General features: G+C 42.9%; 1 protein-coding gene across 1 annotated transcript; it reads right to left on the bottom strand.

Annotated features, from left to right (window-relative positions):
* Positions 1–28,572: 28,572 nt before the first annotated feature.
* LOC144761726 (cystatin-like) lies at positions 28,573–139,499 on the bottom strand. Its single transcript, XM_078646980.1, has 3 exons — positions 139,206–139,499; positions 34,259–34,372; positions 28,573–28,874 (listed from the first exon to the last, which is right to left on the bottom strand). The coding sequence occupies exons 1-3, from the start codon at positions 139,482–139,484 to the stop codon at positions 28,749–28,751; spliced, it is 519 nt and encodes a 172-aa protein (XP_078503106.1). The 5' UTR covers positions 139,485–139,499; the 3' UTR covers positions 28,573–28,748.
* Between the last annotated feature and the right edge of the window lie 4,680 nt (positions 139,500–144,179).

Raw genomic sequence — 144,179 nt, 5'->3', positions numbered from 1 at the left:
CGGGGAATTATTTATTATGGGTAGCTGATTTACAGCGCCAAACAAAATACGTGAAAAAGGTGCTATATTAAAATTAGGTAATTATTGATTGGACAAGTTTTTTTTTATTGGGTTCCCTCAATATTCCTAATATTAAAACGTGAAAAAACAAGCAGATTTAACATAATATCTGCCAGTCAGTAGGGTCAACATGTTTCAGCAATTGTGACTCTAAATATGTCACTGCTTTCATCAGGACCTAGGTGTTAATGGCTACTGTATGAGAAAAGGAAAAATATCACCTGAATATTTTTCTCAAAACTGTTCAATCTTCTCCCCTGTGGTAAGTGAAACAGAAAATAAACACACACAAATATAAATGAGAACACAGTAGGATCGTAATGCCTTCTTACGATCCTACTGTGTTCTCAGGTGATATTTTTCCTTTTCTCATACAGTAGCCATTAGTCACATTTAATTGTTCATTTGGTAGCACTCCAAATGATGTTTTCACAGTAGGTTCGTAGTTTCCCTTTGACCCCCAGATACTTTTCTTGTTTGTATAAATAAATCAAAAGAGAACATTATTTTATGAGTGTGAAACAGCTGAGAGAATTTTTACCCAAAAGACTCAAAAGAGCTCAAAAGGCTCCTTTAGGGCCTCATTAAAATGTGGGTGGGACCGACACTGACTGGCTGTCGGTGGTGGTCCCATCGACAGACAGCCCTTTGGTCCAACTGCCGCGTTATGATGCAGGCGGTTGAACTAAAACCATCGGGGGGAAACCACCGCCTCGGGGCGTCTGTCGGAATCGTATCCCTTGAATGGTGGAGGTGCCAAGGTAGGCAGCGCTGTAGAGATTACTTTCTGAGATCCTTTTCATGGTTGCATGGTTGCATGGGGACATCTACGCAATGCATTGGAATGCCTTCCCAGGGCAGAGTAACACAAGGCAGAGATTTGCACTGTGCTGCATTGCGTTACTCCAGATTTATGAAGCCACTAAGGGACACGCATGGTGGCCTTGCGTAGCTTCATAAATTGCATTTTGGGCTTGTGTCGTGCCTGCACCACATTGAGTGGAGCAAGAGAAATGCGACTCCCCTCATAAATATGCCCCCTTTATGTCAGATGGCGGGATAGTTGTTACCAAGCCTTACTGCAATGCACTATATAGTTACACACTGTGGCCTTGGTTTGTTGTGCTGTTTTGCTTCTTTTGGAAATTCCTAAACCAATAAGAAGATATATTTTTTAAAACATTGGCACTACAGGCTGCAGTGGTAGTCCTGAGACATGTTTTAAAAGCCTACTGCAGTGGGTGACACAAGGAGTGCTAAAGGGCCACTAGTAGCATTTAATTTACAACCCATGTGTCCATGTAGTATCATTTAATAGGGACTTACAAATAAATGAAACGTGCCAATTAGGAATCAGCAAGTTTTACCATGTTTTAGAGAGCGAGCAGAAGCATTTTACCACTGGTTAGCAGTGGTAAAGTGTTATTAAGAACGAGTCTCCCGGCAACCTCTCTCTTTCCTCGATAAATCATCATTCTCTAATTTATTCAATATATATGCAGCTTATGAAACAAGGATTACGTATTTTTTTTATTTACAAAATATGTGAAATTCATCTAGTATTTTTTTCAATATAAACTTTCCTTTAAACACTGTACATATAACTCATGCCACTCACTTTTCCATTTTTTGGAAGGTAAAACTACAACTGATTTGATGCTTTGACTTGATCCAATAGCCACAGATTTGATTGGGAGTAAAAGGCAAATATTTGATGTAAAACTACAACTGATTTGATGATTTAATGCAGGAGCCATGTATTAAATTGGTGTAAACAGAGAAGAAACCTATATATGGAAAATATTGAATTTGATATGAATATTGAAAACTTGCATTGCAATTTCCTATTTATTAATGTGTTTTTATAAGTTTGGATTTGAGATATGAGTGTGAATGCTTGGATTGAATGATGAAAAAGGGGCAGATAAATGAATTTGGTATGAGGTGTTTTTAAGTAGAAAAAGGAGATGCAAGTCTTGTATTTCTGACCTTTATTCAGCATTTAAAAATGGAAGGATGATTATTATAAGTTATATGTACAGTGTTTAAAGGACAGTTTATATTGAAAAAACACTACATTAATTTCAAATATGTTTTACAGAAGGACATAGCATTATAAAAAAATATATACAAATAAAAAAGTAAACATTGTTACATGGGCCGCATATATATTGGATAAATGAGTGAATGATGTTTTATTGAGGAAAGAAAAAGGGACTCATAACTTTGAATAGTTTTTGCCCTACCCTAGGAACCATAATTGTAAAGCAGGGGGTCCCGTTTCTATTCCATATAGTAGTGGCAAAGTGCCCAGAGTCCTAGCACCAGCAAAAATGAATTCCACAAACAGAAGGAGTGAAAGCAAAAGGTTTGGAGGAATACCACACCAAGGGTGTCAGATTTAACCCTCTAGATTTAGTGATGCAGTGCTCACAGCCATAATAGTACTTAAGTTACTCTACTTAAAAAAGAAGTATTAATGATGCTGACCAGGTGGTGACAATAGACTAGGAGAACTTTGACCTTAGTAAAGGGCACAACTTAGTGGTCAAAGGGAAAGCCTGACCCAGCAGTCGGGCTGGTTGGGATGCTTCGAAGCCAGAGAGAATCCCCAGTCCTAGATAGGATGAGTATGATACACTTGTCAGATACCCTGTGCTCACCCTTGTGTAGCTAAGCACAGAGCAGTCAGCCTCATCCTCAAAATCAAAGTGTACAGTGTTGTCACGGGGCGTGGCCAACTGCCAAGAATGGAAGACGTGAGCTGAGAGCGCTCCGTTCCAAACCCCGACACTAAGCAAATAATCCTGGCATTAACTGGCCATCCTGACCTCAGAAGCGGAGATCTCACGAGCAGAACACTTCCACTTGCGGTCCACACATGGAAAGCAAGAAGATGGTGGGAGGAGCCACTAGCTAACACTGAGGGAGCTGATCGGCCCTAGTGTTGAAGGAGAGAGCGCTACACCCCCCTGCCTTTTTCTGGACACTGGGAACCGGTTGAAGCCCCAAGTCTGTGTATGGGATGAGAACCTTTGAAAGGCGGTGGCTGCTAACCGGCTGAACATGGAGTGAATGAGACCATCGGAGACGTGACAAGATGGAGGAGGGCAGTGATTATCAGGAGCGGCAGGATGCCAGATAATGGGAGGCCGACGAGTCGCCGGTGAGTGCTCCTGTCCCTTCAAGATACAGACCCCGCTGAAAGGCAGAAGAGGCTGGCCTAGAGTGGGGAAGCTGAGTGTTATCTGCCCAGGAGGACACCTGACGGAGCACTGATTGTGCAAACTGCATCACGGCGTTGAGGACCATACGCGGTACGGGTAGCCTGCGAGGAAAGACCAAAGCATTATGGAACTGCTTGCTGAGGGTTTCCAGGCAGCTGACAATTGCTGTGATTTTGAGGAGGCCCTGTGGATGTCCTGGAAGGGCTGAGACCACAGACAGCACATGATATAGGGGCTGTGGTGTCTGCTGAGGGCAGGATTGGTGACTCTGACAACCCTGCTGAGGTGCAGGAGTTGGGGAGACTCCATGCTGCGGTTCCGCTGTGCCATGAGACACAAATTGGCTTCCCTGCTCATGGAAGTGAGAGACCAGCATCTGGTGAGTACCCGACTACAAGCCACTGGGCAGTGGAGGTGACGGACACAGTTCTAAAACATAAGAGGCCACAGGTCCTGCCGGGTATTGAGTGGTGCACAACTGTGATCCCAAAACAGTATATGTACTGCGACCAGCCGCAATTGAAGTACACCCCGTGAGTGGGCTGCTGGAGCCTTACTGGGGTTTGAGGCTGGTGGGCGCTGGAAGTGAAACATTCGCCACCAGCACTGGGGACTGACTCGTTGACACAGAATCCAACCCGTACCCAGAGGGGGCTCACCCACTGAGCATACTGGAGAAGAAAGGTTGCGTGGCCGCTGATGCGCTATGGATCACCCTAAAAACAAGCAGCCTGATCCAGCAACCAACAAAGAAACGCACTCCCAATCAGGCGGTGAATTCTTGAATAGCCTTGATGCTGATGTGGTGCAGCCCACGGGGACTGATCCACATGCAGCCAAGCTGGATTTAATCTTAAAAGAAATCAGGGACTCACGTGTGGCAATTGAAGCACAGATGGGAACGTTATCCACTAATCTCAACGTCCTGCAAGCGGACCATAAAAAACTAGCAGATAGAGTGAAATCAAATAAACTGGCATTAGATGATCTGATACCACAATAAACTAGGCAAACCTCTCAACTAGACCAATTCCAATGACAATTAAAAGGATTACAGGACAGAGTTGATGACGCAGAAGGGAGATCCCACTGCAACAATGTTCGAAGTCTTGGAATCCCGGAGCGCATCGAAGGGTCTAGCCCTACCCAGTTTGTGGAAAAATGGCTGCGGGATCATGTGGTGAGAGAGGGTTTGACAGATCTCTACAGTGTGGAAAGGCCGCCTAGACCGCCCCGCCCTGGGGCGTCGCTCAGGCCCCTGATAGCACGCATTCTGAACTATAAAGACTGCAATACGAATCTGAGGGCCGCAAGAGAAAACGCCCCTATTCGCTTTGAGAACAAAACTATCTCCCTGTATCCAGACTTCACACTGGTGGTGCAGAAGGCAAGGGCTACTTTTCATGAGGTTAAACGGGAACCTGAGAGCACGTAATTTGACATATGTCTTGCTTTTTCAAGCCCGACTGAAAGTTATTTTCGGACAAAAATCCATGTTTTTTGATAACTCTGAAGAGGTAGCAGACTGGTTGGAGATCACATTCACGCCATTGGCCTCCCAGAGCTCGCTCCCGCCAGGTCAGCTGCAGCAGCCTCCTATGCAATAGGATGTCACGGACAGTATGGAAGAGACCAGGCAAAATGTGGGAACCAACAATGCGAGCCCATCCCTGGAGCAGATCACGAACAGTCAAAGGGACGCTCCTATGACGGAGGCAGCACTGGCTGCCCGTGATGCCAAGAACGCAGTAGTGTCTGCACACACCTCGGATGCAGCTAAAGTCCGTTCTGAGTCTGAAACTAGTATGACATTGTTCCCATCGGTCACTGCACAGACTGCAAACAAATATTAAAATTGTAACACAGGGCCTTCCGGGACTGGTAACGTATATGGTGCTGTACAATATGCTCTGAGCTACTTGAAATATCTAGATGTTCTAGTTGGTAATATATGTAAAGGGGGACTGTATTGGAATAGTGTGTTCATTCTTATTGTGTACAGGGTAATGCCTGTCTAGAGCGTGGGCAGTTGAAGCCCCCCACCCTTGGCGACTGCACTATGGTACTTATTGGTTAAAGTTGCAGTTGAACTTGGTTTCAGGTTTGGTCCTCTGATGTTGTCGGGGGGAACCTAGTATTGAGGAGTTTTGTTAGTTTTGCATGCTCGGCTTTCACTTATGCAACTCCAGATAGGCGTAGTAGTTCATATCCTCGAGAGCAACAGTTCTGCCCGACCTCGGATGGCGTCACTTAATAGATATATATGCAGCGCCTGGAATGTATGGGGAATGGGGTCTGTCCACAAGAGGCACCGATTACTAGTGCAATTGAACAGAAGAAAAATTAACATAGCCTTACTACAGGAAACTCATCTGAATCATGATGAAGCGATAAGCTGCAGCAGAAGTGGAGAGAGCAATTGTTTTTCACATCTTATTTGGCATTTGCACGGGGGCAGCGATATGGCTTAGAAGTAATACCCCCTTGAAGTTGTTGGTAGACCTGAATGGTAGATATGTCCTGATCCATGGTTTATTAGATGGGACACACATAGTATTGGAGAGTGTATACGCCCCAAACACTGACCAAGATAAATATCTAGAAATCCTTAGTGTAGCCCTTGCAGACTGGAATGGATATCCTTGGGTGCTGGGTTGCGATTTCAACGCGGTGTTAGATACAGATCTGGACAGGTCGGATCCTCCCCTGCATGCCACTGAATGTAAAAAACAAGCAGAAGCGCTAAGGGGATGGGCGGAGGAGTGGGAACTGGGAGACGTATGGTGTGTGATGAATCCAAGCCACAAAGAATATTCCTTCTATTCACCACCGCATAGGTTACATACCCGTATTGACAGAATTTTTTACTCCGGGACCCTACTTGGTTTTATAAGCAACACACTGCACTTGGGTAAGACACTGTCGGATCATAACCCCATCGAGTTAACACTCCAATGGGGCAAAATTCCTACCCCAATACCAACCTGGAAACTGCAGCCCCTATTAATGAAAGACCAGGTCTTCCGTAGCACACTCTCCACAGCTATTACTAATTACTTCTCCGAAAATAAAGGGACTGCTAGCACACGTCAGCTGGAATGGGACGCTTTTAAAACGGTCATAAGAGGAGTAGCGATTAGCACGAAAGTGGGAGCGCGAATCGTCCTTATTGAACAGATCAAGGAGGTTGAAGATAGACTGAGTACATTAGAGAGGGAAGCTGCGCAGACAGACGCACAACAGACACAATTGCAAGAAGCCAATATATGCTATGCGGAGTTTCTAGAGGATCTGCGCATAGTAGACTATCGACTTTACATGCAGAAACAACACACCCAGGGGATAGAGCAGGCCCCCTTCTAGCAAAAGTTATTAAAAATGCACCCCGTGTCCCCTATTTTGGAAATCCGGAATATGGAAGGTAATACAGTTAATACTCAAATAGAAATAAACCTTGCATTTAAAAGCTATTATGAACATCTATATGGAAAGCCAGCAGATCATAAAGATACAGACTATGAGCCCTTCTTTGATGGTTTGCAGCTCCCACAACTAATGCTACAACACAGAGAGGAACTGGGGCAGCCGGTGACCAGTATAGAAATCAGAAAGGCGATTAAAGATCTGCCGCACAATAAAACCCCAGGGAATGATGAACTACCTATTGAATTTTACGCAACATGCGCTGATCTGCTGATACCTCATTTACAGTGCCTCTACCAGGCGTCGCTGGAATTTGGTGCGCTTCCCTGTACTACGTTGCAAGCGACCATGGTCTCTCTCCTGAAGCCAGGACGTGACGGTTCCGACAGGTCGGGATATAGGCCTTTATCACTCCTAAATTTGGACTATAAAATATTGAGTAAACTATTAACTAACAGACTTTGTCAGTTTTTCCCGCAGCTGATATATACCAATCAATGTGGATTTGTACTGGGTAGAAGTAAAGCGATTAACATTAGAAGATTGCACCAAATTATTACAAGTACACCTAATACAGAAAAGGGTTGCATTTCGCTTGACCTACGGCTGGCCCCTGACTCGTTCCACTGGCATTACGTGTTCTACGCCCTCTGGAGGTTTGGTATACCAACAGAATATGTTAACTAGATACGACTGCTGTACATGAACCCCACAGCACGAGCACTACGGGCGACATTTTTCACAGCAGTACAGTGTTGCCAGAGGTACACGACAGGGCGGCCCATTATCACTGTTATTGTTCATGCTGGCGCTAGAGCCCCTGTTGTATAGACTCCGGACCCTAGTGGGACACAAGGGAATAGTGAGGGTACCCACAACACACATTGTCTCTGCATATGCTGATGACCTCATCCTATACATTTACAATATGTATGCGGACTTTGAGCCTCTGCCCTCCATCTTTGTTATCTTCCAGGAAATAACAGGCTTCTCGATTAATGTCAATAAATCGTATGCCTATTTTTTTGCTGACCGTACACGTACTGGACAGTTCTGCTTTGGGCCATGGAAATTTCACATAGCACCTAATACCTTTTGATATCTGGGAATCCAGATATACCAGGACACCACAGGCTTATTGGATGGCAACCTAACCTGTGCGATAACTGCCCTCAAGACCCAAATGACATTTTCGACCTCTCTGCCCATATCGGTGGCGGGAATGGTGGTCATAATTGTACCGGTAGGGGTTTTTAAATTGTTGAATTCCTTAGTAAGTGAGTTGATCTGGGGAGCGGGACGCAGATGTATTGGACTCTGCAATTGAGTTCCAAAAAAGGGGATGGGGGTACCGGACCTGAAGGCGTACTGTTATGCAAGCCAGCTACAATGGCTAGCGTATTGGGTGGCAGGTCACAACCTACAAGAACTAGATATGACAAGTCAGACATGGGAACGTGGAGACATACATAAGCTCTTACTGCACAAGGATCCCAACGTAGGCACCCCATTTGTTGTGAATAGCGCTAATATATTGGAGAAGCGCATTGAGGTACACGAAATAGATGTCTCCATATGCTCCCACCATTCCACTGCTGGGTATCTCCACCCGCTCGGTGTAGTTACTAGTCGACGACTGTTGGTGTGGGCAGTCATGGGGATTACTACAATTGGGACTTTTTTTCAGATGGCACCCTAATGCCACATGATGCCTTTGCACGAGAACATGAAGTACTGAACAGACTGCTTCTCTTACACGCTAGTATCACTAGATTTATTCACAGCACCTGGACTCCAGGGGGTCGCAAACCAGACACACACGCATTACTCACTATGCAATACCTGTTGGAGAACGGAGCACCCCTGACAAGGTGGTTATATCAGGGTATGCGTACAGTAGCAGCGGTATCATTGCAGCCACTCCGTGATAAGTGGGATAGGGATGTGGGACGCATAATTACATATAAGGAATGGGACATCATCCTGGGGCATCCAAAGAAAGTATCTCATAATCCCAAATTTAAATTCATCCAGTTTATGCTAGTACACAGGGCTTATTTGACCCCACGTAGATTGAGCACCATGTTCCTGGGCACCGGAGATACATGCCTGCGTTGTCATTCCCCTGACGCAGGACTAATACACATGCTATGGGATTGCCCAAGATTAGGACACTACTGGCGGAATAGTGACTCAGTGGAATACTGCTTACTGGGATTGGGGCCACGAGGGTAGAAGGGAAACCCACTTCATCAGTTTGCACATCTTGCCCTTTTACTAGTCAAACGGAACATTACAACATGATGGAAAGCTACTAGAGCGCCATCTTTGCAGGAATGGCATATGGAAATGATTAGGTGGGGTAGGGGGGAAGGCGCTGAATTACAAAGAGAAGAAACAGGGGATTGCGCAAAACACCGATCTCTATGGGATGGAATGCATTAATGGAAGAATTTGCTGCGATTGACATACAATTGTACTAAGGGAATATAATTGTGTCTACTCTAGCCCCTGGTTAAGATTTTTTCATAATTAAGTGCGATGTCAACTGTATCCAGTACAGTACATGATGGACTATTGATAGGTCTGAATATAGGAAGCCCATGATCATGAGTTAATGATAGGAGCATGCGAGCATGTGGACAATGGGATGCGATTGCCGAGCATGCGGGGAGGAGGAGAGGGGAGGATTTACTTTTAGTAAGTTAGATGTAAAACAAAGTACGTACTTATCCAAATTTGTTTGATTTTGCATTGACATATATTGGTTGAGTTACAAAGGTCGAGAATGGATAATCATAACAATACAGACCAATAGAACTGAACATTACTTATTGTGAATACGAGACTGCACACTGTTACACAAGGTATGTGTAAAGGAACCAAAGACCCTACAAGGACTTCATTTTAAAATACTGGATCTGTATATGATGAGTTGCATGATTACAATGTGACAATGTAAGACCTTTCTGCTTATGCTAATGTTATATAAAATCCATAAAATATGTTTTTAAAAAAAAGTGTTGTCACAACATCACCAATGCAACAAACTGCATACGCTACAAAAAGGGACCCCACACTGTATGTATAAAACACTGGTCTTTGTATTACACACACATTGAAATCAACACAACATACACATTGGATATATACTTTATAGTTACATGAAATTCTAGAACTCTCCCATTAGCAGCAGAAGGGCATCAACATATATACACTATTCAGAGGTATACATAAAACCTAATTTTCACAATATTGCATACCCCATACAGTTGCAATGGTCAAATCATCACAGGTTTCAACTACGCCTCATGACTCAGCCCCTCAGTCATTAATATGGCTCCAGCCAAAAATACACGTTTCCCCTGCTGGCAACACTTTGATTACATTATCGAGACCACCTAAAGTGGAAGGAAACAGTTACTGATTTGCTTTCCTTCAGATTAGGCCTTCAAACACCCAGCAGCATTTTCACGAGTGCGGAATCACTATCCCCCGATCGGATAAAGAATGTGACATCGGAAGCTGGCACTCTTCCTTCCCACTTGGAGAAATGTTTCCCCTCCGGCGGAGCTGCAAGCTGCTGTTGCGCCAGACAGTCACGAGTACCCACAAGGCGCAATGAGACCCCTCGGGTCCAGGCACAATATTCTCCACAACAGAGTACCTGGTGGCGTGGATCTGGGGAGATGGAGCAAGCGAATTTGGACTGAGGCCACAATGTCAGAAACTGTTGTGCTCTTCACCTGGAAGACAGGGACGGTCTGGGCTGCCTGCTCGGGTCCTGCAGACTCGGCCAACTTCCCCCAACACCCCTCGGACACCACACGCTACAAGTGCAAGCTAGCACAGGTTTCTGGGAGCAAGCACAGGTCCCTTGAACTCGGCCAACCTCCCCGGAATGCACAGATGTAGCTGTCCCCCAGCACCCAGATGAGGTTTGGAGACAGGTTGACAGGCACACAGAGCCACAAACGCAAACATGCCCACTTTCTCAAAGGGGTATTTCACGTTAGTAATGTTTAATCTAATAGCACCACCAGAGAGGATTTGCCATTGCTAATCCATTGACATCATAGACTATACTGCCACTCTTCTGCAAGTAGGAAATACAGCTGAATAGCCCTTCCACAAACGCCTCATGTAAATCCAATGCGAGAAGCAGGCTCTAATGTGGCTACCAAAATTACCATCACATCTCATAATGTGTGTAAGATGGCCGTAGGGAAGGAGCTGCAGGACTGAGCTCCAGGTGTCGGGATCACTAGCTGTGTAAATCCCGACCAAAACAAGCTCCTCCTGCCCCCCTGAAGTAAGTAAGGTGCGACTGATCTGCTCACTGGGCCAACTTCCAACGAGGGAGCGCGGGTCCGCAATGCTGCTACAGAGGCGAGAGGGATCCACGCCTCGAATTTCCAACCTCAGAGCACCTCCGCTAGCTGCCTGACTGAGCAATGGCCACCAGTCACAGACACAACAGGGAAACCAGCCAGTAACAAGGCCATACGAGGACCCCTGGGAGACTAGACCCTCCGGACCTCTGCAAGACGAGTCATTTCGACCCCCGACAACAACCAGGACGTCCCGAGGTGGGAGCGGAGCCTCGGGGCACAACATTATAAGAGTTCTCGCTGCCTGACCCTGCAGTGGCGCGCCATAACTCGATAATGGCCGCCAGTCATAGAGAAAGCAGGGAAACCAGACAGCAATAAGGCACCTTGGAAGCCTAGATCCTCCGGACTTCAGTAAGACGGGTCATTTTCGACCCCCGACAACAACCAGGACATCCCGAGGCGGGAGTGGAGCCTCGGGTACAACTCAATAAGAGTTCTCGCTGCCTGACCCTGCAATGGCCGCCATAGCTGGGTAATGGCTGCCAGTCATAGAGAAAGCAGAGAAACCAGCCAGCAATAAGGCCATACAAGGACCCCAGGAAGCCTAGTTCGTCCTGATCGCAGCTAGGTGGAGCATTTTCGACCTTCGACGAGAACCAGGGTGTCCCGAGGCGGGAGCGGAGCCTCGGGACTCAACAAATGAAGAGTTCTCCTTGCCTGACCCTGTAATGGCCACCATGATTGGGTAATGGCTGCCAGTCACAGAGACACCAATGAAAACAGCCAGCAATAAGACCATGCGAGGCCCCCAGGAAGCCTAGATCCTCCTGACCACAGCAAGGCTGCTCATTTTTGACCCTTTACAATAAACAGGAGGCCCGAGGCGGGAGCAGAGCCTCAAGACTCTACACATTAAGCACTCTCGATGCCTGACCCTGTAATGCCCGCCATGAAAGTTCATCATTAAGGTCTCACGAAGACCCCACGAGGCCTAGATCCACCCTATTACAGTAAGGCCGGACCTGCTTGACCCCCAACAATTAACAGACCATCCCAAGACAGGAGATGAGCCCCAAGACGCAACATAGCACAACTCACCATGCCTGACCCCGTAATGGTCGCCACTCTCCCTAACATTCAAAATAAACTAAAATAAAGAAAGAAATAAACAAAGCCCCCACCAGCAAAGACAGCCTCCAGGCCCCGCAAGTCGACTGCTCCCGATCCCCAGCGCACAAGAGTACAGGCCGCCCTATGTTGAAGGCACTGAGCTTTCCTGATTACCCATGGGGAGCCATGAAGACCTCGCCTAAACTAAACTAAGACTGGCCGCAAGATGGTCCCAATCCAATGCCCCTTCAATGCTCCGGACTTTGCAACAAAGACTCTCAGGTCAGTGTAGGCAGCTTCTAGGTGTCTGTCCCCAAAACGGCTAGTAAGGACTAAACAAGGATCGACCACAAGAGGGTCTCGACCCATTGCCCATCTAACATTCCCAGGGTCTCACATGACGGTGTAGGCAGCCTCTAGATGCCCGTCCACCAAATGCCCACCCGGGCCCCAATCTCAGATCCACCGTCGCATCTCTGCAGAGGCATCCCTTCAACCATAGAGAATACCCTTAACGATTCAGGACCACTTCCTAGATCCCAGCCTAGCACAGACTCTCAAACCTGGTCCTAAAGAAGCCCTACTCCGCCCGCACGCCCCTAAAGGAACCCGCCTTCCTCATAACCCAGACAAAATACCTCCGGCCACACCTATGGTTGCCGCCCTTCGACCACCAAGTTACCTAAAACCCCATGGGCCGAACTCTTTCGCGATTACTTTCCCACCCAACCCCTCAAGGAAAGAAAAAGAGACTCTTCTAACATAGACTGATCAGACAGCACCCCGAAACAATATTCTTAGATACCTTCCACTGCTCCTCCAAAGGGCAGTTAATAATGGATCTCATCTTCCATACTCAAAGACCTGACAATTGGATCACCATCCTCAATACACATCTTCACATCTCCAAAACTACCATCACATCCCATAGCAGCAAACTGACAACCTCGCTCCAGAATCACCAGACGCTGAGCGGGAACATCTCCATAACCATCTACTCGAATGGTACTGTCCTGATACAGGCTAATAATGATAACCTCTGGGTCTTCGTCCCCCTCTTCCTCTCGCTAAAAAAGGCACCATTGCCCACTATTCGACCCGGCCAGACTCCTCACTGCCCCCAGTGAGCCTTCCCCATCTGGAGAGGCGCGAGACCCTTCTCGCATCCTCTTCGAGAACCCCCTCCCATCCCCACGAGTCACCTACCGCAACTCTGCACCTCTGAATAATGATCCCACCCCCACAGCGGTCGACCCTCCCACCCCTGCCACCTCTCTCAACCCAAACCGTCATCCCGGAACAAGCATTACCCCCAAGCTCAGTCTCCCCCCAGCCCTTCCCAGCCTTCAGGCCACACGAGGCCTAATCCACGTTATGAGCCAATACTCCTTCGGCCTGGGCTCCCGCCCAGTGACAAACCAGGCAGCCCCTCCCCCAACAGTCACCATGACTGGGACCCACCCCCTCCCCCTCAGGCAATGCTGCCCCAGACACACTCTCTCCCACCTTGGATATCATGACCCATCGCCTCAATCTCCTGGTAACTCAGCTGGAAATCTTGATCCAAGGCCTGAACTAAACTTTATCCATCCTGGTTACGACTAAAAAGCCCACCCAGCCCCCTACCGCACCGCCTAATACCACCCAACCCTGGCATGCCAAGGTACCACCAACCAGCGAGCCCCCGGCCCCTACAAGGTCCCAGCCATCGACCAACAGAAGGGGGACGGAGAATCACTTTGAAAGACCCAGAAGATCAAAAGCCTCCCTTTCCGCTCTGGAAGCGACATACCTAGCCTCAATGTACAACACTCCCTCCAATCCCTCCCCCAAATCTAAGATCCAAGTAATTACGGGAGTCGGAAGAGAACTCTTTCCACCGAGAGTCCCTAGACCCCCAGCTCATCTAACTTCTCTACCTAGGGAACCAACTACTAAGACTGAGCAATGAAGGATCCCCCATTAACTGCTTGCTCCTAATCTGCAGATCAGCCTCTAAACATGCAACCAAACTAGCAGAAGCCATTCTCTCCCATGATATAGACATACCATTCATCACGGAGACCTGGCTCAATAATCTCTCTTATTCCATCATGGACATGCTGGTACCTCTTGGATTCACATTGATAAACAAAGACACGATAGCTCAAAGAGGAGGGGGCCTAGCAATCATCCACAAGAATAGCATCTCTATCACGGAAACTACCTCCTGCCTTTATAACTCCTTTGATTGTCTCTCTGTCAACATCAAGACAAGCGAGAACACGCCATCTCTATGTCACCTCCTGTACCACCCCCAGGCAACTCCTCCGAATTCGGAGAACACCTTTCTGACTTGATTGCCCACTGCTCTCTTGGAAACTCAAATAATATTATTCTTTGCAACCTTAATCTAAGATGGAATGAACCAAAAAAAAAAACACTTATTCAAACCCTAAACAACCTCCTACTAGAAAACAACCTGACCCAACGCTGTTCAGAAGAAACACACCACAGAGGAGCAACCCACGACGCTATTATTGCCGAAAACAATGCAATCACCATCAACCACATCCTTCTCGTAGACTGGTCTGATCACCACATCATCCTTTTTCACATCAACCAAGCGGTCCGAACTCAACTTCCCTTGCAGGCCCCCCCAAATGGATTAGGAACTCAGCTCTGATCTAGAAGAAAGAATAAGGTTGCTTCTCCCCATCACCACTGATCACTCCCAACTAGCGAACTCACCTCTCTCTATACAACTCTAATATGACGCGCACCCTGGACCAACTTGCCCCTTTAAAACTAAAAAACCCAGAAGCATTCTATCCAGATCATGGTTCACCACTGACATCAATGAAGAAAGAAGACATCTAAGAGCCTCAGAAAGATTTTGGAGGAACAATCCCACCGCCCTACATTGCGAGCAACTCCAAACAGCCTGCAGGAATTACAAAAAACACATTAAGAACAAAAAGACTTCTTTCTTCTGCTCTGCGCTGGACAACGCTAAAAACAGACCCAAATAGCTCTTCAATATCATCAGGAAACAAACCTCTAAACCAGTGGCCTCCGCAACTCAGGCATCCAAAGAACGATGTGACAACTTCGCCACATTTTTCAACGACAAAATCGCCAAGATTGATCTCTTACTTGACTCTAATCTCACCCCCTCCACCGAGATCCAGGCGGCCGAACCCATCGATAGCGCTTCCTTGAACCCCCTAAACACTGGTCTTCCTTCACTCCTATTCAGGAGAATGTCTGAAAAAATATCGAAACACAAAATATCGAGATACAAAAATATCGGCGCAATAATATCGATGTGAACAATATCGACATCCTATGTACAACAAGGTAAGTACAAAAATATTGATAAAAAAATATCGACGTCAAAAACATTGTTTTAAAAAAAATATCATTTTTTTAAATTAAAAAAATATGTAAAATTAATTTTAAAATACTTTAAAATATAATAAACATAGTAAAAAAAGATGCTATATTATTTAAAATTAATAAGTATTAAACATAATTTAATAAAAAAATAATTAAACATATTACATATAATATAATATATTGATTGATTGATAGCTTTATTCGATATGCATATATCATAAAAGCATTTCACAGAAATATATAAAACAACACATCAGAATATCGTAGACTGTACATGATAACATCAAAATGGTAAAAACAGAATAAATAAATTATTTATAAAAAGAGCATTAAATCGATAAAGACAGTCTTTTAAGACGTATCAACCAGGCCCATTTTAAAAATTTAGACACAGCACAAACAATAGGGGGGGCAGTATTAGTCAGTAAAATGCGTAGAGCCACAGAATGCTGGCGGATACCCATCTCGTTACAAAGCGGTTTAAGCCAAAAAGATCTTGGGCGCGCATAGTCTGGACAGTCAAGGAGAAAATGCGCCACTGTTTCGCAACAGTCAGAACAAAGGGCACAGAAGCGTGATACCTGCTTATTCGAATTCCATCTGGAAAGGAGGTCGGCTAGGGGTAAGGTTCCTAATCTGAACTTGATGTACAGGGCCCGGTCCATTGGAATGGTGATAATATCCAAAAAGGGTTCAAGGGCAGTAACATCTTTAATCCTCAAATATGCTGCGGTGGAATTGCAGTGGTGTTGATTGCTCATACGTTTTGAGGACACCCAACCCCAGTATATTTTTTTCAGGGCCTCCTTTGGGGGAGCTGAATGAGTAAGCCAGCAGGAACCCAGACCTAGTTCCCCGAGCAGGTGTTTGATGTCCCTGAGCCACTTAATCTTTTGCCAGCCGACCGAATGCATTACCTCTGCCAGCCCGTCTGCATAGGATTTTAGTTCCGGGACCCTCCACAGTCGGGCCCACAATAGGAGAGGCCGGAGGCGGGCCAGGTCTTTAATTGGTTTACAGCCCGCATCCATAAGCATCGGGACAGTCGGGGTGCTCATCGGGACTGCCATTAGATCTTTGATGAATTTGTTCTCCGCTTTAGACAGAGACTCCATGCTGCCCAGACCCCATAACTCTGCTCCGTAGAGCGATGCCGGTACCGCTCTAGCCTTGTATATATCAATGATTGGTGATACACAATGTTTCGATGATGTGTTGTACTCCTTTAGCAAGGCTCCCCCCACCCTTTTGTGAACCAGTGTCATTTTAGTAGTATGGGGTACCCAACTCATACTGTCGCTCAACCGAATTCCCAAGTAGTCGAATTCTGCAACTTTTTCAAGGGGGATAGAATTCAGAATGGGGGGGTAACCCAGTTTTCTAGGGGGATGCATGACTAAATATTTAGTTTTTTGTACATTTATGACGAGACCTCTCATTACACGAAAATCCTGAAACCGGTTCAGGAGTTTTTGAAGGCCCTGGGGAGTTTTCGAGATGAGAAGGGTGTCGTCAGCAAACAACAACGTTGGGATCTTAACATTACAGAGTGTAGGGGCGTCAGCTGGTTCTTCGAGCAAATAGTCTACCACCCCATTCACGTAAAGCGAGAAGAGGGTGGGTGCTAGGACGCAGCCCTGCCGTACACCCCTCTCTACCTGGATCTTGTCAGTCTTCTCCCCATTCAAGCCCCATCTGACCTGGGCATAATTAGCTTTATGCAATTTCATTAGGAGGTCCACGATGTATGGGGGCATCCCAAGGCCGTACAGCACCCTCCAAAGTTCCTCCCTGGGAACAAGGTCAAAGGCAGTCTTCAGGTCTATAAAGGCCAAATAAAGACTGCCCTTGCCCAGCACCACCACCTTCCAATACAGAAACAGGAGTCTAAAGACTTGTTCGATTGTTCCTGTGCCTGTGCGGAACCCGGCCTGCATCTCGGATAATATATTGTTTTGATCTACCCAAGAGAGGATCCTACCCAAAATTGCTTTACCCGCCACCTTCTGGGTCGAGTCAATCAGGCTTATAGGCCTATAATTTCCCGGTAGATCGCGATTTCCCTTTTTGAATATTGGGACTACCTCAGCCCCTTTCCAGGACTCTGGGACAGACCCTCCCTCCATGATAGCATTTAGGAGAGCAGAGATCAACACCCCCCAGTCACCAGGATATGTACGGAGGAGATCCCCTGGTAACCCATCCGGACCTGCTGCTTTTAGTGGAGTAAGGGTTTTAATTAAGTTCGTAACTTCTTGGGCGGAAAAAAAAACCATATCTCTGTCCAAGGAATATGAAGGAAGAGTAAATTGGTCGTTGAGTGGGCCTTCAATAGCACAGTAGAGACCCAAAAAGTGATCAAACCATGCCTTGGCTGTGATAGTACACGTCCTCAGGGTGTCATCAGGACGGTTCCTACTGCCCACCAAGTCCCAAAACCTTCTGGCATCTCTCCCTCGACTGGCCGTCAGGAGTTCCTGCCAGAAGTTGTCTTCCCACTCCTCCTTAGCGACTCTTTGGCAGAATGAATATGACCTTCTGGCCTCCCTAATCCTTATTTGGGATTTAGATTTAACTGCGTCCACTAGCAGAGTCTTCGCCTCTCTGCACGTACGGTTAAACCAGCCTTGTCTAGCCCGAGAACCTGGTCTCTTCCCGTTAGTACTACCTGGGACAATAAAAAGATCACTAAGAGCCAGGGTTGATTTACAAAATCTTGCAGATACATCCCCCACCCCACTCCCCAAAGGGTCAAGGTTACCTACAGCTGCCGCTAGGATCTGCGATATGGAAAGTAGTTTCTCTGTTGAGAGTGACAGCTTGGCCCATTTTAGCCGTCGACCGCAATTCGAGACTACTGACATATCCGGGACTGAGGAGCACATATTTTTGCTGCCTGAATCATCTAAACACCTATTGGACATGGTGAGTGAAAGAAGATTGTGGTCACTTTCTACCGTGGGTATAATGACCATATCCTTAACCATACTCCATAAATGGATATCAAGAAGAAGATAATCTATTCTGGAGGAATGCGCGGGCCTGTTGTAGGTATGGGCTCCCTTTTTATCAGAATTAGTCCTACCATTGAGTGCCCTCAGGTCAAACTCAGATGTAATAGAGTTGACCTGGAGCACCACTTCCGACCATTTCTTGATTGGACTAAGCTCTAGAGCCGGTATACCCCACCTGTTGTCGACAAACTCTTGGTCCTCTAAGACTTCTAGTCCAAGGGGCTCAAAAGTGCAATTAAGGTCACCTCCCACCAGGGTGCAATGCTTGTGTGGCGAGGATCGAAGCAAAGCTTCCAAACGTGCTATAATGGGGGATTCTCTGCCTCCCTTTACACCTCGGGCATAGATGTTAAAAATATTTAGGATAACCTGGCCCATAGGGTTTTCCAGTGTGATGTTAAGAAGGTCAGGACATTGGGTATCATGCTCGTCCACCCTGCAATTGAGTGCGGTAGCTACCCATACAAGGAGGCCTCCCGAAGGACGGCCTCGACCACACTCAGTTTGTACTGCTGGTATATGGTGAGACGAATATCCCGCCTTATGAGAAGGCTCCCTGCACCAGGTTTCCTGGAACAGACATATGGAGTGTTCCTCCACCAGGGTGTTCCAATCAGGCAGAGACAATTTCCTATCCAGACCGGCCACGTTCCAACTGAGAACCCTGATAAGTGGGTCCGTCACAGTCGGGATGCTACCGGCCTCAATGGTATTCACCAGGTCTATAACTCCCACCAAAGGACAGGCGTTCGTAGGCTCAGTTAGAATCGGCACTACCCCTGGTTCCCTTGTGCCACCTGAAACCATATGCTCCCTTGAGGCGAGCAGTGGGTTGAGTTCTACAGAAAAATTTAAATTTCCGCAGTTAGGGATACCAGCCACTCTATTGGCTATTGAGCTCCTGTTATTTTCCTGGCAATCAAGGGATTGTCACCGTCCCCTCCCTAAATCATTCCACCCGCCCAAAACAGAAGTGAACGGGGTGGTAGTATGAATAAGGTTCTGTGAGGATGGAGCTACTATCCCTGGCCACGGGGAATTTCCGGGGCCAATGACCTCATTGATCAAGGAGGTTAAAGCACTAGAGGTGAGTGGGTAGAAAAATGTAAGGTCAACAATGCTAATACCTCCCTTGCCCGTGCACCAACCCTGTCTCGTTAGCCATCCCACCACCCTTGGATCTTGAAAATTAACCACAATACAGTCCCCCCCCAGGTTTTTAGTGGTGGAACCTATCCAGTCTATTCGCCTCACTCCCAGTATGAGTCCATCAACTTCCCCAGGTAGAGGCCGATTCACCCTTAACCAGTGCATAGCTTTGTTTTTAAGCATCTGGAAAGTTTCTCTCTGTCCCGGTGGAAGTGGTGGAATATTTATCAGGACTGCTACATAGGGGAAGGAATCAGGGGTTAGGTTCATGGAGGGTTTCTTGAAGGGTGGCTTTTTCAAGGGTGGTAAGGACGATCTGGGAACAGAAGGGGCAGGGCGGGGTAACGATTTGTTCGTTGTTGGCTGGTTTCCGATGAGAGGGGCAGGTGATGTGGCAGTACCCTTTTTGGTGCCCTCCACTCCTCCTCCCACTGCAATAACCATAGGATTTGTGATAGGCATCGGCTGTTGCACGACAGACTGGCCAGGTACTGCAGTAAAGGGGGCATTTGCAACAATCCCTGATGGTGCCGAGTTGAGCGACTTCGAGGGTCTCTTTACCACTCCACTGTTGGTTTTTACAGACAGAGGAGAGTTGGGATGTTCCCTTTGTCCCTTAGCATGTAATGGAACTTGGGCAGTAATCTGGCAATTGCTATTGCCATCCTGCCTTGACTGAGTTTTTATTAGTGCCTTGGTCGAAAAGAAATTGTCTAGTGTAGCCTGCTCGAAGTGGTCTAGGCGGTCGGTGAGCTTGGTAATGCGTTCCTCTAATGGAAGCAATAAATTAGAGGAACGCATTACCAAGCTCACCGACCGCCTAGTATATATATATATACTTAATAATCAGTTTTCATATTTATTGTAATAACTTATAATTAACTATATTATAAATTACAAATTCATCTATACACATAAAATAATAACAAATACAAATTTAATAATTATGCAAAACAAATTAAAACATTTATATTTTTTTAATTAATTATATACTACATTAACTAAAACAATACAAAAAATATTAAGTAACAGAGGGAATAAAATACTATTCCAAATCCCCCAAAAAAAAAAAAACACAGCAAGGAAAATGTTGGATAGCGTAGGGGTAAAAATTACTATTCCCACTCCAGAGAGTGCAACAGTAAGGAAAGTATTGGATAGCGTAGGGGTAAAAATTACTATTCCCACTCCAGAGAGTGCAACAGTAGGGAAAGTGTGGGATAGCGTAGGGGTAAAAATGACTAATCCAACTCCAGAGAGTGCAACAGTAGGGAAAGTGTTGGATAGCGTAGAAGTTAAAAATAACATACTTATAAATACATTAGTATTTTAAAATATTAAAAAAATTATTTATTAAATTAATCTAAACTATTTACAAATACCAATAAATAATTATTAAAAAAATAATTACCAATTAATAATTAATATCCCAAAAATTAATTATCAATACCCAACTATAATTGTAGTAACTACTTAATTACATATCAATTAATTTACACACTATTCCCCTATTAACACACAACAAACGCCAATAATAAAATAATACACTTAAAATAATTATCAATTAATCAATTAATTACAATTAATTAACAATTAATACAAATGAATTACCAATTAATAATTAATTAACAAGAATATAATTAGCAAAAACAATTAATGAAAATAAATTATTACTTAATTGCATTTAAATTACTTCCCACCCTATACCCCTATAAACCCATAAGCCGCTACAGAACATAATTATCAATTAATCAATTAATTAAAATAAATTACCAATTAATGCAAATTAATTACCACTTAATTAAAATTAATTCATAATTCCTAAAAAATTAATAATTAATTTAGTATGATTAAATTACTTCCCACTCTATTCCCCTATAAACCCACAACCCGCTACAGAACATAATTATCAATTAATCAATTAATCAAAATAAATTACCAATTAATAAAAATTAGTTGACAATTAATTAAGATACATTTATAATTCCTAAAAAATAATAATTAATTTAGTATAATTAAATTACTTCCCACCCTATTCCCTTATAAACCCACAACCCTCTACAGAACATAATTATCAATTAATCAAAATAAATGACCAATTAATAAAAATTAATTAACAATTAATTAAAGTTAATTTATAATTCCTAAATTATTAATAAATAATTTAGAATAAATAAATTACTTCCGACCATATTTTCCTATAAACCCACAACCCGCTATGGTACTAGGAATACAAAATGTACTTGAATTACATTTAAAAAAAAATAATACATAATAATATACATAAATGAAATGAAATGAAATGAAATGAGTCTTATAATGCGCTACTAAGCCTGGAGGCATCAAGGCGCCTAAAAAAGTAAATCAAAAAGCCAAATAACCAGCACTACGGGTACGCCTTTGAAAATACCCACGTTTTTAGAGCTTTCCGAAAGTTCTGAACCGACGGTTGGGATTTGATTTCAAGGGGAAGGCTGTTCCACAACTTGGGGGCTACTGTTGAAAACGCCTGCCCACCCCATTTAGTTCTATGCTATCATATAAAAATCGATATTAGTAACATCGATATTACTAACATCGATATTAGTAACATCGATATTACTTACATCGATAGTAACATAATCTATATTACTTACCTCCGAAATTATGTCCCTTCGATATTAAAGAAATCAATATTACTTACCTTCTATATTTTGTCCCTTTGATATTAAAACATCGATACTATGGTAGGTCGATATTTAAAAATCGATATTTTGTCTGCCTATCTATTCAAGAAGCAGAGATAGTTAAACTAATCTCCAACGCAAAACCTTCATCCCACGCCCTTTAGCAGCTACCCCCTCAACTGACCAAGGACTTGAAGCTCGTCCTAGCCCCAGTATGATGCAAGATCACTAACAGCTCACTGAGATCAGGAGTCGTCCCAGATTGCCTCAAAATCGGTTAAGTCACACCTCTGCTGAAAAAGCCAGGACTAGATACTGAGGATTTGAATAACTTCAGACCCGTCTCAAACTTACCTCTTCTGTCCAAAATCATGGAAAGATGTGTACTTCCTCAACTGACCCAACACTTGGATAATATCAACCTTCTAGATCCCCATCAATCGGGTTTCAGAAAAGGCTGCAGCAACGAAACCACAATCCTCAATGTCATAGATGATCTACACAAGTCACTTGACTCAGACCAATGATGCCTGTTCATCCTCTTGGACCTATCGGCTGCATTCGATACAGTCAACCACAAGCTTCTAATCAAGGTTCTACAAGAAAGGGCTGGTCTTGAAGAGCTGGTCCTCCTCTGGTTCTCCTCCTTTCTCCACCACCGCTCACAAAGAATAAAAATAAAAAATTTCAAATCCGACCTCCACCCCGTTACTAGGGGCGTTCCACAAAGGTCAATGCTCTCCCGTTAGTTTTTCAAAATATACATCAAACTACTCACCTCTCTACTCAGGAAATCCAACATCCCCTTCATCCTTTATGCTTACGACACGCATTTATATCTAGAAACCTCCTCCATTGAAGACCTCCAGAGACTCAACACCACGCGCAGAGAGGTGCAACATTGGCTCTCAAGTAACCACCTGAAACTCAATCAAGAGAAAACGGAAATACTCCTCATCTCCAACAAAGACGAAAACCCCCAAATTGCAGAATGGCTCAAAGCTATCGACGCCCTCAATGGCAACATCACACTGGCGGATTCAGTAAAATCTCTAGGTATCACCCTAGACCCAAAACTGGACATGGAAAAACACATTATAAGATACGCTAAAAGTGCCTTTCTCAACTTGAAACTACTGTACAAAATAAATCGCTTCCTCCTGCCCAAGGACCTTCAACAAGCCACCCAAGAACTGGTGCTCTACAGAATCGACTACGGAATTGCAGCCCTGGCACTGCAAAATCCCACCTCGCCCCCCTGAAAATAACCTTCAATGCAGCAGCCAGAATGGTCACCGGAACTAAGAAATTCGAACACATCTCCCCTGCACTCAGAGAACTTAATTGGCTCCCAATTGAGTTACGAGCTAGCTTCAGAACTGCCTGCCTCACGCACAAAGCCCTCCACACAGGCAAACCGGAATACCTAGCCACCAAACTCAAAAGGGCCGGCCAGTCCAGGAACCTCAGGATTTCCAACACTCTACTACTCATCCTGCTGAAAACTCGCAAACAAAAAACGGCGACCAGATCATTTGCTGGAAACGCTCCCAAAGTCTGGAACTCCATCCCCACACACATCAGAACGATCCCCTCGTTTCCAAAATTCAAAAACCTGCTAAAGTCCTCTTCCTGGATCGCTCTCAAGCGAAGAGATAGGAGCTAAGGAAGTACTTTAACCGGCACTCCTTCCAACTTTAACTAGGTGACCAATGTCACTGATTCGGATCTAGAAAACGTTTTAGAGACTAGTATTGTTTGAACAAGAAAACTCTTTGGATACTCGACCCAAGGATTGTGGATTACCATGGTACATAACTAAGTCACCTCCGATGACACTCTGCATTTATCCTCCTGTGTAATATGACAGAACTATAACATTCTCAGTCATTTTTGGGAGGTTTTTTGGGGGGGTTTTTGGGATACGGTGACAATTGTTCTATGTCTGTAAAGGAACATATATTATATTTGTTGTTTGCATGTTCTGGTAACATTTACTACTTATAAGTCTGATTCGCTATGTTCCTCTAAATTCTCTGTACTGCCCATTTGCACATAAGTTACTTGCAGTGAAGCGCTCTGATACACTCGGGTCCAGTCAGCGCTCCTAAAAAAATAAATCTAATGAACCGAACACACAATCCGGTGCCATTCACTACTAGGGCATGTAGCGCATTCACGCTCATGCCCTACCTCTTCCTGACACTGCACCCTGTCCCCTGGGAGTACTCTAATAGCAAGAGCTGTGCAAAACATTGGCAAGCAGCTTTTTAAATTCCAAGCCGAGTAACAGTAACTTGTGCATGCAGGCCCCTTTATGGCAAACCTGTGGCACGTTTGAAGATCTACCTCCGTGGGTGCCACAACCAGTGCTGCAGGCCCACGGAAGAGCATTTGAGTTACATGCCCTAGGTATATGTCTTACCCTTAGCCAAGAGGCTTACAGTTACCTCAAAATAGTGAATCATGTATACACGTATCACCAGTATGTATATAGCAAGTGCAGCTCTTTGACATTGAATGGCAGTGTCCAAGGCACTCAAAGTCCTACGCCAACAAAACAACGTCCAAACAGGTCAGAAGCCAAAAAGGTCAGGGAAGACCACGCCAAAAGATGTCAGGTCCAACACGGAGTATTTCAGTATTATTTTAAAAAAACGTCCATCTCCTGAACATATCTTGCTGTCTCCCTCTTCAGAATAGGGAACAGGGGCTGGTACTCTGCAAATTGAGTTAAGATTTTTCATGACTATGGATATAAAGAGATCCTTTCATGCAATGTAGTCATCCTTGTCTTGAAGAAAGCTGCCAACTCATTCTCCATCTCCATGGAATGTGGTATAAACAGTTTTACCTTAAATAGTTTCAAGATAACATTAGCATTGTGAATTATCACGATGGTACGTCATTCTGTTTTTACAACTGAACACAACATAGTGGTAATGAAAAACTCTGCATTGAACTTAAAAACTGCATAATTAAACCTAGCAAAAATATTTATTATAATAATTTATCAGCATGACACTACTCAATATAATTTATATATGAAGGTAAAATCTAAAAAAAAACATGTTATGCACAAATGAATTCAATTAAGTTTGTAGTATTCTTTTGTTGCTTGGATGATTTTTTTTTACAATTCCCTCTGCAACTTTCTGCAAGTAGGATTGCCATCTGTTATCTGATGTTCTTCACGTTCTCCAGTTTGGTTTCACTCTCTTCTGCTTATTGTAATGTCTAGCTAGCATCAATTGTCACCCTTGTTAGTTTTCAACCATACATGTTATATAGTTTTTTTTCAATGCTTTTATTGGCATAATCATGTTGAGGGCATTTCAATATATATATTGAAACATTTGGACAGTAATTTTGCATTTCTAGTCTCTTATGGGAGGGTCATCCGACCATAAGCAATCATTTTGCCTCTGCCTACAGCATATATCACATAACATTCTTAAAGCATACCTTCTTGTCAACATAGCCACTTAACTCTCCTAAATGCTCCCCTCCCACCCTCCCTCCTCCGTGTCTGAATGTCTACTTATAATCTATGGTTGATTCCTGCTTACGGCTCCACCTATGTCCTACTCATGGCTCATGAGGCTGTGTTAATCACTACTCTATCCTATATGGGTTGTTCCCAGTAATGGAATTCGAGGGCAAGGAGCTCCAGGTAGTTGCGTTTCCCTTAGGTCTTTGATCATTGCCTCCCAGGCCCGTATATCATCCTCAATTTCTCATTGTGTCGTATTTGTTTCAATCGAACTGCCTCTGCTGTTGCCCGTTCATAAACGTCCTTCACCCACATTGCTACTCCATGATATGGCTAGACTGCGCTTTGCAAGTACCAGCCCTAACATCACGAATTTCCTACTCAGTTTTTAGTGTTTAGGAGTAGGGAGCAATCCTAACAGGACCGTACGGACCTCCTTAGGTATCACTCATCCTGTGGCTTCTTTTAGTTTGGCTAAGACTTCTGTCTAGTAGGGGTCCAACGTTAAGCAAGCCCAGGTCATATGTATAAAATCTGCGTCCCTTTAACCACAGCGGGGACATTACCCTGACTTATCTGGGTACATTTTATTAAACGTTTTGGGGTGTAAGGTAGGTTTGATGCACAAAATAGTATCGTATTAGTTTAAACAGTTTATTCGAGCTCACTCGTTTAACCCCCTCATGTATTTTAATTCAAACTTTTTCTTTTAAGGGAGCTTCCACTACTGTTGCCCATTTTGGCGGAACAAGGAGTACGCGGACCATTTTATCCTCCCGGATTGCCGGGTACAGGTGCGAAATCAGACGACATCACTGGGCAATACATAACATTACTTGTAATACATTTGTAACAGGGGGTGTTTCCGGGAATGAAGGCCATACTTCCGGGGTTACTTGGGATATCTTCTTATAATGCAATAACTCTCTCCTCCCAAAGTTAAAAGCAGTCTCTGTGCTTTCCCGTGTGATGATTTGTTTATTTTCAAATAAACCCCCATTGTTAGGCATCCCCCCTCCTTCCATCTACGGACGGACATAGGCTCTGCAATTTTAGAGAAGGGCTGAAACACCCAAAGCGACATCTTTGGGGCATATGGTGCATGACCCAGGACCCTCCTAACTGTATGATCCCATGCCGCTGCAACATACCGCATTATGTAGGGGCAGGCGGGTGGTACCCCCTTCCCCAACACCAAGAGCTCAAGAAGCGAGCCTCCTGGGAAGGTACCTGCTAACAGTCTCTTCTCCCAGTTGTCTGCGTCATCCAACCAATGTCCCGCATGCTGCAGCTGAGAGGCTAAATAACAGAATTCGAAACACGGTACATCCAATCCCCCAGTTTGTCATGTTCTCTGTAGAGTGGTCAGGCTCACCCTTTTACGTTTGATACCCATTAGCAGGTCTATTAACAGGTTATCCAATATTTTCAAAAAGTGCTGCAGGATTTTTTAAAGAGAGTGCTGCATCGCATATAAGTATCGGGGTAGAATGATCATTTTTGTAATAGCAATTCTTCCCATAAGGGACAGAGGCAGCTCCCACCAGAAACGCACCGAGCCTCTTATTCCTTCCATTACCTTCCCTATGTTAAGGTTCAGGTACCTCTCCTACGTAGCTGCTAATCTGATTCCCAAATATCCGTCCAATCAGGAGTAGTTTCGATTTGCCCGGATTTACTTTTAATCCGGATATATCACCAAATCCTTGCAGTGTATCTAGAAGTATAGGAATCGTTTAAGCAGGCTGTCGGGTGTTCACCAGCGTTTTAAACCATACATGTAAAGTAATAGGTGGAGACTAAAGGCTGCAAACAGCAATTGGCATTCCCATAAAGGTTTTTAATTTCACATATAGTTTCTGGAGCCGCAGAACGGTTCCGGTCTCCTCCAGTACACCATCAAAGGCTTACACTGAGATATTCCCCTAATTTGACAAAGGTTTTGTTTCGCTCTTTTTGAGGCCAGGATGATTCTGACAGCTCAATGATCAGAAAAGGATAGAAGGTACAATGAAGAACTAAGACAATTAAACCCACGTGTTATATTCCGAACAAGGAGTAGGTAGATGTCCCTTAATACAAGGTATCTCCTTTATCCATTGGGTAAAGTTGCAGCCCTCAACAACGCCTTTTGCCTTATTAAATATGGGGCATCTCCGCCAAATTACTGAAATTGGCCAGGTGAGTTAGTAACGTGTGCCAAGGAGAAGTAGGAACTAGTGTTTTTGCCACAGGCAAAAGCGTGGGGATCAGGAAAACAAGAACATCAACCACTGGCCAAAGAGACACAGGCATGGACACTCAAGCGAAGGAGACCCAGAAATTGGAGAAATGAGGTCCAAGTAGGAGAGCAGGAAGGCTCAGACCGTAGGACAACAGAACATCCTATTTACTTACTAGATTTTCAGAGATGTTGAAAACATTTGCAAGCTTAGTCTAATAAGGAGCTACAATAGTAGTGGTATCGACATCCAGCAGAAAACATCAACCAAGACAGCCAGCACCACCAAGCAGACATGTGAATGCAAGAAGACACTGTGCCTTAACGACAAAATCCACTCAGACTCACTCAACTGGCCAAAAAACAGCTCATGGTTATGCAGCGATCTACAGTATGGTAATTGCTAAGAACAATTTCTTCAGGATAACAACCTGCAGAACATAAGACTTTTCAAGCTAGAATTGTCTTTAGTATAATGTAACAGTTATCAGAAATGGTTGCGGAACAAATACTTTTTTATTGGCTTCAATCAGAAAATAAGTACAGTTTAAATTTTACAGTAAACTTTAAAAGTACAAAAAAAATTAAATGGAAAGGATAAGAGTAGGTAAATAGACATTAAATTCCTTTTAACGTAAAAACGTTAGATTTTCCATCTGCAGAAACAGCACGCTTATAGAGAGCTTCCCGAACGTCGGAGCTGCAATCCATTTCTTTTTTCGTGGTTGCATCTTTTATCTAGTAGTTTCCTTTTATGAAGCCAAGGAATAACATTCACGCGGAAGGTGCACGTAGATTGCTGGGGTAAAGAGAAATAAAGGAACAAGTTCAGTGACAAAAATATGCATATGGGTAGCTTCAGTAGCGGTGAGAGCTCTCCACCCCACACATAACATGGCTGCCGAGCTTCGCCTCGCGCTTCCTGATGTTACAAAGTATGAGGCCACAAGCTGGACGCTTTCACACGTTAAAACCTCACGGGTACGCGTTTAACAACTTCATGTAATTACTTAATCAAATGTGAAAACCTGATTTTGTTACTGAGTTGGCTCTGGTGGCATTCAACGGATGTCCTCCTTCAGAACTTTTTGGTAAATCTGTGCTATTGTCCCAAACATGGTATTACTGTAAGATTATCTTTAAATAGGAAATTAGCAGTGTTTTTGCGAGTTTCCTCGCATCAACTGGAACAGAGTTAACGTCAATAAAAATCTTTCATTTGCTGTAATGTTGGTGAGGTTGAACCAATACTTTTGATTTCATGTGCACAAGGATTATGCACAGTTGAAGTGCTAGCCGCTTTACCCTATTCTTGATATGTATAGACAAGGTCGATTTCTGTTCCTTGGGTAGAGTTTAACAAGACCGGGGGGCATATTTACATGGGTAGTGGCAGACTGAGGGGTAAGCATTCCTTGCTTAACGCCTCACTCCGCTACTTCAGAAAACGTAGGGCTACACCATATTTACAAAAATATGGTGCAGCCCTGAGTTTCCCCTGCGCTGGTGCTACATCATGCAAGGGTGTCTCCGTGCAGGGGAAGATTGTTTGTGTGTAGGTCGGTCCCCCTTCTTGCACATAACCAATCTTTAAATGCTTGGTCGTAATTCTGGCGCTGCTTCCTAGTTACGCCTCCCGTGTAAATAGGGGAAAGCTCAGAATCAATGGGTGTTGCGGTGAAACACCCACTGGAACACGCATGGCCCATCGCTTTCATGCTAACTACAGCGATAAATGTGGCCTTACTTACAAGGCAGTGTTCTGCCTTGTTAAGTGGCTTAACGCTGCCTTGTAAATAAGGCAAAGCCCCTATCGCTGCAAGAACGTCGCAAAAATTGACTTTCCCGTGGTGATACAGGCTTGTCAATATGCCCCCAGGTTTCTTGGATATGCGTCACTTTTATCACTACCTTTTTGCACTAACATTTAGACTGAGCAATCATACAAAATGTTGTTTTGGTGAGGGTGAGTTGGTGAAAATGTCAATTATGCATTTGAGAGGTGCAAAAATCACAGCAACACAGTTCACTCTAGTTAATCCGAAGATATTGGAAAAAAAATCCAAAATGCTATCTTATTTCAATCTTTTCTTATGAGTCCACGCTGCAGTACTCTTTCTCATGCACTATGGGCCTCTTTTACAATGAGGCTGTGCCACAGCAGCATCATTTTTTGCGACGCTTTGGTAACACAGGGTTCTGCTCCATATTTACCAGGCAGCACTAAGCCACTTTGAGTGGCTTAATGCGACATTGTAAATATTGTTCCCTTCAACGCAGTTTTCTGTGTTAAAGGGGCACGCAATGGTTGTTGCTGTGGACGTTACAGCAACACCAATGGCTTTTTGAGACTATCCAGATTTAAGAGGAATCGTAACTCTAAGGTAGGAGAAATATCTTTATTTCGCCTCAGTTCTAATTTTTTTATGTGTGATGTATTCTGCAGTACACATAGAAGGAGGAAAAAGCCTCTTGTGATTGCTTTTGTGCAGGAAAATGTCCCTTCCTGCACAAAAACAATCATACCTGCAACGCAGGCACCCTTGCACCATGGCGCAAAGGTATGTGCATTGGCGCATAGCAGTCCATTGTGGCACAGCACAGAGGAAAAGGACAGCAATGTGCCGTATCTGATAGGCGCATTCCTGCTCTTTTCTTTTGCCATAGGGCAGCGCGGTGTAGCAGGAAGGCCTGCGGCACTGCCCTACAGCAAAATCTTGTATATAAGGCCCTATGTGTTTATGTTGATGCTCAGGAGTATTACAAAGCTTACCTCCACTTAAACATTCAGGGCCTGATTCACAAAGGGCCCCCACACTTGTGGCGGAGGCCTCTTGTCGTGGGGGAGTCTCCGTACTCGAGTGGAATCTCCACAATGACAACTCTCATTGTGGAAATTACCCCCGAATTCGGAGAGTCCCTCACAACTGGGGGGCCTCAGCCACAAGTGTGGAGGCCCTTTGTGAATCCAAAATGCTATCTTATTTCAATCTTTTCTTATGAGTCCACGCTGCAGTACTCTTTCTCATGCACTAGGGGCCTCATTTACAATGAGGCTGTGCCACCGCAGCATAATTTTTTGCGACGCTTTGGTAACGCAGGGTTCTGCTCCATATTTACCAGGCAGCACTAAGCCACTTTGAGTGGCTTAATACGACCTTGTAAATATTGTTCCCTTCAACGCAGTTTTCTGTGTTAAAGGGGCACGCAATGGTTGTTTCTGTGGACCTTCCAGCAACACCAATGGCTTTTTGAGACTATCCAGATTTAAGAGGAATCGTAACTCTAAGGTAGGAGAAATATCTTTATTTCGCCTCAGTTTTAATTTTTTTATGTGTGATGTATTCTGCAGTACACATAGAAGGAGGAAAAAGCCTCTTGTGATTGGTTTTGTGCTTGAAAATTTCACTTCCTGCGCAAAAACAATCATACCTGGAACGCAGGCACCCTTGCACCATGGCGCAAAGGTATGTGCATTGGCACATAGCAGTCCATTGTGGCACAGCACAGGGGAAAAGGACAGCAATGTGCCGTATCTGATAGGCGCATTCCTGCTCTTTTCTTTTGCCATAGGGCAGTGTAGAAGGAAGGTCAGCGGCACTGCCCTACAGCAAAATCTTGTATATAAGGCCCTATGGCCCACATGCATCAAGCATTTTTGTAGTCGCAAACGGTGCGATTCCTTAAAATCGGCCGTTTGCGAATGCAAAAGTGCTGGTTGGGATGCATCATGACATTTTAGAAGTCGCATCTTTTTTACGATTTCTAAAATTGCGTTAGCATATAAGAAATCGCAATTGTGCGATTTCTTAAATGCTATGCATCATTACAGAAAAATGTGCGATTTTTAAAATTGGAAGTGCAAATTACCACGAAGTTGAACTTCGTGGTAATTTGCGAAATTGTTTAAAAATGCACAAAAATGCATTTTTTAAACTGTTAAGCTACAGACACACATGTCCTTAGGACATGTGTGTATGTAACTTATGCTGAAAAGAAATTAGCACCGGGTTATGTGCACATATTTACATCATACTAGTGAACGCTAAAAAATAAAGTCAATGCCTAATTGAATTTAGTATGAAAATATTTTTCTTTTATTTTATTTTAATTATAAACTGTATTCCCATATTTGAACCAATTGATATCAGGTTGAAAGGTCATCACTATCCAGGAGACTATCGCGCGGACGGGCCACATCGGGATCAACAATTACTGCAGCCCCGCTCATCCAGCTGGGAATTAACATCTTCCCTGCGATGCTTAACAGCGTGATACCGGTTATATAATCAACTTGGGACCGCAACCACGTCTCACTAACCAACTGGGCACAGATCCAGGTGGCCACAGTAATCGTTAAGAAACACCAACAAAATAGAAGCTAATCGAAAGTCTCCGGAAAAAGACATTAATCAAGGCTTCCTCCAGCCTTGCCAAAAGTATCAACCTGTACATACAGAATTCCTGAGGAAGGCCAACCGCCGAAACGCGTTGAAGGGGAATTAATTCTGTATTATTTGAAATAGTTTATCTGAAATTTGTTTTGAATTGTAAAGCACTAATTTGTATTATACACATGTAAATAACCTTTCAACCTGATATCAATTGGTTCAAATATGGGAATACAGTTTATAATTATAATAAAATAAAAGAAAAATATTTTCATACTAAATTCAATTAGGCATTGACTTTATTTTTTAGCGTTCACTAGTATGATGTAAATATGTGCACATAACCCGGTGCTAATTTCTCTCTTTCTAAATAAGTTTAGTTTCCTTGCTAGGGTTTATCCTTTAAGGCAGGGGCCCCTGTTTTTTCACAAGTAACTTATGCTGAAAAGTACATTTCATGGGTGCAGGGGGGGTCATTTTGACCCCCCTCTCCACCCTTGAAATGCATTGATGAATTGCAATTGCACATTGTGAATTCGCAATTCCCATTCATTCCTATGGGCATTTTGGCCCATAGGAATGAATGGGAATTGTGAATTCGCAATTGAAAATTTGCATTTTTTTTGCAAATCGGTAAAAATAGCGATTTTTACCGAATTGCAAAAAAAAAAGCAAAAATATTCATGCATAGGCTTTTGCGATTTCTAAATTGCGAATCGTTATTTTTCGCAATTTAGAACTCGCAAAAGCCGATATTGATGCATGTGGGCCTATGTGTTTATGTTGATGCTCAGGAGTATTACAAAGCTTACCTCCACTTAAACATTCAGGGCCTGATTCACAAAGGGCCCCCACACTCGTGGCGGAGGCCTCTTGTCGTGGGGGAGTCTCCGTACTAGGAGTGGAATCTCCACAATGACAACTCTCATTGTGGAAATTACCCCCGAATTCGGAGAGTCAACCCACGACTGGAGGGCCTCAGCCACAAGTGTGGAGGTTCTTCATGAGTGAGACCCTCAAAGAGTTAATGGATATCGGCCTCCTAAGCAGGTAGCTTTAAGAGGCGAATGCTTCTACCTTCTTGAACAGTGCTCACCAATTGCTGACCTTTCACTGTACTGCAGCAGAATTGACTGGACCATGGTAACCAAGCCAAATATTGACTGATCAATAAAATGGAGTTATTGAGCTAACGTACAGAACATTGAATAACAGAACACAACAGGTGCACTTAGAAAGTAAAGATCAGTTTGATCCTCCCCAAAAAAATGCACCAAATAACGCACAGTAATACAGGCAAATTCATACTGGAGAATAGTTGCATTCTCCACTTGGGTTACTAATGTGAATGGTATGAATACCCTGATATTTCTAGCTCTCTAAGCAGTATTTGACAATGTCAACGATCAGGTAATTGTTGACTGCCCCCACATCCTACCTTCTATGATACTGTCTTAATTTGGTTTGAATCCTTTTTAAGAATCAGGATTCGCGCTATTTTCTTTCCTACATTCTTCTTTACATTTCTTTCTTAGTCCTCTGATCTGCAGGAGTTTACATTTTACAAGTTCACCAATAATAACCAGCCTCTTCTAAGGCTGGTGGTTCTCCAGATACCTTGTGCAATATTGACACTTTGATTTCAACCAGTTAGTGCCCAGATAGGAATACTCTCCCAGAAATAAAAGCGAGTCACTGTCGCCCTTCTCTGAGCACTACAAAGCCACACCGATGGCAGATCTAGGCTCTATAAATAGCCAACATTTTTTTTTGTGAAATCTTCACACTGTACCTTTAGCATGTACGGAGAGGTGTGAAAAGGACATTCTTCATTTTCAGGGGCTGTTTGTAAGCATGTTGTCAGACCCGTCACAACTTCTGCTTCATAGTTAATCCCAGCGACGATCTGCAAATTTGGAAAATAGAGCAATATTTATATCCACCAGCATCATATTAACATACATTGGTTGTAATCCCCGAACAGAAACACATATCCACATTGTTAAGCAAACCGGATCAGTTGAATGAACCATAAGTTTGACATAGAATGTACGAGCAGAGATTCACATCCCAGTAAGCTGAAAATTGCAGTTTTTCTTCTTTTGCATGGTGCAAAATGCATTACAATTTACCACAAAGGTAAATCATGGCATATAAATTAGATCACTGAAGAAAAAATGACGTAAAAAAATACCTCCCAGAATGTATGTTCATGCCTAGCATGTAATTTACACACAGGGCAGGCTCCTCCGTTATGGCAGAGGAGCATCGCCCTACTGCTGAGAGGCAGCGGAGTCAAACATGAAAAATAGAATGGTCAAACAACCATTTCAGGCCCTTGGCCCCCATGCAGTTACAGTTATCACACAGACACACTGATTTACTGTCTGGAACTGGCCCAGGGCACGTGCACCCCGACCCTTGTATCAGCCATGTCACCTGACCAGTGACACATGTGATGGATGGGTGTGGGTGAGTGTGGAAGCCACGCCTCAAGGAGGGGCTGGTGGAAGCACAGCATTTGTAGGAACACTAGACCATAACCAGCCAGTCACTACATCCCTCTCAAACTTTATTAAAATAGACAATGAGTCCAACCTGTGGGAGAGACCAAAATAACAAAGATAAGCGCCACTGAGTCTATCCAGGCTGCTGGCAGGATAGGATGAGTGGAAATGCGTAGATGGGAGCACCAGGCATCACGGCATGCCTCCGTAGTTTAACCAGATTTCTCTGGACCGAATAGCAGTGTGGATGAAGTCCATGTTGTTTCAGTCCACCTGGGCACTGTGGGTCCTGTCCCACCTGGTCTCACAGTGTGGAAGTCTATTTACAAAGTTCACTCTTTTACCAGGAATCCCCTGAGGCCCTTTTTACAAGGCTTCCACAGGACTGTGTGGACTGCGCAGTATCCCTTCCATGAGACACCATAGGGCTATGGAGGAATCGCCACCAGTCCCACCTTCAAGTCACTTGCTCTGCCTCAAGAGTAGTTGTTTCAGGGTTGATGTACTCTTGCCATCTGGACTCTGGTGAACAGGCATACATAGGACAGTCTTTGGGGTGACCCAGTCTCCATCCATGCCTGCTTTCATTGTGTCCTGATACCTGTTGTGGAGCAGCCACAGACAAATTTCTCTTAGCGGGTCTCTCCTCTCATCGAAATCCCTTGAGGACCTTGCCTGTGGATTGCCAAGGGGTCACTGAGGAACTCCAAACAGGGTCACGTCCAAGCATCATGTGAAATCCCAAACCTTTGGTGAGAAGAGTCACCTGAGTCATATTTGCAATACTTTTAATTATATTTATTCAAAATGTTCTCAAGGTGCCATGGGGCCAGGCATAGCACATGATTGTTTTCATGCAGAGCTTAATAAATAGCAAAGTATATATGACATGCAGTGGCTAAGCTATCATCCCCAGGTCGGCCCTGATTCACCTTTGAAAATGGATTTAGACATTGTACTAAGAAATTGTAGCAGAGTCAATATAGAGACATTGCGGACCATGCAAGAAGTTCAGAAGGAAGGATCTTTTATATACAAACTAGCAGCCCGTCCCGACGTTGTCCGGGAGCAAAAGGCTGCTTCAGGGCTCCCGCCCGCCCGGCAGAAGAGTTGTCTGTGCAAGTCCTGGCCCTGTTCAACTGATTTGGCCCACTTGTGTTATATTTTTAATTCGTATATATTGTTTTCCGCGTTTTATGTTGTCCGCAAGATGTGAGGAAAGTGTCATGTCACCTGTTTAATGTTTTTTTTTCTTTCGAAGGCTCTTTCCGTGTGTTCGTTTTTGTATCCCTTCAAAGAAGTTTCCCTTTCGTTTTGTCAATTGTGTGGTGAAGTCCTGGCAGTGCTCGAGTGATTATGGGCAGTTGTGTTATTTTCGTTATTCGTATGTCTTATTGTAAGCGTTTTATCTTGTCCGCAAGATGTGAGGAAAGTCTCGTGAATGCGCAGTCGATTGCGTTTCTCCGTTAAGAAATGTCGGCTTTTTTTGTTCCTGTTTACCCCCCTGCGACGTCGTTGGTCAATGGCCAATGGTTAAAGACTTTTTTTTTGGTAAGCCAAAGTCGTGTGTGTGTTTTCTTTAGTGCGTTGTGATTGGTGTAGTATGCGATTAATCCTGCCCCCTGTGTGGCGTCATTTGACACTCCTCGTCGATGGAAGGCTCGCCCGGTTTTTAATGCGAAGGCGTCAATGTTGTCTGGGTAACTGCAACAAATGTGTGTATATTTCTTATAGCGCGCACCTCTGCTGTTTTTGTATATTGGTGTTACCGCGCTGTATGTGTGAATTTAAATTCATTGAAAGCGCATTTCCGCTGTATGTGTTGGGATTTGCAAATGTTTGTTAGAAATTCATTGAAAGCGCATTTCCGCTCTATGTCTGCATATTGTGCGTTCTAAATTCAGTGAAAGCGCATTTCCGCTCTATGTGTGCATATGTAAGTGTGTTGTGAAGTCGCTTAGCCTATGTTTGTTATTTGCACTTGGCACGGCCCTGTAAATGCCCACATTTGTTGTTTGAGACGCCCACGGCCACGACCACGCCCCCAAGGGACTACTTTACCACTTTTGGCGTTTTTGCTTTTTTAATGTATATGGTGTACATATCTAAAGCCTATGTCCTTCTGCCACATCTCCCCTTTCAAATGGTGTATTGGGTGTAGTGATTGATGCATTACTTTTGTAGTTTACCTGGCTCAAAGGTTTGTGTTCTCTCTTTATAATAGTAGTATAGATAAATCAGATGATATGTGAAAAACTAGGCTTGTAGTGGTGACACAGTCGGCTTTGTCAAATTCAACGCAAGAAAAGATCCAGTGATCAAAGTGTAGTTGGACAAGGCAGCATGGCTTGGGTGAGCCCACCGATAAATACTCTAGAATCAGTTACCAAATCATATCAAATAATGATGTATCACTGATTTGACTCACTATAACCAGGGTATTAGAGTGCTGCATCTAACAGTGGGATATCCTTCTAGAATATAATCTCAGTAATATTGTGGTACCATAATTTTGTGGGCAAAATATTAACAATCAAAGGTTAGACAAGGTAAATAAAGGTTCCTTAACTCCAACCGAAAGATTTGCACTTTGGTAACATATCTTCAATATAGTAGATTTGGAGTTAAAAATAATAAATCTATACTTACCAATATGAAAAATCAATACATCTGTGCACTCATTGTGTTCACATATTATTGCAAGCCAAGATGTTTGAATTCTTGATGCAACAGGGGTAATAGTTTGTGGCCAAAGGACTGAAATCTATATGTATGTATTTCAGTCCTTTGGCCACAAAAATACGAGTACACAAATATATTGATTTTTTGGTATATATTTATATATCAATATTATACAAGATGAGAAGTGGATGAATGTATGGGTATGAATTAAAATCAGTCTGTCTGTTGTTGGTTACATATACTATTAATATAATGTATATATTTTCTCCAGTCCTAATTATTCTCTTTGATACAGTGACATTGTTATTTATAAAATTTAAATTATTTTCTATTTTTGTACTAATTTGATTGTTTTGTCATGTGTCCTTGATTGTGCCATTTACCCTATTTTATAATAGCTTGCCTGAGATTGCTTTTTGCATTTCATTTGTATTATTCCTACCTTGGGCAAGCCATCTTATTGCAGGGGACCCCTTCCTTTTTGAATTCATGGTGTCCCCTATAATTCCACAGTGTGCATCAAAACGTGTTTGCCATGGGGTGCATTTGATTAAGGGTACTGCCACTCACACAGTGCCTTGTTACGTTCCTCTTTCGTATGAGAAATGATCATACCAGAACATTTCATTTTAAAGAAAGTCCCAGTTTTGTAACAAATACCTTCACAACAGTGCCATTTGTTTTTTGGTAGGCCCTAAAATGGGTACTTGAGGAGAATATTATATGGTACAACTGTGTCATGGATTTGTTGCAATAAACTCCTGAATTCTTGTCTGTACCTTTACTGCTCTTTGTCACACAAGTTGATGCATTGAACAGTGGTTTTTCTGGTTATAGTTTAACCTCCCCAACTCTCTGACTCTAAAGTCACATTTACATTTAACAAAATAAGTTATCTTCTTCTTCTCAAAAATATCTGAGATGACTCAACAATTTATTATCAAAAGGAGTCAAAGGGTACTACTGACACTGCTGATGACAATTCGCTTGAGAAATGAATTGGCATGTGCTAGGATCTAAGAGAAGTCAAACCATGTATTTTTCCATGTATTTTTTCAGTCTATTGTACCATACCTTCAAGACTGTCTACAATGAGGGGATGATGTTTAAGTTTGATAGCCTATTCTCTAAGGAGATCCTTGGAACCGGCCAAAGTGCAATGTGCACAGCTGCTGGAATTAATTTCGAACCATTCAGTCAATATTGGGAACTGATCAGCCTAGTAATATAGGTAAAAGTCAGGTAAAGAAAGTCCCACTTGAGTCAGTGGTTTTTAAAGTAAGCTAATCAGGAGCCAAGACTTCTTCAGTTATCATAGTGAATTAGAGACTTCATTATGAAGCCAATCAAATAACTTCTGTTCAGCAGAAGTTGGTAAATCTAGAAAGTAGTATAAAGCTCAGTCCAGACCTTCACTTTTCTGGTACAGATTTTCATTCACCACACTATAGGTTTGGAGACCATCGGCCACATGCATCAATCTAGGATTTTGCATTTCCTAAATAGCGAAAATTAAGGAATCGCTATTTAGGAAATGCAAAATCCTATGCATCAAGAAATCCTAAAAGTTTTTAGGATTTCTTAATTTTCGGAAATTGCGATTCCTTAATTGCGAATCGCAATTAAGGAATGGCATCACATTGATTCCTATGGGCCTAGAGGCCCATAGGAATCAATGCCGTTTTGCATTTTTTTTTTGCACTCGCAATTTGTTGATGCATTGCAAGGGTGCAGGGGGGGGTCCAAAGGACCCCCCCTGCACCCCTGAAATGTATTTTAAAGTGCATGTTTCACACACACATGTCCTAAGGACATGTGTGTCTGTAACATGCAAGTTTAAAAAATGCATTTTTTTGCTTTTTTAAATTTTTCCGCAAATTAACACGAGGGTCAACCTCGTGTTAATTTGCACTTCCTATTTCAAAATTCGCAATTTTTAAAAAAAATGATGCATTGCATTTAAGGAATCGCACAAATGCGATTCCTTAAATGCATTTGCATTTTTAAAAAATGCAAAAAATAGCGAATTTTGACAATCTGTTTCATGCATCCCAAAAACGTATTTAGGAAGTGCAAACGGCTGAATTTACCGATTCGCACCGTTTGCACTTCCTAAATAGGTTGATGCATGTGGGGGATAGTCCTTAATTTGTTCTTCCTAAGCCGTAAATAGTGAGTATGAGGTAATCAGCCCTGTAAAATGAATGAATTACTTGAGTAATCTTTATTTCCAATAACTATTTATTAATCCAGAATGGAAACATAAGGAGAGGACTTTCTGGGCAGTGCCCTAGGACTATTGTATACAGGTTCATGTCAAGGGCAATCAGCCTAGAAGAAGCACAATAGAAGTTATTTACCAGGCTGGCAATGACGGCAATGTCCACTTCGACCAATGAGGCAATATCCGTCCTTCTCATGTGAAGCAGTGGAATAGAAAGGTGAACAGGGGCATTGTTATGCGTGTTTATAAAGCGCACTATCACCCATGAGGGTATCCTGGTACTGATTTGAATTAAAGGCATTGGAAAAGGTGCATATTATTTATAAAGGTACATTTTATTTATAAAAATGTTTCAGAATCCATCTTTTACCAGGCATTCATTAATATTATGAGAATCAATGGCTATTGTCAGCTATCTCTCTTGTTAAGAGGTTTGTGAAAGTACTTCAGGCAATGGCTCACCCATATCCAATCATTTTGAGACACTTCAAAATTCAGGAGCCTTCTTTTTATCTAATATGAGTGAGTCACCAAAAGTGATAACTTCCAGCAAAAGTTCCTTCATTCTGTTCATGTAATTGATGCTCAAACAGGGCACTCAGTTTGTTGTAGAAGTCATAGATTCCGTCTAGCTTTTTAAAAAGATATTGTTTAGTGCCAAAGGAATAGAACGGAAGAGATAAAGAAATTTCGGCAGGATTTTCATCTTAATTAAGTTTATTCTACTTATTATATTTAGTGGTAATCTATGCCATATTTTAAGAAGCTTCTTTGTTGATTTGACCAGCACATCATAGTTAATGGGAATTATATCACTAATCTTGGATGAAATTTTAACCCCCAGATAATTAGCTGCCCTACAGACTCCCATAGTTCCCCCCGATAGTTTATAGTTAGCAACTATCTGAGTTTTATTCGCATTTAGTTTGTAGCCAGAGACGTTGCCGAATTTTTCCGCTTCAACCATGATACCCTCTAGTGCTGTTGTAATATTTGATGAATATACCGCTATGTCGTCCGCGTATGCGGTAATTTTCAGATAATGGGGTCCGGTGCTAAATGGAATTATCTTGGGCTAAGCCAGGAGCGCTGATAGAAATGGCTCCATAGAGATTGAGAAAAGCAAAGGAGATAACGGGCACCCCTGACGGGTGCCGCGTGCGATGGGAAAAGCAGAGGATAATAGACCTGAGTAACTGATTTTAGCCATAGGTTGGTCATATAAGGCCCGAATCCAGCTGACTATGTTACCCCTGAGACCAATGAAAGATAGCACAGTCCACAGATAATCCCACCCCACTACTTAGTAGCTTTATTTGGGGTTATAGAAAAGCCGTAAAAAGTTTATCCTCACTAAAAGGATCTATTGATATGGGAGGTCTTTGCTTCCAAGACTTCAAACCTTACTTTTGGGCAACTTTTATAGGACGCCTTTGTTCCTTACTTAATCCTCAGCTTAATAGTTTTTTCTTTCATACTATAATGCTGAATTTAGATGCAAGAATGTTTCTGCTTAGATTGAACGACCCAAATTTCTACAAAAGAGTTAAATTTAAGACAGCTCGAGACATTGCTAAGATCTGGTTTGGTATCATGCTTTTTTGTAAAACCTCCTTTTATCACTCTAAATTGAGGCTTTGGGACAACCCAGGACTTCCAGGGATATTTAATGATAGCAGGGCTAGTGTTTGGGCAACCCATGGTATCTCAACCTTAGGGGATATGTACGGTACTAATGGCTTTTTAGATTTTGAGACATTAAAACATCTATATCATCTGACAGAACCTTTGAGGTTTAAATATATTCAGATTCACGACTTTTTGATACGTCGGATGAAAATCCTAACTGTTTCAGAATCTGATATTTGGGATTGCCTCTATTCATCTAAAACTAAATCAGTAATAAGCACTGGCTATAACTGTCTAACTTCTTATGTAAAACAAGATTGCTCCAAACTAGCGGAGTAATGGAGTTCTAAACTTGGAATTACGATCTATCCGGATCAGATCTCACACTCTCTCTCTAAAATAAACAGTGTGGTTCATTCAGCTAGCCTTCGTTTGCAACAGTTCAAAACCTCTTGTTTACTATATCATACCCCGGAAGTGATTCTTAAATAGTCTTCAAACCCATTATATACTGATCGTACCAAATGCCCTAAATGTGATACTGTGGGTGCAAATATAGAACATATGTTATTTTCTTGCCCTCATCTGAAGGACTTTTGGTTTAATCTGGATAAAGTTCTGAAATGTAAAATGGTAAGACCACCAGAACTGTCAGCATCTGCTGTACTTTTAATTATACATAGCACTACCTTACCCCAAAAAGCTTTAATTACTATTTTGTTATCTTGTGCTAAACTCATTATAGCTCGGGTTTGGATCTCACCACAGCCACCACAGATTATGCAGTGGTGGTTTCCGGTTAATGAAATCCACAAAATGGAAGCTGGGTTAGCTCGAATAAGAGGTACTAGATCTTTGCTTAAATTTGAGAAAACTTGGGGCAACTTCATTTAAAATCTTCTTTCCAGGGACTTTAGTTTCTTTATACTCTATTGTATGAATTTTCTTGTATACTTTTTAATTTACTTCTTTCTTAGCGTTCATTTTATGCCTTTCCGTATAGCTCTATGTATAGATTAGGATGGTATATATGTACTGTTTGTGTTCAACTTTTCATTATGTGCTGATAATAAAAAAAAATTTTTTTTAAAAGTCATAGAATTGTTATTTAAGGTGCAGTATTGTCAATGAAAAACACAAAGGCTAGAGGACCTTGTATTTTGGGGATTTTTATCCAAGTTTTCAAGAAAATAGACCTCTATTCAGTCTTCAAATATTGGAGTTCTACCTCGAAATTCACTATAACATTTCTACGAATCCACTGTAAACTGGAGAGCTAGGCAAAAAGGATGCCTTTAGGAACTACTTTGACAACATCCCAGCCACAGTCTCTTAAGCCTCTTAGCAAAATTTGCCATTGATAATGCAACCAAAACTGAGTCAAGATCAGAGCCTAATCATGCAATTCCACAGGAATGCATAACTTTGCGAGTATAGAACCCTCCTAAATCTTATATATATAGATATATATTCATTTGAAAAAAACAAGGGTTACAGGGATGTTATGTTTAGGAAATAGAATTTAAAAAAACCTTAGAAACTCTCAGAAAAAACAAAGGTTACAGGGACATTATAGTTAGGCTCATATGAAACCAGTGAAATTCAGCAGTTATAGTTAACTGAGCTAACTATAACTATAACGTACGCTCCTGCAATACACTGCTTATGACCACACAAATTACATCACTCATGACATGGTCAGTGAGCTCATTTATGACATATCAAATGAGATCTCAAATTACATCATGATGACATCATCCACAGAATCCCTCACACCCCCATAGAATCAAACTTGTATGCCCACTGACTCACACAACCACTCATATAGCCATTCACAGACCCTTACCATTCTATCTCTTTTTTTCTTTTTAGGGGAGGGGGTTCCCTGGGACATTTTTGGCCTGGCAGACCCCATCCCCAGTGCCATCCCCTGAGGCTGGGCCTCTTATTAAAAACAATAATAATAATGTGAAGGGCGTGTGCCCCCCTCCTGTGGCCAGAACTCAATTGTGGGTTCTCTGGTCTCACCCAGAGCCCCCACTGTCTATTGATGAGGATCGTGATGGGAACCTGAAGGCCACCGCAGTCCCTACTGGCTTCCCGCCTCCTGAGGGAGCTGGCATTGCTTTGACAGAGAGTGAGGTGCTGAACATGCAGATCCCTTTCTGTCAAAGCAATTGTGCTTCGCTTCTAGCAAGCAAGAGCATTCTTTTCTGCTCTCACTTGCTAGAAGCAAAGCACAGTTTGCTATGGCTTTGTGGGAGCGGTAAAACTCCTGCCACGCCATAGCAAACAACAATGTCCTGGAGTTCAGCACCTCAGGATATAGCAGGGGCAGGCCCTGGAGGGGTGGCAGTCTCCAGGGCCATGTATGACTCCAGGAGAGGGAGGCCTCACGGCCCCTCTCCTTCCTTGTTTTTGGGCCTGGAGGGGGGCCACACATGGCCCCCTCCCATTTATTTCAAAAATGGAGTTTGGTCCATGAGGTAGTGGTCCCTGGGACCCGGGGATCCGCGAGGCACCCCATGTCAAAAATAAAAAGCCCCAGGGAGGTGTTGCCTCCCACTGCATTAGCCCTGGGGAGGTGGTTGTCCCTGGGATGCGGAAGAGGAAATATGTGCCTTCCCATACTAAGTTAATAAATTCCCTGAGAGAGATGGAGGACCCCTGGGGCTGTGAGGAGGGCTGTTTGGGCTCCCCACATCAATTTATTATTGTTTGCCCCAGGGAAGTGGGAGTCCATATGGTGCAGGAAGTGCTGTATTGGAACCCCCTCCATAGTTATAAAACACTGCCCCTGAGATTTGGCCAACCCAGGGGCATCCTATTAAAAAAAGTACAAAAGAATATGCTGCTAACCCCCGATGGGGTCCCTGTATGACCCCCACCATATCTGGCGGTTCAGGGTATTCCTACCTTGCCCCCTTTTGTTTATTTTTTTAATTGTTTGTGCGAATCCCGGCATCCAGCTGAGTCCCAAGATGGCTGTCAACGATACCTGTGTCGGTAGTTAATCAATTTTCTGTAGGATTTGCGATTCCACTGCAAGGATCTGCACTCCCAGATAGCTATATTTTTTTATTTAAATATCTCTAAAACTACTGAATGGATTCACACCAAATCATAAAAAGCACACTTTCTCAACTACTTCTAGCTTTTTGCCAAATTTGGTGTAATTCCATTCAGTTGTTCGGGCGGTAGTCATGTTCAAAATCCCTACAGGAAAATGCATGGGGAAAATGCATTTTTTTACCCCGGCTTGATAGACCACCCGAAAGCTTTCAACACAGCAGCTGAACTAAAAAAGGGAACATTTTTGAAAATTTTGTGAATATTGGTCGAGTGGTAGCAAAGTTATTGGCAAAAAAAACCCAGAATTTCTTATGGAAAATAGGTCCTAACTATAACTACCAACTGGCGTAATTATAGGTAGGACCTAGTTTTCACCATACACAAAGTGTTTTTTAACTTGCCTATAACTTTCGCGCCGTTTGACAAATCGCTATGAACATTACCCAAAAAAAGTGCGGCTGTGATTCTTATTGTACATTGAAAGTTTCTGGGCGATCCGTCAAGCGGGGTTGAGAAAAAGGGGTGGGGTCAAAAAATTAGCATATCCTATATTAATTCCCATAGGAATTTTAGACACAACTACACTCCGAACGGCTGGACAAAATTACACCAAATTTTTTTATTTTTTTTATTTTTTTTTTGGTGTTCAAAACTGCTTTATTGCATAGGAAAAACAATACACAGCTTCTTGCGCCTACAACCCGGAGGCCGGCAGCGTGACAATCTATTATAACACAGCCTTGTAACCGGCATCCCGGAGACCCGGCAGCGTAACATAGGATCAGGTGTTAGTAGTGGCACATCCGGCATTGCCAGGCATCTTGGGATGTACTGCAGCAGAACAGCGTTTTCAGTTATTATTTTTTAGGTTGAAAAAAGAAACCTTCCCAACATTCAACAAACGGAGAGACGTTATAGACACGCTCGATCATGAAGGCCCGAGCCAATAGGGCAATATAGATAGGCAAAAACGGACTCAACTGGATTATAGCAGAACAAGAGTCTTGGCGGCATATAATCAACGCTATAATGGGTATCATGTATGGTGTCACGGAGTGTCAGTGGGCATGAGGGAAGTGAGTATATGTCATGGGTGGCATGGAAGGTCTCTGGGTAGAGCAGGGGGGGCAGGCGTCTCCAAAAGAGAGATCTATGGTTATGAATAACATGTGGGGTGTGGCAGGTAGGTCGAAGACCCATGGCTTGGGAACAGGGAGACATCACTCATGTGAAAGGAGATGGAGTGCACATGTATTGACGTGAATTGTGACCCTACTGTTAGTCCTAGCAGCGTCGCTAACTACCAGCTTGGTCCCTTTCAGGTGTATCGACAGTATCCGTCTGTGCAAGTAAATAGCACACTAGGGGCACCCAAATATCTTTAGGCCGACTCGTGACCGGTAACAATTCAGCGAAGGTAGTATGCTGTTCCTGACAGTATGTCAAGTCTGCTAGCCAATCCTTAAATTTAGGCGCTCTGCCTCGGCCCCATCTGCACGCTACCCGCCTTTTAGCCAGGAGCAATGCAGTGTCCACAAATTTCCGGCAAGTTTTAGGAATATTCGTGGTATGCCCAAGGAGTGCCAGCAATGGGTCCATAGGCACGGCGCACTTCGTCATCGCTGTGAGGGCGTCCCTTACCTGTTGCCAGTAGTGCAGTACTGGAGGGCATCCCCACGCCAAGTGTAGGAAGTCTGCATGTTCGGCATGGCAGCGCCCGCAACGATCATCGTCCGCTAGGCCAAATCTGTGTTTCCGCACTGGTGTATAGTACATCCGCTGTAGAAATTTGTAATGTATGATTTTCAGTCTACTACTTGCGGAGACTCGAGACGTGAGGGTACAGCAGTATTGCCATTGCTCATCAGTGAGGACATCAGTTAGCTCAGCATTCCAATGTTCCCGGGCACCAGCCTCAGGCGTCGGAGTTGCAGCCCTAAGCTGGCGATAAAGGCCAGAGACCAGATGTGTCCCGTCCTGTGAGCAGAGTAGGAAATGAAGTGGAAGCAGGATTTCAGGTTCATCTGGGAAATCAGGCAGGATGACCTTCATCCCTGCGCGCAGGTGCAAGTAATAGAAGACTTCAAGCGGGGTGCGGCCATAAGATGCAAAGAACAGTTCTGCAGACTTAAACTTACCGCCCGAGAATAGGTCGCCCCAGCAAGCAACTCGTAACTTCGCACATAGCGTGCGAAAACCCTGTTCCTGGGCAGTGAAGCAGTCCATTAAGCGGAATCGGATGTACAATCCAATCTTCCACCGCAATGTGAGGCATAAAGGGGGTAGGGGCCAGCCAGTGGTAGGCAAATTGCTCCTGTGCGCATTGATAGTATGCTTCAAAGTCAGGGACATCGAAGCCTCCCCTGTCATATGGAAGGACGAGCGTGGACCATTTCAACCTCGGGCTCTTACCTCCCTAGAATAGCCGACGCAGCTCCGTCTTCAGAGTTTTAAAGGAAAAAGCACCAGGAAAATAGGGGATGTTAAGGAAGAGATAGAGGAACCGGGGGAGGATCACCATTTTTATGAGGGACGCCCTTCCGGCCATGGATAGCGGAAGGGTCATCCAACGGTCGATTGTGGACGTTAATTTAGTGATTGCTACACCATAATTGGACCGCAATGTCTCACTCCTATCTCTGGAAATTTGTATCCCCAGATATCTAAGATCGGTCCGACACCATTCCAGCGGGTAGTCGAGGGGGAAATCGGCAACCGTCTCTGTTAGAGGGAACAACTGCGACTTGGACCAATTAATGTGCACACCGGACATTCTGCCAAACACAACGAATTCTCGGAGTAGAGGGTTAAGATGCACTTCAGGGTCTTTGACATAGAGCGTGATGTCGTCAGCATAAAGGGACACATCAATTTGCCGCTGCAAGCATTGTATCGCCCCTTCCCAATGCAGTTGGCGTAGGCGACAGGCAAGAGGTTCAACAGCTATAGCAAATAAGAGGGGAGATAGGGGGCATCCCTTGCGTGTGCCTCTAGTAATGTCAATAGGGCGCGAAAGGCGATCATTGATGAGCACTCTCGCAGTGGGCCGAGTATAGAGCAGGCAGAGCCAGGATATGAAAAGCTTCGGGAATCCCATACTGGCTAATACGGAAAATAAATAAGGCCATTCGACTGAATCAAATACCTTAGAGGCATCGAGGAAGACAGCTGCTACCGGCATGTCGGGTGTACTGTCCGGAGTAGGGAGAACAAAGTGCGGAGGTTATGTGAAGTAGAGCGACCTGCCACAAACCCAGATTGATCGGGCAGCACGATCCTGGTCATGAGTAGTGACAGGCGAGTAGCCAGGACCTTAGCGAGTATCTTGACATCGCAATTTAGGAGGGAAAGTGGGCGGTAAGAGGTGCAGGAGCTGGGATCTTTATCGGGCTTCAAGAGGGAAGTAATAACCACCTCCCGCATAGAGCCAGGGAGAACTCCGTCGCCCATCGATTCCTCATAAAACTTCCCGGAGGACAGGAGCCATAATATCTATATATGCCTTATAGAATTCAGCGGGGAGGCCGTCAAGGCCAGGGGCTTTGCCGTTCTTAAGGGACATAATGGCCTCACGAATTTCATCCAGCTCGAAGGGGGCCGCCAAAAACGCCCTGTCCCCGTCGCTGAGCCAGCAGAGCGCCACATCTCTCAGATAATCAGCATAAGGTGTATCGGACACTGTGTCAGAAGTATAAAGCGTGTGGTAGTGAGACGTAAAGGCAGTAAGGAGCTCGTCTGAGTCCCTGACCGTGGTCCCATGTGTGTCGGTAAGTTCAAGTATGGTATTGCGGTCAGGTGAGGCCCGTGTGAGTGTCGCGAGTACCTTTCCTGGCCTGTCCCCCTCACAGTACTTTCTGGCCCGCCAGTATTTCCCACGGAACTTAGCCTCCCTAGCAGCTTCCTCCTCGTACTTTGATAGCGTGTACCTAAAAGCAGCGTGTATATCAGGGCTAGTGTCTGCCACCATGTGGAGTTCTAATGTTCGCAGCTCCCTTTCCAGTGTGTGAATAGTGTTTTGTATATCGCGCAGGACCCCAAAGCTTTTGGAAATGCAGTATCCTCTAATGGTCCCCTTAAAGGCCTCCCAGATGTGTTCGATCGAATCCACTGACCCCTTATTTCTGGGGAAAAAGGCAGCTATCTCTTCGCCTAACTCGATTCGGAAAAGACTATCCAACAAGATTTCAGGCCGGAGTCTCCATTGTGGTCTGGGGCTATCCCACCCAGGAACGTGGAGGTGTAGCAGCACGGGACTGTGTTCAGAGTATGTTCTCGGTAAATGTGTCGCCCCCAACACCTCTGTGGCAACCCCTCTGGTAAGAAGAAAATAGTCCAATCGCGCCCATGTTCCCGTGTGTGAGGTAAAGTGTGTGCCTTCCCTCCCATGGGGGTGTAAGTGCCTCCATATGTCCACAAGTTCGCCCTCTGAAATTATCCCCTCAAGCGTCTCACGTGCCCTGGGTTTATAGCTGCTCACTCCATCCGTCCTATCTAGATGTGGTATCAGCGCTAAATTGAAGTCACCACCCCAGACAACGTGGCGAGAGCCAACATCCATGATTTTGCCCCATAGTGTGGCAAAGAAAGCGGGTGTATCCACGTTAGGAGCATAGCTGACAACAAATGTGTAAGTGTCCCGACCTAGTCTGCCCCACAAAAGGACAAAGCGCCCCTCACTATCCACCAGATCACCGCATTTATGGAACGGTATACTACGAGTAATAAGGATGGTGACTCCTCTCGCATAGGTGGAATAGAGGAAAAGGTACGGACTCCAGCCCACCTACTCGCAAAAGTGTTCCCTCCCCGCGGTGACAAATGGGTTTCCTGCAACATGGCCACCTGGACATGGTGTCTATTGAGGTAAGCGATAACATTCCGACATTTTTTAGCATCATTAAGTCCTCGAACATTCCATGACATACAGTTCAATTGTGTGATAGCATTCAGAGCAGCCATAGACAACAATATTGCAATTTGATCAGTCCTAGCCTATGCGATGAGATCGAGCCCATTCTAAGCAGTCGACATAGGTAATCATGACAGTGCATAATTCGAGCAGACAGTCCGAGCGATAGGAGCCTCTTCCGGAACAAACCCCCCCCTCCCACCCTAGCATCCCAATCATGCCAGTAGCCACCTTTCCCCACCCATCGTCCCTCCCCCCCAAATTCTGTAACAACGTCAACAATATAAAGATTCGCATGGGGAACACACTGTAGGGATATAGCATAAAGTACGCACAGCCACTTCATCCGCCCCCGTCTCCGATTCTATACCGCCCTTGGTGGAGGCTAGGGTCAGGAGAGTGGTCCTTGGATTACAATACCACAGGAGTGATGAGGCAGCGTGGTTCCATCGTGTATGGTCGTCTCTTGTCATGCACACGAAGTTAGAGTCAGTATATGACAATGCAGGTGAAGCAAACAGTTCAGGAGATGCAAGCAATCAGTGTTCATCCGCTGCTAAAGATGGGTCGTCGACCTCTAGATCCGCTGCCACGTTGCGCTCCTCCCTGTGTGTCTTACGGATCGACTTTAGGAAATCTTCCACTTTTTGAGGGTTCGTGAAAAAACGTTGTTTCCCCTGGTGTGTGATCCGCAGCTTTGCCGGGTAGAGTATTGCATAGTCCAGTTGTGCCTCACGCAGTTTCTTTTTCACAGGGATAAACTTGCGTCTCTCTTCCTGCACCAGAGGAGTGAAGTCCAGATATATGGAGAGGCTAATGCCATTGTATTGTAGGTTTTGCTGAGATCGGGCCGCCCTCAGCGTGACATCGCGATCACGATAATTTAACAATTTAGCAATGATTGGCCTAGGCGGCAGTCCGGGCTTAGGAACAGGCGCCGACGATCGATGTGCTCTCTCGATGATAAATCGAGGTGAAAAAGCGTCCTCTCCGATCGAGCTCTTGAGTAGTGTTTCAATATAGATCTCCATCCTGCCCGTGTTCGTGGATTCCGGAATGCCCGTGACGGGGATGTTGTTGCGGCGGCTGCGGGCTTCCAAATCCTCGTTCTTGGTCGCTATGACCCTGAGGAGGTTGTCCATCCTGGCCAATTGCGTGGTGTGGGTCGCGGTGACATCATCATTATCGGATATGCGTTGTTCCGTAGCCGTTAGCCGTTCCTCGTGGCGATCCACTTTATGAACCAGGGCATCTAGCCTGGTGGTGACACCGTCCACCTTTTCCACCACAGTGGCAAACCCCTGTCTCATCTCCAGGAACAGGCTATGCATGTCAAGGTCTTTAGTAGGAGTAACAACGGTCTTCGATGTCGTATCGCTTGGCCCGGGGTCAGCAGGCACCGATTTCGTGCCTTTTTTTGCGCCATCAAAGCTCAGTTTCGTTTGGCGATTTTCGGGTCGCACCATGTTGGTGGCTGGGCGAGGCCCCTCCACCGTCTCGCGTCCAATCACTATTGTGTGCCCAGGTGTCCGCTAAGAGGGCGGCGATATAAGTTCAACAGGGAGCGTGCAAGGGTGCAGATTGGACTCCGCTCGGCATGGGCTGGTCGAGGCGCCTCTAGTGCACAGTGTTCATTGCTCGGGGGGTGTATAGGCCATCTGTTAATTCGCGTGCCTCTAGTCTCTCCGGTGGAGATGGGGTACAGGACCCAGTGGCAGCAATGGTAGGGCTACAGTTGTGTTGTGAGGATAGCAGGCCGCGATGTTAGCCCCGTTTTGTGCAGGTGGGTGCACAAGCTGACAGATCGTGTTATATTGTGGGGGGCAGCGTCCACTGCGTTAAGGATAGCACCAGAGATCTCTCCGCAGCCCAAGCGCTGGACACGGTTAGGCCCCGCAGCCCTCCGGCGGGGGGTGACGCAACTCCGAATGAGCGCCCAGGGGATCAGCGCTGCCTATGGCGCGGGCGGACGGGGAGCATGTGAACCCAGGGCGGTCAGGAGGCCCCCTGCAGTCCGGTGGGGTGAGAAACACTGCTGCACCCGGTCCCCCCACCGCCCGTGGGGATCGCAGAAGCAACCTCCTCCGCCCGGTGCGGGCGTCTCTCACCTCACGCTATTTCACGGCGGGCGCTGCTTAATCCCGGCCTCTCACCGCAGCTCCGGGGGTCATCATGCTGCCTCGGACCCACTCATATCGCACAGTGTCCGTCTCCAAGCCAGGCAACCTCAAGTTATCTCCTCATCCGGGGGCGATGCGTTTCGGAGGATAGTGCTTCCACACTCCGGCGCCAAGGTCCTCTGCAGAAGTCGCTCGGGCTCCTGAGTCTTCCCCCGCGATCGAGGCCTGTCTCCTCGTGGTCAGCCTCGGGATCGCGGAGTCTGGCGCAGCCGGATTCACCTGCTCGCTGGCTCAGCGCGTGCTGGCGGCAAAAATTCAAGCGGCGCTGCTGTCGATTCCGAACCACACAGTGGTCCCAAAGTCAGGTAGAGTGTAGAGAGCACCCCCCTACAGCAAATGGGGGGTGAATCCAACGGTTTCTCACCCTGTGGCGAAGGATAAAGTACGGATAACTTGCCAAGGAGCGGGAGCTGCACGACTAGGCAGCCATTCCGCTTGTGCGCCCTCTAGCGCCAAATTACACCAAATTTGGCAAAAAGATAGCAGGTGGTGTGAGCAGCGTGAGCCAGGCGCTGGTGGCGAGTGGCGCTTCAGAACAAGAGTCAGGCGCTAGTGCGGTTGATTTAAAAACCGTCTAGCCTTAAATCTTTTTAAAATCTTGTGTAGCGCTTTTGGTGCTAATTTACTTTTTAAAATCAACTGGGGGTGAATTGGTTTGCAGAATTTTAAACACCTTGTTTTGCACTTGTTTTGCCTCTGTACCCACCTGATCAATCCCTACCACGAGCATATTGAGCAGTGGCTCAGATACATAGATGATGTCTGGTGCATCTGGAATGGTTCTCAGGTCCTCCTTGAAGAGTTCCATGTATGGTTGAATAACAGGAGCCCGGACATCAAATTCAGTTTGAGCCATGGCACGAAATCCATGCCCTTTTTGGATGTGGAGATCTCAGTAAGAAACGAAGAACTTTCATGCTCATTATACCAAAAGAAGACTGATAAGAACAATGCGCTTCACTATAGGAGCTACCACCCGAGGAGCCTCCGGGACAATCTCCCATACGGGCAATATCTTCGGGTAAGGCGGAACTGCTCCTCAGTACAACAGTTTGAGCTCCATGGACAAGCACTCTCGGCCAAACTACAGGAAAGAGGCTACCCGCACAAGTTGCTCAAACATTCTATGAAACGAGCCAGATGGACACCGAGAGAACATCTCCTTGAGAAAAGATCTAGAAAAGCCTCCCAAAGGATCGTGTGTGTCTCCACTTTTGGACCCCATACCAGTGAACTGCAAAAGATCATCAGAAAGAGCTGGCACTTGGTTGAAGAAATCTTACCAGAGGCCGGCACACCACTGTTTGCCCTTAAGAAAAACCGGAGCATAGGCCAGATGATCACTTCCACGAGGCCACCGGCCAAAAAGGACACCCAGAGTACGATCTTCGGGTCAATACCAGTCAAGGGACATCGCAAATGCGGCACGTGCACCGTTTGTCACATAACGATGGAAGGCTCACTTTTCACCGACGGCAACAAATTCTGGCGCCACGAGGAACACACCAATTGCAAGACTAAATATACGGTGTATGCCATCCAATGCCCCTGCAAAAAGCTGTATATAGGCAAGACAACGCAGGAGGTGCGCCAGAGAATTATACAACACAGGTCCCGTATAAACAACAAGAACCTTACAGCACCCTTGGTGGCCCATTTTCTACAACAGAAACACACAGTGAATGACATGCGATGGACTGTCCTGGCTGTGATCCGGGGTGGGAGTGGCGACCCAGATGTGCGTCTGTCCCAAAAGGAAGCGTATCTCATCCTTAAATTTGATACATCCAACACCGGATTAAATGAAATGTCCGAACTTTCCAATTTGGGATTGTAAGTTCTCCCTGTATGACCCGGTGTGCCCGGGCTTGAGCTGTGATACTGTGGCTGCAGTCTTTGGTACTCCCTGAAATTCATGCTTTCGCTCTCTTGCGCTAATTCCCTGATTCACCTCTTTTTCTACTACAAACTATGATGGGGCATATGGGCGCAGTAACGAGTGTTATCTGTATTATTTGTGTCAATTGAATTACAATCAACACAGTGCATTGGGGCTTGTATTCGCTAATGTTTGAAATTCATCTGGAATTTATTTGTATACAATTTATTACATGAGGTGCTAAGATGTATTAGGAGTGTCGGTTTCCTGACATCTCTTGACGTTTTGTTAAGATCGGTCATTCAGTATGCGAAATGGGTGATGTGTTGCTAGATTATTTTTCTGAAAATACAAACTCTTTGTTCACAGCATATGTTCATTTGCGACACTCCCTGTGACCATCTAGCTACGTGAATATTATTTCATGCCCCTGGCAGTTCAAGATGCAATCCATTGTGAAAGTACAACGTTCTCTGCATCACACTGCACTTCATTGAGGCACTCGCTCTGGACAAAAAGAGTGCGTCTTTTGCACATGCCAGGCAGGTTATACTTACCCCGCCACTTCGGAAATTCCGGTATGGAAAATTATCATGTAATCCTATGTCCGGCACCCCTTTACACCTGGAGGACTACAAGGACCAAGATCCTTGGCGTCACGTGGTTACCTAAACACCGCCTTGCCTTTAATTAGTATTCTCGAGGGCGGCGCCCATTCACCTTGTTGACCGGACCGGCAGGCGAGCACGACTATGGACTTGAGCAACTGAGGGCTCTGAGTAAGTGGAATCGGGTTCGGGTGAACCTTTTATCTCGCATTTTCAGCGCGGCACAATTAACGCGCGGTTCTCACTAATCCTGTGGACTTTTTGTCCGCAGCTCACAGCGAGAGATCCATTCCCGCTGAGCCGCTTGTAACGTCCCGCGGCTCTTCTCCGTTCTACCGTGCATTTCCAAGTGCAGGTAAGAAACGCGCCCTTTCCCAATCGCTGCAATAACATTCTGTGCGACATTCAAACAGCGCCTAGCCTGATGTGTCCTCCTTGTCCCCCCCTTTTTTGATCTTTAGCCTTCAATATAAATATACAAAAAAACATGATGAAGACAATGTGAGTCTAATTCAGATAATACAGACCGCCCAGGGCGCCTCGGATCCCGGCATCCCGGACACTGCATTCAGGTATTTTGCACCAGTTATTGCTGTCCCGCCCCTGCGTGATTTACAATTTCTTCACGCTCATATTTACAGTTCCCTCCTTTGTTTTTGCAGAAGCAACTGAGTGGCTTTTTCTACTTCTCCCCACGCAGCCCTTGTGTAGGCTGAGAAGGTAACTTTATCTGCATACGGGTAGACAGTCAGAGTGGTATTTTGTAAAAAATATATACTTTTTATACAGATTCTGACACCTTCCTCAAATTCCGTTTCAGGTACATCCTTACCCAGTCCTCGTCCTGAGGAGAACCTAGACTCAATAAGGTTCGAAACGCGTTGACCCCCAGCCTGTGTTAAAAATCAAAGGGTGCAGCTAGGGATATACTCAGACCATTCACGTGGGCCCTATCTGCAATTTCTTTAAAATTACTATTCACAGGTGTCATGTGACAGGCAGGCTATTCCATCCAAGTTCCGCCTGGTTCACAGGTTTTGTTACTAAAGGACTGGTTTATTTCTTTCATGAACTGCTAAGAACCTGTTCAAATTGCAATTGTTTTGTTATTGAACCTAGTGTACAGAGTTTTGTTGGTGTCTCCATAAGATTTTGATAATATATTTTTCTTTTCCCTTAATGTATGGTTACTTTACTGCCATATAGTTGTATATATCTGTATATATTCTTCCATGTTTTTGCACTAACTGTCATGATGGAATGTCTATTTGATGTCATGTTTCTTGTGTAATAATACAAAATCATTTTTGAAAATGTACTAAATTTGTTGGGCAATATTTTATCCAGTGACTACACGGCACGCTTTGGCTGTGTGGTTCCAAATTTCGTCATTAATAATCCTGATCAGCCATTTTGTTCTGTTTTGCAACTATTTGAGGTCCAGGCTGACCAGTAGTTGGACCCTACACCTTTTTGTGCACTGCTTCAGAACAAGAGTCAGGCGCTAGTGCGGTTGATTTAAAAACCGTCTAGCCTTAAATCTTTTTAAAATCTTGTGTAGCGCTTTTGGTGCTAATTTACTTTTTAAAATCAACTGGGGGTGAATTGGTTTGCAGAATTTTAAACACCTTGTTTTGCACTTGTTTTGCCTCTGTACCCACCTGATCGGTCCCCGTTCCGTCACGGCGATTCTGTGCCGCTTGAATGGAGGGACGCGACTCCTCCCCCTTGCTGCCTACATAGGCGCCTGTTGAAATCGCCGCGTTGGTGTGAGCAGCGTGAGCCAGGCGCTGGTGGCGAGTGGCGCTTCAGAACGAGAGTCAGGCGCTAGTGCGGTTGATTTAAAAACCGTCTAGCCTTAAATCTTTTTAAAATCTTGTGTAGCTCTTTTGGTGCTAATTTACTTTTTAAAATCAACTGGGGGGTGAATTGGTTTGCAGAATTTTAAACACCTTGTTTTGCACTTGTTTTGCCTCTGTACCCGCCTGATCGGTCCCCGTTCCGTCACGGCGATTCTGTGCCGCTTGAACGGAGGGACGCGACTCCTCCCCCTTGCTGCGTCACTTCCTGGGTCCCTTACATAAGGAAGATGGTTACTCGACCGCCAGGCGGATGAGCGCAGCGGGCGCGCCGACGACGCGCCGAAGGCGCGCCAAAGGCAAGCCCGTCTGCACCTGTCCGCGACTGGTCGGGACCCGGGGCCACAGACCCTACTCCATTTTTAATCTACACTTCTGCAAATCTTCTTGCTCTTCAAGGCAATTGGCCCCTTACTCCCTCTACGCTCGAGCGCATCTCTGCTCTTGAAATCTCTGCCCACCTCCCCCCTCCCTGCGGCCCGCTTGCTTGGGCCCCAGTCAGCCGTCCCTTTGGTTCCCCTTCTCCCTTCCTCTTCCTGCCCGCCTACCACAGCTTCAGCTTACCTTCTGAACACCAGTTCGGCGGCCAGGCACCAGCTAGAACTTTTCAACCTCTTGGATACTGAGACTCCTGATTTCCTGTTTCTTACGGAAACCTGGTTCTCTGCAGATTCACTGCCTGACGTCTTATCTGCGCTCCCCGACTCCTAATATGCCCTTCGGGCCGATCGCCCCGACGGGAAGGTCAGTGGGGGCGTGGCCATGATTATCCGATCCAATCTTCAGTTCCAATCGCTTCCCTATCCTCCCATACCCAATGTAGACCTTATAGTGGCCCGATCGATGAACCTCCTGGTCCCCCTCACTGTAGTCCTCCTATACTGTCCCCCCCAGACTATGTCCCATTTTGTGTCTGCACTTCAGGAGCTGTTGGCCACTCTTGTGGTCAACAACTCTTCAGTTCTTTTATTAGGCGATTTCAACTACTGGCCTGGAGACCCCATGGAAAATCAGACTTCTAAAGACCTTTCTGACACTCTGTGCGGTCTCAATTTCCTATCCCATATTCACTCCCCCACTCACGTACATGGCCACATTCTCGACCGGTTATGGTCGGCTAGCCGGACTATATCGTCTACCACCATCCTTCCCTGTATTTGGTCTGACCACTCGCTCATTTCCTTTTCCATCGACCTTGGAGCAGCTGACAAGCCCCCTCTGCCCAAGAACATCTGGGCACGGAACTGGAACCGGGTGGATTTCAACATTCTCTGTTCTTCCCTGGCGACTTCCCTCCCCGACCTATCTGACCTTTCCCTCGATCACCAAGTCAACGCTGTTAACACCTGGCTGTCCACCTCGTGCGACCTGGTTGCCCCCCTCAGGAGGGTCAAGGCGTGTCGCCTCCAAGAAGCCAATAAGTGGTTTTCTGATGATCTCAAAGCCCTTAAATTGGCTCTTAGACAGTCAGGACAACAGTGGAGACGTCACTATTGCCCCTCTCTGAGAGTTCGATATAGGTCTCTCCTTAACAATTACAAGAGAGCTATTCTCTCAGCCAAACTAGAATAATTCTCTGGGAAAATACTGTCAGCAGCCAACACACCTAAGGAGATTTTCTCTATTGTCCATAATTTGGCTGCATCCGATAGAGTCAATCCCCATCCTGTCCCATCCCAAACCCTTTGCCTCTCCTTGAATGATTTCTTTTTTGAGAAGATCGCCAACATCAAACTGAACATCCCCCTGCCTTTTTCCTCCCTTCCCTCTCCTTCCTTCCCTCTCCTATCCTCCTCTCTCCACCAATTCCTACTCATCTCGAAGGAATCTTTCCTTGTTCTGCTTAGGAAAGTTAAGTCAGGCTCTCCTGCCGACTATGGACCGGCCCGCATTTTAAGGGAACTGTTCTCTGGCTGCCCGATCCCCCATTTCCCTTCTCAATGCCTCCATTCTTCAGGGCATAGTTCCTGCTTCCTTTAAATCGGCCACAGTTATCCCCATCCTAAAAAAAACAGCTCCGACCCCACTCTCCCTGTCAATTTCAGACCCATTTCCTTGCTCCCCTACTTAGGCAAGATCCTGGAGAGCCACATCACTTCCTGCCTTTCGGCCTACATCGAGGAGAACCACCTTCTGGCCTCCCGCCAAGCTGGCTTTCGTCTGCGCCACTCGACCGAATCTGTGGTCCTCTCGGTCCTGGACGAGCTGAAGAGTAAGGCTGATTCCAACTCCCCCCAAGCCTTGGTGCTTCTTGATCTGTCAGCTGCTTTTGACACGGTCGACCATTCCATCCTTCTCGACCGTGTCAGGGCAGCTGGCATTCATGGCACCGCTTTCTCTTGGCTTGCCTCATTTCTCGAAGGTCGGACGCAGGCTGTCTGTCTCTCTGGTTTCTCTGCCCCCTCCCGCTTGGTTTCCTGTGGGGTCCCCCAGGGTTCCTCCCTTTCTCCCCTTCTCTTTAACCTTTATATTTATCCCCTTATTGTTTTTCTGTCAAACATGGAGGTCTCCGTGTACAATTACTCTGATGACCTTCAGCTTGTTTTTGACCTTTCCCACGACTCGGACTCCCTTCTTAAATTTCAAACTACACTCATTTTTATTTCTGATTGGATGAATCAAAACCACTTAAAGCTGAATCCGGATAAGACGGAGCTGATTCTGACCGGCGGTTCCATCCGCCCCTGGACCCCTGCCTTCTGGCCTTCCATCCTTGGTCCCCCCTCGGTTCCCTCTGTTTCAGTCAGAACCCTGGGAATTAAAATAAGCCAGGACCTCTCCATGCGCCCCCAGGTCAGCTCTGTTGTTTCATCCTGTTTCTTGTCCCTCAGGACTATCCGTAAGATCTCCCGTTTTTTTTTTCCTTTGATGCCCTTAAAATTATTGTTTTGGCCATGGTTCTCTCACGGGTGGACTACGGGAACTGCTTGTACGTGGGCATACCTGCCTACGAGTTGCGATGCCTCCAGTCCATCCAGAATCAGGCCGCTCGCCTTATTTATCGGCTTCCCAAATTTCATCATACCACCCCTCTTCTTAAGTCCCTCCACTGGCTCCCTATCCTGCAGAGAACCCTCTTCAAGATGGGCTGCATGGTCTTCATGGCCCGTGCTTGCACGGCCCCTGTCTTCATCAATACTATGGTCACCCACTATCTCCCTCCCCGCAACCTCCGCTCTTCTAGTCAGGCTCTCCTATGCGTTCCTCGTTTTTGCAAGTCCAGAGTAGGTGGCTCCAGATTCTCCATCCTTGTTCCCCGCTTCTGGAATAGCCTGCCACCGACCATCAGAGCCATCAATGTTTATTTGCACTTCCACAAAGCACTCAAAACTCACCTGTTCACTCAAGCTTTCTCTGACTAAGCCCTCTCCCTGGCGCTACGCTCACCTGTAAAAGCTAACCCCACAGTGCCAGGAAGCCGCTTGGCCACAGAGCGCTTTATAAATATTTTTAAATTCAAATTCATGGTACAGAAATTGAGCCCTTTGTGAATTGTTGTAAATCTTTTCAGTTGTTTTTGAGAAATAAATTTAAAAAATTAATTTCTAGATCTAGGGACGCGAAGGCTCTGCAAATCCTCCTGATCTCGTGCTGAGATCTGATTGGCTGTCAACACTTCAATCAGGAAGTGTTGACAGCCATTTGTGACTCGGTTCAGCCAAGTCACAAATAAGTAAGAAATAAATAAAAAGGGGTGCACAAGGCCACTCCTTCTAAGGTTCTTGGAGCACCGGGGACCACCACCACCCCAAGGTTTTATTTATAAAAATGGAGGGGGGATGTGTGGACCACCTCCAGGGCTTTAGGTTTAATAATAGAGGGAGGCCACATGGACCCCCTCCTGGGATTCCTGAAAGCCCAGAGGACCAACATCTTCCTAGGGCTATAAAAACAACAATTTGCGGAGGCTGCATGAACCCCTGGACCCTGGTGACCACTGGCAGGAGTTGTGGCAGCTCTCGCCAATCAGAGCAAACACTTACTCCACTCCCAGGAAGTGGAAACTGTCAAAGTGCTCCCACTTGCTTGGAGTGGAGTTTGCATCTGTTTGGCAGGCAGGGAAATAGATTAAACAATTGCTCTCACTCACAGGGAGGTGCTTGTTTAGCAGCTCCCTGTGTGTGAGAGCCATCCCAGCTCCTGCTGGAGGTGGGAAGTCAGTGGTGATCACGGGGGTATTCAGCTTTCCCCTGCAGTCCCCCACAGTGCTGTATAGGTGCAATAGGTAGACTGAAGCGCACCCAGCATTTGAAGGCCAGGCCTCAGGTATGGGTCCCCAGGGCCGAAACCGACCCGAGAGAGGGCTGAGTGGCCTCCCTTCCCATTGAAATGTGGCCGGGGATGGAGTCCTTGGGGCCCAAATGGCCATTATGCTCATTGAACAGAAATTAAACCTCAATGGTAAGCAATTACAAATATAAACATAGCGGGTGCCCCAGTTGAAGATCCACTTCAGTAAAGCACAAACGATCCTAACTGCTTGGGCTTGGTGAAGGCAAAGCAAGAGTGTTTCCTCTTGTATTCTATCTTGAAAAACAAAATGAAATCTTTAATGGCGGTGAATTAATCATTGATCTATTGCAGCGCAATATGATCCTTAGTGACTTTGACAAGTGGTTTCTTTATTGTCGTACCAACATGAGAGCAGAATCAATGGTTCTCCATTTTAAATATCATAGGAATGCATTGCACCAGTCACACAGACACACACAGGCACTCACCACCCACTCATAGACCTACACAGCTACTCACATACCCAAACATAGACCCATAGCACTACTCACAGAACCAGTCACAGACCCACACAGGCACTCACAAGCAATTACAGACCCACACAGGTACACACACATACACATATAATCACTGACCCACAGCACCACTCACAGATCTACATCGCCACTCTCACACACACTAACAGACCCTAACTGCCACTAACAGACCTAGTTACAGACCCACACAGGCACTCACACACCCATCCACTAACCCATACACCCACTCACACACCTATTCACAGACCAATATAGCCACTCACGCACCCACTCACTAACCCATACAGCTACTTGCACACCCACTCACAGAACCAGACAGCTACTCACACACTCACTCACAGACCCATACATGCACTTATACACCTACTCACTGACCTATTCAGTCTCTCAAATACCCACCCTCAAAGCCTACAGGGTACACTGAGGAAATAAAATGTAAAAAAGTTTGAAATTCACTGAAAAAAAACAAAGGTCACAGGGAAGTTATAGTTAGGAAATAGAACTAAACACACCTAAGAAATTCACTGAAAAAACAAATGGTTATAGGAACAATATACTCAGGCTCACATTTCACTCTTACAAAACTAGTAATAGTTATATTTACTTGGGTTAACTTAACTTGAGCCCCCACAATGCACTGTTTATGACCTCACATATTACATCACTCATGACATTGTCAGTGACATCACTCATGGCATCTCAAATTACATCACTGATGACATTATCCACAGAACAACTCACACATTAACTCACATACCCACACAAATACTCATACATCCAAACAACTGTCACACACCCACTCACTCATCCATGGAGCTACTCACACATCCATTTCCTCAACAATACAGCCACTCACACACCCATACACCTACTCATATAGTCACTCACTCACCTATACATTCACTCATACAGCTACTCCCTCGCCCACACAGCTACTCGCACATCTACTAATTCAACCATACAGGCAGTCATGTCCCCACTCACTCACCCCAGTCTCTGAACAGAACCACTCTACCACCCATACAACCACTCATGCACTCACCCACACTCCCACTCATAGACCCATACAAGTATTCAGACAACCACTCACTCACCAACAGAGACACTCACACACCCTCTCACTAATCCATTGAGCTACCCATACAGCTACTGATACAACCATTCATTCACCCATATAGCCACTCACACAGCCACACACTCACCCATTCACCTACTCAAACACCCACTTATTCACCTATACAGCCACTCATACCCCCACTCATTCACCCAAACAGCCTCTAAACATATCTACTCTCTCACTCATTCAATCACTCACACACACTCACACACCCATACAACCACTTACATATCCATTCACACAGCCATACAAGCACTCACATATCCACTCACTCACCCAAATAATCATTTACACATACACTCTCTCTCCAATACCGCAACTCACTTAACCAAACAGGCCCTCACTCACCCATAGAGCCACTTACCCACCCAGTTACTTATTCATACAGCCACTCACCCCCACTCACTCACCCATATGGGCACTCACAACCCCACTCACAGACCTATACAGCCTCACACACACATACACTCTCAAAGTTTACAGGTTACAATGAGGAACGAAAATTAACAAAATCTTTGAAATTCACTGAAAAAGGCAAAAGGCTACAGGGACATTATACTTAGGCTCACATTTCACTCGTACAAACTCAGTGAAATTAAACAGTTATAGTTACCTGTGCTAAATATAACTTATGCCCCCGCAATGCACTGCTTAGGACCTCACATAATACATCACTCATGACATGGTCAGTGACATCACTCATGACATCTCAGATTACATCAATGATGACATCATGCAGTGATTGTGAGTATTTTACAAGAGCTCATGCGCATTGAACAACTATACTAAGCAACTTCAAAAGCTAAATGTGCATACTAAATGTACTACTTACGAGTGATACTACTTCTAACACATATTGCAAAGTAGAAATGGTGGCTGGGAGTATAGGCACCCACAAATTATTCTATATGAGAAGTGAAAACACATGAGAGTCAGTACAATAGGTGTCCATATGTCATTTGCTGCTCTGGAGGGGAAAAGACACATGATCTTCATCTACTGGGAGGAATTCCAAAATTAATTAAGAAAGTTCTCTGAGCACTTAAAAAGGTTTTGAAATTGAGGTTGTGGTATCAGCTGTTCTTTATTTAAATATCCAATTTTGCCCTCATGCTTGGTCATGTCACTTGCCAAAACGTGCTTTACCTTTTCCTGGAAATGTAACAGTTGACCTCATCAGGGCTATTATACGAATATGATAATATTATAAGAGGGGGTCGAGGAATAGTTTTAGTCCCATCACCAGGGTGAGCGAACCAAGAGGCACCCGACATGTGCTTGGTTCTGTCCTGTTATGTGTGGCTGAGAATCAGCCAAATGCTATAACTGGGTGGTGCTGAGGGGAAAGTGGTGTGTTCATTATAAAATAGTGTATTATATAGACACATTTTTAGGATTAGTCAGAATCATAGGAAAAGTGAAAAAAGTACAATAGTGTATGCAACATCATAATCATGGCTTGTTTCAATGCTAGTATGTTGAGCTAGTCATCTCAGTACATGCAGAAAATTGTGACTTGTTTTGTTACTTGTGGTAGCCATCACACTAAATATAGAGGAAGTGTAGCTCACCTTGTTCTGTATATTTTCAGCTTCTTCCTCTTAGAGAAATTAAAAAATCTTACAGGTCATTCAGACAAATTAATCATAAGAAAGTGCACATTATGCTCTATGAAGTAAAATGAGGTCATATGTGTCAGTCCCAACTGTTTACAGAAAAGTCTAAGTATAGTCAAAATCAAGACAATATATCCTGTGGGTCTATATTACACACAATTCTATAATGAACACACCACATTCCCTTCAGCAGCACCTAGTTATAGCATTTGGCTTACTCTCAGCGTCACATAACAGGACCAAACCAAGCACACGTCGGGTGCCTCATGGGCCGCTGACCCTGGTAGCAGGACTAAAACTATTCTTAGAGCCCCTCCTTATAATATTATCATAATTGTATTATGGCTCTGATGAAGTCTGCTGTTACGTTTACAGCAAAAGATGAAATACATCATGGCAAGTGGCTACTTTTAACATATATTATGTATCCATGTGTGAGTGGGTGTCTGAGTGGCTGTATGGGAGTGTGAGTGGATATGTGCGTGGCTGCATGAGTGTATAAGTGGGCGTGTATTGGTGAGCGAGTGAGTGTGGGAGTGGCTGTATGGGTGTGTGAGTGGCTACATAGGTGTATTACTGGAGATGTGAGTAGCTGCATGGATGTGTAAATGGGTATGTAAGTGGTTGTGTGGGTACATAAGTGGGTGTGCGAATGATTGTATGGGTGAGTGAGTGGCTGTGTTCGGAGGCTGTATGGGCGAGTGAGTGGGTGTGTGAGTGGCTGTATGGATGAACAAGTGGGTGTATGAGTAGCTGTATGGGTGAGCATGTGGCTGTATGAGTGACTGTATGGGTGAGTGATCAGTTGTGTGAATAGCTGCATGGGTGAGTGAGTGATTCTTTGACTACTTGTATGAGTGAGTGAATAGGTATATGACTGGCTCTACGGATGAGAGAGAGGGTGTGTGAATAGTTGTATGGGCCTGTAAATGCGAGTGGTTGTGTGGGTATGTGAGTGAGTGTATGAGAGGTTATGGGTATGTGAGTGGGTGTATGAGTTGCTCTGTCGATGATGCCATCTGTGATGTCATCAGTGATGTCATCAGTGATGTCACTGACCATGTCATGAGGGATGTAATATGTGAGGTCATAAGCAGTGCACTGCAGTTATAGTTAGCTCAGGTAACTATAACTGCTGAATTTCTATGGTTTTGTGTGTGTAATATCTGTGACTAATTATAACATTTATGTAACCTTTGTTTTTTTCAGTGAATTTCTGAGGTTTTTTAAATTCTATTTCCTAACTATAACATCCCTGTAACCTTTGGATTTTAGTGAATTTAAATTTTTTTTTAAAAATTCCTAACTATAACCTGTAACCTTTGAGAATGGCTGTGTTAGTGGCTGTATGGACCTTTGAGTGGGTGTGTGAGTGGCTGTTTGGGTATGTGAGTGGGTGTGTGAGTACCTGTGTGGGTGTGTGAGTGGTTCTGTTGGCCTGTGCGAGAATGTGCAAGTGGCGCTATGGGTCTGTGAGTGGGTGTATAAGTATCTGTGTGGGTTTGTGTGCATGTCGGTGTCAGTCTATAACTGGATTTGTGAGTGCCTGTAGGTCTGTGCGTGATTGCCTGTGTGAGTCTGTGAATGGGTGTGTGAGTGTCTGTGTGGGTCTGTGAGTGGGTGTGTGTGAGTGTCTGTCTATGTGTGTGAGTGGTTGTGAGAATGTCTGTATGGATGTGTCAGAATGGTGTCTGTATGTGTGTGTGTCTAAGTGGGTGTGAGAGTGTTTGTCCGTCTGCGGACACACAGTAAAATAAAAAAAATAAATGGTGTACACAGTAAAGCTGCTAAAGTATAAATTATCTTCCTTGTGATTGCCTGCATGTTTATGTATGGGTGTGTGTATGTATGTTTATGTGAATGTGCGGCTTTACTTATTTATGCATGAATTCTGTTTATACATTTGTGCGCATTTAAAGTTCTAGATATATTAGAATTATAATTTACATTTCAAATTATGTTTTCCTCTCACGACGGCCAGAGGGGCCTCGGCCCTTTCCACGATCAGTGAATGCACGTGACATTGCACTGTTTTACACTATTTGTGGATTCTGCTCACAAACATAAGAAAGAAGTACATGGGCGGGTGGCAAAAACATATTTGGAGTAGGCACATGGCTATTTCCTCCAAAATGGAACATATGTTAAAGTATTTTAGTGATTGCTTGTACCTATGAACTGAAAACACATTTTGTATCAATTACAATGCGCAATAAAAATGGTAATTCATTGAGTGGTAGCCTTGTTTTCGGATTAGGACAGGGTGCTACAATCAACATGGGCCTCAACAGCGATAACATTGCCTGAAATGTGAATTCATATTTATATGTGCATATTCAAGCATTAGTGCAAATTAATGTTTGTATGTTCATATTTAAGCATAAGTGCAAATTCATGTTTGCATGTGCATATTCAAGCATATGTGCAAATTCATGTTGCATGTGCATACTCAAGCATAAGTGTGAATTCATGTTTGAATGTGCATATTCAAGCATAAGTTTGAATTCCGGTGATGTGCACAAGGTGTCTGATATGCAAAATCATGTTTATACTACGTAAAATGACATTCCAGGTTTCTCTGGACACATATTACCCGTAATACAAATTTATGTTTATATATGCACATATTTTATGAAATAAGAAACTAGATTTATATTTGTAGATACTGTTTGAACAATAAAGCTTTTTTTAAAGGTGGACACTTTTGTCGGAAATATAAATTCATATTCATGTCTACACATAGGTCTGAAATATGAATTCATGTTTATATCTGCACATGTTGTCTGAAATTCTGAAATATATGCACATATTTTCTGAAATACAACTTCTGGTTTGTAGTTGAACATACTGTGAAATGTAAAATCAATTGTATTTATTTATAATGTTTGTATCTAAAATATAAATGCTTGTTTATCTACACACATAGGGCTCGATTACGATGTCAGTTGGAAAACATTGTAACCGAATCAGTTTTGGAATGGTTTTCAATCGAATCGGATACAGGGAGTCCGACCAACCGATTACGATGGATCCGGATACCGTTCGGTCTGACTCCCATTGACTTCAATAGGAGCCTGTGTTCTGACCAAATGCACATGAAGAAAGGGGTCTCTGGGGAAAATCGTGCAACCAAAGGGTGCCCGCCACACTGTGAATGGTCTGACAGGGGGGATCGCTTCGGTACCCCCAAGGGCCCCAATTGGAAGTTTCCTGGTGAATGGGGGCGTGCTACGGGCCAGCAACGTCAGATTTCAATCCATGTTGGAAAAAACGATTCGGAAAGGCTGTCCAAATTCGACATTGTAATCGCTCCGTCAGAAACGTGGTCCATAGCCTTGTACGTGTCGGCTCTGAATGACTCGGTTCCTCTGAATGACATCCAGAACCGACTCCGACAGGTCGAACGCTTTCCGAACATCGGAATCGCTCATTCGAAAAGCTTTCTGAAACGTTCAGGAAGATGGGTTCCAAATCAGATCCGGCAGACCTGAATCCGATTCAGAGCCTTTCCGAATGGCATCGTAATCGACCCCATAGTGTTTTACATATGAATTTTGTTTGCTAAAGTGAAAATTGTTCATAATTGACATACTATCTGAAGTATATGTATACACTATCTGAGACATAAATGTATATGATATGAGAACATAATGAAATGTGAATTCATATATATAGTGGCGCCTGCTATCTGTAATACAAACAGAAACTGGCTGAAATATGTATTCACATTTATGCGTGCACACTCAAATATGAATTCAGATTTATACGGGCACGTATTGTCTGAACTCTGTATTCATAGTTCGATGTGCACACACTTTCTGAACATGACAGTGTCTAAACATGATAGTTTGTACGTGTGAATGCCCATATTTAAACTACTGGCTGGCCATACCACATGTGCACACACACACACACACACACACACACACACACACATTGTACTTGTATCAGAGACAATATTTTTCATACAACCATTCCTAATGCTTTTTTTTTTTTTGATGTACCTGTTCCTGGTAGCATATAAATGAAAAGAAGAGAGTCTAGATGCCCAAATAAGAACTGACAACCCATGAGGAAACACACCATTTTTCTCAGTCAAGGTCATAGCCATTTAGTGTCTTGAGATACTTACTGCCGTGGGCAAAGCACTATTAACTAACAGTGTCAGATTGTATTCCTGCTCCCTTCTCTACCTAGTGGATGGGACAAACTGTGCTGTCAGAGCCAGAGGGATCGGAGTGCGCCCCTGGTCAGCAGCCGCAATCAGAGTGGGGGCAGCCTAGCTATTTTATTAGCTGAATGTTGGATCTGCTTGCCTTTGGATGGGTCAAAACTTGAATGGCGTGCAAACACACAATGGTCTTAAACTCAGATCTGTGACTGGGGGAGAATGTTTGATTTGCTCAGCATTCTGTCAATCATCTGGTGATTTTGCATCTGTCACCATAAGTGGGAAGGGTATGCCCAGACATGGCTCCTGTGTGTGGTGGAACTGGCCTGGCAGTTCGGGCTGGACTGCTCCTACAGGGCACATGGTCAAGACTAATTTCCAACTGGCTGTGTCTAAAATGGAATGTTGTCGCAAAAAATGATGGATATAACCCAGATCTGTGACTGTGGGTGAATGTTTGATTCGTTCAGCATTTCGTCTATCGTCTTTTCTTTTTGCAAGGTGATAAGGGCACTGGGCTGGGCACAGTGCTGCTCCCTCCTTTTGTAACTGTGAGGATGTGTGAGAGGGGACCTGAGGATATCCCTATATCGGAGGGCACAGAATGTGTTCAAGCCATGTGCAGTGAAGAAGGGAGCTCATCCGTGGAGCACTGGACAAGGTAACTAGGAACCTATAGTAGAGCTCATCCTCCTCACCCCACATGACACAGAGTCAGTGGGACTTCTCTCCTCTGGTGGGACATCTCTGCTCCTCGCACAAATGGAGACCTCTCTTCTCCAGCTAGGCACGTCTTCTGACATGGAACCAGCCACCTGTGGGACAGTTCTCCCAAGAAATGTATACCCCTAAAGGGTAGTCTCCCATCCTGTGAGAAATCTCTGCTCCTGCGAGACACATGTGGGATGTCTCCTGCCATGAAATATCTCCCACTATGGTGCTTCCCTCCTCTGAAAATATGCTCTCCTTCCTGGAACATCTAATCTTGTGCGAAAGGGGGCTATTTGAACGACGCCTCTTCCTTTAGGACACCTTTTATCCGGTGCGGCATCTTTCCTTTTTGAAAATAAATATTTTGCTCACAGACACATCTCTCCTGGCTGTGAAGAAGTTTTTAGAATGTCTACATCCGTACAGAATGAACTTTGTGAGGAACATCCCTTGAATTAATGGCACGACGGTGATAAATCTCTTCTCCTGCACGATATTCCTCCTACTTTAGGATATCTCCTTGTATTATATCTCCCCTTCCTCTTGCAAGGCAGCTCTCCTAGTGTAGCACATATTTCCTCATGTGTGACATCTCTCTTGCAGAAGTACATCAGTTCCCCCTATTGAATAGGGGTGACTGTATGGAATCTTCGCATAAACTTTGCTGTGTGCTACGGGGGTGCAGAAGGTGAAACACTCTGTTGGTGTAACCCTCAGTGTTGTGGAAGTCATCACTTCAGTGTCCTGAGGTTAAGTTCCAAGAACTGATCTCCCTTCTAAAGATCACTGAAGCCCACCTACTGGTCCATCATTCCCATGGCCCCACACCCTTTACACTGTGCTCATCCCACTACCCCCTTGGCCCTTGAACCCTACCTCTGGTCCTCATTCCCACAACCCGCTTTTCTTCAGCTCCTCACTCAGCCTCTGACTCTGCAAGAGTCCTCAGCCACTAAATCAATTTCCATATCATGAACCTTCGACCTGCTTTTCATAAGCTCCCGGCTCCTGCATTGAGTCAGCACTGGACGTGGTGCCTCTGCCTCCAGCCAGTCCCGGGTATATTATGTCAGTTCCATCCACCCTAGACCTGTGCAATCGCCATTGGATCCCCAGCCTGGCCAGCCCCCACTATGAAGGAGAAGTCCAAGAATGCTGCAAAGAGCTAGTGGCAGAAGGAGAATGGTAAGTTCTATTAGATGGCCAAGCTGCTGCCCCTGTCGGCGGCCATCATCGCTCACCTGGACAAGGCATCCATCATCCTCCTCAACACCAGATGCCTCAAGATACCAGCCTTCTTTCCCGAAGGTAAGGGGTGACCCCTGCTGCAGGGGTGCATTTGTGAGTTGCTGAGGTGTGCGCAAGATGCATATATGGGTGTGTGCGTGAGCTGCTGAGGTGTGTGCATTCAAGGTGCAGATGTGCGTGCAAGCTGCAGAGGTGTGTGCAAGCAGCTTGTGTGTGCCAAGCTGCTAGGATATGTGAGAACTGCACATGTGTGTGAAAGCTGCTGGGGGTGTTTGGTATGTGCACGCTATGTTTGAGTGCAAGCTACAAGTGTGTTTGTGTGTTTGGGTGTGTGTGAGTTTGTGTGTAGAAGCTGCATGTGTCTGCAAGCTGCAGGTGTGAGTGCAAAAGGCTGAGGTGTCATCAAGCTGCCTTGTGAAAGTTGCCATGGCATGTGCAAGCTGTAGGTGCATGTGTAAACTGCTGTGTGTAAGCTGCGGATGTGTGTGGAATCTGCAGAGGGGGCTCAAGCTGCCGAGCTGTGTTTTTATAAAATTGCTGGCTTTATTATGAAGCCTGATGAAGATTGTGTGCCACCTGCCTGGGTGTGTGTGAAATTTTCTGAACATTATTCATGATTCTGGAGTTTCCAGGTCATTTGCTCCAGTCAGTTTGTGACTTGCTTTGGTATGTGTGCTACATCCTAAGACGTGTGAGCTCCTTGGGTTTCAGTGCAGCCAGATGGACTGCATGTGCAGGATACTGGAGTGTGTGCCACTCACTGGTGTCCATGTGGAACCGGCCAGGGAGTGTGCAACCTGCTCTGGAACACATGCCACCTATAAGCCCTAGGAGGGGGGGTCCATGCAGCCCCCCTCCTTCCTTTAAAATGAAGCCCCAGGGAGGTTTTAATTTCAGCAAAGGCCCGGGAGGTGGTGGTTCCCAGGGTTTATAAGGGCTTCAGGAGGGAGGCCTTGTGCGCCCCCTTGTTTATTTTTTAAGGTATTGTCATATAGCTACTATATATCTTTATAATGCGTTAAGTTTGCATAGGCACATTACATGTTTAAACGCCATTTTTCCTTTTGCTGCTTCTGCACACGACACTTAATTGTTGATTTAGCTTTCAACCTAGTAGTTCGTTGTGATTTACATGAGAATAATATGTTATTACTCTGATATCAGCTTTGCTCAATAAACTATGTCTGTACAGAGAGTGCTGAAGCTTCAGGAAAAACAAGATACTGAATTGTTATGAGGTCTGATCTTCGCGCCTTCATAGACATAACATAAGTGCAGCTTCTGCCAACTTTGGCTTTAAGGCGGGTTTTATATTGCTTTGCTTGACACACACAAACACACTTGATGCTGTTTGCATGCAGAGAGAGCTGTTGTATGCTGATGTGATCTCTTCATTCTAGGATCCTGAGGTATGGGCCCGCCCTAATTCAACCCAAAGAGACCTTCTTAGCTATTAATATAATATGCGAGTTAGGGAGGGTGAGAAATAAGTGTTGTTAACTCTTATTCATTTACAGCATGTTAACATGCTGTCACCATTCGCTTTTTATGGACTAGTAACTATGCTGATAACTTTGCTTTTGATAATATGTTTCCTTGTATTATCTAAGATACTGCGCCTGAGAAGACGACATTAGTAAATAAATATTTCAAATGTTCACGTGTTTATTTATTTTATTTATTTGCTGGTTTTTATAGCGCTTGAATCGACTCCAGATGGAGTATCTCTGCGCTTTTGGTGCCGGCTAAACAGAAGATGTGATATTGGAGCAGATGCTAGATCTCATTTTTAAATAAAACAGTTTTCAGTTGCCTCCTGAATTTCAAGTGCTCAGTACACTGTCTTAGGGACAGAGGAAGTCTGTTCCATAGTGTGGGTCCTGTAATTGACAATGCTTTATTCCCATGCCTCGCTTTCTTGGCGCGGGGCACCACTAAGAGCAAATTGTTGCTTGATCTTAGCGTTCGAGATGGCATATAGGGAATAAATTTGTTTTTAAGATAAGCAGGCCCTTGTCCATGGAGACATTTGTGGATCAGGCAAGCTATCTTGAATTTTGTTCTTTGCCGGATCAAGAGCCAATGTAATTGCTCAAGGAGGGGTTTGGATGGAGTCCTTGGCGGGGCATTCAGAACTAGTCGGGCCGCTGTATTTTGAATGACCTGGAGCTTAGCCAGCACACCTTCATTGGCTGAAAGCAGCAGGCCATTACAATAATCGATCCGACTTAGCACGAGTGCCTGTACTAGCGTCCTCCTAAAAGAATCCGGCAGTAGAGGGAAGACCTTGCGCAGCAGGCTGATGGTATGGAAGCAAGAACCCGAGATAAAGTTGGAGTGCTGTTTTAGAGATAGTTCTTGGTCCAAACGGACCCCCAGGTTTTTCACTATCTGCTTTGGTTCTGGGGCTGCTCCCAAGTCCTGTGGCCACCAATCTGGGGCCCATAGCATCCTGGCTTCTCCAAACAGCATGACTTCCGTCTTGCTGACGTTGCACTGAAGGCAATTGGAAGACATCCAATGTGCCACTGCCTTCATGCCTGATGAAAAGGAGTTTCTTACTTCAGCGGAGAGGGTTTTAAAAGGGAAGAGGAGCTGGGTATCATCAGCGTAGGATACTGGGATAAACCCGTACCTACGCATCACTCTAGCCAGGGGTGCCACATAAATGTTGAAGAGGGTCGGGCTAAGACACGAACCCTGGGGCACCCCTTTTGATATCTCCATCTCCGCTGAACGATATGCACCCATGGTGACAGTCTGGGTGCGCTCGGATAAAAAACTCCTTAGCCAGGCAAGGGCTTTGTTCTTAATGCCAGCGTTCGACAACCGCTCAGTCAGGATGGAATGTGACACGGTGTCGAACGCTGCAGACAGATCTAAAAGAACTAAGATTACTGAGATGCCCTTGTCCTGGTACATGTGCAGGTCATCAGTGACTGACAGAAGGGTGGATTCAGTGCTATGTTTGGGTCTGAACCCTGACTGAGAGTAGTCTAGAGCCCCAGCAAGTTCGATATAGCTGGAGAGATGGTGGTTGACATGCTTCTCAGTCAGTTTTCCTAGGAAAGGTAGTAATGAGATGGGCCTCAGATTAGCCAATTCGGTCCATGGAGTCGCAGTGTTTTTCCTAATTGGTCTAACAATGGCTCGTTTCCATTCTCTGGGGACATTACCTGTGCTCAGAGAAAGGTTTACCATGTCTCCAATCATGGGGCATAGTTGGTCCGCTAAGGCGGGCATTATCCTCGCTGGGATAGTATCGTCTGGGCTACCACTTTTGATCTGTAAGATCAAAGAGAGGATGTTATCGGACGAAATAGGAGGGAAGGTATCCAAAGAGTACGTACTCTGCTTCAGGTCGGCGTCTATTGGGAGAGGCGCTGTATCTGTAGTGATGGTCTTACTGGCATTGATTATTTTCTCATAGATTTTGTCTATTTTTTCTGTAAAAAATTGAGATATTTCATTGCACAGCTGCTGTGATGCTACCTCAGGTGTTTCACATGCTGTGGGTTTAACAAATGTTTGAAGGATTTGATAAAGGACCCTGGGTGAATTCCCTGCAGCTGTGATTTGTGCCGTAATGTGGGTTTTTCGTGCTACCCGGATGGCTTTATGGTAGATGGATAGTGAGTCCCAATATTTGTTCTTGTCCTCTACCAAATGAGTGGTTCTCCACTTCTTCTCCAGCTTCCTGGCGGTTAGCTTTAACGTCCTTAGATGGTCCGAGAACCAGACTTCCTGTTTTTTAGCAGGTCGGGATTTAAATTGCTTCATGGGGGCAATTTTATCTATCGCATCCCTAGTTGCGCATTCAATTTTCCCAAGTGCTATTTCAGCATTATCAGTGGGGAGGATGGCAACGGGCTTGAATTTTTCCTTGAAGGTCTCAGCAGTAACTTTGTGCCATTGTCTGCGCACACTAGGTAGGGAGATAGTCCTTGCAGGGGTAGGGTTAGAATATGGGGTGTAGAATTCCATTAAAAAGTGATCAGTCCAGTTAACCTGAACTCCAGGTAGACATGAAATTGACAGGAAATTAGATAGAACCAGGTCGAGCGTGTGTCCGGCCTGATGTGTGGGCCCAGAATTTCGTTTTAATAGTCCTAATAAGGATAAATCTGTCAGTAGGGTCTGTGCCTCCTTACAATCCAGCTTTTCGCTGTGAACATTAAAATCTCCTACTAGTATGAAGTTGCTCTCATTATTAATATGAGGGGCCAGTAGCTCAATCAGCCTATTGGAAAAGTTTGTGCAGGGCCCCGGAGGACGGTATACTAGGGCACCTTTTTGACTTTCTTTGGGGGACCATACAATTTTAAAAATTAGTAGTTCCATTTCAGGGGTACTTAGCTCATCTAATATCGTGATGCTGATTTCTTGTTTATATACAATGGCTATCCCACCACCAGATTTTATAGGTCGGTCCAGTCTGACTATCTTGTAGTCGACAGGAATTCCTAGGGTTATAGCAGGGGTGGAGTGTGGTTTTAACCATGTCTCTGTAAGATAGCACAAGTCGGGCTGTTTTGAGGAGATTAAGTCCCATACTTCAGCAGTATGTTTGGAAAATGATCTAATATTGCAAAGTATGTTTTTCCTCCCAGAGGGAGTCTGGGTAGAATCGATCTCAATGTTTCTAGGCAATTTGCCTGGTTGATAATATTTAGCCCTAGAATTATATCTTATTAGTGTTCTTCTTTACTCCACGTTCTGGTTTGAAATGATTGTATAACGAAAGAGTGCTCATGTGTTCCACGTAACCTGAGGTATTGTAAACTCATGTTCTGGTTTGTCTAAACATTGGGAGTTTGTTATGACCAATGAGACACTGTAGCTAGCTCGGTAAGGGGTTTGTTGGGTACTAAGGTGAGTTTTGGGTCACCCTAATTTGCTGAGGTTCCAATCCTCTGTGCACAGTTCTGTGGGAGAACAGAAACCCTGCTACATGGCGCCCATACGTTGGTGGACTTATATCATGACACTCGAGTAGTATATCGTTCAAACCTTAACCCCTTCACTGTCGTTTCCGGAAAACGGTGGTGTCGGTGAAACCTACCTATTTTTTGAAATAGGTCTTTTCAAGCTTGATTCTATCTAAAACGGTTTATTTGAATTACTACCCAGTTGTGCTACAAAGTTGACTTTGTTTTTCTGTGGTTCCGGTGAAATCATGGCTGTGGCTGTGGCCATTGCGCAGCATAGTCGCATTGCGGTGCGCACCCATCTACAGACATACCAGGTCCCGTTGGAGGGCATGGCTGTGATTTTAGTGGTGTGTGCGGATCCGGCGTACCCGTTCGAACTGTTTTACTCATGGGTAACGTTTCCGGTAGTGGACGCAACTTCTGGTGTGTTCCACACCTACACACCCTCCCCTGTACCGGCTGAATACACCCCGTACAGGGCACTGGAAATACCTATTGATCATTGGCAGCATCGCGTTTGGTTTGATGGCGCCCTCCCCCACTCTTTGTCCGCTGCGAGATTAGGTCCTTTGTCCATTCCAGGCACGAATTGGCCTGCTTTGGGTGGATTTACCCGCACCCGAATCACGGCGCTTGTCCCCTTGCTGATATTCGCATACTACATGTTGTCTCGATTGCCGTGATTCGTGCATTAGTGCAATACATTGGTCGTCATCTCCCGGGAGGTCCCCCGTGGGTCCGGCCGTTCAAACGGAACATGGCGGCTTGAGACTAAATCCAGTTATGGTCAATTCGGTTTTTGGTAAGCGTCCCGATGATAAGGATGACTTTCCTTTCTGGCTTGCCGAGAAGTCATTCGCTAATGTGTAGGCATATACAATTGCACGGTTCCTGTAACCAAGACCGGCCGAACTTGGCCTGTGTTTTAAAAGGGACTCCGGTTCCTGCAATCACACCGACTTTTACCTTACTAGGGAACGGAAGTTATTTACTTTTAAATAATGAAGATTGTTGCGGGTTAAATAAAGGTGTAGCTTATGTGGTAACCGTAACTGAGCGTGTCGTTTGCTGCAGGAATGTCCTGTACCCACCCACACATGAGAATAGGGAGGTTTCCATTTGGCCACGCATCCCAACCTTGAAAGCAGAATTCAGCGGCATGAGCAGAATAAGGGCGCTATTGTCCCAGAAAGAAGTGGCCTTGATTTTGGCTAGGGAAACTTTCGTTCTTCACATTGCTAATACACGGACAGAAGTTCAGGCCCTTTTAAATACTGATTTACTGTTACATTTCAGCGAGATGGTACATTCTATCTTCAACGCGTCCTCCACAAATGGGCTGGCGCATTTTTTTAAGTCTGTTAGCAGTGGTCTTGTAACTTCATTTGAAAAAATCTTTGGAGTCATCCCTGCTTTCTTCCATTCCATTTTTTCGAGTTTATTTGGTGGATTCCCGGTTATCCTGGCACTAGCGGCTGCCGTTCTAGTGGTTGTTTGTTTCCTTAAATATGGATGCCCCACGTGTGGAAGGAGCAGCCCAGCCCCTCCTAGCACTGTTTCGGGACCGAATGCTTGAATATTATGGCACGCTGCCGCTTGCGATTTTAAGCACGGCATATGGATTATCGTTTCGATTGTCCTACTTCACCTGTGTCCAGCCTGTATTTCACTGCCTAAGCTGTGACTTCGATTGGGCCATTGATTTGTGTCTCTGCGGACCGGTTTCTCCTGAAGTCGACTTTAATCAGCTGATGAGTCCCATCGTTACTCACGTGTTGGTTTGTACTGGCGACAGGATTATGGCCTTAGCAGCGATGCATGGACTAATGGGTCCTTGGAACGTTCTTACAGCAGCGCAGGATTTCTTGTCAATGAGCTTTCTAGAAAACCCTCCGAGTTGTCCTCTGATGGTAATAGAGGCTCCAGTGTTGGGAGAACACGTTTGCTCTTTTCCTCTTTTGAATTGGATGGCTGAACTGTTTTCGGATGAAGACGGTGATTTCCTGTTGGAGGCTGTAGCTGCATATTTTGCATATTCGGTCTTGCCTTAAAAAGACTTCCTGGTTTTTGATGATGCCCCATTTTTTATTTTTTTTTGCATTTTTTCACCTCCCAGTCCTATTGGCTTGAGTGCTTGTGACATTTTTTATATTTTGATTTGGTTACTGCAGTTTTTTATACTTATAAGGTTGTTCATGGTTATTGAACTCTGCTTTCATGAAGTTGCCCTTATCTTATCTTATCCGTCCTCGGATCATGGGTGGGTGTCATATAGCTACTATATATCTTTATAATGCGTTAAGTTAGCATAGGCACATTACATGTTTAAACGCCATTTTTCCTTTTGCTGCTTCTGCACACGACACTTAATTGTTGATTTAGCTTTCAACCTAGTAGTTCGTTGTGATTTACATGAGAATAATATGTTATTACTCTGATATCAGCTTTGCTCAATAAACTATGTATGTACAGAGAGTGCTGAAGCTTCAGGAAAAACAAGATACTGAATTGTTATGAGGTCTGATCTTCGCGCCTTCATAGACATAACATAAGTGCAGCTTCTGCCAACTTTGGCTTTAAGGCGGGTTTTATATTGCTTTGCTTGACACACACAAACACACTTGATGCTGTTCGCATGCAGAGAGAGCTGTTGTATGCTGATGTGATCTCTTCATTCTAGGATCCTGAGGTATGGGCCCGCCCTAATTCAACCCAAAGAGACCTTCTTAGCTATTAATATAATATGCGAGTTAGGGAGGGTGAGAAATAAGTGTTGTTAACTCTTATTCATTTACAGCATATTAACATGCTGTCACCATTCGCTTTTTATGGACTAGTAACTATGCTGATAACTTTGCTTTTGATAATATGTTTCCTTGTATTATCTAAGATACTGCGCCTGAGAAGACGACATTAGTAAATAAATATTTCAAATGTTCACGTGTTCTTCTTTACTCCACGTTCTGGTTTGAAATGATTGTATAACGAAAGAGTGCTCATGTGTTCCACGTAACCTGAGGTATTGTAAGCTCATGTTCTGGTTTGTCTAAACATTGGGAGTTTGTTATGACCAATGAGACACTGTAGCTAGCTCGGTAAGGGGTTTGTTGGGTACTAAGGTGAGTTTTGGGTCACCCTAATTCGTTGAGGTTCCAATCCTCTGTGCACAGTTCTGTGGGAGAACAGAAACCCTGCTACAGTATGTGCATGCCCCCAGGACCTGGCTCATTCAAGGGCTTTTTTAAAACAAGTAAGGCAGCATGCGCTAGTTGTGATTTTCACTGCAAACAATTTTTTAATGTTTTTTTAGCCCTGGTGGGGCCATTGCATTACCCCAGCATCAGAGCTAGGGTGTCAGGGTATTCCTATCCTGCCCCCTTGTCTTTATTTTTTACTTTTTCATGGGGCTCGGCTGAGTTAGAGTCCAAAGATGGTTGCCAACACTTCCTGCTATAAGTGTTGGCAGCCAATCAGAGCTAAGCATGAGATCAGGAGGATTTGTGGAAGAATCACGTCCATATATCTACAAATTAGTTTTTCTTTTAATAACTCTATAACTACTGAATGAATTTACATTAAATAACAAAAAAGGCGCTATCTGACCCAACACCAACCTTTCTGCCAAATTTGGTGCAATCTCGTTCAGCAGTTAGAGCTGTAGTTGTGTGTAAAATCCCCATGGGAAGTAACATGGGAAATACACCTATTTTACCTCCCTTTTTCTCGACCGCCCACTTGATGGATCACCCCAAAACTTTCCATGCACAACTTGAATTAAATGGCGCACTTTTTGGTGAAAATTATGTGACGATTTGTCAACCGCACCAAAGATAGATGAAAGTCAATAAACACATTTCCAATGGAAACTAGGCTCTAACTACAACTATCTAATATATACATAAATGAAGGTTTCGGACAAGTTATATATCTCGTTTGAAACCTTCATTTCGGCTTGAGGCCAGTAAAGGGTACAAGTTGACATTCATAAAACATTAATGATCAGAATTCAATAAACACATTTGATAAAAAACGAATACACCTAAAAACAACCTTAAAACTGTCATATGTACAGAGAAACAGGACTCAAAAAAAGAAGAAAACGTTAAGAATACACATTTTGTTACATTTGCACACATTACCACAGTATCACCAAATATTCAACTGTTAATGATGCTGAACTTAGCCCTGGTTTTGCACATAGCCAACAGATAACAGTAGAGTGCAAAAACCAATGGTTTGCTAAGGTCCGTTTTTAATATCGTTAGAGCGAATTTATGCTCTCTAATCCCCAAATTATGACAAGGTGGTAAAATCCAACACCTCCTTCTAGTTGAGTAGACTGGACAAAAAATTAATACATGTTCTAAAGTCTCCTTAGAAGCTCCATATGCTGGGTACAATTGTACATCTGCCGTAGGGGTTTTAACCCATTTGGTGGTAAATGAACAGAGGGGCCAGGCCCCATAACAGAACAACAAGAACAAACGCCTCGCTTGAGGGGGTTCAATCTCATCCATGAAATCTTCTCAAATGAATGAGCCTTTATCCAAGAGAAAGGCATCCGTCAAAAAGACTTGCCTAGCTTTGGAGTATATGACGGACTCACGGTGCTGCCAATATGCTAGTTTGATGTTAAATGTGGGAATTGACCTAACCTCTCTCGGGGCACTCCACAATGATGGCAGCCCAATCTTCCCCAATGTGACTTTAATGAACTTGATCTAAGGTATGTTATTAGAGCCCACCGGCCTGAGTATTTCTTCTAAACCGTCCTGATATGAACGGAGCTCTGGGGTAGCCCAGATCCTCCTCCAAAAGAGGATGGTACGATGGCTAATTTTATCTGATAGGGGTCTCAACCCAGGATTAAACCTAAGAGACAACCAAAGCGTGCTTATAAGGACACCCACTAATGTTTGTAAGAATCGTTTTTTCACCAATTTTAGCAAAGAAACGTCCAGGTGGTCCCACAGTTCCGCACCATACGTGGCCATCCCCAGGGCTTGGTGGTAGTAAACCTGTAGTGCTGGCTGTGCCCGTCGAAACATAGAATTATGGACCAGCTTGGTAAACGTTCCTGCTACTTGCTCTAGTCTTAGTCTGAGCTGCATAATGTGTGACTGCCACCCCACCTGCTCTGTCAGTGTAATACCCAAATAAGTAAATGTCTGCACTCTCTCAAGAGGTTTCCCTGCTAATGTCGGATTTGCCCTGGATGAACGACCTGAGTTCAATACCATTAATTTGTTTTTGACCACATTAATTTCAAGGCCCTGCAATTTGCAAACATTTTCAAAGTGGTCCAGTAATTTTTGAAAGCCCATTGGTGAAGTGGAAGGGAGGTGGGTGTCATCGGCAAACATGAGCGCTGGGATCCTCATGTTTGCCAGTTAAGGAGCATCATTATCACCCTGTTCTAAATGCTTTATAAGGCCATTGATGTAGATTGAGAATAGTGTGGGGCAAGTACACACTTCTGCCTAACCCCTCTACTAACAGGAAATGGCTCTGTTAGCTCGCCCGCCTGCCCACACCTAACCTTTGCGTAGTTGAGCAGCCTCACTATAATATATTGTAAATAGTTAGGACACTCCAACTCCTACAGCATTTGCCATAAAATTGGCCTACGCCAAATCAAAGGCCTAGGCCAAAGCAAAGGCGGAGCAGAGGTGCACATATATGATGTACAGGCGACCTCCCCTCCGAGCAACAGCATTCCAGATTAGCATCGGGGCTCTGACCACCTGGTCGAACATACTCATGACCTCCCTAAACCCACCTGCAGCAGGGTCAGGATGTTATTGTCTGTCATCCAATCCTATAGTCTTTCAAGTATAATTGTGCTATATAGCTTTTGACAGCTGTAGGGGATTTACTTCATTTGGCTGTAAACTAACAGGGGGGCAAGGTCCCACTACGGAACAACAAGATCAAACGCCTCACTTGAGGGGGTTCAATCTCATCCATGAAATCTTCTCTAATAAATGAGCCATATATATGTGTGTGTATACATATATATATACTCGCAAATTAGCCCCTGAACATTTGACTTTTCACTGTGGGGGCTGTGGCAGTTCTGAGGGGACCCGAGGAGAGGCTTTGGAACCAGGGGACAGCGGGTGGTCTCATCGTGTCCTGCTTAAACTCTGGGTTTCCGCAGTTATGGATTACAACATCAAACACTCCCCTTACTTTCACCTACCTGTGCTGTTGAACATTATGGCATTCTGGGAGTTGCAGTTCTATGAGATACCAACGAACTACAACAGGTGGTCATCATCGTGAAAGGGGAGGAGCGGACTCGGGCCATTTATTTAAAAGGCAGCAGACATTAGCACACGTTGTTTTCCACTCCAGGTGATGGGCGCTGAGGAAGGAGTAAATCCGAAATGCATTCGCCGCTGCCTGAGTTGTTGAATGGTGAATAAAGTTCTTTCCAACCGGTCTCCTCTGGGCTCCTGCTTCTTCTTGCTGAGGAAGTCTCTTGATATATATATATATATATATAGTCTACCCCAATGAATGTTATTATTTACCCGTATGTACATAGGTGATTTTAATCTAACGTTTTGCACTTTAACACTTGCACCATTTTTGCACATTTTTATAGGATCATGATCATGGAAAAAAGTTTATTGAGGAAGACAGCAATATGGCATACTATGGGGATTTATCCCAGGATTTTTTTAGAAGTCGTATACAGAATATGTAGTCAATATGTACTTGATACGACTTTACACAACTAGTATTAGTTGTTCAGAGAGGTAATTGTTTTAACCATTGCACAGAGGATGGTGAATCAGATATTAAACCATGATGTATTTTACTGCTTGGTTCTATCGTGTATTTAACATGTATAATGGATTCATCCCAGGACTTATGCTGATATTATACAGGCAGTTGGACTCAGTATCATTACGAGATGTCCTTGTTTACTTTGGATTCATCCATGCATTTCACATACCTCGCAATACAATGGTATTTACAGCGATAATTTGCACTAACTTGCTTATTTGCACATATTTGCAAATATTTAGCAAAATCACGTATAGTAAATTTAGACAATGTTGTTGCTGAAAATATTTTACACTTCCCCTTGGTCAGAATTAGACATAATCAGTACTGTTTTACATGCTTTATTTTTAATGCCTTATAGCGAAAACCAGCATTTCTTCTATGTCTATCATTCAGTGTATCACATGATTAGTTATATCCAATGCACTGTCACTCTAAATATGGTTGTTTGATTCACTCACGTTGTGATGTGATCAAGGCCCCTTGAGGCCGAAACGTTATGGCGGCAGAGAAGCACAAATAAAATAATTAGCATCCAAATTTCTTGGTCTGTGTCCGTGTGTGCTAAGGAGTGGCGCCGACTGAGCTGCTGAAGCTAAGCTATGGATTGCTGTATATATATATATATATATATATATATATATATATATATATATATATATATATATACACACACACATATACATAAGGTAGATGTTGAAATGATGATAAATGAGTGTTAGAAGTAATAGGTTCTGACAATACACAATCTGGTCGATACTGTGAAAAATGAAAAAATGGCAATCTCTTTCTCCGCTCCTTGCCTATCTAGATCCTTAGTATGTATTAAGCACATCATAAAGTTGTTTTATGGAAACAGTAACTGACTAAGATATCAGTGAGCATGATACACTTTTAATTTGCTAAGCAAATTAAGGTAATCCAAGCACCTTAAATATGTATAAGCGCACTTTAGATCCGTTCCAGACTTTATCAAACTAGCACAATGCACTTTAGATCTTAGCATGTTATGACTAAGTTCTCCACTTGAATAGCACAAGACTCTTTAAATCTATCTCTGTGAAACCTGTTCAAGCAATAGATTAAGGCAATATATATATTTTTTAATCTGGTTGCTTAAACTGTTGACATCATGCCCTCGTTTCTCTAAGACATCTATATAAAAAGCAGTCATAAAGGATTGCAGTTCAGTTGTACAAATGATGACTGATAGATCAACTTGCACTTTCTGTAAATATGAATAGAACTCAGGGTAAATAATAAGTTGGGTGTTGTTGCCTCATACCAACTCATCCAATATAGATGAGCATATAGCATTTTAGGTCAATGACTTTGTGGTAAAGGGCCTTATGCAGTAGCATAAATTATAAATGATATGAAGGATAAAAAGATGTGGTTATGATCTTCTGGAAGTCAGAGCAATAAGAAAAACGGGTTTTTTAACTGCTTGCAAATTGAAATTGATAGATGGGCTACAGTATAGTTTTATGTCAGAGAAAGAGGAGTTAAACAGAGTATAGGAGATGCATGATGTGCATAGGTACTTTACCAAGCACTCCTCCCAGTTCTCCTCTTTCTCCCCTTCTACACACTTTTTCTCACTTTTGCTTGTCTCCTCTCATCTTTATCATCTCATCATTTTGAGAAAAGTGATGGTGTTAAAGGATAAGTATATTGTTATTATTGTTTTTATTTTTTTATTTGTATTTTAAAAAAGTGAACGGTGCATGGAGCATGTACTTTATAATGAAGTAAAAAGTATGCAAAAAACTCATATTGTATTACATTTTTTAAAAGGATTGCATACCTAGGTTTAAACATAAACATGCATTAAAGTGGTTTAGGTAACGAAATATGCAACAACATAATCTATAGTCCACTGAATAAAATGTTGCTCGTAACCTAGCTGTAAAAAATGAAAAATGAATAATGAAAAAGGTAATGTGTCTTTTATTAAATGAATAGAGTTTTTAACGTGGGAGTGGTGTGGAGTGCTGTGGAGTGCTGTGTTTCTAAAAATAAACATTCTATATATATATATGCACGTCTCTATGGCCCTGTGGAAGGATATGGCCGAAATGCGTAGGCCACTTCGTGTTGCTATGATGCACTTGGTGTAATGCAAAATATTTAAAAGTAAATCAGCTCTGGATGCCGGGTTGGATGTGTTGCATTCTGTTTCGTGCGCCGAGTGGAAGCCGAATGAAGCCGAATGACATTTCTGAAACAGACCTACTGTGGATATATATATATATATATATATATATATATATATATATATATATATATTGTTGTCGCTCTTCCTCTCTCTCCTACTCGCGAAAAAAGTAAAACAGCACTCGCGGGGTCAGTTGCAGCAGCAATGGTTTATTACACAGACGCGTTTCAGAAGATTTCCACTGACGAAGGAAATCTTCTGAAACGCGTCTGTGTAATAAAACATTGCTGCTGCAACTGACCCCGTGAGTGCTGTTTTACTTTTTCCGCGAGTAGGAGAGAGAAAGAGCGACAAGATTCCATGTGGTGCATCACCGGTACCGGCACCCGCCTTTGAAGTGCCCCGTCTGTGATGCAAAAGGAGCTGAATATATATATATATATATATATATATATATATATATATATATATATATATTCACTCTAAAAACCATAGGTTATAGACCATATATAGTTAGGAATTAGCATTTACAAAACCTTGAAAATTCACTGAAAAAACCATAGGTTATAGACCATATATAGTTAGGAATTAGCATTTAAAAAAACTTTTTTTACTCACACAAAACCATTGAAATTCCATATATAGTTAGTTGCACTAACTATATATCGCGCACCCGCAATCCACTGCTGATCATGTCACATATTACATCATTCATGACATGGTCAGTGACATCACTAATGACATCACTGATGACATCTCAAATGACATCACTGATGACATCACTGATGACAACATCCAGTGACTGTATGTTTCTGTAAAGTTAAAATATGTCTTACATATTGAAGAATGAGTGGATGTATAAGTGTCTGGATGAAGGATTTAGTAGGTGCATGATTGACTGTATGAGTGAGTGAATAAATGTGTGTCACTGAGTGCATGAGTTAGTGACTAAACTGTCTTAATTTGTGCATCATTATGTCTGTTGTTCTGTAAACTGCTGCATGTGTTGATCAGTAGCTATATGAGTAAGTATATGGGTTATTGATTGGTTGCCCAAGTATTTGTATGGGAGACTGAGTGTGTGTGTGTGGGTGGCTGGGAGGTGTATGACTCTGTGCATAGATGTGTGAGCAGTTGATTCACTAGATGTATGGGTTCAAAAGTGCATGTGGAAACACCTGTATGGGCGGTTGACTGAGTGCATTGGTGAGTGAATGGATATCTCAGTGCTACATGTCAAAGTAAGTACATATGTAAAACACAGTACATGTGACAGTTGACATATATAAATAACTGTGCATAAGAGCCAGTGAATGTGTGAGTGGCTGTATTGATCATTGTGAACTTGTATCAGGCATTGTAAAAGAGAGTAAATATGTGTTAGTATATGTTTGAATAAGTAAGGGGTGTATAACTGTATAGTTGAGGAAATGGAGGTGTGATTGATTCTTTGCATGACTGACTAAGTGTGTGAGTAACTCCATGGATGAGTGACAGTCTGTGAGTGTCTGTTTACACTGAGTGTATCTAAGTTTATATTAGAGTCTGAAGAAGTTCATCGTATTATCACATGAATGATGTCATCAGTGATGTGATCAGTAATGTCAAATGAGATGTCATCAGTGATGTCATCAGTGATGTCATTTGAGATGTCATCAGTGATGTCATCAGTGATGTCATTTGAGATGTCATCAGTGATGTCATCAGTGATGTCATTTGAGATGTCATCAGTGATGTCATTAGTGATGTCACTGACCATGTCATGAATGATGTAATATGTGACATGATCAGCAGTGGATTGCGGGTGCGCGATATATAGTTAGTGCAACTAACTATATATGGAATTTCAATGGTTTTGTGTGAGTAAAAAAAGGTTTTTTAAATGCTAATTCCTAACTATATATGGTCTATAACCTATGGTTTTTTCAGTGAATTTTCAAGGTTTTGTAAATGCTAATTCCTAACTATATATGGTCTATAACCTATGTTTTTTTCAGTGAATTTCATTGGTTTTTTAAAAGCTAATATCTATAGCTGTAAAATGTATTCTTCTTTAAATCAAAAAATATATTTTATATGTTTATTAATAATTTTTTTTATTATTATTTTTTTTTGTTCGCTCCCGGTTCGCGAACCGGGAAGCTTCCCGTTAGCTCAATTTGGTGCCGCGACCCAGTCCGCGAACCGGTAAATGTTCCGTTTGCGCAACTGCCGCGTTAGAAATCAACATCGTGACGCGTCGCGGAAGCGCGACGTATCACGTTGTCGCGTAATGCGTCTTATGACGCGCCGCGTTAGCGCACCCGGAAGTGCTCCGGAGCGAGAACCGAGGCGCGAAGCGCAGCTCCCCGGAAGCGATCCGGGGCGCGTCCCGCAGCGCGTAACATAAGCGTAACAGGTCATGTGACTTGTTAATAAAACTTTTCATTGGTTCATTTCACTTTTGGTTTCCTAATGATGTAAGGCTAGGTCATGTGACCTAAAAATAACACTTTTCATTGGTTTAGAACTATTTTTTTCCCAAAATGATGAAAGCCCCCACCTTTTTTCTCACTCTGACTTTCAACTTTGTGAAAGGAAGACCTATTTTGCTGAGTGGAAAATGGCTTCACTAGTAGCTGCAGCTGGTGCACCCCCACCACCACCTCCTCATAGGAAGAGAGGACCACCTCCACAGTTCCTTCCCAACACAGAGGAGGAAGAGGATGAAGAAGAGGAAGAGGAAATACAGCCAACACAGTTTTTACGTGAGGAGCCCCGGATATCTCACCATAAAAATAGTTTCATTTGGCAGTTTTTTTCTTTTCCTGAAGGACAAAAAAAAGTTAATGCTCGCTATGTGACGTGCCTCATATGCAAAGAGGACTTATCAAGAGGCACAAATAAGAAGTATAGTTACGGCAACTATACTATGCACCGTCACATGCAGAGGTGGCATCCACTAAATTACAGCAGGGCAGAGATGCGTGACCTCCAGGACAACCCACCAACTCCTGTGGCCAGGACATCGGCACAGGTAACTCTGTCGGGGCCAGAGGCACGGGAAACAGTGCCAAACATTCAAGACAACTTTGTCCACATGAAGATAGTGTGTTTATATTGCGGTACCTTACTCTCATGTGGCAATATGAGTATTAATTTAATAAACAGAGCATTTGAAAACCACAAGTGCTCAAAACGCCCCAAAAAATAAAAAATAATTTTTGCTCCTGTTGAGCCCTTTCCAATGCCTGTTTTTCGTTGTTTCCCCCCCAAAAAACCAAAAAAAACATAAAATTGTTCAAAAAATACAAAAAAAACAAAAAATGTTCAGAAAAAAAATATATATATAAAACAACAAAAACATTAAAAAAAAAGTTCTTTTCAGAACTACCTCCCCTTTATAAAAAAATTGCTAGAATGTTTAGCACTCTGGCAACCTCTATTTCTTTTGGTTCGCTTCCCGGTTCGCTCGCCGGTACGCGAACCGGGAGGGAACCCAAAAAATTTTTTTTTTAAAAAAGAAGAGTAAGTATAAGGGAAGTAAACAGAGAGTAATGTTAAAAGAAAGACAGCTATAGGGACTAAACCAGAGATACTGTTTAATAGATTTATTTACCGAAGAAAAGATGTAAGAGGATATAATTGTGAAAAACAAAATAGATAAGGAAGTGAAAGAAAAAAGGAGAGTAGAAGAATAACAAAAAAGAGTTTCTTAGAGAATATGAGTGAATGTTCAAAATAAGATTAAAACATGTGGAATAACAGAGAGAAAAAACAGAAAGCAGAAAAGAAGAAGTAACAGAAAAAGAATAATTGAAACAGCAAAAAAATGTAAATAACATAGGGGCATATTATCAACATAGGCAATAAAAGTTTTGCAGCTTTTATCGGCAGAAATGTGTCGCTAAAGCCGCTTTTGCTGCAGAAAACTGCTGCTAAAACCGCTTTTGCAGCAGTTTTCTGCTGATAAAAACAGCAATAATTTTATTGGCTGTGTTCATAATATGCCCCTTAGTGTGCTTCAACTACACAGAGAAAGCATAATGAACAAGTAGTGAAAGAGTGATCAGTCAGAGACACTAAGAGTAATAGAGACGGAGTGAATGAACAAGAGTGAGGAACTATGAGAAGAGAAAGACTGAGAAAAGGAGTGGAAGGAGTAGAGTAAGTAAGTAATAGAGAAAGGAATGAGGGAAGTAGCAAAGGCAGGAAAGTGAGGGTTAAAGAAATGAAGTAGTGAAACTAATAGAAGTTAAATGTGATAGAAATGTAACGAAAAGAGTAGAAAACATTTACCTTATAATTGTCGTTAACTTAGTCACTTGTTATTTTTATACTTTCAATCTGTGAAAGAGAGAACAAACATTTGAAAAATATTAAAACATGTATTTAAAAATTAGAAAAGACAAGGGAAAAGATTGAAGGACAAACAGTTTTTCAACAACTTTGACACTTACAGAAGCTTCTGCTTCTCCAGGCCCCCTACACAGTCCTAAAGATATACATTTTAAACTAACAGTATCTTTTTTTTTTTTTTTAAACCTTTATAAGCATCAAAAGGATATACAAGTCTAGGCCTACAACCAAATCGGCCGGCCTCAGTACGGAGAGCAATCAGAGGTTCCAAGGCAAACAGTACAGAGTCAAACAGCAAGAAGCAGAGGCAATACAATCGTAAGAAGGGGAGAATATACCCAGGAACCAGAGGGCCAAGACACAGGAGCAAAAAAAGGTTAATTTTATAATATGGGGATAAGGCGTACGACAGGTTCACTATCAATGCAGAGACGTCCGAAATCCCAAAACCATCCTCAGCAACAATAAGGGGGATGGGGCCGCAATACAGGAGAGGCAACGCAAGTCACACAGGAAGATCGGGATAATTTAGACATAATCGACACTTGAGCATTATCATCGTTACATGCCCACCACCCAAACCACAGCTAAGCCAGAACAGAGGAATCGGAGAAACATTACATCAAAACTAACCCGTCATAGTGACCTCCGGAAAAAGGGAGGGAGGGGGGGCGGGGGCAAGGAAAAGGGGGGGGGAAGAGGGGGGAAAGAGGGGGGAGGGGAGGAGGACAAGGCGGAAAAATGAGAAAAAGGAATGAAAGACAAAAACGAAAGAAAGAAGACACGCCGACACAGGCGTCCCGTGGCGGGAGTACAGGAGAAAACAGGAGTATCAGCACCAGTGAGGGTACAGCAATCGAGAAGAAAAGCAATCGCACCATAAAAGGAGGGTCAACGATGCCACACACCCCACCCCGAACACACCACGGGAGACAGGGACAGATGCAAAATTACTAAAAAGGGATACAAAAGGGCCATAGAACCATAAAACAAACAACAAATAGAACCCTACCCACCCATCCCACCCTGCACCCCTGTAGAAGGCTATGGCCTACCCTTCAGACAGCGTGCCTGTCGCCCTAAACCAGAACCCGAAATATAGCAAGAAAGAAAGAGAGAAGAACGAGACAAAAAGAAACAAAAACAGAAAAAAGAAAACAGGAGGGAGGAGCATAAGAACAAAAATCAATATGGTCGGCCGCCGCCCTCCGCCCAACCAGACAATCGCAGCAAAAACAGACCAGGACGACACCCCATCAAGCGCCATAAAACTTACAGAGGAGGGGACCTCCCACCGCTCTATGGGTACAGACAACTGCGCCACTAAATCGTATACCAATAATCAACCAGGAGTCGTGCATATCACCCCCATCCCTTCCGAACCACAAATCCCACCCACCACATGACTGTGTAAAATGAGATACTCAATACGAGACCAGCACACAATCGAAAAAAGGCTTGACTACCATGTAGACATGGGGGGTAAATCGGTCCGCAAGGGTGCAAAAGTCCGAGCAAAGAGTTTAAATGCATCAGCAATCGCAGCACGGGTGATGAAGAACAGGAGTCCAGTTTCACCGCTTGGGAAGGCGAGGGGGTCTCTGTAATAGACAAAGGCGAAGCCATCGGAGCAGGTGCAGGCGGCAGTCCACCAATACTGCTGGGCATCCGAGCCGAACAGGGCCGCGGCACAATGTCCAAGTCCCCGGGGTCAGAACCTCGAAAAACAGGGAGCTCCAAAGTCACCGGCACATAAAATGATCTTCGATCAGCGGCAGCAACACTTGCAGCAATCGAGGGGGGCGAGGCAATGGAGTCACTGAAACAAGAGGGCGGCAAGAAGAAACGGCTGCTCAAAATGGCAGCAAATCGTGGCGGACTCACAGGGACATCGGGGGCCAGGGACGCGAGCAGGGATCTCAGAGCTTCCAGGATATCTCTGACCGTAAGCTCACGCTCACCAGACCGGACCCCCGCGCAATTAGGCAACCCAAGCCCGCCGCCACAAGTCGATTCATGTTTCAGAGGGTCGGCCACCATTTCGCGAAGTCAGCCCAGTCGCCGCCCTCCGCGACCCCAAAAAACAGTTCAAAAATGTAGGACTTTACAGAGCTCCGGGGGGTCCCAGCAATGGCAGCCTTGGTGCCGAAAGGATGTCGGCCCAATGCGGGTCTCCGCCTACACCAGCACCGGCGCCTCCAACAAGCAGAGTCCGGGCGCAGAGGTCCAGGGCCGCCGGACAAAGCGGCGGGGGGAGAACCCCTTCACAGACTCAGTCCCCGGTGCAGCTCACCCACATCAGCCGCGCGGTCACCAGGGCAGGCCCGGATCAGGATCGCCGGGATTTTCGCACAACGGCTCTCATCATGGGTTCACTCTCTCGACCGGGGCCGACAGTCGTCGGATCCCACAGGCTAGGTCCCGGTCTAGGTTCCATGGAGGCCCCGGTCTTACGGAGGGCACAACTTCGGACCCGCTGCACGTCGAAACCTCCGGGCCAAATGGTGAGTACAAGCGGGGTGTCCCGTTTCCGATTCTCCGATAATGGGTCGTCCCCGGACAGGATATTATACAGGATACATGATCAGGCCGGAGGGCTGCGGGAGCCGAGCTAAAAGGCGACCATTACGCTCGCGAGCTTGGCTCCTCCCCAACTAACAGTATCTTGATGCAGATGAAGTGAGGCCTATCTTGGAACATGGTGCATCTTTTGCACTGCTGTTGTCTCACAAAAGTGACGCAATGGCAGCGCAAAAGAGGTGCACAATCATCATAAAACTGTTCCTAACATTTTAAATGATTGTTTCAGGATGGCAATAAGGTGTGTCCTATCCAGACGTTTGTTTCAGGTGAGGCCTACTCAGGGTTGCAGATGAAATTTAGGCTTGTTGAAGAGTACAGAGGAGATAATACATGTCCAGGCCAACCAATAAAGTTCAGACCTCCTCTGTTTCCCTGAACAGGCCTAAACTTCATCTGCACAATGTGATTCGTAATGTTAGGAAACACAGGTAATTTATTTGAAAAACGTGCAATTTCATTTGCTCATTTCACAATCACATCACTTGTGTTTCCTTTGGTTAGGTATCTCATTGTGGAAATGTAGTCTATCATATGAAAGACTATGTAGAATGTGAGCACTGTATGCAACAACTTTGACACTTACAGAAGCCTCAGCTTCTCCATGTCTACTACACATTTCTAAATGTATATCATAAGTACAAAAAGTACAGAATTAATTATACATGTTAAATGGTTTATTTTTGCTGTTCTCAGAATTTATCAAATTTCACTAAAAACAGTGACTTGAAGGTATTCATCATATAACAGCGGGGAAAAAAAAACACAATCAAAATGATTGTGTTTAAAAAACCCATATAACATAACCAATCAGAAATCAGAACTCCTCAAAAGTAACTTACTTTCCATGACGTCGAAGGATGTCCTATGAACAGCTTACACTCGGTTGTGCTGTTTTTATTTTCAGCCCGCCACTTTCTGAAAGAAAACCTCCATCGTTTTGAAAAATATGTTACATACAATAAATGACTTCTCGCTCTCTACCACACGTTTCCACAAGGCCAAATCATGTAAGAGCCATTTATAACTCTTGGAATTCTTGTAAGCAAATACCGCCATTTTGTATTTCCGCAACTTTCAGAAAGAAAACGTTCAAGATCACTTTCACAATCCTGGACTAGTAATATCTTACCCTTCTTGCTCACTCATGTTCTACATTTCCTATGACACTGATACTGCTTACTATGAAGCAGACTTACACTACCTCTATGACTACTACAATTATTTAATTCTCTACATCACTTTTAATCACAAAGCAATATAAAACAGTAGATAAAATTATATCAACCCCTAGAATCATTACACGCCAGTTACCTACCCTAAATTCTCTTTTCTGAAAACAGAAAGTAAGAATATTTTTAAGTAAAAAGACAACATTGTATCGTAGTCAAATGGGAATAATTTCCGAAACAGCAAATTTTTTTACATTTTCAATAAGCTGTGTAATAAGCGGATCTTGTCAAATGACCATCATGCCATATAATAGCTGCAGTTACAAATGTTCTTCCTAAAATCAACGACTGTGTAGCCACAACATTTGTAATTAAAGTTGAAGACTTACTTTCATCAGGTTTGTATAGTTGGATTTTTAAAATGACATTATAATCAAAAGTTTGGACCAATAATCTAGACAGCATTGCAGACTTACATTCCCTCTACTCCATGTTTTGATTGGCTGCTTGAATTAGCTTATAAAAAGAAACAGTTTTTCTGAACTCATACAAAGTGCAGTTATTTTTCCATGACGTCAAGTGTTATGGTAAGAACACCGTTTGCTTTGGGAAATACTCTGTTGTCCTTCAACTAATCTCTGCCCACCACTTTCTGTAAGAAAATCTTTTTTTCCAGGAACTATTTAAAACTCAAAAATAACTTTTGACTCTGTACTACACTTATCCTCAAGGCCAAATCGTGTAGGAGCCATTAGAAATTCCTCAGTGCAAATCCTGAGATTCCTTCCCTAAAATTTTGGTTTTAAAAACACCAGGTAAGAATTTTTAAGGTCAAAAGGCAATTTTTTTTTTAAGTTAAAACAGAATCATTGCAGAATGACCAGCCATTTCTAGACTTTAAATAAGCTGTGTAATGTCCTGATGTTATTGAAGGACCGTCATGATATATAATTGCTGCAGTTACAAAAGTCCTTCCTGATATTGACAACTGTGAAGCCACAAAATTTTTTATTAAAGTTGTCAATTTTGTTCCATCAGGCCTACATCGTTGGAACATTAAAATGACATACTGGCCATATGTTCGTATAAATAATGTTGACAACATTTCAGACTTACATTGGCTACACTCCATGTTGTGATCAGCTGCTTTTACTAGCTGATTAAAGGACACTGATTTACTGTCTGGCAAAGTTAAATATATAAATCTTTCTGAGTCTACACTAGTAGTACTTGATACCCTACAGTTCTCGCAGTCATGCTGCCATTGATAAGAAAGCCCAAACAGGTGATCTATATCTACACCTTCAGCATGCAATACATCAAGCATATACATTAAAAACTCCTGACAATCTTGCTGAATATTTTGAGAGAATTGTGTTTGCCCTGAACATCTGTCTAACAGATTTCGAATTTCAGACACACTTTCTATTTTTGTTCTATCAGTGCTACATTTCTCTAACACAGAATTCAACAAACTGCAAAATCTTTGATCCGAATTGACCACAATCTCTTCTTTTACATTTTCTAGAGAAAAGACAACATTAACCACTACATTAGCATAGCAGTTGACACCAGAACTGTTTTCAAATTGAAAACCAACAACATCTTCAACAGAATCCTTTTTCTTTCTGCTTATAATTTCAGGTTCATCGACTTTTCGTCTTTTTGCTACAACCTCCCTACTATTGGTCACATTTCTTTGTTTCCGGCCTACCACACGTTTCTCAAACAAAGGATATTGAGGCAAATGTGGCGCATACTCTCTTCTTAACCTATTATATTCCTTAACACAATCTAGATCCGCACAAATGTTTGTGACATCACACTCAATCAAGTACAATCCCGATAAAGTTCTAACTCGTGACAATGCCACATATGCCATACCCTCCTTGAACACAGAACTGCCAATATTCACCAATGCACTGTCTACACTTAAACCTTGCGATTTATGGATTGTCACCGCATATGCCAAGCAAACAGGAAACTGCTTACGGCGAACATATAAGTCTTTTACAAGCAAAAATCTAGCAGAGCAACGACCAATTAGCTATACTTCCTCAATGCCATCAAATTTAATTTTTAAAAATTCAATTCCATCTCTATTTCTGTATTTCACAAAATCAACAACATTACCCATTGATCCATTTACCAGACCTCTTTCAACATGTAAATTCCTTCTTAAAATTATACGGCAGTTTAACCACACATTCAGAGTCTTTTCAAAACCTGCAGTTTTAGATATAGTCTTCTCTAATGAATCCAATTTTGTTTGCAAATTCTCAGACAACATAATTGTTGATCCCATATGCTCTACTCTGTCAATAGCTTCCAGTTTCACAATCTCTTGGTTTTCTAAATGCAACATTTTGTTGTTAAAGATGGCACATTCTGCAAGAGTTGGCATCAAACATATTCCAGATTTCTTCTCAGTAATTTTCTGAAAAATATTCTCAGGCACAACGTCTTGTTCTGGATATAAATTTGACAGTAATCGTGCATGTAAAGCTTCTTTCCCATGCTCGGTCACTTTTCCAATTCTAACATCTTGTAGAATATTCTTGTAATCTTCATCCTTTGCCTGACGCATATTTTCATGCAGTTCAGCATAATTGAAGTTTAACCATATATTGACGTTACCAATGCTCCCTAGGCACTTCCTGGTATCTTCATGCGTGAGCATTTTGAACACAGGTTGTCCTTTCACTGGTGTCAGCTGCAGAAGATCTCCGAAAACAATGATGTGTTTGCCACCAAATAACACATCATACTCTGTTTTAAGAACTTCTTGCATTCTCAAATGCACAAAGGCAAGCATGACATTGGAAACCATGCTTACTTCATCAATGATAAGAAGTTTCATTTTCCTCAAGACTCTTGAAACTTCACAACAAGCATCTCCAGATAACTTGTGGTATTGTAATTTATTATCATGCTCCACTGGCAGCATCAATAGACGATGCAAAGTAATACCTTTAATGTTATGTGCTGCCAGTCCAGTTGGAGCGGTGACAACACAAGACAGCGATGACTCAGTCCTTTCCTGCAAATAACATGAAATTGCTTTAATGAGGAAACTTTTTCCAGTTCCCGCTTCTCCACTCACGTACAGTCGGACAGGCTTCAACAACGTACATGAGCACTCTTTCTTCTCATGACTTAATCCATGATCAATTTGCTTGGTAATTTCGTCATATATTTTCCTCTGCTCAACGTTGAGTTGTCTTTCCAAGTCTTCTAAGTTAACCACATCCTCCTGAGCATGTGCCATGGCTCTTTCCACTTCATTCATGGCAGTGGCAGCTTCATTTTCGATAACAGGTCCTCCTAGTGGATCCTGACTCAATGAAACAGAACTCTGACTGTCCTGAGAACTGTCTCTGGCAATCTCGGCTGCAATCGTTGCTTCCTGCTCGATTTCCGCATTCAACATTTCAAGATATTTGGGAAAAGCAGGACATTCTATGGTCTCCTTGGCGGCAGTGAAAGAGTCTTCGTAACAGAGGAAATCTCCAAGCAGTTCCTCTTCTGCACGCCAAGGCTTAAAAAGTTGCAAAAGTGCTAAATAGAAAAACTCCTTTTTTTCAGGAGATTCGCCACTCAATTTTCGATGGTTTACCAAGTGGCATTTTCTTTGCTTGACCAGACATCCCTCACTTCCAATTACAGCATACACTCCTTTATCAATATCTTCTTTGATGTTCCTCTTGAATATGTAATTTTGTAGAACCTCATACAGACAAACATTCTCGAGGTGACTGCTTCGATTTGGATAATATGTATCCAACATGCAACATGTTGGTCTTCAAAATATCGGTACGGTTTGGCTCCTTTTCCGCCAAATACTCAATTTCCCGCACAGGTTTCAGAACTCGATTACGCGTTGCAGCAAGACCAAGACTCGCCCAAACGATACTCCTAGATTTGGCATAGAGACTTGCTGAAGACAACCTGTCAGAACATTCGTAAGCTCCGATTTCTCGATGCGACAATATCTTCAGACTGAAACTGTACAACTTCTTACTGAGGCTCTTTTCATGGGAAATGTCCTCCCACATATCCTTCAATTCTGTCTTTTCTTTTTTGGTGATGTAAGATGTCACATACCGAGCCACAGCCATACAGTTATCAGCCACAAACTGTATATCCATGTTAGCATTCCACATGGACAAAATCACTGGGTTGTAGTCGTTGATATACTTCGACTCTTCGTTCCTTTTCAAATTGTATGTGTTTTTAGGTGATTTCTTCATCACATTATGTCGCAGCGAAGACATCAAACTGTTTACTCTTCCTTTAGAAATCACCGGTCGTGGAAAGCCAAAACGACATTTGGTGTAGAACTTGTCCTTGTTTCTGAATTTACGACGACAGTACTTTCCACAACGATGGCTTTGGAAACGTAGAACTTGTTCTCTTAGGCTTTTCTTCTCCTTTGCGTTTGGAACAGCACACGTAGAATACTGTTGTATGAAACTCATCACTAAGTCTTCTGGATCTGTTCCAAACTTAGGTGCATCCTTGATCCACAGCAGCATATGTATATGAGGAGCACCTCTTGCTTGGTACTCCTTTCTCCAGAAGAAATCCAACACCTCTCCAAGAGGTGGATTCTTCTTATTCATGATGAAAGACATCATAGCTTCAAATCTATGATTGAAGTACCTGCATACATTCACTGGATCCAAAGAGCACAGTTCTCCGGGTGTCTTGAATTCGATGTTTTCAATGTTTCCATTTGCCTCTCGTAGAAATTCAAGTAAGTCTTCCCAGCCATACTCGGCACAGCTCAGAGTGAGGAACCATGTGGGAGTTCCTAAGTTCCTCAGCATACATTTTAAATCACCATGACGACGGTACCAGTACTCATTAGTACCACGCTGACACGCCATGAGATTAATTAGGTGACAATCCAAAATACTGTCTTGGACGTTGACTTTATCCATAAAGTCACTTGCCGAGATGTTTTGCATCTGTATACCACTTTTCAAGATGTGGTTCACTGCATATGACAGTCCAGACAGATCGCTTTCAAACAGGAGATGAAACAAATAGGGAATGCATTGTCGAAACCTAGCATCTTCTGCATACAATCGTAAAGTCCGGTATTCAGAAGCAGGAATTTGATGAGGTCGCTCATCATATCTTCCTCCTTGACCTGTTGGAAATAGCTGTGGGAAACACCGAGCTTCCAAACTTTCCTCCCAAACACTAATGGGACTCCCTTTGGCTTGTTTCATTTGAAACAACTCAATAGCATTCCCCATGACTTCCTTGGAATGCAAAGGATGAACACTATAATGTTCATATATTTCTTCACTTTTAGAGGGTTCTACTTTCTCAATTTGACCAGCACACAAATCGCTATCCTCTTCCTCACTTACTTCCTCTTCTGCAACATATACATTCTTATAGTACTTATTATTTTTTTTCAAATACAATGTTGCCTTTTTGACTTTCCTAACATCTACTAAATCTTGCCATATTTTCTTATTCTTTGTCGGAACCCCATTAACTAAGATAACCAGAGGTTCCTCTTCCACTTTTTCTACTCCAATTGTGTTAATGTTTTTCTTCAAATCTAGAGGCAAATAAACAACTCTTCCCTTTAATCCTCTCTGTAAATCTGATGGAGGCAATTTCCCTGTCTTTGGCTCCATTCTTACAATAGCCTGAAAGGGATGGATACTTTGAATCAAAATAGATTCATAAGTATTTAAATCCTTCAATTCAGAAGGAATCTCAACCAATTCCAGATTATTATGAACCGCTCTAGCAGGCATCTGGTTTTGATTTAAATTATTACAACAATAAGTACACACACGTTGATCCAATCCCAAATCAAAACAATTTTCTACCATCAAGTATGTTGCGAAATCCTTCCATTCACTATTATTTTCCCTTTCACTTTTTGCATATAAATCCACTAACTTAGTCTGATTCTTATAATAAGTGCGTCGACAACACACACAAGTGAAATTAGGCCTCTCACTTGATTTCACCTGAAACGTGGCAATTTCCTTCTGAAAATTATCTGTACTGGAAACCTGTACACTATCTTCCACATTACCCTCTTCTTCTGGGTCAATTTCAACATTCTCCTCTTTACTTCCAAAGTAACAAAACTCAATTTCTTCACACATATTCTTCACATCTATTTCAGAACCATGCAAAAGAGCAGCGCATAATTGTTTAAGCATAACTGCTGGACTCTTAGCATAATACAACATTCTAACTAATTTCCTCACTTTATTATGATGCACTGCTAGCATCCTGAAATGATGAAAAACACTCTGGCATACTCTCCTGGAAAGACAAGCCAGTGAATGACCATGCAAACCTGTCACTTCTCTCACTCTGCAAGGATCTAATTCTTGCAACAACTTCATTTTCTGCTTCAAACTTTTCTTATTAAATGTCCGTACAAAATCACAAAGCAAATTGATGGAATCCTGTCGCACACTGCAAATACTACTACACTTCCAGGTGTACACAGGTCCCTTAGGACGTCTTTCTAAAACCTCATTACCTAACACCTCTTCTGTCTCTGTTGTCACAAGTTTTTCTTTTTTAACTGGACAACCATCTTTCACCTCATAAGCTCGACCATTGGTGTCAACTGCATGCACCAAATCATTATCCTGGAAATAACTCTCCTTATTAAAAAATGCCTCACAACTTGAACTATGCATCCATTCTCCTGAAAAAACTTCACAAAAATTACTACGATTAACTGTTCTCTTCCATCTACTATTTGTTTTGAAATCATAAATTGCCTTGTTTAGCTTCCTAATTCTATTGATTATCAAAATAAATAACTTTCGTTTAATTTCGAATGCCTGATCAATAACTTTCTCAACTTTTTTTTTTCTCTTATAAAAAACCACTTTCGGTTGACCTTTCTTAATATTTTTTAACAAATTGCCAATTATCCTGTTGCGGAACATTCGTTTACGAATGTCCCTAAACTGTTGTTTCCTTCTACTATCATGCACAGAGTTATCTCTTGCTCTAGCAGTAACATTTTTGATTGGCCTTTCCTTTCCGTTTAAATTGCTTCTCTTTTTCTGGACTAAAACATTTTCTGTAGTACTACTTTTTTTTTTACAAATGTTTCTTATGAATGATTTCGTGGTCTTACCCAGTGCTTTCTTGGTGACTTGACGATTTTTTATTGTAGAGGACTGCTGCATTAATTGATGAACCTGCTGTCTTTGACGTTTTGTAGCCTTTCTGATTCTATCCTTAGACGGCATTCTCAAAATTTGAAATGATCTGCAGTTGAATCTGTGGTAAAATATAATAAAAAATGTTATTAACCACTATTACCAAACAGTAAATCAATAACAGTCATCAAAAACTTAACACACTAATTGACATTTTTACATAGAATATTTTTTAGTGCTTTGGCAAATTTAGAATACACAAATAGCAGAAAAGAAATGGAATGCTTCTACATTTTACCTGTGCTGTTTTATATGTGAATCTGATCTGATTTTATGAGCATATTTTAATATTTTATTGAAGACACTACACATAACCTGTTTTTGAAGGTGTGTTTAATTTTAAATGAAACGGTTTACATTTTTACTTTTCATTTATTGTAAATTTTAAAAATAAATGTTTATAGTTCCATAGGCTCAAGCAGGTCAGCTTCCCACCCTATGTCATACAATTCTGACAAATCGGCATCCTCATCATGTTCTTCATCATCCTCAGGATTTAAATCATCCAAGGGATATACTTCCACTGATGTTTCAATCACAATTTCAATGATAATGTCGAGATCAACAGATTGATCATTATCACTCATGCTTGATGTTGTCGTTATCTTTAAAGAAAGAGAACAACAATGAGATGTTGCAGAGTAAGAGACAAATCTCAGAGACTATAATAGTAAAATTGTTTAACAAGAGTAACATTTTGCAGATATTATTTAGCCATGTCCAGTGATGCTGAGGAGGTGAGGCCTATGACCAAGTTTTCAGTAAACAGGACTCATCTCTTCTTAACCTTGGATAACCCTCACCGACTCTGTGTCCCCTGCTCATACTTAAATGTAAAGGGGCAGATTTATGTTAACTGGCGCATCCCCACGGATGCACCAGTTAATGTGCACCGCTGCTCTGCCACCCATAGTGTGCCGCATTTACAATGTGGAGCACCATTGAGCAAAAACAGCACAGATGCGTCACGCATCTGTGCCGCAAAAGCAGCACATTGCAGGAATCACGTCATAAGCGCGACATGTCTACTGCAATGCACAGGAGGAAGCCTCACATTGCATGGTGCATAACTTCTTATGCCTGTTTCAAACAGGCGTAAGGATTTGATTCAGCAATGCTATAAAGCTGACTCAGTGAAATCTTCTAAATTTCACTGTGTTAGTTTTACAGGGCTTTCATGCAAATTAATGCATACCTTGCAACAAAACACATATATGAAAACTGACGCAGGTTTCATGTGGCACAGGACTTTACAGCATGACACATCTGCCTAGATGCATCAAGTTGTAAATATGTCGCCACATAGCAAATCTTTTGCACCGCCGCTGCGTCACAAAAGTGACGCCCAGTGACGCAAAAGAGACATACACCTATCATAAATCTGTCCCTAACATTTTAAATGATTGATTCAAGATGACGATAAAGTGTGGCCTATCCAGAGGTTTGTTTGAGGTGAGGCCTACTCAGGGTTGCAGATGAAATTTACGCTTGTTGAAGAGTACAGAGGAGATAATACATGTGAAGGCCTACCAATGAAGTAAGTCATGTCCACTTCACTCTTGAACAAAGGCCAGACCTCTTCTGTGTCCGTGGACAGGCCTAAACCTCATCTGCACAATGTCATTCGTAAACTTAGGAAACACAGGTGATGTAATTGAAAAATGTGGAGTTTCTTTTCCTCATTTCACAATCACATCACCTGTGTTTCCTTTGCTTAGGTATCTCATAGTGCAGATGGACTCTAGCATATCAAAGAGTACACATAAGTTGAGCAGTGTATACAACAATTTTGACATTTACAGAAGATTCAGCTTCTTATCTTGTTGGAGATGAAATGAGGCCTGTCTTGCAACATGGTGCATGTTTTGCATCACTGCTGCATTGGTTTCATGTGGCACGGGACTTTACAGCATGACACATCTGCCTAGATGCATCAAGTTGTAAATATGTCGTCACATAGCAAATCTTTTGCACCGCTGCTGCGACACAAAAGTGACGCACAGTGACGCAAAAGAGGCATACACCTATCATAAATCTGTCCCTAACATTTTAAATGATTGATTCAGGATGACGATAAGGTGTGGCCTATCCAGAGGTTTGTTTAAGGTGAGGCCTACTCAGGGTTGCAGATGAAATTTACGCTTGTTGAAGAGTACAGAGGAGATAATACATGTGAAGGCCTACCAATGAAGTAAGTCATGTCCACTTCACTCTTGAACAAATGCCATACCTCTTCTGTGTCCGTGGACAGGCCTAAACCTCATCTGCACAATGTCATTCGTAAATTTAGGAAACACAGGTGATGTAATTGAAAAATGTGGAGTTTCTTTTCCTCATTTCACAATCACATCACCTGTGTTTCCTTTGCTTAGGTATCTCATAGTGCAGATGGACTCTAGCATATCTAAGAGTACTCATAAGTTGAGCAGTGTATACAACAATTTTGACATTTACAGAAGATTCAGCTTCTTATCTTGTTGGAGATGAAATGAGGCCTGTCTTGCAACATGGTGCATCTTTTGCATCACTGCTGCATCGGTTTCATGTGGCATGGGACTTTACAGCATGACACATCTGCCTAGATGCATCAAGTTGTAAATATGTCGCCACATAGCAAATCTTTTGCACCGCCGCTGCATCACAAAAGTGACGCACAGTGACGCAAAAGAGTCATACACCTATCATAAATCTGTCCCTAACATTTTAAATGATTGATTCAGGATGATGATAAGGTGTGGCCTATCCAGAGGTTTGTTTAAGGTGAGGCCTACTCAGGGTTGCAGATGAAATTTACGCTTGTTGAAGAGTACAGAGGAGATAATACATGTGAAGGCCTACCAATGAAGTAAGTCATGTCCACTTCACTCTTGAACAAAGGCCAGACCTCTTCTGTGTCCGTGGACAGACCTAAACCTCATCTGCACAATGTCATTCGTAAACTTAGAAAACACAGGTGATGTAATTGAAAAATATTAATGTCATACAAACAAGGACCCCCTGATTTGGCGTTGTCAGCTCCAACGACAGGGACAATAGATATATTGTAATTCTTAGGTCAACATATAATGGCTACAGAGGAAATTCATGAAAAGCAAATAATAACTTTCAAGATAGGCATTAGTTAAAAAATAATTTTTAAAGAAATTTTTTTGTTTTTGTCAACAGTTCAACATTTATTAATTAAAAATTACAGCCATTTAAAATCATAATAACCTGTACACAAGGACAATTAACTAAAACACAATTCATACACAATAATAAGAAAGAATGCTGTTCACAAGGAAAACTTAATATATATATAGACACACAGCTAAGAAAAAACTCTATTTCCTAAATCATGTTATGTTAAAAACTCAACAATTAAATGTTATTAAAACATCTCAAACTAAGTGGCATGACATCATATAGTCTCTCGACGCGCGTTTCGGCGTTCCAACAAACGCCTTCCTCAGGAGCCACACAAGTACACTAAAATATACATAAAAAAGAAAAAGCATGTATAAGCACATATTTCAACAAAACTCTCAACATACTCCACAAATTATTCTAAGCTTTTTACAAATTGTCAAGTTGTTATTCTTGTGTACTATTATCTTACTCAACATCCAAGAACCAAAAAATCGTTGGCACTTTTAATTATGTTCAAACATATCAACATTAGAGCAATATTATCTTTATACACAAAGTTACATGTCCTCTTTCGGGTGTAGCCATCTCTATCTGACAACTTATACAAAGGATAAACTTACACACAGATTCCTAGTTACAAAGTTATTTTTTGAGCAGCTGCTAAGCGGTTTGCTACCAGAGGGGTTTAGATAGATGTTAAATTCAAGCCACAACCAGCGGGGTCGTGGAATTAAGAAACGTTTTTTAAGGGGAACACAGGTACACCCTGCTCTTGATTAAGTTTCCAAATACTATGTATCATAAAAACGGTGAATCCCCTTATTTATTCTATATATTCAAACATATTAGCTGTTGCTTAGAATCATTATACTGCACTGGCATTCATTTACGTTTCGCTAGTGCAGGACGAACTTCATACAAAATACCCAGTGGCTACTGATTTAGCATAGTTTATAGATCCAATTAAAGATACGCTCTAAACTCTGGTAAAACACTATCTTATCGCTTTGTTTTATTCCAATGTTCGTTGCCGCCTGGCCCACATTTTGTAAAGAAGTGCTTACCTAAGTTAAAAGTTCCAGGGTATTAGGAGAGATTTCCTTGGATCTGTGGTTCGTCTCTCGTTAATATTAAATAACCAAGTATTCTAGCTGTTAATAAAACAGATACCATTTTAGTTGTTTCGTGAAGTCTATCTATTTAGACATTCAGCCTAGGCTTTACGGTGATGTTGATTACACTTACTTTTATTCGGTTTACTGCAACGTTGTTACGCTATTTGTAGATATTTAGCCAGTTTCAGGGACGTTTTAGGATACAATGTCCTCTCCGCTATTGAAAAAACGAAACAAAATAATAAAACCCGTTCTCACTCGTTCGAAACGCCTATCTCGTTCTAAAATCATTTTACACTTTCTAAAGGTGCTGCTTATACTTACAATGTCTAATTTTGCTAAACCGTCCTCCGGTTCTCAATTACAGTTGAAATGGTTGTCAGGGACCTTCGTGATAAAATGCGGAAGCGTGCAGTCATAGATTCTTGCACTTGGCTTTCCTGTCGGGTGGATCCTTGGATATGGATATGCACCACTAATCCCTAAAAAAACACAAATACGACAATCCCGTTTAGTATTCATTCCGGTTTAACTATTTTAGGGCTACCTACATCTATTCTACACGATACTAAGTATCCGCTTCGATCTTCTTACCTGAAAAACGATAGTCACGGGCTCGGCGGGGCTGCCAGATATTCTGAGACGGCGTCTCCCGACCGTTAAAACTGATACTAACTGCGCACCACAGAAAGGTTCCTCTTATGGGGCTCTTTCGTGCGCAAAAAGACAAAAACGGGCCATGTGACAAGTACAGCCAATAGCCCATTGGTAGTTGTCGTCAATGTATTTTAAAGCGATAGTGCCCTCCGGATATTCGCTGGGCTCTAGCACCCGTATGTAAGGGATTCAAACAAGAGGCGATTATGGTCGATTTGTTTTAAAGCGGCAGTACTTTCTAGATGGTCGCTGCACTGTGGAACCCCTATGTACGGGATTCAAACAGAGCGCCATCAACTGTCGACACTAATAATTATCGTGTTGAGCCATATTTTCCTATATCTGATTTCTTCATGGCTAGAGCTATCTCTAGCTATCTATCGGTCTCTTTGTCCTTCCGTCATCATTTAAGGGACCAATGGTAGTGTATTATGTACAATCGGGTTAGGGTGTGGCAATATACTGCGGAAATTATTTAAGGATCTAACTGAACCAAAACGAAATATACCGCGGGAATTATTTAAGGATCTAACTGAACCAAAACGAAATGTCACGACATCTATTGATAGTAATTACCCTAAAAAACTACACAAAATATAACATATTAAAAAGCCAGCAGATACAGATACTGAATTTATACTGTGTCTCCTCGAAAAGATAAGAACACCTGACAGTAAAGGAGGATGCGCCATTAGGAAGAAAAGGGAAGTCTTCTGGATATTTGTTTTTAACACTTTCAAGATAGGGTTGAATTGTGACATCCCTTGGGAAAATGCCATCACATAAGGACACAGTATAAATTCAGTATCTGTATCTGCTGGCTTTTTAATATGTTATATTTTGTGTAGTTTTTTAATATGAAAAGTGTTGCTAAATTTAGGTTGGAAAGGTATTTTACCTATACCTTCCTTCCTTTAGGGTAATTACTATCAATAGATGTCGTGACATTTCGTTTTGGTTCAGTTAGATCCTTAAATAATTCCCGCGGTATATTTCGTTTTGGTTCAGTTAGATCCTTAAATAATTTCCGCAGTATATTGCCACACCCTAACCCGATTGTACATAATACACTACCATTGGTCCCTTAAATGATGACGGAAGGACAAAGAGACCGATAGATAGCTAGAGATAGCTCTAGCCATGAAGAAATCAGATATAGGAAAATATGGCTCAACACGATAATTATTAGTGTCGACAGTTGATGGCGCTCTGTTTGAATCCCGTACATAGGGGTTCCACAGTGCAGCGACCATCTAGAAAGTACTGCCGCTTTAAAACAAATCGACCATAATCGCCCCTTGTTTGAATCCCTTACATACGGGTGCTAGAGCCCAGCGAATATCCGGAGGGCACTATCGCTTTAAAATACATTGACGACAACTACCAATGGGCTATTGGCTGTACTTGTCACATGGCCCGTTTTTGTCTTTTTGCGCGCGAAAGAGCCCCATAAGAGGAACCTTTCTGTGGTGCGCAGTTAGTATCAGTTTTAACGGTCGGGAGACGCCGTCTCAGAATATCTGGCAGCCCCGCCGAGCCCGTGACTATCGTTTTTCAGGTAAGAAGATCGAAGCGGATACTTAGTATCGTATAGAATAGATGTAGGTAGCCCTAAAATAGTTAAACCGGAATGAATACTAAACGGGATTGTCGTATATGTGTTTTTTTAGGGATTAGTGGTGCATATCCATATCCAAGGATCCACCCGACAGGAAAGCCAAGTGCAAGAATCTATGACTGCACGCTTCCGCATTTTATCACGAAGGTCCCTGACAACCATTTCAACTGTAATTGAGAACCGGAGGACGGTTTAGCAAAATTAGACATTGTAAGTATAAGCAGCACCTTTAGAAAGTGTAAAATGATTTTAGAACGAGATAGGCGTTTCGAACGAGTGAGAACGGGTTTTATTATTTTGTTTCGTTTTTTCAATAGCGGAGAGGACATTGTATCCTAAAACGTCCCTGAAACTGGCTAAATATCTACAAATAGCGTAACAACGTTGCAGTAAACCGAATAAAAGTAAGTGTAATCAACATCACCGTAAAGCCTAGGCTGAATGTCTAAATAGATAGACTTCACGAAACAACTAAAATGGTATCTGTTTTATTAACAGCTAGAATACTTGGTTATTTAATATTAACGAGAGACGAACCACAGATCCAAGGAAATCTCTCCTAATACCCTGGAACTTTTAACTTAGGTAAGCACTTCTTTACAAAATGTGGGCCAGGCGGCAACGAACATTGGAATAAAACAAAGCGATAAGATAGTGTTTTACCAGAGTTTAGAGCGTATCTTTAATTGGATCTATAAACTATGCTAAATCAGTAGCCACTGGGTATTTTGTATGAAGTTCGTCCTGCACTAGCGAAACGTAAATGAATGCCAGTGCAGTATAATGATTCTAAGCAACAGCTAATATGTTTGAATATATAGAATAAATAAGGGGATTCACCGTTTTTATGATACATAGTATTTGGAAACTTAATCAAGAGCAGGGTGTACCTGTGTTCCCCTTAAAAAACGTTTCTTAATTCCACGACCCCGCTGGTTGTGGCTTGAATTTAACATCTATCTAAACCCCTCTGGTAGCAAACCGCTTAGCAGCTGCTCAAAAAATAACTTTGTAACTAGGAATCTGTGTGTAAGTTTATCCTTTGTATAAGTTGTCAGATAGAGATGGCTACACCCGAAAGAGGACATGTAACTTTGTGTATAAAGATAATATTGCTCTAATGTTGATATGTTTGAACATAATTAAAAGTGCCAACGATTTTTTGGTTCTTGGATGTTGAGTAAGATAATAGTACACAAGAATAACAACTTGACAATTTGTAAAAAGCTTAGAATAATTTGTGGAGTATGTTGAGAGTTTTGTTGAAATATGTGCTTATACATGCTTTTTCTTTTTTATGTATATTTTAGTGTACTTGTGTGGCTCCTGAGGAAGGCGTTTGTTGGAACGCCGAAACGCGCGTCGAGAGACTATATGATGTCATGCCACTTAGTTTGAGATGTTTTAATAACATTTAATTGTTGAGTTTTTAACATAACATGATTTAGGAAATAGAGTTTTTTCTTAGCTGTGTGTCTATATATATATTAAGTTTTCCTTGTGAACAGCATTCTTTCTTATTATTGTGTATGAATTGTGTTTTAGTTAATTGTCCTTGTGTACAGGTTATTATGATTTTAAATGGCTGTAATTTTTAATTAATAAATGTTGAACTGTTGACAAAAACAAAAAAATTTCTTTAAAAATTCTTTTTTAACTAATGCCTATCTTGAAAGTTATTATTTGCTTTTCATGAATTTCCTCTGTAGCCATTATATGTTGACCTAAGAATTACAATATATAGTAATTGAAAAATATGCAATTTCTTTTAATCATTTCACAATCACATCACCTGTGTTTCCTTTGCTTAGGTATCTCATAGTGCAGATGGAGTCTAGCATATCAAAGACTACGCAGAAGGTGAGAACTGTATGGAACATGGCTATGTAAGTCAAATAATCAAAATCTAAATTTGCCAAGCACACATGGGGGCGTATTTACAAGGACCTTGCACCACAGGGAAAGGTCTTAAATTAAAATGGGAAAAATAACATCAGAGAGACTCAAAGGCCTTATAAATATGCCCCAAGCAACCTATGAAGCTCTAGCATTACATATCAAGAAACCTAATTGATTTCAAAAATCGTTTTTAAACACATCATCTAAATCAATTATATACCTACATTCATCAGGAAGTGACTTAAAATGCCCTAAGACACATGAAAGCGTTTTTTTTAAGCCCTTGCTCCATTTTTAGATCACTTTTAACATGGCTATGTAAGTCAAATAATCAAGATCTAAATTTGCCAAACACAGATGGGGGCGTATTTACAAGGACCTTGCACCACAGGGAAAGGTCTTAAATTAAAATAGGAAAAATAACATCAGAGAGACACAAAGGCCTTATAAATATGCCCCAAGCAACCTATGAAGCTCTAGCATTACATATCAAGAAACCTAATTGATTTCAAAAATCGTTTTTAAACACATCATCTAAATCAATTATATACCTACATTCATCGGGAAGTGACTTAAAATGCCCTAAGACACATGATAGCGTTTTTTTTAAGCCCTTGCTCCATTTTTAGATCACTTTTAACATGGCTATGTAAGTCAAATAATCAAGATCTAAATTTGCCAAGCACAGATGGGGGCGTATTTACAAGGACCTTGCACCACAGGGAAAGGTCTTAAATTAAAATGGGAAAAATAACATCAGAGAGACACAAAGGCCTTATAAATATGCCCCAAGCAACCTATGAAGCTCTAGCAGTACATATCAAGAAACCTAATTGATTTCATAAATCGTTTTTAAACACATCATCTAAATCAATTAAATACCTACATTCAAGGGGAAATGACTTAAAATGGCCTAAGACACATGAAAGCGTTTTTTTAAGGCCCTTGCAACATTTTTGGGTCACTTTTAACATGGCTATGTTAGTCAAATAATTAAAATCAAAATTTGCCAAGCACAGATGGGGGCATATTTACAAGGACCTTGCACCACAGAGAAAGGTCTTAAATTAAAATGTGAAAAATAACATCAGAGAGACTCAAAGGCCTTATAAATATGCCCCAAGCAACCTATGAATCTCTAGCAGTACATATCCAGAAACCTAATTGTTTTCTTAAATCGTTTTTAAACACAACATCTAAATCAATTATGTACCTACATTCATGAGGAAGTGAGTTAAAATACCCTAAGACACATGAAAGCATTTTTGTAAGACCCTTGCACTATTTTAGCGTCACTTTTAACATTGCTATGTAACACAAAGAAACAAAATCTATTTGTAAAACACTTGACACAAATCAAAATTTTAAATACACAACTTTCCTCATAATGTTCTCCCTAAACCATACTATTCTCTATCTAAATTAAATGAATCTTTTCTCACCTTAGCAAATACTTTATGAGTTTCAAAACAGTCTCAGAAACACACCAAATTGTCTTTAGCAGAGCAAAAGGTATGCACTCCAGAGTCTGCAGCTATAAAAAGCACAGAAAAGCTGTAATTCATCACACATATCTCTCATGTCACCCAATCAAAACTCTTCCCTCACTTTTTTCAAATCAACACCCTTCCCCCTCTGCCCTTTCTGCCTTTTTTCCATAGCAACCACCTCCTGAAAGACCTCTCATGTTTGCAAGTTCACACAACAATGTTTCAATTGAACTCTGAACTCTCAGTACACCTGCATATCCAGTGCAATCTTTCATAAAATGATTTTTTTTTGACCATTCAAATTACAACTTTCAAAGAACTCATCCATGCACCCTAACTTTCTGTTTTCAGCAATCAAAATCCACCAATCACTGCTACTGCTTCATTAACACAGAAACTCCACAGTTTTTTTAATTTTAAACTCTTATTTTTTCAACTCCCATTTCATTGCCACACTTCATCTGACTGCAGCAGAACCTCCTCTCACCATGTTTTCTGTCTGGATTGTTGGACATAGTTACATCTACTGGGCTCAGAGGTATGCTGATAACAGAAATTTACCTAACCTCAATTTACAAGATGTGGAAATTAAGTGGTTTGGCCACAGAGGATTAAAATGTCACCAATTGATACCATTGGTGAAAACCTTTATGCATTTGCCTAAACCTGACCTGTTAATTGTGCACTGTGGAGGAAATGACTTGGGCACTTTGACTGGGGTAGGTCTGGAAATGCTTTTAAAGGACACCTTTGAGCAATTGATGGCACTTTTTCCTCAAACTGCCTTGGTATATTCAAATATATGCCAAAGACAGAAATGGAGGTGGTCGAACCAATTTTGTCCACAAATTGAGAAATCGAGGAAGCATGTAAACAAATCTGTTTCAGCTTACATGAGAGACCATGGAATGGGCTCCATCTACAACAATAACTTACGTTACTACATGCAAGATATCTACAGAGGAGATGGAGTTCACTTCTCAGATGAAGGGAACAGAATTTTCATTCTGAATTTAAAAATGTGCATTGGTACCTACTTATAAGTACCTAAATGTACCATAAACCCAAAAGCTCTTCTCAGAGCTACCCTACATCTGATCACTCACAATTATTATTTTACTCTAACTTTTTTCACTAATTTTCAACAAAGTACGCTCCCCGGTACGTGAACCGGAAGCTAACCGCGCGAAATTTTTTTTAAGAATGATTTTTTTTCACACATATGGGCATCCTCAGCCACCCTCAGAAAACCTAGGGGGTCAAAATACGTCTACCGTGCCCCCTTCTACCCATTCTGAACATTATTTGCCCTCCATCTTGTATCTTAATTCGACCGAAACACAAAATGGTGGACTCCCGTAATGCTGCCGGTTCGCGTACCGGGGCGCTCACCGGGAAGCGCTCCATTAAAAAAGGTGGGAAAGTAATTTACAGAAGAAACCCTGGAGACACTTTCACCAAATATAGATTAGCTCATACTACATACCAATCCCTACCATTTTCACACATTTGTTTGGAATTCCATTTAGCCATTTAGCCTGTAGACCTCTCTAAATACCCTAAGGTAAATTACTTCACAAAACACATCTGAAGTGTTGGAATTGACAACCAATTAAAATGTTACTTTCATTTTCTACTTTTTTTACCTGACATTTGATTGGTTATGTACCTGAATATATATATATAAAAAAAGAGAGAAAAACACAGCCATTTTGACTACTACTTCCTGAACTACATTGCAAGATCATTTTCACTCACAACTTAAACTTGTTTTTAAAAGGTAAGATATTATTTTATAAATTTGAAAACATTTTCAGATAGTTATATACTATCCCTCTGTAAGAGTTAGACATTGAGAAAGGCTTGTGTATTATAATTATGGATTGATTTAGGTTTCTGTGGTATTATTATGAATTTACATAGGCTTTCTCACAGGCACTTTTTAATAGTACTACTTCATGCCTCAAAAGTACCTGTCTGAACTTAAACCCAACAGTGCCCTATCTCTACTGATATATTTATTTTTTATTCAAATTTCAGCACAAAAATGCAAGGAGAACAGAACGTTTCCTTTGAAATTGTCCTAGACATGAACAATGAGGAAATAATTGAACCCATTGACTTCATGGATGAATCACGAGACCATGAACTTCTACAATGTGTAGAATCTGTGGATCATTTACTTCATTATGATGACGGTCAAATGTGGGAAGTTATGTTCACTCATCAAGAGGACATATCGGACAGTCAAATGTTAGACGTTCTATTAAATTTTGAAAAAGAATCAGAAAAATAAAATTATATTTAATATTAAAAAATTGTTTGAGTCTTTAATCATTTTTATATGTAATTCATAAACTAGTACCAAATTGATTATAATGTAAAGTCAGACTTATAGTATACTGTGCACAATTCCAAAAATAAATTTATATTTAATAATCATTAATACTGCTACTTAAATAAAAAAAATAAAAAAAGAACAATCAATAAACATACAATATTTCAAAATATCATAGTCTATCATTCTTTTTTTCTTATAGTACGCTCCCCGGACCGCTTCCCGGTGCGCGAACCGGGCACTACCCACGCAAAAAAAACAAAATTTTTTTTTTTTTGCCCCACGGGAACCTTTTAAAGCCTCCACATCAAACCTAGGGGGTCAGGGAGGATCTACTATGCCCCCTTATGGTCATTTCCCCCTTTGTTTTGGCCTCCTCTTGTCTCTCGATCCTACCGAGAGACAAGATGGCGGCCGCTCCAGACTGTTTAGAATGTTGACAGACACCGGAGAGCCAATCAGCTTCGCTTCGCGAAGTTCCGTTACGCGTCAAGTACGCGAACCGGGGCGCTGCCCGGAGCGCGCTTACAGATATATATATTTTTTTGAACGTTAATTTCTCAAAATTTACTGGAGCACATATATTGAGACCTAGCAAAGGCACATCGGGCTAACAGTCCCTACAATTTTGCCAAGTTTGGTGGAAATCCATTCAGCCGTTCGGGCTAAAAGTGAGGCCAACCGCCCTATGGAAATTAACATGGGAAAAACATGGGAAAAACGCGTTTTGGGACCCTCCTTTTTTTCTCGGCCCCCCCTTGACGAAACCCCCCCAAATTTTATGGGGCTGCTCAGAAACAAAATGTTCCATTTTCCTGAAAATTTCAGCCAATTCCGTCCACAAACGCCAAAGTTATTAGACATAGAATTTTCAAAAATCCCATAGAGAAAAAATCCTAACTATATATACCTACTGGCGACCGCCAGTAGGTAATATATATATATATATATATATATATATATATATATATTCCAGGCAAATCGCTTTGTCTCCCCGTGCCTATCACAAATGAATGTGTTCTTCTGTAATGTAAATTGTGCTCATGCCATGTTGTCGAGTTCGCGCGCTATATATATATATATATATATATATATATATATATATATATATATATATCACTCCACCTCTCCTTTTTCAAGAAGTTACACCAGGGACTCAGCGGGACTTAAAACAGGTAATTTTATTAAGGGCTCTGGCATGACCAGTTTCGGCGTGTGCCTTCCTCAAACGCCATTCGTCCTTCTACAATGATAGCTCCCACATCGCAGTTCTTAAGAGCTCCTCCCTCCATGTGGTGGTTGGTCTCACCTGGAGCCAATTGTCTCTTGCTCGCTTTTGTGTTGGGGACTACCAGTCCCACGTTTCAGTGCGCTGGCAATTTGCTTCAGGTAGCTGGGTGCTCCACTGTTTTAAAACTAAGTTGATGTCTGTTTTCTCGTCCCAAACTCTCTTCCACCACCTCCTTGGCTCAGCAGTTGACTGCACAGACCGGGTGTCAGCTTCACTCCGCACCCTCTGTGCACGATGATCCCAGCTGCCTCAAACGCTTCGGCGGTTTCTGTGGCGGGCCGTCAAATTAACCCGATATTCTCGGAAAACACACTCCATCTCCAATTTTCAACTTGGCCGCATTGCAGAGAGGGTCCCTCGTGCGTGTAACTGGAAACCGCGCACTATGTCACTCCACCTCTCCTTTTTCAAGAAGTTACACCAGGGACTCAGCGGGACTTAAAACAGGTAATTTTATTAAGGGCTCTGGCATGACTGGTTTCGGCGTGTGCCTTCCTCAAACGCCATTCGTCCTTCTACAATGATAGCTCCCACATCGCAGTTCTTAAGAGCTCCTCCCTCCATGTGGTGGTTGGTCTCATCTGGAGCCAATTGTCTCTTGCTTACTTTTGTGTTGGGGACTACCAGTCCCACGTTGCAGCGCGCTGGCAATTTGCTTCAGGTAGCTGGGTGCTCCACTGTTTTAAAACTAAGTTGATGTCTGTTTTCTCGTCCCAAACTCTCTTCCACCACCTCCTTGGCTCAGCAGTTGACTGCACAGACCGGGTGTCAGCGTCACTCCGCACCCTCTGTGCACGATGATCCCAGCTGCCTCAAACGCTTCGGCGGTTTCTGTGGCGGGCCGTCAAATTAACCCGATATTCTCGGAAAACACACTCCATCTCCAATTTTCAACTTGGCCGCATTGCAGAGAGGGTCCCTCGTGCGCGTAACTGGAAACCGCGCTCTATGTCACTCCACCTCTCCTTTTTCAAGAAGTTACACCAGGGACTCAGCGGGACTTAAAACAGGTAATTTTATTAAGGGCTCTGGCATGACCGGTTTCGGCGTGTGCCTTCCTCAAACGCCATTCGTCCTTCTACAATGATAGCTCCCACATCGCAGTTCTTAAGAGCTCCTCCCTCCATGTGGTGGTTGGTCTCACCTGGAGCCAATTGTCTCTTGCTCGCTTTTGTGTTGGGGACTACCAGTCCCACGTTGCAGCGCGCTGGCAATTTGCTTCAGGTAGCTGGGTGCTCCACTGTTTTAAAACTAAGTTGATGTCTGTTTTCTCGTCCCAAAATCTCTTCCACCACCTCCTTGGCTCAGCAGTTGACTGCACAGACCGGGTGTCAGCGTCACTCCGCACCCTCTGTGCACGATGATATATATATTTCAAACGACACCTGACAGTAGGAGCGCCTCAACCTCTCGGGTCGGGGCCCATCACAGATGTGTCAGCCATCTCTCATATTCCAAAAGAAAACACGCACTGTTTAGTACGTGAAACAGGCCACACCAACCGTGCTTCATGAATTCTTTATTGTGAGGCAGAAAAGCATTACGCGTTTCGACTCTGGCGAGTCTTAATCATATGCAAATATTCCATGGGTGGTACAGCAGGACAGTACATCAACCCACTGTACGAGTACCAGCAGGCTGCGAGTACAGCCACGCCCACTGGGGCAGGTCCTCTAAAAACACATGCACTGTGACCTTTCAGACTCAGCCATAACATGGAACTGTCCGTTTAAAGGTGTTATTTGAGGTGTTTGGTACACTGCAAAAGCAAGTCAAAGTTTTGCCAAGATCCACATTGAATGATTTATGTGTTCTAAAACGGCAGTAATGGTGCATTATGGATGTGGTGGTCCAGGTGACTTCAGAATATACCAAATTAATGACTGCAGGGAAAAATTACAAAAATACTATATTTTTGATGGATTTACCTGAATGTAATGTGAAAGTAAAACTCTACATCCCTGCAAACTGGAACTATTTAGAACTTGAATATTTGTCACTTACTGCCTCTTTAAATCAAATTTGTGGGCATTGGTCCTTCTTCAATGTTTTTAGTCACGTTGTTTAAAAAGCTAACGAACCCAACCATGGAATATTTGCATATGATTAAGACTCACCAGAGTCGAAACGCGTAATGCTTTTCTGCCTCACAATAAAGAATTCATGAAGCACGGTTGGTGTGGCCTGTTTCACGTACTAAACAGTGTGTGTTTTCTTTTGGTATATATATGTGTGTGTGTGTGTGTGTGTGTGTGTGTGTGTGTGTGTGTGTGTGTATGTGCGTGCGTGCGTGCGTGCGTGTGTGTGTGTTCAAATATTAATATACATTCGTAAACACTTTCATTTGTATATGCTTTAAGTGCAACCAGTAACTAAATTCTTTCAGCTTATTTACATTGTTAGCATACAGGCTAGCATGTTATATTACAGCTCAAATCTTAGTAATATAGCACATTGAATTCATTCACCTTTTGCAGTGGTCTTTCTATGTAACACATTCTGATCCTAGAAAATAGATCAGTGGGCTGTGTGACTGTGTCAAACCTCTACATATGACCTTCTTGGCATATATTTGAATCCTTACAGGACAAAGTCTAACCTACATTCTCAGGAATGTATAAAAGTAACATTATTGAGTTAGGCAGTAATATTCAGTGCCAAAAAAGAATTTAGTTTCTTTTGTGAGCTCTGAAAATATATCATTGTTTGAGTTATGCACATATACTTTCATGCATACAATACATTTCGGTTCATGTTTGTTTCCCATCACAACAATTCATTTGGGTGAACCAGCTCGTTAACATTCGCCACTGGTTGTTATCCCAACACAAAATTAACAGTGGCACTCGATACCAGATTTTATTAGCATGCCAAAGTGCTAGACAGATTTGTACTGGGGCTAGCTAGGGGCACAGGGTGGGTACTTATAGAGGCCTCTGGCATATAACACGCAGAGCAAATAAGGGACAGCTACTCGGTGTACTTGCTCTGTGCAGTCAGCCTGGAGCACTGACTTCACGTTTATTTTATACTCCCTGGCCCGGCCCAGGAAGCTGAGCGTGCAACATTATTGAGGTCGATCCGGGTGGCTCACTATAAGATTGACTCACTTTACTCTTATAGATCATTTTTTTTTTCTTTTTGGCTAGCTTGTGAAGCGATAGACACATTGGGAAAGGTTTACAAAGTAGCTGTGCCGTCTTGCATGTGAGGGAGAGACGGAAAGCACCATATCTACTAAGATATGGCGATCCTGCCCTCCCCAGTACTAGCGCACAACCAGGCCACCTAGCGCCACATACACACATTTGCAGTGTAGTGCAAAAGGGTCTGTGTGATAGTTAGCATATGTTTTATACTGGAAGGAAGAAATACTATGCTTAGACTAGAGAAACTTAAAAAATGTACTCACTTTGGATGTGTGTTGTACAGTGCAGCACACGTACGAAGTAAAAAAAGTAAACATTTACAGAAATATAAACATTTCTCCTTTGAAACACCTGCCTCAAAGTGGCATTGTTTCTTGGCGAAAAGACCTCTCTATCATTATTAAATAGGGTTCTGAGTCAAAAACCATGAGTGCTTGCAGGCATGCCCATGTGTCACCCATTGAACATAACCATGACACAAAGTAATTTCAAAGTAGAGCAAAGCAAGTATTACTTTCGGACAACTGTCCAGCGTTAAACAAGTAAACATCTGAAGAATTAGCCCAAAATAAAAAGATTTGAGGAAGTTTATGCCACTTTCGTGGCGCAAGCCTCGCACACAATATTAGTAAATCTTCCTCAATATTCAATTTTTTCCCCAAGAGCGCGTGACTGCCCGTCTCTGAGTCCATTGACTTCAGTTCAACTCAACAGAGTTACTTAATGACATTTTTGTGACCAAATGTTGGTAAGAAATATCTTTCTTTCGTGCTACAATATGCTAGTTTGAGCACAATTATGGGAAAGTGGGACTAATAAGGCCAGATGGTTGGCATTTGATAATAAATGTGTGTTGCTTATTATGTGGGTTGGCCTAATAACAATTTTCATTCAAACAGTCTACCTAAAAAAGCATTTTGAATCGAGCAGAATGAGAACCACATGACACTGTGGAATATGTTTAGCAGGTGCAACAACCGTAATTTATGATTCAGTCCTTAACTTATTTAATGCAGTTTATAGAACACGTTTAAATTTGTCACAGTAAGTCATGTTTTACCTCATATTTACCTTTTGTATTATTTTGTTCAAATACCTTTATTGCATATTGAAAGAGAAATACATTTGTAATACACTAACAATACAACAGTACAAAGTGAGATATAAATATATTACTTCTGAAAAAAAAATTAAGACTAAAAAGATTTCATAGCAAAATTTAGTGGACTTGGATAAAAAGGATGGTAAACATATCATTATTTAAAATGTAAGCAAATAAATATCATGACATATATTAGATGTTATAAAATTCATCAAGTAATAATATAAATCCCAGAAATATAAGTCAAGCAAAGCAACTGCATATATCAAGATAAAAACATATACTAGTTGTATTGCTTAATAAATAAAAACGATCAGCTGCGAGAAAAGTGAAAAAGAAGAAGGAGAATACTGAGAAAAAGACAGGAGAAAGAAAAGAAAGGAATCAAAGAGGTGTGAGGGGACATCTGCTCCGATGGAAGAAAATAAATTAAGAAATGGCATGAAAAGGATACAGAGCTACCAAAGCCTGAGAAGACAAATGTATATAGTTGTCCAGAGATCGCCAGACATTACTGGAGATGAAAGCCGAGTAATGTTTTTTCTCAACAAATGTATGAGCTCCGGGTCCCTTAGTGACAATGATAGGGCCCTGCTAGACCTACTCCTCACTGTGGTGGTCGAGATCATTCTTAGTAACAGGAAAGACACCCGAAAGCCTCCTTTGCCTGCTGGTTAAATTGGATCTCCAAGCTAAGAGGGGCTGTTAATATTTCACTTCAAAACTCACCGTGGCGACCCCCTAGCAGACGCATGTGGGATACTCTCGACACTTATTTTAGCTCACACAAACCACCATAAACCTCCTAACTTAGACCAATGAACCCATCCTACAATTCACGTTCACTACGTCTGCTAGACTTTTCCGAATTGATCCCCTGACTACCTCTTATGCAAAAGTGTGTGGCCTTCACCTTCTGTGGGTTAATGCTTTTATACTGCATATGCTACCTGGATAACGTATGTTTTGTTATTTTTGTTTTCTTAATGTCTGATACTGCCCATTGAAATGCTATTTTCTTTGTACATTCATGATTTAAGTTCTATATGTCTTTCCCTATGTTTTTATATTTGCATATTGTCTGTATTACTTTTGTTTTGGAAACAACAAATAAAACCTTTTGAACAGAAAAAGTATGAGCTCCACGTTAATATGAGACCCATGCCCACCAGGTATGATAAGATAAAAGGTAAAAAGTTTTCCATTTTAACAGCTATGGATAAAAGTAGATTCAATAACTCCGATCAGTATTGTCAAGGGGTAAAGGAATAACTGCAGCCCATGGACCGAGGATAATACCAAGTATCTTGTGAAATATGTTTAAAAATGCGAAATGGTGAGACCATTTATCAGAAGTAATCGTAGACTGTAAAGGGAGCGGATATGAATTTATAGATTTTAGACACAGTATCTCCTGAATATTACCACATAGAAAGGAGTGAGACAATACTCAAATCGTGGACAGGGGTATTTTGGCAATTGTAAGCTTTAGTTTAAAAAAAGAATAAAAGTCCATATTACAAAGATGATATTTCTTGGCTGAAAAGGGAAGCGGATCATGATTAGAATCATATAGGTCCGTCACCAACCTAATACCTTTGGCTGCCCACAAAGAGGCTATGCTAGAATCAATATCAGTAGAAAGTTTATTCCATAAAGAAGATCATCTTGATTTATGTATAGGTTTGGATTCTTTTTATCAACATATTTAAATGCATTAATCAAGTTTAATATAATACGTTGAGAATGGTCTAAACAAAGCTTAGAAGCTGTGAGAAAAGAAGGGATAGAAAAAGGAGTGCAAAGTTACCTTTCAATATAAATCCAAGGGGGTACCAGTTGTGAATCTGGGAAGGAAATCTGATATAGATTCCAATTCGGAAGATTACACCACCCAACTCAGAAGAGTTTCTGTGGTATTTGGAGGCAAGTCTAGCTCTCCTATCTCTCCACAAGAATTGTGAAGAGATTGGATCAAGCTCATGGAAGAAGGCAGAAGAAAGGTTTATAGGTAACATGGAAGATAACAAATTAATATTAGGGGTTATCATTATTTTAAGAGTTTGTAATCTTCCCCACCAAGAAATGCATTTAGGAGACCGGGGAGATAAAAGGTCTTTGACCTTGGATATTCTTTGAGATTCATTATAGGTGATAGTATGTGGCAAGTTCTTACAGAGCCAAGTCACAAACCACTTTATTCGATTTAGATTAAAAATCATAAAAGCATTCTACAATTTCATCACAAAGGCAGACAAATTCATAAACACATACAAAAGCATCAATCAGTGATAATTTCATAAAAAAATACATGATATGAGGAAACAACAATAATAGCGGATTAATACACATTATAAAAATACATCATAAAAGAGAGAATACTCAATAAAATAGACATTTTAAAAAGAAAACCACATCCATTTCATTTATGTTCACAAAACACCAATATTTACATCTTTAAGTCTTTTCCTCCTGATCCTAACCGCAGCAACAAGATAGTTGGCCACGCTAAACATGGCCAACGTAGAATCCATTAATTGGAGGTACAGGAGAGCAGGTTTTGCCTGAAGAAAAGCTTTTTCCTTCAATACTGGTACAAGGTATTTCTGTCTGGGCTCAATAAAAAAATTACAAAATAGCATAAAGTGCATATTATTTTGAGGAGAAAAACTATCACAGTTACAGACAGGGGCATCTTCCTCCTTAAACCAACCGTGACTGTCACACAAAACCGTATAAATCTGGTTAAACCTAAGTTTAACCAGAAGCCACCTATGAAAGGGGATAGTGACAATAGTAAGGTACGGTTGGATGGTAAGACGCGTGATAGTCAGATAGTGGGCTCTGACCGTGGGCTTGAGTAGTTGGCATTCTTCCCTCTCCACGTTTTTCCTAGTTATAAAGTTGGCCTTCACCCAGGCTAAATCTAATTTCTTAAGATCCTGAGGAATAAGAAAAATATCAGGGCGACCCAGATCCAAAGAGCACTTCTTTATATGTGAAAGCCAATCTATACTTTTGTAATTATCCAGTTTTAAACAGTCCGCCAATATTTTATGATTAAGGCCCAAGTTTTTATTTGTCCAAAGCCTTATCCATAACAGGATAGGGGCCATAAGAAGGGTGTCCGATATATAGCCCAACCCGACTTCCTGGTGGACTGAAAACGTGGCTGTAGATTGGGGGAGCCCTAAGGTAGAACGCAGGAATCTATTTTCTTCCCTTTGTATTGATTCACTATTTACATAGCCCCACAGACCAGAGCCATACCTGGCTATTGCCACTGATTTTGCCCTGTACAAGTTAAGTAAAGCACCTGTTGGCTTCCCGCCCAGTCTCCTAGCAAAACTTAAAATAGCAGTTGCTGAGCTTCTAACCGCCTTAGTTTTAGCTACAATTTGCGGAGCCCAACTTCCCTTATTATCAAAAATTACACCCAGGTATGTAAAAACTTTAACATTGGTGATCACGTCGCCATTACAATAAAACTGCCTGGAGTTGTTTTTACCAGCCCCAAAAGCCATGACGTGTGATTTGGAGTTGTTTATTACTAGGTCTAATGATAGCATAAAATCATTAAAAGCATTTAAAAGTTTTTGTAGACCTATAGGAGTCCGAGCTATTAAAGCGGCATCATCCGCGTACAGGAGAACCGGAATACGAGTTTCCCCTGCACGCGGAGTATCCAAGGTCGCTGATAAAAGAGTTTCCTCAAGTGAATTTATATACAAGGTGAATAGCATGGGCGCGAGAATGCAGCCCTGCCGCACTCCCCTGCTTGATTTGAACCAGGCGGTACGATTACCTTCCTGGTCCATTCTGATTGAGGCTTTCAGATCTTTATGTAATTCTGCCAGGAAATATACAAGGGGGGGGTCCAAACCCAGCTTTAACAACATGGTCCATAATCGAGCTCTATTCACCAAATCGAAAGCTGTGGATAGGTCCATGAATGCAACATAAATTGACCCTTTTTTGACAGTTGTGTATTTCGAGATTAATAAATGAAGATTTAGGCATTGGTCCTCAGTCCCCCTCCCAGCACGAAACCCATATTGGGCATCAACTAGAATATTGTTAACTGTAGACCAGGTGTTAATTCTAGCAAGCAGGACTTTACCCAAAATCTTCATTGAGGAATCCAATAGTGAAATTGGCCGAAAACACTTTGGGTCGCTTCTTAGGCCCTTTTTAAAAATAGGAACTATAATGGCACATGACCATGATTTTGGCAACCCCCCCTCATACACACAATTAAAAACATTGGCTAAAATCTCAGCCCACAACTCTGAATTAAGTTTGTATAAGTCCGGGGGAACCCCATCCGGGCCCGGGGCTTTATTTGCAGCTGAGCCTAAAATTGCCAACTCTACTTCAGATTTGGTGAAATCTAACTTAATATGAGAAGCCGAGGAATAAGGTATTTTAAACACCTCAACAATCTCGTTTGAACCATATATGTTGGAAAAATGATTAATCCAATCGGCTTCAGATATATTAATTTCAAGGTCCTGATTAGATGTATGAGAAAACAAGGGGTTATTGATTATAGCCCAAAATTTGGAGCTATGTTTAAGGGTAATGGGGTCCATCAAAGAGTCCCAGGCTTCATCTTTGATGGCTTTTTTTCGAAGTTTGACTGCCAAAGCGTATTGTCTTCTTAGATCTGCCACCAAAATTCTATCTCTAGGCGATTGTTTAAGACTTTTCCACAGAGCTGCGTGTGCCTGTGAGCAGGAATGATCAAACCATCTACACACTGGGACCGAGCCTTTCCCTGGTTTGACTCTGAGATCTTTATCCACTCTGGCACAAATATCTTCAAAGGCACTCACAACTTCCCCTCCCCTCATCTCTTTATTCAAACATATCCCAAATTCAGCTCCCATGTCCTGCACAATACGATCATGAAAATCCTCTGGGCAGACTTTGCACCATTTGAGGCGTCTGCCTTGGTCTTTGCTCTTCACATCCCTTATAGAAGTAGGCCTAGCTACTCCTTTATGCAAACCAGAGAGAGTATCTAAAACCAATAACACAGGATTGTGGTCACTAAATCCACTAACAAAGGCATTATAAAATAGTACATAACGAAGGAGCCCTGAAGACGTAAAAAAATAGTCTATAATTGATTCACTGCCCCTAGCGTTATATGTGACCACACGGTTTGATGTATCTGCAATCCCAGGTTCATATAGATCATTTGATGAGAGCATGTTTTCCATTGCCACACCCTTTGGACTATGTTCAAAGTGTGGCGATAAAGTATGATCAGGACCATTTTCATCAATAATCTGGCAATGGGACTCACACAAATGAACATTAAAATCACCCATCATTATACACTGGACAAAAGTGGTTTGTTTGGACATATATTTGGTTAAAAAGTCTGATAGACCGTCTAAAACAAAATTTGGGGGTCCCCCCTGCATGGAGTTATAACAGTTTATTAGTACAATCTTATTCTTATCAGCCAAACTAATTTCCACCATTTGGAAGTAGTGAGAAAAACTAGGGATTTCTCTAACATTGCCAGCAATTTTAACTGAAACAAGGAATAACAAACCCCCTCTGTCCCTACCCGATGTGGAACTCAGAGCATCAACAAAGAAAGAAATAAATCCTTCTACCCAGAACCCTTTATCTTTCGACCAAGTTTCTTGTAATGCGACAATATCATGGTTCTTCACTAATTGTAACCAAATACAGTCATTTTGTTTTGCCCGTAGGCCTGCGATGTTCCATGATAATAACCGTATGTGCTCTCCCCCTAACTGTGGTGGGTCATTAATAACAGATTCGACACTAACAACAGGTAGGGCCACATCAGTATTGACTGAGCAAATCAAGTTATCCTGGTCAGGTACAGGTGCTAGTCATTCAATGTCTACTCTATCAGCTAGTGCTGAAAACATATTTGACAATGGTAGATTATTAGAGAGTGTATTCCTTGTAACATTTACTGCACCATTAGCTTTAGTTGGCTTAGTCATCCAGACATTAAAAGGCATAGGTGAGATAAGGTTATCCTCTGCCCAAGTGTTATCAATAGATTGTAACTTAATATTCTCATTTACAACTAACCTCTGTGGACGGGGGTAAAAGAAACCCAGAGGCATCGCCCGCACCCCTTTACTCACGGGATCCAAAGGGGAGTCATCCCAGAAAAGTCGACTCGCGACATTCTTAGTTTTAAAATTTACAATGACGCAGTCTCCTGCAACTTCTTTCTTGCTTTTACCCACCCAGTTTACCCGTCTACTTGTTACAATATTATCCGCGATGTTACTTTCACCCGTGCAGTTGGCATTACACCATTTTTTAACGTGACTAAGAAGAGACTCATGTTGTTCTATCGCTCCGTTTTCGAGTTTAGGCACGTTAACCAGTATTGCGACAAAGGGTGTTGAATCCGGTGGTAAATTTATAGGTGGTATACTTTTTTCCGGAGCCCCCCGCTGGCCTCTAGGCCTTGTGGAACAATTTGAACCAGGGGCAACCTCTGTCGTGGGGATGTATATTCCATTGTCTACTTTCCCTTTTGGTGGCATAGGTAAAAGAGGGTTATTAACTGGTCTAATTACAGGTGGGTCACCAACTTTAGGGATAGTGACCTTTACAACTGGAGGACATGGCGCCAAAGGCATAGAAAATGCAGGGGTCCGAGCGTTAAGAACATCATTTATACGATCACATTTTGATATAAGGTTCTTAACACAGTCCTTCAGTGTTTCATTAATATCCGAAGCAATCTGGATTAAAGCAGTCTCAAGTCTATCTGTAAACAGTTTTTCCAATAAGGCCATAATGACCTCCTCCGTCAGAAGGGCTGGCTGGGAACAGCCAGCCGTAATTGAATCCGACCTTCCAGCAACCCCAGGACTCAATGGGGCGTTAGGTATCACAGTTTCAGATATGGCCGGGCATGGAAGAACTGTAGCAGGAAGTGACAGGGAGGGTCTACAAGCCTCAATTATAACCCGAGGCTCCAAAGGTATACAATTTAAAGATGAGGCATATGAAGTATCAGCAGTCCCGGGACTAGAGGTAATGCCCAGTTCACGCTCGGACTCAGCAATCTTAGATGATAATTCCCCCACCTTGGTAGTTAAATATGTAAGTATACTTGTAGTATACTTAGGTACCTTCGCCTTAGCTTCATCCGCCGATGGTGTTGGCAATTTACGCTTACCCATTGTAGAAGATGTTAAGGACGTGGCCCGTCCCGTCCCTGGTCGTCCTTGGACGGCCTTAGACGGCCCGCCCTCTGCCCGGGCTCCGCCCGGCGCCGTCCGCGCGCGTCCGCGACGCGGAGGTAGCTGCCGCCTTTAGTAGCGCCTCCTGGCGCTTGTGCAGGAAGTGGGCGGAGGATGTTGCAGGGTTCGCTGGGAGTTGTGGTCCGCTCCGCTCCGCGGCCGTGCGATGGCGCTGCACGGCGGCGGGGGCGACCACAACGTCAGGGACCCAGCAGCGCTGTGAGGCAAAGTCAGGGCAAGCAGCGTCTGAACGGCGTTTCCGCGTCCCCACCTGGAGCCGGTAAGCTTCGGTTTTGACCCCCGCTCCTCTCCGGGAGCTGCCGCCTTTAGTAGCGCCTCCTGGCGCTTGTGCAGGAAGTGGGCGGAGGATGTTGCAGGGTTCGCTGGGAGTTGTGGTCCGCTCCGCTCCGCGGCCGTGCGATGGCGCTGCACGGCGGCGGGGGCGACCACAACGTCAGGGACCCAGCAGCGCTGTGAGGCAAAGTCAGGGCAAGCAGCGTCTGAACGGCGTTTCCGCGTCCCCACCTGGAGCCGGTAAGCTTCGGTTTTGACCCCCGCTCCTCTCCGGGAGCTGCCGCCTTTAGTAGCGCCTCCTGGCGCTTGTGCAGGAAGTGGGCGGAGGATGTTGCAGGGTTCGCTGGGAGTTGTGGTCCGCTCCGCTCTGCGGCCGTGCGATGGCGCTGCACGGCGGCGGGGGCGACCACAACGTCAGGGACCCAGCAGCGCTGTGAGGCAAAGTCAGGGCAAGCAGCGTCTGAACGGCGTTTCCGCGTCCCCACCTGGAGCCGGTAAGCTTCGGTTTTGACCCCCGCTCCTCTCCGGGAGCTGCCGCCTTTAGTAGCGCCTCCTGGCGCTTGTGCAGGAAGTGGGCGGAGGATGTTGCAGGGTTCGCTGGGAGTTGTGGTCCGCTCCGCTCCGCGGCCGTGCGATGGCGCTGCACGGCGGCGGGGGCGACCACAACGTCAGGGACCCAGCAGCGCTGTGAGGCAAAGTCAGGGCAAGCAGCATCTGAACGGCGTTTCCGCGTCCCCACCTGGAGCCGGTAAGCTTCGGTTTTGACCCCCGCTCCTCTCCGGGAGCTGCCGCCTTTAGTAGCGCCTCCTGGCGCTTGTGCAGGAAGTGGGCGGAGGATGTTGCAGGGTTCGCTGGGAGTTGTGGTCCGCTCCGCTCCGCGGCCGTGCGATGGCGCTGCACGGCGGCGGGGGCGACCACAACGTCAGGGACCCAGCAGCGCTGTGAGGCAAAGTCAGGGCAAGCAGCGTCTGAACGGCGTTTCCGCGTCCCCACCTGGAGCCGGTAAGCTTCGGTTTTGAGCCAAATCCCTAAGTATTTGAAATGAGTTGATTGCCGTTTGAAACCTGAATCATCCATGTGAACAGGAGGAAACACAATGCGTTTAGAGGGAACAATTCTGTCTTCTCCTTGTTAAGAGTGTACCCAGAGACAAGTCGAAAATCACTCATGATGTTAGAGATAACTGGGTTTGCTGGTGCAATATCTTTGGAAAGAATAAGAACGCTATTAACGTAGGCGGCTGTTTTAAGTGTGTACGAACCAAATTGAAACCCCTTAATGCCCTGATTCAAATTAAGTAGATGAAGAAGCGGATCTATAGATAGGAGACAAAGAAGGGGTGAAAGAGGACACCCTTGTCTAGTGCACTGACAAAGATTAAAAAAGAAAGATGTAGCACCATTAATTCTGATATTAGCTTTTGGTTGCTCATAACGAGGCATGACCATATTAATAAATGAGTCGTCATGGTTATGGGATTCTAATACTGCCTATAGAAAAGGCCAAGAGACTTTATCAAAAGCCTTTTCGGCGTCCATGGCGCTCCCCACAGATGGCAATACTGAAAGCTTTGCTTTTTCTAATATAAGACAAAAGGTCTGAATGTCGTCTCTGGCAAGTCTCCCTTTTACAAAACCTGTCTGGGAATCATGTATGAGATTAGGAATGTAACAGTCTAACCGTTTAGCTAAGACCTTGGTAAAGATTTTAACTTCCATATTTAATAATGAAATTGGACAATCATTTTTAGGATCAGCATGATCTTTACACTCCTTTGGTATATCTACAATGGTATCCTCACCAGCCGAACCAGAAACCTTACCAGAAACAACATAATCATCAAAAATCATCTTAAGATATTTGATTATTGAAGGAGTAAATGTTTTATAAAAGGTGATAGGAAAACCATCCGGCCCTGCTGCTTTCCCCGAGCGAGTAGCCTTAATGGCCTGGATGATTTCCTCAATCTCAATTGGTTTCCCTAATTCAATCATATCAGTAAGGGAAATAGTATTAGTAGGAATTGACTGAAGAAACTGTTTACAGGTAATCTTGGATCTTTAGGAGTGTATAATTTTTCATAAAATTCTCGAAAGACCCCAAGAATTTCTTTGGTACGGAATTTCTTTGAAGCATTTTTATCAGTATTATGAGAAAAACGGGTTGTATTGACATTCGTGTTTTGCTATTTTAGCGTGGAAGCCAAGAGCTTACAAGCTCTATTCGGTACCAATAAATGACTAGATATTTGGGCATGTACACCAATATAAGCTCTTTTAGTGACTATGGAATTAAAAGAGTATTTCAGGTTTTTGATATCCTGCAGGAGTGATTTGTTGTTTGGTTGTCTAAATAATTCCTCTTTACGTTTAATCTCAACCCCCACAGATTGAAGGGATTTTCTAATGTCACTGTTCCTTTTGTAAAAATTTTTTATAACAGGACCCGTATAGAACATTTAAATGCTACCCACAAAAAAATTGAAGAGTTCACCGAAGATTCATTTTCCTTAAAGAAGTAATACATTTCCACATTAAGAGCTTTAACTTCAATATTATCTTCCAAAATTTCTGTATTAATACGGCAGTTATGGGGGGCTCTCGTATCTGTTAGATTAAGAATAGTTAAAGACACCGCCGCATGGTCAGAAACAACTATTGGATGAATCATGACATTTGTAGTATGTTTTAAAAGAGAGGCATCTATCAAAAGATGCTCAATGAGAGCAAAGCTAGAATGTGTAGAGGAGAAAAACATGAAATCACTGCCCGCAGGATTATGCAATCTCCATGCATCAACCAGATGATGAAACAAGCACATATTGAGTAAGTGTTTATGCAACCTGGGGGGGTCGAAATGTAAATGCAGAGTATCTATCCAAAATAGGATCAAGGGGAAGATTAAAATCCCCACCAACCATTGTTCAAGAATTCTGTGGAATATCAGTACGTTTTTTATGTATGGTGCGCCAAAAAAGTGGGTCATCAATATTAGGGGCATGTAAATTCATAATGTATAGATCTTCCAAACCATAAGTCAATTGGGTAAGTAGCCATCTACCACTGGTGTCTTGTTCAGCTGCAACAATAGACAAACCAGAGCTTTTTGAAATAAGAGTGAGCACCCCATTTTTTCCCAGAGGCCTCAGAACAAGAAACATCAAGAACCCAATCTTTCCTCATAAGAAGAGCCTTTTTAAAGGCTATCTTCGTCTCTTGAAGTAAAACCACATCACCAGATAAACGTTTACAGTAATTCCAAATTTTGTTCCTTTTAACTGGATGATTCAATCCCCAAACATTAAGTGAAACTACATTTAAGCCCGTCATAGATATGTTAGGAGCAACCAGATTGAGTACATCTGATAAAGAGGTAAAAGGGAAGCCAAGAAACAATTAAAAAATAAGGGAAGTGTAACATAAATCCCAAAATAAAATGAAGCAGATGTCCCAGAATATGGATAAAAAGAAAGGAAGGGAGTAAAAACTAGAAAGAAGAAAAGAAAGAGCAAGAGTAATCCAGAAAAAAATGGAGCATTAAAAAAGTGTAACCCCACCAGGGGATATCTGTAGTAGACAAATTGCATGAGGGAAGCAACGTGGAGGAGCAACAGCAGAGGCCATCAACTGCGGTGTAGACGGGTCAACAATAAATATGTCGCTAAGCGACGAAACAAGTGTACTAATACCAGTGTATTACTATATTGCCCATTACCCATCAATAAGAATAAATAATGCACTTGCTTTAAGTATAACATACTTGAACATTGAAAAAGACATATATCATGTCATAAATAGAAACGGTGAGGTTATATTAGCAGATAAATATCAAGCTACGCTATTATAAATAACAATATGAGGCATTATCACTATCAGCTAAGGTATTATAAACCGGCCTATAAAGTTAATATAAGTAAGATGCAAAGAGGATTATCACAAAATATAGAATGTAAAATATCTATACTTTATCTATACTATAAATTGATGGAAGTCAGGAACAGACGCATACAATTAGATCATTTAAACAATAAGAATTAAATAGAGTATCTAACATTAGATGCAATTTATTAGTTCAGGATAAATATACAATAAAAGAAAAGGGTCGAATCGACAAGAGAGTAGATAAGTTAAAATTGTGCATATAAAACAAGAGTCAGCAAAATAATTTGAAATTTCAATAATGAACGATTACGTAGATAAATAATAAACACACATAAATACATTATCGCCAAAGTAGACTAATAAGAAGAGAAAAAAGTCAAACAGGAATTAGAATAAACTAAACAAATAGAAAAAATGTGTAAAAGGTAGATGAAGTAAAGAAAAGAAAATAGAATAGGGAAATAGAGGATAAGATACTTACTTTTGTCATGAGATTTAAGAGAGAGAACGGTAATGATAAGTCCAACTATAAAGTGTTATTACACCAATGAGGTTTCATAACTATGACCTAAGATAAATGTATAGCTATTATAACATTGATGACAAATTATGTCAGGAAATAATATATCTATTTCACGAGATTACCATCTAAAGGGACCACAAAACAGAGGAAGAACAAAGTAAGGAGCAAGATCGAAATTGGAAAAAGCAAAAGAAATAAAACACGAGGAGATAAGAAAGATAGAAGTGAGTAAGAAAGTAGATATATATTGACGTAGTATAGTTTTAACAATATACCTACAGAAGAGACACAGAAAATTAGGTCAACCAGACTGTACATAACATGCATGGGATGTGATCCCAAATAACATTAATATTAGTACGGCAAAATGCATTATCCTGTAAAAAGGAAAATCAGTTAATAGACAATAACTAATCTAGGATGAATGAAACTTCATTGTGTATCAACCATTGTAGGAAGAACACAGAAAAATAGCAATAACCTCAAAGATTGTGGCAAGGCACAAAAAAAGGGAACCATCATGTGTAATAGCTGAATGAGAAACATTAGGCACAGACAAATCAATAGCTGTACATCGTTAAAGGCGAAAAGCACTATGAAGAGAGTCTGAATCCATCTGCAATTCAGTCTGATTGTCCAAGAATGTCGAAAGATCTGAAGGTTCATAAAAAATCTGTGGACGACCTTTGAAAGTTATTCTGAATCTTGAGGGACCAGCAAAAGAAAATGGAAAGTTCATATCAATGAGTCTCTTGTGTAAATTCAAGAAGCCTTTGCGACAAATTTCAGTGTCCCTGGCAAAGTCTTGTGATATTGATATTCTGTGACCTTCCCATTGTATTGTTTTAATCCTCCTCATTTGTGCCAGAATTTGCTCAGCATGTTGGGGAAGCAAAGGTTTAAAGATCAAAGGTCTTAGAGAAGACATCGTATTATGTTTAAAAGTTGGAACTCTATGCGCACGTTCTAACTCAAAATCCTTGTGGAACTAAATATTCAGAACAATTGGGATCCAAGAAAGTAAGAAGTCAATCACTGAAGGAGCAGATTTCTCACAATCCTCCGGTAATTCAAAAATAGGAAGCTTACTTCTACGATTCTGATCTTTCTGCTCAGTTAGGTCCCTTCTTAATGAAACCATCGAACACTCCAAACTTTGGATGTATTTAGCTTGTTTGTTTGTAAAGTCTACTACACTGCTTATTGGCATTTCAGCGTTGGAAACACGTAATGAGAGATTTTTTAGGTCATTTCGAATTGCCACCACCTCTACCTGAAGCAGAGCGGTGTTCGTTTTAATAACCTGTGCTATATTATGAACAGTATTAAGTTTGAGTAATATAGCTTCTAAAGTTGAGGCAGAGTCAGGACTACCTTTAGCTGTTGTTTCTGGGGTGGGTGAGGTCTGCCTAGAACGTTTCAAATTACTGTTGGAGTCTCTGTCTTTGGTGCTGGCACCCATGCCTTCTGACATTGGATAAGGTTGTGACAGCAACAAACAGATAACCTTAGGTTTGATAGAAGGAGCAGGTAAGGTGATATATGGCCATAAAAATGTGGGTAAGGAAATACCTGCTGTGTGTAGCAAGGTTACACTGTAACACCCACGTGAAGTGCAGGTTTCGGACAAAAAAAGGTGAGGTATTAGTAATAAATCTCCAGGGAGTGAGCCAAATGAAGAAAATGTGGCAAAAATAAATCAAGCGCTGACTTATAATTCGCTACTAAAACTAGATATTACCAGCAAGCAATGCGCATACAGTGAAGGACTTGACATGGGCAGCCAATATGTAGAGGTAAAACAGTTGTAAAGGCAGACAGCTTTAAGATGCAATGCCACAGATAAAATATTTCTTAGTGGTAGGCCAGCAGTATTGAAGTAAAAGCCACCCTAAAAGTAGACTTTCTGTTTCTTTAAAAGAATTATCCCATGGAAGAGTTTCTGTCAGCGGCCACCATCTTGTATCTCTAACGGCATCAGAAGCAAATATCCGCTTAGCTGAAAACTGGAAAATCGAAGACCAGGGTTCTAACAATGGAAGGGTTAAGGTTCACAGTACCTCATGTTCAGCATAAGAGGTAAGCAGCCGTTAAGCACAAATAAGCAAACTCTAACCACTAAACGGCGAGCCATGACATAACTGCAATATCAGGCATACTCTCAGTGGTTGGCGGGCAGTATTAAAGTAAATGCCACCAAAAATAGTAGTCTTTGTGTTTTGCTTAAAATAAATATATCCCATGGAGGTGTTTCTCTCAGCTGCTGTCATCTTGTATGCTCTAATGGCATCAGAAGCAAGTATTCCCTTGACTGAAAAACTGTAAATTCGAAGACCAGAGGTCTAATAATGAAATGTTTAATGTGCACTGTACTTCAAGTTAGCATAAGCGGTAAGCAGCTGTTAAGCGCAGATAGGAAAGCTCAAACCTCTAAACGGCGAGCCGTGATGTGACTGCCATATTGGGTCTCATCTCTGATTCTCGTCGTGGTCAGGTATACCTCACGAGAAAAGACACCCAAAGAGGCAACTTAGAGCACCATTGAGCTGCCTCCCAAAGTCAAGGGCCATTCCACCGCTGTTCCGTGTCTAAGGGCGCTCGAAAATCACCCAAAAGACATCTTTAATCGAGCTTCCGCACCGGTGATACTACGGAGCTCAAAGGAATGCCGCCATCTCCGTTGCGCGGTTAGCCACGCCCCCTACCTTTTGTATTTTTAAAACCAGCAACCCATTTTTATGTAGCATGGTTAACTGTTTTGATGTGGCATTTTGTACATGATTTTTTTTGCATCAATTGTAATAAAATACAATGAAAGACTTTGACTTCATATCTGGACACTTAGGAACCTATTTATGAGAGCCCTTCATCATTTTTACTCCACGTTTCTGTCAGCTGCTGTCATCTTGTATGCTCTAATGGCATCAGAAGCAAGTATTCCCTTGACTGAAAAACTGTAAATTCGAAGGCCAGAGGTCTAATAATGAAATGTTTAATGTGCACTCTACTTCATGTTAGCATAAGCGGTAAGCAGCTGTTAAGCGCAGATAGGCAAGCTCAAACCTTTAAACGGCGAGCCGTGACGTGACTGTCATATTGGGTCTCATCTCTGATTCTCGTCGTGGTCAGGTATACCTCACGAGAAAAGACACCCAAAGAGGCAACTTAGAGCACCATTGAGCTGCCTCACAAAGTCAAGGGCCATTCCGCCGCTGTTCCGTGTCTAAGGGTGCTCGAAAATCACCCAAAAGACATCTTTAATCGAGCTTCGGCACCGGTGATACTACGGAGCTCAAAGGAATGCCGCCATCTCCGTTGCGCGCTTAGCCACGCCCCCTACCTTTTGTATTTTTAAAACCAGCAACCCATTTTTATGTGGCATGGTTAACTGTTTTGCTGTGTCATTTTGTCCATGATATTTTTTGCATCAATTGTAATAAAATACATTGAAAGACTTTGACTTCATATCTGGACACTTAGGAACCTATTTATGAGAGCCCTTCATCATTGTTGCTCCACGTAAAGGGGTAGATGCGTGACACAGGGCTCTCATAAAAATTTATGAAGCCATGCAACATCCACCCTTCATGGCTTTGAAAAGCCTCATGAATCATGAGTAAGCCGACACAGCGCAAATTGCTGTGTCACCTTATTCTGCTCCTGGGAGGAGTGTCTGGGAGTCGTGGTGGGTTTCCTCATGCAACACCCATGGAATTTGACACTGTCCCAGATTCACAAAGTGATGTAAATCTAGGGAAGCATCAAATCTGTACGCTTCCTGTATGAGGCGTAACGAAGAGAGATATGCTAATTTCTCATTGTTGTTTCCTCTTCCATGTGTGCTGCATTCAGCAGCACACATAGAAAGAGGAAAATGCCTTGTAGGATTGCTTTGGTGCAGGAAGGGACCCCTTCCTGCACAAAAATAATCCTTCCTGCAATGGAGGCTTGCTTGCACCGTGGTGCAAGGGTGCCTATGTTGACTCTAGACTGCCAAGACAACTCCAGATCAGGCAGAAAGGGCATGAAGGCACCGTATTCCTGCCATGTTACTTTATAGTGCATTGCTGCGCTGCCCTATGCCAAAATGTCATAAATTAGGCCCTTATCTCTGCTCAACAATTCGGACAAAAACTTGTTAAAAACAACCATTAAAAAAGGGTGGGGCCTCTGTTCCTATCACTAATTTTGCTTCATAGCGGGAAACACAGTGTGTATCAGTAAATTGTTCGAGGGAGCAGATACCTCCGGGCACACAGCATGCATTTTATGGTGTGAATGTCTATTCCTAATCCCCAGCATTCAGTAAATCCCCTGGAGGTTGCCCCCAAAGTTTAAAGACATTTATCGTAGATCAATATACTAGGGATTCATACCCTCGAGGCGATACCTGGGCACAGCTTCCGTTGGTGCATCAGGTGCGGGACCCCAGGTCTCAAGGGCCTGAGAGGCCCACTGAACCCTGATTATTGCTCTAATCTAGAATTCATCAGTCAGGTAGCTCATTTCCTTCCTTTCATAAGGGCCTATGGAACACTGGATGCACTGCTGGGACCATACCACCATCAAACGGAGAGGGTTTAGCATAGCCACCAACTTACTATTCTTCAATCAAGTGCGTATAATAAATTCTGGGTGAACGTGCGCTACTTCTCCCACACACCTGGAAGACATTCGCAGGCATACCAGCTGTGCCAGGATCTCTGCAACATAACCAGATCTCAAGTTAGGACCTCACACGCATATTCTCACAGAGGTCATGCTACACACACCCCCACTACCCAACATGCAGGTCCGCCTATAATGACTCTAGACAGAGAGCAATAATGACAAACTAACACCATTTGCACACTATTAAAAAGCCAGGTAAGATAACAAAAAACATAGGCCCCAAAACACAGCTGTAAGTGTGTCGCCTTTATTGACTAGCTTCATGTTTCAGCTAGGCTTTTCATTAATTCACAACCTTGCTTTATCCCGTTATTGCTGTTTTTCCATCTTTCGCTTCTCTTTTCTTTCACCCTTTTGAGTTTTTCTCTCTCTTGTTCTGGGTGCAAGACTGATGAGGAAAAATAAACTCCAGTCTCCAAAAACGTGTTCTCTACCTGCAACGAACGGCTTTCCTCCTTATATCGGTTCTCGACTGACGCCAGTGTAGCATGCGAGGCTCTCTACCTTAATGTTACTATATATGTATCGCAGTAGGTGGCTATCTCAAGGGACAGGCAGGGCTAGAAGCAAAGAAAATCAACACTTTTCAAATGCAGATTTGGGAACAGGCCCGATTCTAGCGGGTGGGCCGGGTGGGCCAGGCCCACCCAAACATGAGCCTGGCCCACACAAACATGAACCTTGGCCCTCGCAGCTGGGACAGCTTCCCGGGCACACACAGCCGCACCCGAGCACTTCACAGGTCTTTAAAAGACTGTTTGCATGCTAAAAAAGGTTTGTTGTTTTTCACCCCTTCTTAGAGCCCCTGCAACTCCACTCTGCATATTGCTGGAAGAATCAGCGCCCCTCCCCCGAAATTCTTTTTAGCCTCCCCCTCCCGAACTTTGTCTCTAGTTGCGCCTCTGCTGCATAGATCCTCTGCTGTTTAAAATGCGGGAGGCAGTTATTTTTCCACATTCGGTGAGGACATTTTCCTCAAAGTGGGAAGTGTCGTTTTTTCAGAAGATGCTTAAGATCTTCATGAGGGTTTTCTTTTAAGAACCGTGGTTTTTGCCCACTCTGCTGTAGTAAATGCTCAGCTCTTAATGACGTTTAAACAGACTTGCTTTATTTAATTACAGCCAATCCCTTGGTGAAAATTGGGATAGTCTGTGATCTGCGGGTGGAAACCAAAACTGGATGCGTTCTCCTTGTGTAATGTAACTGGTGCTCAGGCAAAGCACTCTAATAATATGGCAACATTAAACGTGAAATATGGCAGACAGCGCCTTATAAATCAGATCACTCAAGATTCCAGGCACCTGTCCTTTGGATCGAGGCGCACCAGCAGCGCTACGTATTTATGCCACAATGGAGAGCTCTGGAGCAGAGACTACGGGGCACTGCACTTTTCTCATAGTGCCTGCAGTCAAAAACGTGTTCAGAATACATGCCATCCATCCCCGGCACAAAGTGGTAACTTACTCCTGTTGTATTTGTGATTCTGTTGAAATGGGTGTGAAGGGACCGATTTCATGGGCCGACACAGTCTTCAAAATAATACGGTTAAAGTGGAGTAAAAGAAAATGCAGTGCTCGCTTGCTATTTAAGTCATCCCTAACTTTACGGCCCACCACTTTCAAATGTCACTAGCTGCCACTGGCAGCGACATTAAGAAGGCCAACAGAAAATGGCCACTGAAATTTAAAAAGTTCCTCTGAAAGTTATTTTTCTTCTTCTAGGTGTTGCATGATTGGGCCTAGGCTCTTTCTCACAGCCACCCCCCCAATCACGTATCTCCTTTTAGAAAGGTGGGCTGTGCCCCCGCCCACTCGAGCAGGTAGAATAGGGGCATGGTGAAGGGGACAAATCCTTTCTTTGACACAAATGCAAGACAACAGTAAAAATGTCCAGATAACTCTGGTGATTAATGATCCTGCTGGAGAGCAATCCTTTGTTAGTAGTTTTGAAATGCAGACAAACTTTACTGTATGTGGATAGCTCAGTGGGTTACTGCCTTGGTTACAGAGATCCTTTTGTTACTTGCAGCTCAGAAGTTACAATCATAACAGGACAGTGACCTATTAACTATCATCAAAGAACTGCATACAAACCTGAAAGGTATAATTAGAACTTCTTGTTTTGTGTAGTTAATATGTTTCCAGTCTTTCATTATTTTAATGTTGCTATAAAGAGTTTGTTAAGGCAGACATACATTTTAATACCCCCCCCCCACCACAACCCCGCTTGTGTATGCTTTAAATCCTGTGTTTGTGCCTCTCCAGACCAAACTCTCTTAAAACATACTGCCCACCAGTATGGATGACATGTGATTCATACACCTGTAATCCTCAATGGCTTATTAGATATTCCCTGTAGGCTGAATTACATACTTGTATGATTCATTGTCTCTGCATAATAATGTGGGCACGATGTAAAGTACTGTGACACCCTACACTATGAGTAGCCATATACAACTAATGAAGTGCATATGAGAGAGGGACTACGTAGATATGAGGGGCACTGGTGGAGGGTGGCAGTGAGGGAGTCTGAGGAGGAGGTCATGGGGGGATTGGCTACGGAGAGATGAGGGGCACTGGTGAAGGGTGGTAGTGAGGGAGTCTGAGGAGTAGGTCATGAGTTGGAGGTGATATGGAGAGATGAGTAGCACTGGTGGAGCGTGGCAGTGAGGGCATCTGAGAAGGGGGTCATGGGGTGTATGGGGGATATGGAGAGATGAGGGGCACTGGTGATGGGTGGTAGTGAGAGAGTCTGAGGAGAAGGTCATGAGGGTGAGAGGCTACTGAGAGATGAGGTGCACTGTTGGAGAGTGGTAGTGATGGAATCCGAGGAGGGGGTAATGGGGGAGGGGCTATGGAGCGATGAGGGGCACTGGTGGAGGGTGGCAGTGACAGAATCCGAGGAGGTGGTCATGGAGTGTAGGGGGGTGCTACAGAGAGATGAGGGACACTGATGGAGGGTGGCAGTGAGGGAGTCTGAGGAGGAGGTCATGATGGGCAGAGGCTACGTAGAGATGTGGGGCACTGTTTGAGGGTGGCAGTGAGGACATCTGAAGAGGAAGGCATGAGGGGGAGGGGCTATGGAGAGATGGAGGGCACTGTGGAGGGTGGCAGTAAAGGTATCTATAGAGAAAGAGGTCAGTGTTGGGGCACCAATAAAGACTTTTGCACCAGCGCTAAAGCCGGCCCTCTCTTGGCCTTTCTGTTTTTGTTTATTTAATTAGCAGTCGGTCATTAGGGCCTCTGTGGAATATATTTTAAAGTGTGTGCTCACTTTATTTACTGTTATATTCAATGATTTAAGTTTGAGGGTCATTTTCCTAAGGATTTTTACCGGGAATAATGAAAATTGAGTCATTAGGGCCTCTGTGGAATATATTTTAAAGTGTGTGCTCACTTTTTACTGGTATATTCAATGATTTAAGTTTGAAGGTAATTTCCCTAATGCTTTTTACCGGGAATAATAAAAATGGAGTCGAATGGTGGCTGATATGGGGCTTGGGCCCAAGGTCAGCTATGAGCTAAGGTGCAGAGGAGTTGGATGGTAGAAAATGGATAATCAGGCCAGGAAGGGAGTGTGCTGCAGAGTTCGGGGTCTCTGCATGTTGTAATGAAGAGAGATTCTCTATGAAACTGGCAATGAGGGAGGCTGAGTAGTGTTACTTGCCTTATACTTCCACCTCAGAAACCTCTTCTTCCCATCAACGCGACCTTACATGGGATACATTTCAAAAAGAAAAATTAAACGTTTGTTTCATTTTCTAAGCGCAGGCAGCGGTCCATGGGACCACTGCCTGCTCTTAAAAATATATCTGCATCCATTCACCTGGTGATTCCTTCCTCTTTCCGAGTGGCTTACTCCCTACTTGAAGTAGGTGGTAAACCGCAAGTGTTTTGCAATTGCGGTTCCAAAACAATGATACATGCAAATGCGGCTCGCTATTAGGAAGGGACGCCCCTTCATAATACAGTCTTGCACAATAGCGTTTGTACATACCAACACCCTTTTTTGCAGTCGCAAACGGGCAAATTGCCTGTTTGCGTCTGCAAAAAAAGGTTGGACATCTGGCCCTTAGTAAACTAAAAGGGAAGTCTGTTGTTATGTGTTCCTTACTTGTGGCTTAGATTCTTAGTGCGGGTGAAGCACTGTTATAGTAGACTAAATCAAACAGAAAATGTGTTTTTAAATAAACTCTGTGTTGGGTGATAGGGCCCCTTGTGGTGTTGGTGCTCACTCTTAGCGGTATTATCCTAATTCGTAAACAGTTACTATGGTGCTCAAGGGAGGGGGAAATCACCCACATCCCTGATATGTGACCCCTAGAGACCTACCTTACAAGTGAGAACAAGATGATCAAATGATGTATGAGTGCTCAGGCTTGTTCTCACAGAAAATGTGTTTTGTACAGTGCACTTCAAGAACACATGTATTTGAAGGTGCCCTCTTAGGTGATGATGAATCAAGGGGGCTCAGGGAAATAAAGGTTTGGCTAGGATCACACAATTTGGTCGAGCATGGAAGCCAGGATTGATCCCAGGATTTCTAGTTTCACATTTTGCAATTCAGCAACTAGATGGGTGTCTCATTCTCCTGTATTGCATTACAGATTGATGCTTTATCTTTCATAATTTGACTATTTTAGCAAATGAGAAAGGAGCTCACAGAAATCTATGTATTGAGTTTATGAGGTAGTTTTCAAAGAATAATAGAAGGTTACCTCTATGACTGGACTGCTAGTTTTGAAATGGTCGGTGTGAAAACTGCTGGCAGTTTTCATAAAATACTAATTTCTCTTTTTTCAAATGTGTGACTGTTTTTCAAGAATGTTATCTTTGAAAGTACATCGCAAAAGAATGACAAGAAAGTAAAATCTATCAAGTTACATTTGTGCAGAGAAATAAGTATCGGACAAATTGCAACAAGTAAATAGCTAGCATTTCTAATACAATGATGTCAAGGCATTCGTGTGGTAATAGGGACTTCCTTAATCTTGAGCTAATATAATATGCTTGGTATACAAGTACTTGTATTGAAGCCTGGCCTGCTGGAATACGAGGGTTTGTAGTTAGGTCCAGACATTGCTCTTACTTTCAAATAATTATCCACATGCTCCGTATACACTCAGAATCAATCTGTGGTATCATGGTGACTGTTTGCAAGTAGATATGATGTAATCTAGGGCATGTAGGCTACCTCCAGAAGCAACAAATTGGGCCTGCAGGGCAGGGGCGGATCCTACACTAGGGCGGATGAGCATTGCCCCACTGCTTTCTTGCAGTGCGAGAAGCAGAAACATAAAATGGTATTAACTTTCAGTTATTACCATTTTATGTTTGCTTGCGGGTGGGCGAGGCTGCTCTGCGAGCAAGGCATGGGAGGAGTGGTGTGCCCACTCCTGAGTGCGTAAAGACAATTTGGTCGGCGCTCTGGGGCCCCCAAACCAGCCATGCACACTCTGTCCTTCTCCATGCTGATTAATATTAATTAAAATTAATATAATTAAATTAAAACCCAGTGCAACATACACCCCCCGAGTCCCCCACCCCTCCCCCGTAATGCCAGCTGTGACTGCAGCAGTGCCCCCCCCACCCCGAAAGCACCCTTGGCCTACCCAAATAAAAATTCCTGGGCCGGGCCTGTTTGAGGAACATCTTGGGACTGCCATAAAAGCTATTTCTACATTACATTAAGTAACTTTTAGAAACGTACATCAATGAAAATCAAAGCTGTCTTTTTCTCTTGTGCATTGTACCGGAACGAACACGTAACTTTAACATGATTGTTATATATTGTATTGTGCTTGCATTTAATAACGCGAAGTCAATGCCCCCGGGAATTCGTTAGCATCAATATACCACTTCAAAATAAATAAATATGTAAATCATCAGGTCAAGGTGTTTCAATCCCTCAGCGCCTTTAGCTAGTATCACATTATGCCCCCTGCTCACCTGACGTCTGGCTTCAGAAATGCTCATGATATTTCTTCTATACATGTCGTTGCTGCCCTTGTTGTACTCGAGCATAGCAAAGGACATGGCCTTCTTTAGCCCCTCGTCCTGCACATCAACGTCTTTCCAGCCTCCCGGCATACACCTTGCCGTAGGCACCGCGGCGTAGAGCACCGCGACGGCCATTAAGGAGACCTGCCACGCGCCAAGCATCTTCTCTGTCTCCTTGAGTCTCCCCTGCTGCCTCGTGCTCTCCTTCCCCGCTCCGAGAATAGACATTCGCAAGATGCTCGACGGTTATTTAAGTCCGTTTGCAGGCAGGGCTTGCCAAACTCATCCCATGACACCTTCTCATGTTTTGTTTCAGATTTCAAAACGCAACGGGGGTTTGGCAGTCAATCCTGTAGTCATCTGCCTAGTGTTATGCAACTGTAAATACAGCTGGAGGCTTAGAGAGGAAGATCAGCTAAACTAAATATTAACCTACGGCCCGGGGCAAGCGGTCTGCAGAATATCACAGTCGTGTACTCTGTGAAGATTACATGAGCATCTACATCTGGTCCCAGGCCTTCCCGTCACGTTTTTTTTAAACCAAAGAAAAAAATATTCCAGACTAGTGCATTTTTTTCATTCTGATACCCCAACTCTCCGGACAGGAAATTATAAACACGCGCAATGTAACAATGGTCGCCTCACTCACGCGAGAGTTTATCTTTTGGAATTTGTTGCGCAGTTGCTATTCTGTTGGTGAGGAGGGTGAAGTGGAATTTTCCTTGGTTTTGAAAGCGGAGTGTCCGGAGCTGATTTTCATGACGTTCTTCTATACTTAATCTTACCGAGAAATTGGATGAGCAAACGTCGTGCACATAGCCAGCAACACTGTATTCTGCTCTAATAATAACGCGAAAGCAATGTCACCAGCAGGGATTTGTAAAGGGTCTGATAGTTTAAACAAAGCTATGGATTAGGGAGTTCACAGGGACCACAGATGTTGACAATTGATAAAAGAAGGGCATTGATATTTATGTAGCGCTTTGGTGCAACAAGTTGTGTTAACCTATTGATTCATATAATGGTCACCACCATTGCTATGGCATTGTGACAGATAACCTCTCACAGGCGTGCAAGTTCCCCCCATCCTTCTTGGCCATAGAATGCATCCTACCCTTCCCGCCAATCATTCAGGGGACAATAGTTTGTGGTGAACAAAGGCCGCAGTTTGTTACAAAGCATGGATCTTACATCACACAACTTACTGCTTGGTCATTCGTGACCTAAATTAGTTTTTTAGATATCACAATTATCACTCTGCATATTGACCACCTGTTTTACCTCCAGTGATGGCTGACAGCATTGCCCCTGCTTGATGTCTCTTTTGCAGGTGTCTCGGATTCTGAGGGTTCTAGGCTTACTTTGCTACCGACCTTGTGGGCAACCATCGGACCCAGCTCGGGCTGTAAGTGTTGTTCCACTTCATTGGACCCTTGCTGGCCACTCGCCTACTCCACATGTCCCTGTGGTGTGGCATCCCAAAGAAAATGTCAGAGTAACTCTTCAATTCTGGCTGTCCTTGTGTGCTGTCATCTGCCCCCTGAGAAACTGCCGTGAGGCATCCCAAGGACACCATCTGAGCAACTCTTCTACCTAGGATACTCTTTTCTCTGGGTGCCCTTTTGGGCTGCCTTCGCCTTGCCCTCTTCCACTGTCCTTACGGCTGGGCCGCCCGCATTCTCTTAGTATGAATGGGTGGCTTCAAGACGATGATGCGAGGTCCGATTGTGGTCAAGGCAAAACCCCTGCCACCTTTTGACAATCTTGTTCACCCTGCCCTCCTTCGTCCATTTGGTGGTTCGTAACTTTCAAAAGACATACCCAATCGCTGGTTCGTCTTGTTGCTGACTTTTATCCACTAGCACTTCCGGTGGCCTGCCGCAGATAGGGGTTTTCTGCGGGCTCCTATCTGATCCAGCATTACCTCCCCGGCCCAAGTCATTTCTCGGGCACCATTTGATGTGGACGTGGGTGTAGCATCAAAGGACTATGTGGGAAGTTGTTGATTTTCTTTATTTGTTACTAGCGGCCCGTCCCGACACTGTCCGGGGCAGAAGGGGGCTGGGGGCAGCACCGCAGCAGGAGACGCGCAGCAGAGCGGCCAGCAGCGGGAGCAGCACAGCGTACTCACCAGCATCACGTGCGCAGGGTGTTGTTTCCTTGCTCCCGTTTTCTTGCTCCTGGCCGCTTCTGCCCACGCTCCTGTTCGCTTTTACTCCGTGCTCCCCTGGGCATGTCGATGTCGACGGTCCTGCCCGCGCTCATGGCCGCTCTTACGCGCTCCGGACCTCGCAGGGTATCGCTTTCTTTCTCCTGTGCGCTCCTCGCAGGGTGTGTCTTCCGCGCTCCAAACTTTGCAGGGTGTTGCTTCGGTGCTCCTGTCTGCTCCTTGCAGGGTGTCACTTCCGCGCATCGGCCCTCGCAGGGTGTTGCTTCCGGCTTCCGCGCTCCTGGCCGCTGACCTGTGATGTCAGCACGCACGTCGTTAGCTGGCACTACTTCAAAGGGACTACTTTTCCTTAAAAATTACTTTTCCCTTCTAACATATATATTTTTTTTCTATATAGCCTATGTCCATCTGCTTGCCCTGACGTTTTCAAAGATGTATTGGGTGTTTGGATTGGTGGTGTACTTTTCGAGTTTACCTTGCCTCAAAGGACACAGTTCTCTCTTTATAATAGTAGTATAGATTATATTTATTATTCTCAGCATTTGCCATTACAGATACACTATAAAATATACAAGAATGTGTGGTGTTCTCATTTCTCTTACATACTAGAACTGTTTCTCCCGAATGTAGAATGTTGTTGTTGGTTTGGGGTTGACTGTATTCCATGTTCATCAGTTGCCTCTGGACTGCGGATGCCGTGGCTAATAAATACAGAGCTTGAAGAACCCAAACTTTCTGTCTCTTCATTCGCTTTGAACTACCACAATTTGGCAATGATTTTAGCCACATCAAAGGACCTACGCATCACTGAACTGCCGCAACCCTCCTACTAATGGAATTGGTGCCATTTCACAGATGACTGATACGGAACCCACAGGCCAGCCTCTGTGTTATATTTGTGGTCATCTGAGACCTTCTTTTAGACAGAGTGTCTTTTGTGTATGCGGCTTTCTCAATATTTGTATGGTATGCAAAGGTAAAGGCAAAAAATGTCAACGTTAAATGTGTTGATGTTCGAGCGCTTACCTTATTCTTCGAAACCCACATGCTCAGCATTGTCTCGCCGGTGAGCCTGCACGAGCCTATCACATGTGGCACGTACCTGGGGTGGCACAAGCACAGGGAAGTCAGGCATCCTATACGTTGTCATGCTCAGCCAGCGCCTAATGTCTAATAAAGTTGTCTAAACTAGAACGTCACCCTTCTGCGATTTTAACCCAATCCAGCGGCCATTTTCAAAGTGAGTGGCAAACTCAAGTCCAGCATTTAACGACGTGTCAAGATACACCCTCAGGAAACAGAAACACCTACGTCCTAGCACTGGCATATTGTCTATAAACTTTCACCAAACCGAAACGTCAGCCTGTTTGTTTCTTTAACTCGACAGCGGCTATTTTAGGAAGCGTTTTCATTAATAAAGCCTCACGTCAGCGGCCTTCTTAGAATGGTTGCGTCTACATTTATCAATCCTATGTGTCAGTTCTTAGGATTCATCCACAGTTCTTCTGCCTTGTTTCACAGAATGCATCCTGACCATCCGTTATATGCACATGTCTACAAGTTCCTTGGATTGTCAGTCAGTCAGTCAGTCAAGTAATCTTTATTTCGGTCATAGACCATAAAAGATACATAATAGCCATTCATAACATTGCTAAAAAACACATTTGGATACCAATCACTATATACATAAAAATATAAATACATTAAAAATATACAGCATTGGAAATATAAACTTTGAGAATTCATAAGTAATTTCTACAGACTAAAAACAATTACTACAGAAAGCATCTTCTCCTACGCCACATAGCATCGATAAAGCGTGAGACTGAAAATACAACAGGAGTGGAAGTATTACTCTTGAGTATTCTAAGGGCCTCTTTATGGAATCTGAACCCCATGTTTTTGCAAAGTTGGATAAGCCCACGTTGCCGTATATTTTTATATATAGGACAGAAAAAAAAGACATGGGACTCAGTCTCTTCTTTGGCCCCACACGCCGGACATTCAATTAGTTTGTTTGTGGACCATTTATGGGAGAAGATCCTAAATGGGAGTGTCCCATATCTAAATTGTAGATAATATTTCCTCGCTGTAATAGGTAAAATCTCATCAAGAAAAGGCTCAATTATGTATTCATCTTTCACAATAAAAAACTTGACAGTTGTGGACCTAGGGAGGGATTACCATAGATAGCCGAGATTCTGGACCTACGATCTATATTAACTAGATCAATGCGCGACAACTGTGCGCAGACCACAGCAGGATTAGACCATAGACCTGGTAGGTCCAGTCTCTTACTCTCCTTTGTTATAAAGGAAAACCATGGCAGTTTCTCAGACCCAGAGAGGCCCAATACCTCTTCCAATTCGAGTCTAAAATGTAGTAGTTCAGGGGTTACCCAAATTCTGCACCAGTAAATGACAGGGCGTAGTGCAACTACATCTTGTAAAGGTGTATTGCCTAGGTCCATTCTCGTTGGGGTCAGGGGGGTACTAGATGGGAGAGCCAGCAGTGATCTTAAAAATGGATTTTCAGTCTTACTGATGCCATCCACCGGGCGATGGCCCCAAAGTTCAGCCCCATATAAAATTGCTCCCCTGGCTTGTGCTTTGTAAACTTCTATGATGCGTACAACTGGCTTCAAAGTGGATTCTCGGTGTATTTTCAAAATACCACCTGTAATCTGGGCTAATCTAAGTTTGGCCTTTGCAAGTTGAGGCGCCCAATCCATTTTATCAGTGAGAGTAATGCCT

The sequence above is a fragment of the Lissotriton helveticus genome, chromosome 6 (assembly GCF_964261635.1).
Source record: "Lissotriton helveticus chromosome 6, aLisHel1.1, whole genome shotgun sequence".
Lineage (NCBI taxonomy): Eukaryota > Metazoa > Chordata > Amphibia > Caudata > Salamandridae > Lissotriton > Lissotriton helveticus.
This window is presented reverse-complemented; position numbering and strand designations above follow the sequence as displayed.

What these genes read in the sequence shown, in the direction of transcription:
- LOC144761726 (XM_078646980.1), bottom strand. Translation starts at nt 139,484, where the DNA reads ATGTCTATTCTCGGAGCGGGGAAGGAGAGCACGAGGCAGCAGGGGAGA. An exon ending in TTTCTGAAGCCAGACGTCAG is followed by an intron (nt 34,373 to 139,205) that starts GTGAGCAGGGGG and finishes CCAAATTTGCAG; the next exon opens with ATCGTCGCTGGGATTAACTA. An exon ending in CCTCTCCGTACATGCTAAAG is followed by an intron (nt 28,875 to 34,258) that starts GTACAGTGTGAA and finishes TCTTTACCCCAG; the next exon opens with CAATCTACGTGCACCTTCCG.